This window comes from Morchella importuna (assembly GCF_003444635.1).
Source record: "Morchella importuna strain M04M26 chromosome Unknown Morimp01GS028, whole genome shotgun sequence".
Classification (NCBI taxonomy): domain Eukaryota; kingdom Fungi; phylum Ascomycota; class Pezizomycetes; order Pezizales; family Morchellaceae; genus Morchella; species Morchella importuna.
Genome location: NW_025763425.1, coordinates 174,659 through 310,351, shown reverse-complemented (window position 1 = coordinate 310,351; position 135,693 = coordinate 174,659). Strand labels below are relative to the sequence as shown.

The 135,693-nt window shown below is 49.4% G+C and overlaps 39 protein-coding genes across 39 annotated transcripts; 18 read left to right on the top strand and 21 right to left on the bottom strand.

The window, feature by feature from the left end:
• Positions 1 to 4,231: 4,231 nt before the first annotated feature.
• LAJ45_08195 (uncharacterized protein) lies at positions 4,232 to 5,742 on the bottom strand (the record flags this gene model as incomplete). Its single annotated transcript, XM_046117747.1, has 2 exons — positions 4,232 to 5,285; positions 5,546 to 5,742. The coding sequence occupies 2 exons, from the start codon at positions 5,740 to 5,742 to the stop codon at positions 4,232 to 4,234; spliced, it is 1,251 nt and encodes a 416-aa protein (XP_045969034.1).
• A 2,978-nt stretch (positions 5,743 to 8,720) lies between these two features.
• LAJ45_08194 (uncharacterized protein) lies at positions 8,721 to 12,238 on the bottom strand (the record flags this gene model as incomplete). The annotated part of the gene is made up of 13 exons (XM_046117746.1): positions 8,721 to 9,351; positions 9,440 to 9,603; positions 9,686 to 9,817; positions 10,000 to 10,022; positions 10,109 to 10,387; positions 10,456 to 10,760; positions 10,847 to 10,916; positions 10,988 to 11,090; positions 11,277 to 11,320; positions 11,452 to 11,501; positions 11,622 to 11,703; positions 11,846 to 11,942; positions 12,119 to 12,238. 13 exons carry the CDS (start codon positions 12,236 to 12,238, stop codon positions 8,721 to 8,723), a joined length of 2,100 nt encoding a protein of 699 aa, XP_045969033.1.
• A 5,580-nt stretch (positions 12,239 to 17,818) lies between these two features.
• On the bottom strand, positions 17,819 to 19,185 carry LAJ45_08193 (uncharacterized protein; the record flags this gene model as incomplete). Its single annotated transcript, XM_046117745.1, has 3 exons — positions 17,819 to 17,990; positions 18,459 to 18,753; positions 18,813 to 19,185. The coding sequence occupies 3 exons, from the start codon at positions 19,183 to 19,185 to the stop codon at positions 17,819 to 17,821; spliced, it is 840 nt and encodes a 279-aa protein (XP_045969032.1).
• A 778-nt stretch (positions 19,186 to 19,963) lies between these two features.
• On the bottom strand, positions 19,964 to 21,451 carry LAJ45_08192 (uncharacterized protein; the record flags this gene model as incomplete). The annotated part of the gene is made up of 1 exon (XM_046117744.1): positions 19,964 to 21,451. One exon carries the CDS (start codon positions 21,449 to 21,451, stop codon positions 19,964 to 19,966), a length of 1,488 nt encoding a protein of 495 aa, XP_045969031.1.
• Positions 21,452 to 23,256: 1,805 nt separating this feature from the next.
• Positions 23,257 to 24,938, top strand: LAJ45_08191 (uncharacterized protein; the record flags this gene model as incomplete). The annotated part of the gene is made up of 4 exons (XM_046117743.1): positions 23,257 to 23,779; positions 23,914 to 24,228; positions 24,282 to 24,653; positions 24,754 to 24,938. 4 exons carry the CDS (start codon positions 23,257 to 23,259, stop codon positions 24,936 to 24,938), a joined length of 1,395 nt encoding a protein of 464 aa, XP_045969030.1.
• Positions 24,939 to 26,924: 1,986 nt separating this feature from the next.
• Positions 26,925 to 27,895, top strand: LAJ45_08190 (uncharacterized protein; the record flags this gene model as incomplete). The annotated part of the gene is made up of 2 exons (XM_046117742.1): positions 26,925 to 26,985; positions 27,051 to 27,895. 2 exons carry the CDS (start codon positions 26,925 to 26,927, stop codon positions 27,893 to 27,895), a joined length of 906 nt encoding a protein of 301 aa, XP_045969029.1.
• Positions 27,896 to 28,506: 611 nt separating this feature from the next.
• On the bottom strand, positions 28,507 to 30,287 carry LAJ45_08189 (uncharacterized protein; the record flags this gene model as incomplete). The annotated part of the gene is made up of 3 exons (XM_046117741.1): positions 28,507 to 28,539; positions 28,610 to 28,675; positions 28,740 to 30,287. The coding sequence occupies 3 exons, from the start codon at positions 30,285 to 30,287 to the stop codon at positions 28,507 to 28,509; spliced, it is 1,647 nt and encodes a 548-aa protein (XP_045969028.1).
• A 3,147-nt stretch (positions 30,288 to 33,434) lies between these two features.
• Positions 33,435 to 34,538, top strand: LAJ45_08188 (uncharacterized protein; the record flags this gene model as incomplete). The annotated part of the gene is made up of 1 exon (XM_046117740.1): positions 33,435 to 34,538. The coding sequence occupies one exon, from the start codon at positions 33,435 to 33,437 to the stop codon at positions 34,536 to 34,538; it is 1,104 nt and encodes a 367-aa protein (XP_045969027.1).
• Positions 34,539 to 35,886: 1,348 nt separating this feature from the next.
• On the bottom strand, positions 35,887 to 38,849 carry LAJ45_08187 (uncharacterized protein; the record flags this gene model as incomplete). The annotated part of the gene is made up of 5 exons (XM_046117739.1): positions 35,887 to 36,000; positions 36,097 to 36,595; positions 36,732 to 38,118; positions 38,445 to 38,467; positions 38,662 to 38,849. 5 exons carry the CDS (start codon positions 38,847 to 38,849, stop codon positions 35,887 to 35,889), a joined length of 2,211 nt encoding a protein of 736 aa, XP_045969026.1.
• Positions 38,850 to 40,514: 1,665 nt separating this feature from the next.
• LAJ45_08186 (uncharacterized protein) lies at positions 40,515 to 42,213 on the top strand (the record flags this gene model as incomplete). The annotated part of the gene is made up of 3 exons (XM_046117738.1): positions 40,515 to 40,573; positions 40,741 to 41,930; positions 41,990 to 42,213. 3 exons carry the CDS (start codon positions 40,515 to 40,517, stop codon positions 42,211 to 42,213), a joined length of 1,473 nt encoding a protein of 490 aa, XP_045969025.1.
• Positions 42,214 to 43,507: 1,294 nt separating this feature from the next.
• Positions 43,508 to 44,867, top strand: LAJ45_08185 (uncharacterized protein; the record flags this gene model as incomplete). Its single annotated transcript, XM_046117737.1, has 3 exons — positions 43,508 to 43,744; positions 43,812 to 44,550; positions 44,614 to 44,867. 3 exons carry the CDS (start codon positions 43,508 to 43,510, stop codon positions 44,865 to 44,867), a joined length of 1,230 nt encoding a protein of 409 aa, XP_045969024.1.
• A 1,031-nt stretch (positions 44,868 to 45,898) lies between these two features.
• LAJ45_08184 (uncharacterized protein) lies at positions 45,899 to 47,543 on the bottom strand (the record flags this gene model as incomplete). Its single annotated transcript, XM_046117736.1, has 4 exons — positions 45,899 to 46,173; positions 46,237 to 46,973; positions 47,047 to 47,221; positions 47,330 to 47,543. 4 exons carry the CDS (start codon positions 47,541 to 47,543, stop codon positions 45,899 to 45,901), a joined length of 1,401 nt encoding a protein of 466 aa, XP_045969023.1.
• Positions 47,544 to 49,368: 1,825 nt separating this feature from the next.
• Positions 49,369 to 50,722, bottom strand: LAJ45_08183 (uncharacterized protein; the record flags this gene model as incomplete). Its single annotated transcript, XM_046117735.1, has 6 exons — positions 49,593 to 49,636; positions 49,701 to 49,799; positions 49,884 to 50,358; positions 50,428 to 50,446; positions 50,512 to 50,583; positions 50,679 to 50,722. The coding sequence occupies 6 exons, from the start codon at positions 50,720 to 50,722 to the stop codon at positions 49,593 to 49,595; spliced, it is 753 nt and encodes a 250-aa protein (XP_045969022.1).
• Positions 50,723 to 56,138: 5,416 nt separating this feature from the next.
• LAJ45_08182 (uncharacterized protein) lies at positions 56,139 to 57,119 on the top strand (the record flags this gene model as incomplete). The annotated part of the gene is made up of 1 exon (XM_046117734.1): positions 56,139 to 57,119. One exon carries the CDS (start codon positions 56,139 to 56,141, stop codon positions 57,117 to 57,119), a length of 981 nt encoding a protein of 326 aa, XP_045969021.1.
• Positions 57,120 to 57,902: 783 nt separating this feature from the next.
• On the bottom strand, positions 57,903 to 58,660 carry LAJ45_08181 (uncharacterized protein; the record flags this gene model as incomplete). The annotated part of the gene is made up of 3 exons (XM_046117733.1): positions 57,903 to 58,292; positions 58,353 to 58,524; positions 58,584 to 58,660. 3 exons carry the CDS (start codon positions 58,658 to 58,660, stop codon positions 57,903 to 57,905), a joined length of 639 nt encoding a protein of 212 aa, XP_045969020.1.
• A 457-nt stretch (positions 58,661 to 59,117) lies between these two features.
• LAJ45_08180 (uncharacterized protein) lies at positions 59,118 to 59,570 on the bottom strand (the record flags this gene model as incomplete). The annotated part of the gene is made up of 1 exon (XM_046117732.1): positions 59,118 to 59,570. One exon carries the CDS (start codon positions 59,568 to 59,570, stop codon positions 59,118 to 59,120), a length of 453 nt encoding a protein of 150 aa, XP_045969019.1.
• Positions 59,571 to 63,199: 3,629 nt separating this feature from the next.
• On the bottom strand, positions 63,200 to 63,978 carry LAJ45_08179 (uncharacterized protein; the record flags this gene model as incomplete). Its single annotated transcript, XM_046117731.1, has 2 exons — positions 63,200 to 63,428; positions 63,497 to 63,978. 2 exons carry the CDS (start codon positions 63,976 to 63,978, stop codon positions 63,200 to 63,202), a joined length of 711 nt encoding a protein of 236 aa, XP_045969018.1.
• A 163-nt stretch (positions 63,979 to 64,141) lies between these two features.
• On the top strand, positions 64,142 to 67,365 carry LAJ45_08178 (uncharacterized protein; the record flags this gene model as incomplete). The annotated part of the gene is made up of 8 exons (XM_046117730.1): positions 64,142 to 64,215; positions 64,271 to 64,357; positions 64,413 to 64,514; positions 64,572 to 64,715; positions 64,769 to 66,087; positions 66,145 to 66,944; positions 67,218 to 67,232; positions 67,309 to 67,365. 8 exons carry the CDS (start codon positions 64,142 to 64,144, stop codon positions 67,363 to 67,365), a joined length of 2,598 nt encoding a protein of 865 aa, XP_045969017.1.
• A 378-nt stretch (positions 67,366 to 67,743) lies between these two features.
• LAJ45_08177 (uncharacterized protein) lies at positions 67,744 to 69,775 on the bottom strand (the record flags this gene model as incomplete). The annotated part of the gene is made up of 7 exons (XM_046117729.1): positions 67,744 to 68,283; positions 68,343 to 68,672; positions 68,727 to 69,094; positions 69,143 to 69,200; positions 69,259 to 69,400; positions 69,453 to 69,502; positions 69,560 to 69,775. The coding sequence occupies 7 exons, from the start codon at positions 69,773 to 69,775 to the stop codon at positions 67,744 to 67,746; spliced, it is 1,704 nt and encodes a 567-aa protein (XP_045969016.1).
• A 3,751-nt stretch (positions 69,776 to 73,526) lies between these two features.
• On the bottom strand, positions 73,527 to 82,741 carry LAJ45_08176 (uncharacterized protein; the record flags this gene model as incomplete). The annotated part of the gene is made up of 4 exons (XM_046117728.1): positions 73,527 to 73,663; positions 73,714 to 74,155; positions 74,212 to 82,260; positions 82,376 to 82,741. 4 exons carry the CDS (start codon positions 82,739 to 82,741, stop codon positions 73,527 to 73,529), a joined length of 8,994 nt encoding a protein of 2,997 aa, XP_045969015.1.
• Positions 82,742 to 85,205: 2,464 nt separating this feature from the next.
• Positions 85,206 to 86,195, top strand: LAJ45_08175 (uncharacterized protein; the record flags this gene model as incomplete). Its single annotated transcript, XM_046117727.1, has 1 exon — positions 85,206 to 86,195. The coding sequence occupies one exon, from the start codon at positions 85,206 to 85,208 to the stop codon at positions 86,193 to 86,195; it is 990 nt and encodes a 329-aa protein (XP_045969014.1).
• Positions 86,196 to 86,259: 64 nt separating this feature from the next.
• On the bottom strand, positions 86,260 to 86,517 carry LAJ45_08174 (uncharacterized protein; the record flags this gene model as incomplete). The annotated part of the gene is made up of 2 exons (XM_046117726.1): positions 86,260 to 86,298; positions 86,353 to 86,517. 2 exons carry the CDS (start codon positions 86,515 to 86,517, stop codon positions 86,260 to 86,262), a joined length of 204 nt encoding a protein of 67 aa, XP_045969013.1.
• A 719-nt stretch (positions 86,518 to 87,236) lies between these two features.
• On the bottom strand, positions 87,237 to 88,417 carry LAJ45_08173 (uncharacterized protein; the record flags this gene model as incomplete). The annotated part of the gene is made up of 3 exons (XM_046117725.1): positions 87,237 to 87,806; positions 87,862 to 88,106; positions 88,174 to 88,417. 3 exons carry the CDS (start codon positions 88,415 to 88,417, stop codon positions 87,237 to 87,239), a joined length of 1,059 nt encoding a protein of 352 aa, XP_045969012.1.
• A 1,057-nt stretch (positions 88,418 to 89,474) lies between these two features.
• Positions 89,475 to 91,749, top strand: LAJ45_08172 (uncharacterized protein; the record flags this gene model as incomplete). Its single annotated transcript, XM_046117724.1, has 6 exons — positions 89,475 to 89,530; positions 89,663 to 89,808; positions 89,990 to 90,397; positions 90,532 to 90,580; positions 90,971 to 91,050; positions 91,109 to 91,749. The coding sequence occupies 6 exons, from the start codon at positions 89,475 to 89,477 to the stop codon at positions 91,747 to 91,749; spliced, it is 1,380 nt and encodes a 459-aa protein (XP_045969011.1).
• A 318-nt stretch (positions 91,750 to 92,067) lies between these two features.
• On the top strand, positions 92,068 to 92,685 carry LAJ45_08171 (uncharacterized protein; the record flags this gene model as incomplete). The annotated part of the gene is made up of 1 exon (XM_046117723.1): positions 92,068 to 92,685. The coding sequence occupies one exon, from the start codon at positions 92,068 to 92,070 to the stop codon at positions 92,683 to 92,685; it is 618 nt and encodes a 205-aa protein (XP_045969010.1).
• A 93-nt stretch (positions 92,686 to 92,778) lies between these two features.
• On the top strand, positions 92,779 to 94,600 carry LAJ45_08170 (uncharacterized protein; the record flags this gene model as incomplete). The annotated part of the gene is made up of 3 exons (XM_046117722.1): positions 92,779 to 92,943; positions 93,019 to 93,298; positions 93,381 to 94,600. 3 exons carry the CDS (start codon positions 92,779 to 92,781, stop codon positions 94,598 to 94,600), a joined length of 1,665 nt encoding a protein of 554 aa, XP_045969009.1.
• A 2,524-nt stretch (positions 94,601 to 97,124) lies between these two features.
• LAJ45_08169 (uncharacterized protein) lies at positions 97,125 to 99,488 on the top strand (the record flags this gene model as incomplete). The annotated part of the gene is made up of 1 exon (XM_046117721.1): positions 99,012 to 99,488. The coding sequence occupies one exon, from the start codon at positions 99,012 to 99,014 to the stop codon at positions 99,486 to 99,488; it is 477 nt and encodes a 158-aa protein (XP_045969008.1).
• Positions 99,489 to 100,482: 994 nt separating this feature from the next.
• On the bottom strand, positions 100,483 to 101,381 carry LAJ45_08168 (uncharacterized protein; the record flags this gene model as incomplete). Its single annotated transcript, XM_046117720.1, has 8 exons — positions 100,483 to 100,516; positions 100,588 to 100,663; positions 100,725 to 100,752; positions 100,818 to 100,824; positions 100,883 to 100,926; positions 101,020 to 101,085; positions 101,155 to 101,247; positions 101,301 to 101,381. The coding sequence occupies 8 exons, from the start codon at positions 101,379 to 101,381 to the stop codon at positions 100,483 to 100,485; spliced, it is 429 nt and encodes a 142-aa protein (XP_045969007.1).
• A 3,037-nt stretch (positions 101,382 to 104,418) lies between these two features.
• On the top strand, positions 104,419 to 105,433 carry LAJ45_08167 (uncharacterized protein; the record flags this gene model as incomplete). Its single annotated transcript, XM_046117719.1, has 4 exons — positions 104,419 to 104,448; positions 104,510 to 104,657; positions 104,723 to 105,002; positions 105,064 to 105,433. The coding sequence occupies 4 exons, from the start codon at positions 104,419 to 104,421 to the stop codon at positions 105,431 to 105,433; spliced, it is 828 nt and encodes a 275-aa protein (XP_045969006.1).
• A 2,261-nt stretch (positions 105,434 to 107,694) lies between these two features.
• Positions 107,695 to 109,043, top strand: LAJ45_08166 (uncharacterized protein; the record flags this gene model as incomplete). The annotated part of the gene is made up of 7 exons (XM_046117718.1): positions 107,695 to 107,733; positions 107,798 to 107,816; positions 107,877 to 107,914; positions 107,976 to 108,068; positions 108,126 to 108,603; positions 108,668 to 108,925; positions 108,988 to 109,043. The coding sequence occupies 7 exons, from the start codon at positions 107,695 to 107,697 to the stop codon at positions 109,041 to 109,043; spliced, it is 981 nt and encodes a 326-aa protein (XP_045969005.1).
• A 580-nt stretch (positions 109,044 to 109,623) lies between these two features.
• On the top strand, positions 109,624 to 111,022 carry LAJ45_08165 (uncharacterized protein; the record flags this gene model as incomplete). The annotated part of the gene is made up of 3 exons (XM_046117717.1): positions 109,624 to 110,398; positions 110,449 to 110,902; positions 110,965 to 111,022. 3 exons carry the CDS (start codon positions 109,624 to 109,626, stop codon positions 111,020 to 111,022), a joined length of 1,287 nt encoding a protein of 428 aa, XP_045969004.1.
• Positions 111,023 to 112,028: 1,006 nt separating this feature from the next.
• On the bottom strand, positions 112,029 to 113,349 carry LAJ45_08164 (uncharacterized protein; the record flags this gene model as incomplete). Its single annotated transcript, XM_046117716.1, has 5 exons — positions 112,029 to 112,215; positions 112,287 to 112,716; positions 112,837 to 112,890; positions 112,950 to 112,985; positions 113,070 to 113,349. 5 exons carry the CDS (start codon positions 113,347 to 113,349, stop codon positions 112,029 to 112,031), a joined length of 987 nt encoding a protein of 328 aa, XP_045969003.1.
• Positions 113,350 to 115,163: 1,814 nt separating this feature from the next.
• Positions 115,164 to 116,291, top strand: LAJ45_08163 (uncharacterized protein; the record flags this gene model as incomplete). Its single annotated transcript, XM_046117715.1, has 5 exons — positions 115,164 to 115,199; positions 115,276 to 115,320; positions 115,385 to 115,625; positions 115,706 to 115,933; positions 115,987 to 116,291. 5 exons carry the CDS (start codon positions 115,164 to 115,166, stop codon positions 116,289 to 116,291), a joined length of 855 nt encoding a protein of 284 aa, XP_045969002.1.
• Positions 116,292 to 117,377: 1,086 nt separating this feature from the next.
• Positions 117,378 to 117,827, top strand: LAJ45_08162 (uncharacterized protein; the record flags this gene model as incomplete). The annotated part of the gene is made up of 3 exons (XM_046117714.1): positions 117,378 to 117,524; positions 117,609 to 117,699; positions 117,775 to 117,827. 3 exons carry the CDS (start codon positions 117,378 to 117,380, stop codon positions 117,825 to 117,827), a joined length of 291 nt encoding a protein of 96 aa, XP_045969001.1.
• Positions 117,828 to 118,267: 440 nt separating this feature from the next.
• On the bottom strand, positions 118,268 to 120,441 carry LAJ45_08161 (uncharacterized protein; the record flags this gene model as incomplete). Its single annotated transcript, XM_046117713.1, has 9 exons — positions 118,268 to 118,330; positions 118,390 to 119,086; positions 119,137 to 119,255; positions 119,308 to 119,351; positions 119,403 to 119,484; positions 119,553 to 119,680; positions 119,739 to 120,060; positions 120,132 to 120,298; positions 120,396 to 120,441. 9 exons carry the CDS (start codon positions 120,439 to 120,441, stop codon positions 118,268 to 118,270), a joined length of 1,668 nt encoding a protein of 555 aa, XP_045969000.1.
• A 1,098-nt stretch (positions 120,442 to 121,539) lies between these two features.
• Positions 121,540 to 123,235, bottom strand: LAJ45_08160 (uncharacterized protein; the record flags this gene model as incomplete). Its single annotated transcript, XM_046117712.1, has 2 exons — positions 121,540 to 123,071; positions 123,220 to 123,235. The coding sequence occupies 2 exons, from the start codon at positions 123,233 to 123,235 to the stop codon at positions 121,540 to 121,542; spliced, it is 1,548 nt and encodes a 515-aa protein (XP_045968999.1).
• Positions 123,236 to 126,318: 3,083 nt separating this feature from the next.
• On the top strand, positions 126,319 to 128,268 carry LAJ45_08158 (uncharacterized protein; the record flags this gene model as incomplete). Its single annotated transcript, XM_046117711.1, has 4 exons — positions 126,319 to 126,797; positions 126,895 to 127,125; positions 127,199 to 127,434; positions 127,544 to 128,268. The coding sequence occupies 4 exons, from the start codon at positions 126,319 to 126,321 to the stop codon at positions 128,266 to 128,268; spliced, it is 1,671 nt and encodes a 556-aa protein (XP_045968998.1).
• A 4,004-nt stretch (positions 128,269 to 132,272) lies between these two features.
• Positions 132,273 to 133,790, bottom strand: LAJ45_08157 (uncharacterized protein; the record flags this gene model as incomplete). Its single annotated transcript, XM_046117710.1, has 7 exons — positions 132,273 to 132,637; positions 132,692 to 132,769; positions 132,839 to 133,072; positions 133,130 to 133,357; positions 133,420 to 133,524; positions 133,589 to 133,636; positions 133,712 to 133,790. The coding sequence occupies 7 exons, from the start codon at positions 133,788 to 133,790 to the stop codon at positions 132,273 to 132,275; spliced, it is 1,137 nt and encodes a 378-aa protein (XP_045968997.1).
• Positions 133,791 to 133,876: 86 nt separating this feature from the next.
• LAJ45_08156 (uncharacterized protein) lies at positions 133,877 to 134,753 on the bottom strand (the record flags this gene model as incomplete). Its single annotated transcript, XM_046117709.1, has 3 exons — positions 133,877 to 133,926; positions 134,148 to 134,344; positions 134,527 to 134,753. The coding sequence occupies 3 exons, from the start codon at positions 134,751 to 134,753 to the stop codon at positions 133,877 to 133,879; spliced, it is 474 nt and encodes a 157-aa protein (XP_045968996.1).
• Positions 134,754 to 135,693: the final 940 nt, after the last annotated feature.

Here is a 135,693-nt window from a genome sequence, read left to right as displayed (position 1 = left end):
ACCATTGAAGCATATTTAATGAATTAAACAAAAAAAACGTTGAAGCATGAGCTATCACTCGCCCCAATCGAAGCTCTGTTTCTTCTCTTTTTTTTAAAATTTTTCTTTCCCTTTATAGATGCTGTCTACTTTAATCGAGTGTTGTCTCGTTCCTATAATGAACTGGTACTATGAGCAAACAACCTCGTGATCAATACCAACGCCCTTCTTGCTCCTATCCAATAGCCAGTGCCATAGCCGTAAAAGTGCTTTCTACTCGGGGACAAAGGAATACAAAAACCATAGTACTATATTGGAATTACTGATGCTACTCCTACCCCTGGTTCGAATGTCCCAGGAGGTCTCCGGGGTATCAATATACAGTGTTGTTATGGGGGTAATCTAGGGGTGTTACTAACTAGACCATTCACCCGGCTATATTTTGCAGTGCCCCCGAATTGATATTTGACAGAATAGCTAGGCCGGCGCCAAGATAAGTGGTAATCTCTAGCCCTGTCGAACTCAGCGCCAAGAAAAGGCTTGCCGCACCCCCGACATTCCACAACGCAAGACACCCATAGGTCCCCAACACCCCCCCAGAATAAACGTTTACAACATATACTAGCCTTATCCACCCACTGACGCACCTCCCATGCCTGGAACCCCCCCCCTTTCGCAACAAAACATAGGTCAAGACAAAGCCTAGGGCCATTCTTTATATCTCAGATAGAAAATGACTAGCCCATAGCACCGCCGCCTATGAATAAGCTTAAATCTAACCCAATTGTTGGTAAGAAGGTCGTCCCTCCTCCTCCTCCTCCTCCTCCTCAAGTACTGACCTAGACAACTAGCTGAAACTACTAGTACTGGCAGCCCGTACCCCTCAGAGGGGCTTCTATGCAGACTTACCAGCCTAACGTATATGCTTGTCCGCTCATTCCTTGAGGTCCTTTGCGCCATATGCTTTTATTCGCTACGACTTTCAACCACAAACACATCGAGTTCATACCCAGTTCAGCATCAACTCTACTTTAACCCCTCAACAATGCTCCGACCATATATATAGGAGGTTATGGAGCTTATATGTATACATTTCTACCAGCAAGAGACAGGGCAATAACCCCTATATGACCACACCTACCGCAGCTACCAACCACTTTTACCATAAGTCTCCGCACATAATATAGATCAAGTCATACGCCTCTCCACACCAAAGATTCGAAGCTAGATATTCATCTCATATGTTCTATACCTCTTTCACTAACTCCATATTCATTTCCGTAGGTGCAGCGCATCAAACACCGGGAGGATACATGCAAGCTACACCCCAACACTAGTCAAAAAATACAAGACGATAGTAAATACACACCCCGATAACTTTCAGGCTACCCATAATTCCATTAGTGTAGACTCTGTGGATCTCCTTGGTGCCTGCTGGGATCCCCGCGGGGGGTCTTAACACCTCTAATAAGCGAGTGATAGTTCATGACTATGATTTCTAATACTAGCATTAGTTCTGAGCATAGGCTAGTGACTACGCGGAAGTCATTCCCTCCTGGGTGACTTATTAAGAGTTGAGGGGTAGTGAGTAAGTCCTAGCTGGGTGATCACGTGAGTAATAGGCATGTGTGGGCGTATAGCCGCCCTCTATCTTTACTTTGCGCCGACGGCTCTCGTATACAATCTCTCAGATTCTCTTCCTATTTTTTTGCGTGGCGTGTGCGGTTGGGAGTCGATAAGTCCCTCATACCCCTCCCCAGTTTCATCCGCCTCTTTAACAGAAACTTGACTAGCGCAGAACTCGCCCTATATCCTCGTCTGGGACATACTTATCTCATCTTAAAAAACACACTAGACGTTTAAATAAATAATACCGATATAACCAGCCTTGTTGACCTCTTTATCTGATCATATTTGAGTTTGACCGTCTAGAAGGACGATTAATCCTCTCCCTCAGCATAACGAATTATCAATCCTTCTCTCAGCTTGCATGTAATTAATTAATTAAACAAAAAAAGAAAAAATCCTTCTCCCAGCAGGCGGCAGATAGTCGTCGAGTGATATCTCATGATGAAGATATTATATCACCTATCAATTTAGTTTGTCATATATCGACCTTCTCTTCGAGGTTCTCCTCTTTTTTAGTAATTACCGGAAAGCTTATCTGAAGACGAAAGGGTGCTAGGAATAAGAAGATCTTAGAGCTCACACTACCAACGACGCACTACCAAGGAGACGCACCCACCCACCCACCCACCCAACCACAACACATCGCAGCAAGGGAAAAAAAAAATTTATTTTTCTATCTTCTCCACAGCCCCGCCCAACCAGAGTACTACATACATGTAGTACTACCCTCAGTCAAACAAGCTCTCATTTTTTTGCAGCCATCATTAACCACCACTGCTTCTTCCCTGCAGCATGCAGCCAAAAGCTGCAGAGAAGCTACACAGGGTTAACATCACCTCTTGCATTTTGAAGTCATCATCGGGTCCTCCCTCTATCTCTTGGGGAGGGGGCGGTGAGAAAAGCCCTCTTTATATGTGGCACAACCTTACCCTTGCAGGCCGGTGCCAAGAGATCTGTGGAAGCTTAAACAGACAGGCTGCATGAGCGACGTCACTGTGTATGTGCCTGAGCCGTTGCGTTGCGGCCGAGAGATTCATAGTGCTTAAAGCGCCCCGCCCCGCCCCGCCCCCGGCCCGTACATAGAGTACGATGGGTCGCCGTGATATTAATCCTGGCCTGCCGGGAGATTTTGTGGGTACATGTAGCTACCCTAGTTACTCGACATGACGCTTGCCTTGCTTGACACTTGCGGGGAGGAATATATGAAGATACTAATATTCTGAGCAGGGTTTAGGCCCCCAGCCCCTCCTACTCTATCTACTCGTATTTCACTGACGTTTTTGAACTGGGCCATTATTGCATACACCCAAAATCATGAGCTTGGTGTATTTTTGTATGGCATGCAATATCAGTCGCGTCCACAAACGTCAGTGAAATACAAGTACCCACTCTACATACACTCGCTGCATGCGGTGCGAGGGGGTACAGATAGATGGGAGTTGCCGGGCTCACGTGAGGGGGTGTGTGATGTTGACTCCGGTGGGGAGAAACGAACTACCGAGAGAGAAATATCGAAGAGCCAACTGCAGGCGCGAAGGAGGGAGGGGCAATTGAATGTGGGTTATCTAACAAGGAATTTGGGGCGAAAGGAAGAAAACACAGCTTCTCACCGCCGCAGAGGACCCCCTCATAAAAAAACTTGGAACGAAATCGTTGTGCGCCCAAAGAATCCAGTTTTTTTTTCCTGCTTCATTTTCCACCGCCTAAAACTGCGCACCAGAAAGAAAGTTTTTTTTCAGGCACATTTATGTAAATTCCTCTTGGCAACGGACATGTGACATGATAGTCGATATTGATATCGATATGCAAAGAATAGAGAGACATGGTGAGACTCGTACCGGTGTCACAGGCTAGGTACCTCCTCTACAGTAGATCCTCACCTTGGCCCCAAAAGAGGGGGAAACAATAGATAGACGCCACATCCGAAGAAAGAAACCAGGTTTTTTCTCCTCTCAAATCAGTCACGAACGTGGTTGTCGCTGACTGGTTGTAGGCGAAATCCCCGGGCTGATCTGGAGGAAGGCAGGAAACAGAAGCGATCTCGTGTGACACAGCGATCTACACTTTGTGTTGTAGATTTGAGCATGTATTACTCAGTCCTCAGGAAAGTAGGTATTTTGCAGAGTAAACGATTGTCGATACATATACTCAGTCGTTAATTAAAAGGTCGGAATTTTTAGTAAGCATTTGGTTGCAACGATATCCGAATACTTAATTAACGCGCGAGTAGTAAGTAGCAAAAAATACATGTACGAGTGACTTTTCATGACCAAACCAAGTAGCATACAGACATCGTCTCGTAACTTCGTCAAGTGTAAATGATCTAAGTAGTAGTCCCCCCTTTTGTTCAGTGCACTGGAAAGAAAAACAAACACACACCCTATTCCCCAAACCTAGCCTGCTAAGTTAGAAAAAAGCCAAAAGAAAACGACCGACAAAAAAAAAAGAGCCCCCTACTCCTCCCCCGCCTCCCAAGATAGCTAGGTCTAGGAAATAAAAAAGCCAAAACCAAAACAATAACCCCAAAGCACCGAAAAAAGAAAAAACGCCCCCAGAGTATGGCACACACAACACAAACACAACACACACAAGCACAGGGGCAGAGACATCTTCAGCCTCGTTCTCACCACTGTCTAAACCGACTCCTCCGATCCGGTTGTCTCCCATGCTTTTCATTCACCATCGACATCGCATGATGCAGCTCCTCCGTTCCCGCCGCCGCCCCACTAAAGTCATAGATCTGCCTCTCCGTGATGGTCTTCACATCGCAGTCCCGCAGCGTCACCACCGCATCCATCAGCATCTGTGCACTGACCTGGTCCGCCACATACAATCCCTCCTTCTCGCACCGCACCGACACAAGCTCCAGCCCCGTCAGCGCCGGAAAGATGCCCGCCCGCGTCGCCAGATACTCGCCCATCAGCACCTCCGCCTTCTCCTCAACGAACGTCGCCCATAGCACCAGTGTCTTGAGGTTCGGCAGTACCACCGGCCGCTCATCGTCCTTGTCCAGTAACGGCGGCGTCCCTGACCCCGACGACGACCCCGACCCCGACGACGACTCCACCGACGCCCGGCTCGACACACTGCTCCGCCGACGTCGGCCCCGCCCAAGCATGTCCCCGTCACTGTCCCGGCCGCTCCGCCGCCCCCGAAATATCAGTCCCATCGACACCCGCCCACGATAGAAGTCCAGATACGTCAGCGCGGGGCTCGCCCTCAACAGTACGCGCAGCTCCTCGCATGCGCCCTCATCCACGCCCACCAGTCCATCCTCGTCAACGGCGAAGTAGCTCTCCGGTACACTAATGGTCAGGTGAGTCAGGGCCGTCGGTCCCACGGTGCCGTACGAGCAGCCGAGATCGCGCCACCAGTCGGTGCGTGTGAGCTTCCGCAGGTGGCGGCAGTGCGAGAGGAGGGTGCACATGAGGGAGCGGGCGGGGGCGGCGGAGGTGCTGTGGGGCTCACCAGAGAGGTCGTGACATTCGAAGATTTCGAGGGAGGGGAGGTGCGGGATGAGGGAGAGGAGGGCGGAGCGCGCGGTGTGAACTGGTGGCTCGTCTTTGAGGAGGGGGTGGCCCCAGTTGAATTCTTGGATCTCGTTCTCATCTTGGAATTGGGGAAGCGGGGCAATGTCGATTGTGAGGCGGCGGACGAGGGTGGTGAGGTGCGGGGAGCTAGGTGGGAGAGGGGAAGTTTAGCCCTCAGGAATTGCAGGCAAAAGATATCATGATCCTCCACACACTCTCTCTCTTTCTCTTCGGTACATATGCAAAATGATAATGGCAATTGATGACAGGGAATTTAAAAGAGCTCACCCCCTCTTCTCCTCCAAGAGTTCCGGGCATTGGTTTTGGGGGAATTGACGATTCTCGCCACCCAACGGACAGACGACGACAGCAGGCAGAAGGCAGAGGCAGCAAAACACAAAACTCACCTCTTCAAAACTCGCAACTGGCTCTCGCGGTAGGCATAGGGATCGAACCTGATCTCATGATACAGTTTCGCGACCGCCAGCCTCCAAAAGGTCCTGCTGACAGCCGCAACGCGCGCCAGGTCCGTCTTCTCGAGGTATCCGATGATTTGCTCCAGAATCTCCTCTGGGAGCTTGTGGGTGTTTGCGTTCGTTCGCATGTTTGTGTTTAGCATGATCATGACTCTTGTCCAAGTCTAGTAGTGAGGAAGGTTCAAGCAACTGCTGTGCTGCTGTGGTGAGTAGCAGTCGTGGGTAGTAATAATAACGGTAGTAGTAGTAGGGGTTGGTGAAGTGTAAATGCCGGAAAGGAGGTCATTGTTCGACTTCCTTTTTTTTTTTTTTGCTGCTGCTTGCTGCTGCTTTCCCCCCCCTTCCCCTTGCCTTCCCTTACTTACACCCCCCCCCCCCCCCGTTGCTGTCTCGTTTATTTTATCAGATTTTTTTTACTATTGCTACTTACTGCTACCCGCGGGCGGAAGTTGAGGCCGGCCTGATAGGGATGGTCTTGATCGTCGTGACGCTGTGCCACCCTGCATTGCGTAGCAAGAGACCCGAAACGAACAGGCAGTAGAAAAAGAAAAGAAAAAAGGAAGGCCTGTAGACGGCATCATCATACATGGCCAGCCAGGCCCTCCAAACGAAAAAAAAACCGACCCATGCAGCTTTCTGGTTACCGCGAGTCGACCTCGTGGGTGGGAATTCCGGGAGGGAAGAGGAGCCAGGCTAGGTACTCTAGAGTACATACCAGCCAGCGCCAAAACCCTTGCAGGGTCCAGGGTGGGAAAGAATAAATCGAACAACTCTCTCAAATGACATACCGATACCTACTCTAGAGAACCAGCGTTCTAGGTACTCTAGGTACTCTACTGGCTCTGCGTAGGTATCCCATCGTATGGATATACTCAAAGCGGACGTACTCTAGTCGTCGCCCCTACCAAAGAAGAGAGAGCAATTGCTGCAGGTGCAGGCCAAGAGTGATCAACCTCTCTAAGCTCTTCCTTCACGCTTTCACACTGCGCCCCTCTGCCTGACCCCCATGTGAAAAAGAGTAAAAAAGCCGATTACCGTTACGTTACCGAACCAATTTACTCAGGCGTAAAAGTAAAAAGAGAAGTGTGTTTATTATCGATATGTTGAACACAGTCACATGACTGCAGATGTCACTGGTAGAGTAATAATAAACGTAGTCCCGCTGTTGACCGTTCGGCATTGCTCTTCCGAGCAAGCAATTGGAACGGATCCAGCTGGGAATGAAGTGCTGAAAGCCTCTGCATAAACACACAGACGCTGTTGCATAAGGCAGCTACCTAGCTGGGGAGTGTGTGGGTAAGCTACTCGATGCTATGAGCAAATAGGCATATTAGCTGATGATCATAACTGGGGAAAATGAGATCTTCCAGAACGTTTTATTCTCCTCGGACCAATCAGAGGTGGAGGCAAATCAGAGGTTGTCAATTGCCTTACTTTACTTCACTTTGAGAGACATTCAACTCCCGGTGCGGTGAGGTTGATGCTGTTCTATTCTCGTGATAGATAAGGTATGGCCTGGAGAGACAGCTCGAGAGACAACCGTACCTAGAGCACTAGTAGAATAGTAATAAAGTACAAGTATGCAAGTAAAGCATTTGTGACTTGAGTGACCACCTGTGACCGCGCGTCATTCTACAAACGAGTCTACTACAGATAGTAATTACATCTCAACCCAAACCCAACTATCAATACATCTCAGCGCCCACGCGGGAGGCACAGTAAAGTTACCTATTTACAGACTCACCAAGAACACCTCTCCCCCGTCTAGCACATGTTTCAAATCTCGATCCCACGATCCACCAGGATTGGGGAGCTCCCAAAAACAGCGCTATGTATCCACGTTGGACGACCAGACATGAAACTACCTTACTCTACCTAGAGTAGGTTGAGGAGATCAATGATCTACAAACAAACCCTCCCTACCCCAAAACAAGATTACCGAATTCCCGCGAGACAAAACGATTGGACCATCGATCCCGCTTACATTCGGCTGAATTGGGAAGATGGATGAAACAGACAGCATATGCCAATATCTACTGGGTTGGTATGGGTAAAAAAACGTGATTGAACTTTTTCTTCTTCCTCCTTTGCTTACTTCCCCTTCTTCTGCCAGTACCTGCCAGCCAGTTAAGTATCAACATCCAACCCGGTTTAAAACAACGACAGATGACGACAACAACGACGACCAACAGCCTCATTCAACCGGGAATGAGGTCATATATATCTGTCCATCTGAAACGAAACGGAAACAATCCAACGAAAATATAGCAAGAGAGATATGAAACGAAATCGATGTTGACAGCAACACATGCAAAGCAAGTTTCATCAGTATCAAGCAACCAAGAGTAGAGTATGCTAGCTAGAAAGAAAAGAAAAATATGAAAAAGAAAAACAAAAGGCTAGCCATGAAATCACTATATTACACGGGAGCTTTCGAATTTCCCTTTCCCTCCCCTCATCTCTCCCCCCTCTCCCACTCCAATCCCCAACCCCATTGAATCTTGGAACAATTGTCAAGCTCATGCAATGACTAATGGTACTCGGTAGCAGGCAGGCAGCTCAGGTAAACTCTACTTATTCTACATCCTGTTTCTCCAACCAGACCTTCACGCCGTCCCACACACACTGTCCACCGTTCTCCCACAGCCAGGGTACAATTGAGCCTATTCACGTGGTTTATATCACCCCATCCCGGCCCATAGATTGATCCATCTGCCCGCCCGCTCTGCCGGCGCGCTTATAGTGAAGCAGCACCGATACTTCTCCATCCCAGCACAAGCATCACAAGCCCTCCCCTTGTCGATCCGGGACAAGGGACGTGCTAAAGAAATGAGAAAAGAAAACAAGAGAAAAGTCAACAAATCAAAAAAGCAGATACGCCGGATAACAATACGGAATAGAGGGATTTGGGAGAAAAAATAGATTTGGCGGTGGCAGAAATAAAGGCAAAAAAAGAGAGAAAAAAGAAGATATAACATTTCCCTTTGGCAGTATAAAATAAGATATAAAAAGGAAATTATCGCAAAACGCATAAGCCAGCGCCAAGAGAAAGAAAGATTCCCCCACCGCCTTTTTTTAAATTTATTTATTGAATCCTTCTCGCAATTTACGCCTCCTCTTTCGGGACCTCCTCCTCCTTCATTTCCACCTTGGTTGGCTCCTCGCTGTTTTCATCAGCTGCGTCTCCCGCCGTAGCCGTTTTGACTGCCAAATTAATGGCGATCTTCTTGCTGGGCGGGCTGCCGCTGCCTCCGAAACTCCTCTTCCTCGACCCCATTTGGATGAGGCTACTTCCACCACTTGGGCCTCTCTTTTTTGTCCTAGACAGTTTACCCAGCTCATCATCGTCTTCCTCCTCTCTCCTCCTCTTCTCTGCCAGTCGCTCGGGCATGGGCAGGCTTGATACCGGCTCTTCTGATTTTGACCTGACCGTTGACGGTGACGTTGAGGGGCTTGGGGTTGCTGATGATGAAGGATCCTTTACTGGCGAATCTTCCGTCTTTATCTCAACCTTGACCTCACTCTCGTCTTCCTTCTTTACAGCAGCCTCCTCTCCGACATCATCCATGGATTCTTCATCTGCATAATCCACCAATCCCTTCATCACCGGTGGTCCTCCGTTAATAAGCCTTAGGCCTGGAGCGTTGTCTTCTTCGTCTGAGCCGTTGAAATATTCCTCTTCCAAAGGATCTGCTTCCTTGATTCCGTCCCATCTTCGTGCTCCGTTGATTTGGTTTCTACAGGTCGGACGAATAGAGTGTGAGTAACAGTAACCTTTGGGGGTTGATGACACAGCATATACGAAACCAGCTAATTAATACTAACCTTGGCGTGCGGTCTACCTCGGAGGGATAATTCGACGGCAAAGTACTATCTTGCATTTGATCGTTTCTTAGGATTAGAACGGAGAAGGTATCGACATATGTAATCTTTGACATCTTTTCACGGTAATTCTCAACCAAATGAAGGATAATTTGCTTTACGTTTTCCTGTTGTCCAACCCCGTTAGCACCATTGAACACCAGTGATAATATGACCAAAAATACCCACAGAAGGGGAAAGGCTCCAAACCCGTTTGATGAATTCAAAGAATTCTAAACAAGCTGAATTGAGTAAATTATCTCTTGGCATAGTTTCAATAACAATGTTCAAAATGGGTTCGAACAACTTGTGCTTGATCATATGCCGGATATAAAACTCATCCTGTAAACCTACACATACGCGGAAAAATTTCAATGCAGTGAGCTTGAGGTGTTCTGTGGCGATTCAAGAAGCTGTGCTACTCGCGATGGTAAGTTTTCAGCTAGTAGGAAGTATTTGCCCCGGAATGCGTGTTGTCGGACGAAAATGCACAATGTCTCCACAAGATGTGAATACAGTGATACCTCCGCTATCGATAACCCTTTTACTGTCCATTACGAAATTCCGTCAGTCATTTACTCTCTTTCCATATCCCCCGCAATACACACCCTCCATATTCTAAAGTGTCCTTACGTGATGTTCTCTTGCTTAAGTCAGATAATGGCAGAAATAGTTTCTTGGCAGACTCATCATAAAAGTTTTTCAAGAAACTCTCCGTCTCGTGGTCCGTGGAATGGCTTCGTAGTCTCATGGTGATATCACTGGTCTTTCCAAGTCCTTCAAGTTGCGGTCCTGTCGCGGGATCCAGTAATACCCTAATAGCATCCGCAATTTGTCCTTTACTCCCAAATCCTGCTCTCCCAGCAATAGTTCGATTAATGTATCGGTCAATGGCTTCTGTTTGTCGCTGATCTGCCGGAATATAACATTGCGCATCATCACTGGATCATGGTCTATCATAGCCACAAGGACCTCAGTACCGGCGATCCTGACTGCAGCGTCTTCGTGAAGCAGCGCAAAATCTATAACGGCAAATAGGCCATTCTGAATAAAGTGTGTGTAGAGCTGGGTTCGTGCAGGACCCTGGAGGTTCTTTGCGATAGAACAGCATTGCTGAATGAAGAGAACACCATTCTTCTTTTTCGACGGTTCCGAACCCTCTGTGTGAAAAATCGCGAAAAGATCCTTTAGGAAAGCTTGGTTGCTTTGCAAATGTTGCAGGATGTCAACCTGATTGAAGAAGATAAGAGAATTAAGTACGGAGAAAGTCGGATCGTCGAGAATTCTGGCCAGCACAACGTCTTTCAGATACTGCAGCCGGTATGTCCAGTGGATCTTTTTCTTGATTTCCGGATCTTTTATCGGCACTACCTCCTTGAATTTGATTTGTCCGAGAGGAATTGGCGGTGATTGGCCTTGTGGCTTGGGAAGTCAGGGTCATCTGCATGCAAGCCAGGGGCGTTAGCGTAAGTGGCGCACTGCATATCGCGTTTCCCATCTTCCTAAACTTACACTCTAGGATCCCTACAACCCCCAGTACAACCTCATCCATGACAATGTGCTCGATGATCAACGTATCGTTCAATAAATCATCATCTTCATAATATTGCATAATCTGTGAAGGTTATCCAAGCTCTCTAAGTCCTCCGCAACCTCCAATAATGGAATAAGCTTTCCAATGTAGTCTTCACTAAGGATGAATTTGCCCAATGAATCTCTTCCCGGCACTGTTGAGCTCGCAATTCGAATCTGATTCTCGATATCCATGAGGTTACCAAGTTCCGGGGGGAGGTAACATTACGGAAGCTATCATTGCTTCGTTTGGATCGTCTGATAACATCTCATCTGTAGCTTAAATATTAGAAACTTTGTCGATACCCGACCGGTACTCATGGACCCAGATAAGAGCGAATAAATCAAAGGGTATCGACAGGGGCAAACATAAAGACGGTAGATGGGGGGTGTTAGCTACGTACCTGTTCCGGACATGGACAGTAAATGAGTTTGGACATGACTAACGAACTCCCTGTAGTGCGTTTATCCGTAAGTATAAAGTACAAGCCGCTTGGCATCATATTATCACCATTCTCCGCGCACTTTTAATAGTATATATAACGACGGGTGCAAAAGCTAAAGATGAACCTACCAGATCGCTGCACACCCTTCGGGTTCTTGGAAACTCAATGCCATGTCTGTACCATGTGGCTCAGTCCACACGATAAGGGTTTCTACGTCATGGGGTATTAGCGACACTTTTGAGGCAAACCTGAAAGGCGCACTTGGTGAATCATGCCACCTATTTCCTTTCTGCACTCTACCGGTGCCTTGGAGAGATTGGAATCGTGGGGATGTAATAAAATCGATACTTACCCTGTTGTTTCTGATAGCCATCATCTTTTATTATCTTAGTCTCCAGCAGCATCCGGTCCTGCTCCTCCTCCGATTTCACCTGTATATGGGGTTCGTCCTACAACAGCGCGCCACGACCATCAGCCACCGATAACCTACAACATAACGACGGCCAATCCATCCGGAGCACGAAAAAGCCAACAATTGCAAGATGAAAAATTTCGAGCCACTGCCAACAGCTTCGGAGTCGTCGTGGTCGCACTAACAAGATAAGTCCGAGGAAAAAATCCTTACATTAACCAGCTGTCCTGTACAGTATCCAGTTCCCCTATCGAACCAGTCATTGTTCCTCAACTCATACACCTTTACTCGTCGCGGCGTCGTCGGCGGATTTGGCACTGTTAGGGCCATCATAGTCGGTCGGCGATGTTCCCAGCGGGGGGTAAGACGGACGACGAGGGAAGCGCGGCGACTTATCGTAGCCTTCCTCCTCGTCGCCTAAGATAGACTAGATCCTCCCTGATTAGAAAGCCCCCAAACACGGGTGCAAACGCAGATATTTGGGGGGATGTTGAATATAGCGGTAGTTGTAATGTTTTTCGCTATTAATGAGGCTGTAGAGAGCTTTGGGCTGTGGACGTGATGTGTTGTGGTGTGGTCTCGGTTGGCGCGATGAGTGAGGCTAGACAGACCAGCAGTTGTTTTTAGCGGGCAGGGGCCTCTATTACTCGAGCACAGTTATGGTAGTCCCTGGGCGTCTAGGTTGTTGTTGATACTGCGAGCTGCCGACAACGCGCGTCTGGGGTGGAGGGTGGGGGGGAGAGATTCGCGATGGGGCTGACTGACTCCTTACGAGGGAGGGGAGCGCCAGGCAGTAGATGAAGGTCGGGATGGGATGGGGAAGGAGTCGATGATGGAATATGTCGAAGATGACGATGTAATGTGAGGTGTGGTGGGTTAAGATTGATGAATATTTCCGAGAGATCTTTTGAGAAATGTGGGTATGTATGGACGATATTGGTATGGATGGTAATGTATGGGGGGAGGGATGAAGTCTAAAGCAGTCTTCTCCTTCTCTCACTGGTAACAGGTGTACCACTCGGAAAAAGGGTTGTCGCCACTATTTGCCTTGATTTCTCCCCTTCTTCGAGTGTTCCCTGGAATGATTATTACCGTATGAACCGGTATGGTATGTATGCAGTTGAATTCCTCTTTTTTCTTTCCACCCTCTTTTTTCTCTTTCCCTCTCTAGCTCTTGATAAGTCACTTCGACAAGTGACCAGTTTTCGCTTGTCCGATACTCACTAGTACTAGCAAAATGCTTTTTTTCCTCAGTCTCTTTTCCTCTCTTTTTATTCCTTGCTCCTCTCTCTCTTGTCCGGTCAGTTGGATCTAAAAACAACGATCGATCGCCGGAGGATTGATTGACTGAGTGATATGGCAAAGAAAGGGCACACGGCAATGTTCTCTATTCTTTCCGTCTCTCTATTTTTTTCTTCTTTCTTCTTCACTACCTTTCTTTTCCTCTATCCCACAAAAAAATCTTCCGTCTCCACTATCACTTTCTCTCTCCCGCTCTTCGAAGAGCAAGCTGTTGCTGGCGTATTAGGGATATATTCTCCGCCGCTTTGGTCCAAAACGAGGACGGGGATATAAGAAGCAAGAGGAAAAGAGCACACGAGCAATACCCAACCTATCTCCTAGGTCGAAAAGCCAATGGGAATGGCGAGAGAAAAAGAAAAAAAGGGACGGATGATAGGATAATATGCGAGTGAGACAACCGCCCAAACGAACGAACCCTCGCAGTAGTAGCAGCAGCAGCAGCAGCAGGCAGCTTTAGCTCAACAATTGCGGGACCGAGTTTGGGTTCCAAGGGAGTGGGAACGCGGAGGGGGAAGGAGAGAAGGAGCGAAAAGAAAAAAAGGGAAGCGGAAACGGAAACGGAAGGGGAGGGAGCTTGAGCCTTGAGGGAAGAAAAAAAAAAGCTGGGGAAGCCAGCCAAATGGGGGGAGCGAGTGTTAAGGGCTGTGCCGGGCCCTGATTGCGCGAGAAGTGGGAGTCGCGTAAGCTACTAAACTCTAGTGCAAGCGGTATGTATGTCACTCAGTGTCGCGGTGGTGACTCGAACTCCGTCAAGCTCTATCTCTACTCCGTCTCTGTGGGGGAGCTCGGACTCGAGATAGAGGAAAAAATAAATAAATAAAAAAAAAAAAAAACAAGCTCAGCAGCATGAGCAAGTAGCAGCACCACCGTATGTACCAGATAAAATGTCCCCCCACCCAACAAAGAAACCTGGGTGCAGTTGCTCTAGGAACAACACCCACTACCAAGACGTTCCAGAAGAAAGCTACGGAAGAATACCTGCTTCGCTTCGCGTAGAAGGGAACCCCCCAAACAAAACGAGGGGAGGAAAATCGACGAACGACAATTCTGCCGACAAAAAGAGGCTCTTCCTCCGGGATCTTCGACAAGAATGCTTACGTAGTGGATCATGACAATGTGGCAATATTAATACTCGCGAAATTATTATTGCATCTCCCACCCCAAATATGGATCAGAGTAGCACTGGTGGTGTCAATGTCAATCGGTAAGTACCAGCCTGGTATTGTACCACGTCCAACGTGTAACTACACTTCAAATATAATTAAGAAAAGAGAGCTCCACGGCATTCAAAACTTAAATTGGCCCTTCTTTTTTTTTTTTTAATTTTTCAATTTCATTCCTTCATTTCTTTTCTCCCCAGCCCATCAGCTCGCCTCCACTCCTACATGATCTGTGTAAAGTTTGGCCAAAAACCATACCCAATCTTATCAAAGCAGGCTGCGCGTCACGCTCCCCCCAGGGTCTCATCCCTGCACGCTCGTCCCATTTGGGATGCAGCTTCCAGAAACAGGCCCGCATCTTTCCAACCGTGCACTGACCCCAATCCGCCGAAAATAGAACACCCAAATCTTTAGAACCCCTAACCCCTAACCTCCCTCATAAACATCTTGATGTGATGTAGGTAGGTGTGAACAACATAAAAGGCTGGCTGGCCACCGCGTTTATCGCTTAATCCTTACCGAGATCCGAAGGGAAGGGGGATATCTTAGTTTGATTCGAAATCGACCAAACGTGCCTGTTTCTTTTAGATTTTTTTTTTAGGTTACAGCTTAAGCTTTCAGCCGCGATACGATACATGACGACACGCGACAACCACACTTCACGCACGAGGTGACAGTTGATAGGGCTAAAAATATATGGAGCCCTGTGGTTGGGCTGAGCTAGGTGAGGTGACGTAAATAGGGCACATAGCTTCGGTGCCGCCGCCACCGCCGCTGCGAGTCATGGATATCACTCGGTCGTGGCGGGTGTGGTGCTTATTTAGACGTCGGTGAATTGAGGGTTTGATGAGATGTTATATATTTGAAACCTTCTACACCCCCAAGGATTATCTTTGGACAGTTTGTCCTAGGGCCCTATGTCACGGCAAAGATCAAGTCTATTAAACCTAATTCTTCGCCGACAAGCATGCGTTCTTTAGCAGTTAGTAAATGGCCACTAGGGGAGGCACGTAATTCCCCACATGTGCCAATCGTGAAACACCGGCGGTGTCGAATCTGAGCACCTTGTCTTGGACTCCCTAGTTGTAGATCACACTAACTGCGTGACAGAACCTCGGGATTGTCTAATTCCCAACCATCTAGTCTTCAGAGTCCCTATTATTTATTTATAGTAAACAACTGCTTCGTTTAAACCAAACAGGCCGCGGTTTACTATAAATAAAAGAATCGGTTCCGAAGGCGTGGCTAGATGCTCTCTAGGCTAGTTGACAAAAGCTAGTGGCAATGCATCATGGTACGTACATGTATGTACTTTGACTTGGATTTTGTTAGTAGACGATACAGAGCGTCGAAAATTTCTAGTTTTCGTCCATATAGTCTTCGAACCATTATTTTATTTATAAAAATGGACCACATGCTTTGAGTCTTCGACGCAAAAGGTCCATCCTCCCGAAGACCTGTCCAGACGTTCCCCAAGCAGTGTGGCCCACAAAGCGCATCGAGGCGAGGAAGACGGGGTATATCGAGTTGCCTCTCCCTCTGAGGGGATCTGCTTTGTGTTGCCTCGAGCCATATACACCTATGCCTTGAGCTGTATACCTTGTGCACCTCTGGGCATTTGCCCCGAGGCAAGGCACAAAGTACTTCGCCATCGTGGACCAAACTGTCCCCAAGCCATCTAAACACAAAAGTCAGTAGCAACAATAGCAGCACCCAGCAAGAAACACCCTCAACTCGTGGGGAGGAGAGCGGAGAGGGGGGCATAAAGTCCACAAAGCCAACGCCAAAAACACCGCCGAGGAAATCGTAGGCATGGGTTGCAGAATGCATTTGCCTTGCAAACATTTCCCATCCCTCCTGACACGGTTCCAAACAATGAGCTTTCCAACATGTAATTGTACGTATGGTCGACTCCAGACTGAATCCTATACGTCCTAATGCCGGCCTAGGCTGTTATCGTCATGACAGGAAGTTTGAGGATGAATTCAGGAAAGGGGGCATTCAGTGTAGACTTGTAGGAGAAGCAAGTGACAGTGGAGCAGGCAACTACCTAGGGGACGAATGAGGGGGGAAGAGAGATGGGGGATGGCGAATGAGGGGAAACAAGTGAGAATGGAGCGACGACCTGCAGGTGGAGAGCGGAGGGAGAGGGGGTAGTATAAAGTGACGAAAGTGAAAAGATGGCGGCAGGGAAAGAAACAGCAACAGTAGAGATGAAAAAGAATGAAGATTCGGTGATGATGGAAAGAAAGAAGTGACAACGAGAAAGATTCTCAGGGCGTCGAAAGGAGCAACAGTTGTGGCGGTGGAAAAGAAAAAGAGAGGGGACGAGCAACAAACGAAAGATGCAAAAGAAAAGAAGACGCGGGCAACAAAACCCACGTATCACACACCACACCAAATCACATGCTCGATCAGGTACATACAGACAGGTACATACATGCACTTAACGTCATGTATGTAGGGCTCAACATTTCATCTCAGCGGCACTAGCTCCCGAAACCTTAATTCCCACGTCACCACCCACCCACCACCCCCACGTCAGCACCGAGGCAACACCCTAACTCTCGGCAATCTACGCCCAGATGGCCGAGACTCGGGTCACAATGCCATTCGCACTGGCGGATGGGGGCGAGTGATAATCTATGATTAACACACCCACCACCACCAACCTATCTGACCTGACCACACGGAGTCCCCCTACCTATTATACAGATGGGGGCGTTATCTATTAATTTCGTGGGCGAGGTTTTATGCAGGGTTGAGTTAACATGATCGATCTGCAAACATGTTCTATATATGTGGCTACTGCTATTTGCACGACATGCATGGAGCGAACCTTCCCCCGCGGCCCGCCGGACCCGTAGAGTATAGAGCTACGTATACACGCATTTGCCCTCCTCAACAACTGCCAGCTAGGATATATAAACCCTGATATTTTGGTTTTGTTCGGGGAGGGGTATAAATATTCCAACGATAAGCTACGAGAACTACAAAGCCATGCACTCGCACGCCATTAGTCTAGACTGGCAATTAGTATGCTACAGGCCAGGGCTATAGCTAGCACACGTACCTGCACTATATATAGTGAACCCTCCCTACACCGTCACCATCCGGTCGACAACCATAGAGATCAATAGAGCGCACCGGGGTTAGCATTGATATAAGCAGTACGCTTTTGCTTTTAGAAGTCTGAAAGGGGTATAAAACCCTACAACATATATATATAGCCAAGGCTCCATAAGAACCCATGCCATCTAGCATCCCAGAAACCAGCCAGGAAAAACAGCAAGCACGAAGAAAAAAGAGGTGCAAAATTATATTCCTACAGCAAAACTACAGAAAGAGCCAGAACGCCAGCCAGAAGCAGAGAGAAAACACCAGCAAGAAAGGGGGCAACCGCAGCATACACACACACAACCCCCCCGACCACCAGGCCCAGCACCCTACCCTACTTCCTCCTCTTCACCAGCACCCCATCCCTCACCATCCCAAAGCTCACCCCGCCCTCGCCCGTCATCCACCCCGGCATCTTCACGCCATCAAACACCACGCCCGCCTCTACCAGGCTCCTCACCCCCGCAAACACATGCGCGCCCTCCAACTTGACGCCCACGCTCGGCCTCCACTCCTCCCCCCCTCCTCCTCCCCACCCGCACCGCCACCCGCACCAGCAAGCGGCGGAAACACATCCTCAACCACAAACTCCACGCTCTCCAACCCCCTCCCATCCCCCACCCTCGCCTCGCCGCCAAACCGTCCCTCCGCAACCCTCCGCCTCTTCCCCTCCTCCCCTGCTCCCCCTTCTTCTCCCCTTCCACAGACTCCAACAGCCCCCGCTTCCCCCCCATCACATCCAGCGGCCCCCCCTCCACCCCCCCGCCAACATAAATACTCCACACCCCCACCATGCCCCCTCCCCCCCTCCCCCACCCCGGTAAAAACACAGCGCCTCAAGCGTCCTTGCACACATCGCGCTCGCGCGTAACTCAAACCTCCCATGCTCCCTCGACACCGCGGCCGCCACGCTCTCGCGCACCACGTCGCGCAGCCCGTCCCCCGCCCCCGACGGAATGGTGTGGTACACGTACCCCGGCGCGGCCGTCGGGAAGGCGAGCCAGAAGATGCGCTTCGCGGGCGGGAGGGAGAGCGGCGCTGTGGGCGGGTGCGGGTGCAGTTGCAGGCGGAGTAGGTGTAGCGGGAGGGTGGGGTGGCGGGTGGAGAAGGTGTGCGTTGTGACGAGGGGGCGGAGGGTGCTCGTGAGGGTGTGCGTGAAGGTGGGGGCGTGGAAGCGCGGTGTGGGGGGTGGGGCGTGGGGCGTGGGGCGGTTGAGGGGGTGCAGGGTGGAGGCGGTCCATTTGTGCGTTGTGGGGTGGGAGAGGAGGTCTATGGTTGTTAGTACAGTGCTGGCGGAGAAGAAGGGGGGGGGGGGGTAGGGAACGTACAGGAGTAGTCCAGCTCCGCAATCTGTAGCAGGTTCAGTCCATCCCGCCATTCGCGCTCTACCACACGCTCAACAACCTCTTTCCCCTTCACGGCGCGGCGCTTCATGGCCTCGTACGCCTCTCTTGCCTTCTCTATACCTCTCTCTCCTTCCCCTCCCCCCTCTTCCTCTTCATCATCCTCGTCCTCGTCGTCTTCGTCTTCAACGGGCGCAAAGTTCGGCTGATAGGTCTGCGTCTTTGTAGCGTCTAGCCACGAGCCCAGCACCAGCTCGAGGAGGAGGTCTTTTGTGAGCCGTGACAGCAGGCGGCGCGTCGACGGTGTGTGCGGTATTAGTAAGGTGTTGGACAGCGGGGCGCCGGGTTTGGGCGGCATTGTTGTTGTGGTTGTGGTTGTGGTTGTGGTTTGGTGGTTTTGTGTGTGGATGGTGGGTGAGGTTGGGAAGTCGTGTCGCGCACGGGCCTGTGTCAGTGTCAGTGGGTGCCGGGGTAGGGGTGGGTAGGGGCAATGATCGCTGGGGCAGGTTAACTGGGTTCAGATCGACACCGTCGAGTGATTTATTGGAGATAGTAGTGTAGGGCACGTAAGGGGTGAAAAACACCACCCACGAGCCATTGACACAAACGCGTCCAAACAAGCACCCCGAAGCCCAATCACATGCTTCCAAAATTAAAGCCCCAATCCTCTGAATAATAATAAAAAAAAATCGAATAGATAGTCATTGATACCTACATACTAATTACTAGACCCAGCCTTGCCTATTCCGCCTTTTTTTATTACTATTACTGCTACTCACTGCTACTACTATTAAATACTAACCGCAGCTCCTCCGAGCCACCCCCCCGAAAGCCACTACATGCAATTATTACTACCCGCAGTTATTACAACCCCCTACTACTACATAAGTAGTTTATTATTTTTTGCAAAGCCGCACCCAGAACTTTTGTATATATTCACTCACGACCAAACAAAAAAACCCAAAAGTCCGTAACTTGAAAGTAGAGCAAACCACAACATATGCAAACAAATCCCCAAACAAAATCCCCAATGCAAACTACCCCAAAGCAAAAAGGCGCACAGTAAATAAATAAAACTCCAACCCCCACTAAACCCCACTATCTAGCCCCCGTCCCATGCTCCCTACAATAATCCTTCAACATCTCACACCCGCGACACCCCGGCGTGGGCACAAAATACTTCTTCGGCCCATGCTCCGGACACCTATCCCCCACCTCTGACACGTCGGGCAGTCCGGCTGCAGCTGGTAGTCTCTATACGGCTGCTGCTGCCCCTGGTAGCCTCCTCCCCCTCCTCCCCCCCCTCCTCCGTACTGCTGTTGCCCGTATGGCGGCTGCTGGCCATACTGAGGCTGGCCGTACGGCGGCTGCGGCTGCGGCGGCGGTGGTTGGCCGTACTGTCCGGGACCGGGGCCGGGGGAGCCGTATGGTGGCTGCTGCTGCTGCTGCTGCTGCTGCTGGTTGTATTGGTTGTAGGGCGGCTGCTGGCCATAGGGGCTTTGTGGGGTGGGGGGTTGCTGGTGCGGTGGTGGCTGCTGCTGCTGCTGTCCGTACTGTCCTGGTGGCGGCTGGCCATACTGGCCTTGTGGTGGTGGTGGTGGCTGCCCGTATTGCCCTTGCTGTCCGTACTGTCCTGGCGGTGGTTGCTGCCCATACTGCCCCGGTGACTGCTGTCCATACTGTCCTGGTGACTGCTGCCCATACGGCGGTTGTGGTGGTGGCTGCCCATACTGTCCTTGTCCCTGACCTTGACCTTGACCCTGCCCCTGCCCGGGCGCTCCCCATTGCTGCTGCGGCTGCGGCGACTGCCAATACTGTCCCTGCGGCGGATACCCCTGCTGCCCACCCTGCTGCGCGAACGACCCATTGGGCCCCCCATACGCACCCTGCTGCTGCGGCGGCGGACCCCCACCACCCTGCGCACCATACCCCGCCGACGACGACGACGGCGGCGGATACCCCCCCTGCCCCGAAAAGCTCCCCGGCTGCTGCTGCTGCTGCTGCCCATACCCGCCCTGCTGTCCCGAGTAGCTCCCCTGCGTGCTAGAGAAGCTCCCATAGCCGCCCTGCCCCTGCCCAGAGAAGCTCCCGCCCGGCGGCACAGCTGGCGTCGTAGACTGACTGTATAGCCGCGGCGGCACGGCGGGTGGTGCGCCAGGCGGCGTGTGGATGTTGTGGCCGGGGCCGTAGGGGCTGTATGGTGGTTGCTGTTGCGAGTAGGAGCCGTGGCGGCCTGGGTCTTGGTAGCCGCCAGCGCTGGTGCCGGGCGGGCGCGACGGGTCGGTGAAGGGGTGCCCTGACCCTGTGCTGGTGTTGAGGTGGTCTAGGTAGCTCATTGATGCGACGGTGCCTGATGAGGATGAGGCGAGTGCTGCGGGGGTGAATTCCGCGCTGGTTGTTTTTGGGCTGATGCCGCTTGCGGCGGAGGGGGCGGGGGAGGGCGTGGGGCGTGGGCGCGCGGGGGTGGTGGTGGTGGTGGTTGTGGTTGTGGTGGCGGGTGTGGGTGTGGGTGTGGGTGTGGGTGTGGGTGGGGAGGGGCGGGTGGGCTTGGGCTTGGGCGGTTGGTATGGGATGTAGCCGGTTTTTTTGCTGGAGGTGGAGGTGGTGTATTTGGGAGTGGACATTGTCGGTTGTGGTGGAGAGGGGGAGGGAGGGAGGAGGAGGAAGAGGAAGAGGAGGGGAGGAGGAAGGGAGGGAGGGAGGGAGAGGTAGGGGTGGGGGGGGGGGGGGAGGGATTGAGGCTACACAGGTGTAGAGATGGGGGGGTCACGAATGTTGTCCTCTGTCTGAGACTGTGTCTTTCAGGCGGTTCTCTCTCTCAGCTTTTCTCTCTCAGCTTTTCTCTCACTCTCCGCCCACGTCGCACACAGCACAAGGCTCCATTATGGTATGTACTCCCTCTTCCTGCATTGGCCCGTCCCTGCCAGCCAGCCAGCTCGGCAGTCCGATGCGGTCTGGTGCATGCCGAGTAGAAGTACACGCGTAACCAAGCCCGAGCCAAGGGAGCGAGCGAGTGACATGTCAGCCAGCAATTACATGTCACACCGATCATTACCCCACAGCTGGGATGATGGGTGGAATAGTTGGAGTAGGCCTTTTTATGATGTAATTGCAGACCTTTATTAGCCTGATGTTGGCCGTCGAGTGATGGCCTGTGGTGGGGACCCCTGTCGTGAATACTCTGGGTTGTTAGATTCTGGACAGGGCTAGGTGGATGGTGAATATCATTGACTGTGTGGTGGGGGGAGTACTTGTAGGCGGAGCCTTGTTTGGAGAATAGAGTAGAGTACATGTGTGTAAGGTACTACGTATACTCGTAACTCGTATACCAGGTTGAAATTAGAGTACATGTATTCGAATGTTTGTGCATCAAACACTGTGTGTTCTCTCGTGACCTACATGCATTCGAGCATATATATTGCAAAGACCTCGATATCTACCCGTCAAGTGTTTAATGACGACCTCCGTCCCGCATACCCATTCGAGGGTATAGGCTGAAAGTACATTGCCCCGTGTATGTACCATCACAAGTTCTACGAAACACCCAAACAAATAACTGCAACTCCATCTATCCCAGCCCCCCCCCCCCCCCCCCACTCGCAACTCAAACTATATCCACAGTTCAAGTACAAGCACAAGTAGCTAGCTATATACACCCAAACACCACCACCCCCCCCCCCCCCAAACCCAGCCCCAAGTCAACTGCCCCCGAAACACGCCTCCTCAGCCCAAACATTCAAGTGCAACTTCATCCCCCTCCCTCCATCCCGTACCCATGCCCATATCATATATGCGCCAAGCAAGCAGCAGCACAACCGGGGAATTAAGAATTTCGAGATGTGAGATGAGAACCACATGTACCTGTCCTGTCGATCTCTGTTTATCCTTTTTTCGCATAAGCTATGTTTCTCCGGACCCCCTTCCCTGTCTAAGACTCTGGGGTCAAGTTTCCCATGGGCGCACAAGCCAGCTGAACCCACCACTCAGGATACCGACATGTCCCTAGCTACCTACATGTCCCTACGAGCTACATGTACCTACACAGCTCTCTCCCAGGTTGACTCATGGTGTCTTGGCACCCACTACACACACACACACCACACACACCACACACACGTCAAACCAGCCAGGACTAGTGTCAAGTTCAAGGCATCCAAAAGAAAGTTGAAATCTCTCAACGCGCTCACTCACCACATCCATCCCATCCATCCCATACAACGTCGCGTCTATCATTTCATCGCCCACCCCCCAACCCCACCACATCAAAAAACCACAATCTCACATCACACACACACCACCACACCCCACTTCTTACCCCGGGAAAGCTAGCTACATAGCTAGGTCAGATCTAAAACACCCGCCCCCCCCCCCCCCCCTCCACACACATACACACACACACACACATCAGCAGAAGAAATCAAAATCAGAAATGGTCCGCATCCAGGAAGACCCCTCCTCCAGCGACGAGGACGACTCACGCGTTGCGGCGAACAACAACGCAAGTTCATCGTCGTCGGCACTGACGTCGCCGTCGTCGGATAAGGAGAATGCGCGCAGCAAGGGGAAAGGGTCTGGCGGCGGCGGCGCCGTGTCGAAGGCAAACGCGAAGGGGAAGGGAGCAGTGAGGGGGAACGGGAAGGGGAAGGGGAAGGGGAAAGAGGTGGTGCGTAGGCATGGGGGAGGGCTGGCGGAGATTGGGGAGCAGAATGAGATATTGGAATCTGAGGAGGAGGAGGAGGGGTCTGAAGAGGAGGGGGGCGAGGAAGAGGAAGAAGTGGGGGAGGAGGAGGAGGAGGAGGAGGAAGAGGACGGAGAAGAGCAGGATGGGGAAGGGGAAGAGGAGGAGGAGGAAGAGGAGCAGAAGGATACGGATATGTTCGACCCTGACCAGGACCCGGAGGAGCGCAGGCAGGTGCGGATGCAGTATCGGGAGCTGGGGAGGAAACTTAACGGTAATTACCACATCCTCTTATCATCCCCACCATATTGCTACTTTATAGAAGCCCCCCACTATCCCCCCCACCTTCCACCTTCTGTGATTGGCCAACAAGGCTGACCCTTCCCCCCCCCCCGCGTACCCCCACAGACAACAAAAACGAATACCTCCAACCACACTCAGACGGCCTCCTCCGCACCTTCGAACAAGCCGAGCAGCTCTTCAAAAAAGTAAAACAAACCTCCGACGCCACCATCGACTCCCGCATCCTCGTCCAAGCCACCGACCTCGCCCTCAAAAAGGCCACAAACCTCACCTACGGCAACTCGGGCGCCACCATCGACGCCGACGAGTTCGTCGGCCAATGCATCGCCTTCATGCGCAGCAGCACCCGCCCCCCCCCGCCAACAACAACAACAACGACGACGACGACAACGCAGCGGCAGACGACGCAATGGACTGGGCGTACCTCGGCCGCATGGCGGCGTTCAAGGGGAACAAGCGCCCCGCGACGACAGACTTCCTCCTGGGCCCGCTGTCGGTTACGAAGAAGATCCGCATCATGAAGGCGCGGCGGCAGGGGCTGCGGCGCGACAACGCGAACCTGGTGCGGCCCGTCGAGGTCACGCAGCAGCAGGGGGCCGGGGAGAAGGCGGAGGCGAATGGGAGTAGCGCGATGAGTGCGCTGGTGCAGAAGATATATTTGGACCTGAAGGCGTGGTTTAGGCGCAACCCGCGGCAGGCGGAGAAGGGGCTGAGTCTGTTTCGGTTTGTGGTCAATCCGGACTCGTTTGGGCAGACGGTGGAGAATATGTTTTATTTGTCGTTTTTGGTGAAGGATGGGTTTATTGCGATTGCGTATGATGAGGAGAATGGGCTGCCGGTGATTCGTATGTCCCTCCCTCTTCTCTTCGAAGTGAAGTGCCGAAGTGATGCTTGGTGAAGTGTGGTGAGGTGATGGGGACTGATGTGTGAATGTGAGCATAATAGATTGTACGGACCCCGCATCCCAGGAGGACCACAAGGAGTTCGACGTCTCGAGGAGCCAGGTCATCTTCTCAATAACGATGTGGGAGTGGCAGGAGATGAAGCGTATCTTTGATATCACCGAGAGCATGATACCCACGCGCGCGCAGGAGCAGGCGCTGACGAGTGCTACGGGGTGGTATTCGTAGATGGCCGCCGGGGGGGGGGGGGGGGGGGAGGAGGGAGGGGGCTTTTATGTTTATCGTCGTTGGCATCGTTGGTGTTGTTGCGGGGGGTCAGAGATATAGTAAGCGTGCCTGTTCTGCTCTGCTGGTTGGGCGGGTTGTGGGAGCCCGGGATGTGATGTGATGTGATGTGTGATGTGGTAATCATGTATTTCTTTCCTTCCTTCTCTTTTACTTATCTTATTTTCTTCTGTCTCTCTGTCTCTGTCTGTCTTGTCTTATCTGGGTGCATTCATATTCATGGCCATGGTTTTTTTTTAACTATTACGGTACGTCACGTTGGGAGGCTATCTGTCTGTTTCTTTTTTTGTTCCTTTTCTTGTGTATTATTTTCTTATTATCACGAATTCTAAGGGCGGGTGGCGCCGGGGGCGGGGGGCTTTTCATATTTCCTCCTTTTTATATCTAGTTATCCCCCCTTTTTTTTCACAATGGCGTTTTTTTTTTTTTTTTTTTTTCTTTCTTTCTCTTTCTTTCCCGTTTGGACTTTGAATTTAAAAAAGAGAGAGAGACGTACTTATGTTACATGTAGTGAGTGAGGAAAACGTATGCTGCGCTGCGTGCGGTCGATGTTATGTTATGTAGTGAGTAAAGTACAGTACATACATGTAGACAGAAACACCGGTTTGTTGAGTGTGCGCGTTTTTTGGGTTGGTTGTGGTACTCTGGTTTGGAGTGGGGTTGTAAATAGATGGGTATGATATGAGTTTTGGTTTGTAACGTCGTTATGTTTCTGTTCTGCGGTTTTGTGTATTGTGGTTTTTGTCTAATTGGTGTGATTTTCTACTTTTTTATTTGGTTGGCTGGTTGGACGGATTGATGATTGGTTCGGTAGTGGTGGGTGGTAGTTGGGTTATGAGTAAGTAATTTATGATATATCGTGCTGTATGTAGACTACCATCATAGCATAGCAAAAATTCCTCTCCCTCTCTCTTTCTGTCGAGAGACCAGCCAGTCATCGCTCGAGCACAATTCCAAAAATGAAAGAAGAAAAAAAAATATAAAAATACTGCCAGTTACAACTGGCACTACCACTACACACTACTCGTCACTAGAAACCTTGCTGGTTAAGGTTGGGTAGTTTTGGGTAGTTGAGGAGGAGGCAAGGCAGGCAAGATGAGAAAAAGAGAACCTCCCTTCGACCAGAGTCGAACTGGTGACCAACCGGTAAGCAAGCAATTACAGCCGGGTGTGATACCAACTACACCACAAAGGGATTGATTAATAGATTTGAAAAGCTTTATATAATTTAATTTGCATGAGCGGGAGGGAGGACAGGGGAGGGGGGAGGTTAGTCATTTTTGCGTTTAGGGGGGTTACTGATTCGGGTTCGGGGGGGGGGGGGGGGGGCATGGGGGTGGGCGTAGTGGAATTGGGACTTAGATTCGGATGGTAATGGTAGGAGGTGTGTCGGTATTAGATGTTTGGATGTTTGTATCACTTTCGCAAACTAAAATCGGTTTCCTCGGATTACTACATACTGGCCTATTAGGCCAGATGTTGGGATGAGATATATATAGACCCGGACCTATAGCCTGAGCCTGGCTCGATTACTGTAGGTACCGGATTTAATGATTAACCTCGGTGACTATCCGCATGGATACACGTTTGACCCTCGAGTGCAGTGTAGGTGACATCAATGATCAAACAGGAAGATGCGTAAAACGTGATGCCATCTTGTGAGATATATTCCTCGCGCAGATCATTGACACACACCTGTTTAAGCGCGCACGCGGCTCTGCTCCACTGCAACCAACACGGCTTAGTCACAGCCTTTCCTTTCATCGTCTGTCTGTCTCTCTCATTCTCTTCGAATCTGTCTTCTCGCTGTCAGTCCGTGTGAAGTCAACTCGCTCGCTCAATCTCTCTCACCACGACATCGAGTTTATTGAACAGAAATATCACCACCTACAGACCTCCAGCAAACATTTTCTTCGCTCCAACTTCACAATGCCACCTCCAGACCGCGCTCCTACTGGCAAGATCGTCTTCGTGGGCAACATTCCCTACGGTAACAACCACACCCCCCCCCTCTAACCTCACTCCCCCCTACCCAAAGCACTAACGCCCCCCCAGGCCTCACCGAAGAACAAATCACCGAGATCTTCTCCTCCGCCGGCCGCGTCCTCTCCTTCCGCCTCGTCTACGACCGCGAAACCGGCCGCCCCAAAGGCTTCGGCTTCGCCGAATACAGCGACCAAGAGACGGCGGCCAGCGCCGTCCGCAACCTCGACAACCACGAGATCATGGGCCGCAAGCTGCGCGTCGACTTCTCCCACGAGGGCAACGCCCCCGACGACATGGACACAATGTCCATGTCCATGTCGGGCGGGCCCACGCCGCTGCCCCCCCTCCCCCCCGGCGTCGAGATGCCCGCGGGCCTCAGCGCCCCCGACGCCATCAGCCGCACCCTCAGCGCCCTCAGCCCCCCGCAGCTCCTGGAGATCCTCGGCCAGATGAAGTCGCTCATTGCCACGGAGCCCCAGAAGGCGATGGAGCTGCTGCGACAGGCCCCCCAGCTCAGCTACGCTATCTTCCAGGCACTGTTGCTCATGAACCTTGTTGACACGAGCGTGTTGACGCAGGTGATTGAGAATGCGGCTCCTACGGCGGCGGTGGTGCCCCCGCCGCCCCCGCCGGTGGTGGCCGCGAGTGCGACGCCTGTCCAGGTGCCGGTGGTGCCGGTGGTCCCCCCCGCGCAGGCGTATGGTGGGTATCATGCGCCGACACCGCCCCAGGGGTATGTTCCGCCGCCGCCACCACCGCCGCCGCCGCAGCAGCAGGCGCAGGATCCGGCAAAGGCTGCGTTGATACAGCAGGTGTTGAGCTTGACGCCGGAGCAGATTGGCGCGTTGCCGGCGGACCAGCAGAGTCAGATTATGATGTTGAAGCATCAGATCCTGGCTGGCGGTGGGTTTTAGATGCAGGTTTTATCTTTCTTTTCTTTTTTTTCCCTCCTCTTTTTTTTTGGTTATGATGGTGACGCAGAGAAAGGAAATGGCGGGGTGGGGGGTAATATTTGTGCTTGTGGCTTTAAATGGCGCTCAGCTGGAATAGTGGGTGGATTGGATTGAAAGGGACCTTTTTTGTTTGCATTATTTTCTTTACCCTCATCTCGGTGGGGGCCTTTTTTCTTTTTTCTATTGTTGTTTTAACATTAGGCATGATCCTAGCTAGCTAGCCAATGCCCTACCTAGCTTCGGATCTTTATGGACTTTATGGTTTTGTTTCAATTAGTTTTGTTCTGTTTCTTTTTTTTTTCTTTTATCGACTCAAAATTGGAACGGAGAGAGTGTTAGCAGGGAAGAGAGAGAGAGTATAAGAGAGAATGAATCCCCAGGATGAGGGATTGGCCTTGTAATTCTAGAAAAAAGAGTACATCACAGAAAGCAAGTAGCGCCAATTCCAAACAACAGAAGTCAACCCGAATGAATAAACAGCAGTTAACCCCAATGAATAAACAAAAGACCCGTATCTAATTCTCTCTCTATTCCGACCTCTTTCATTGCAAACTCAGTAAGTACTAAGCTGGTCAAGCCTTCATCAATCCACTGGGCCATTGAGCCTGCAGGTGATGATTTCAAGAAGTTAGCCCAGCATAGACAAACGGGCATATTATCGTAAGAAACACTTACCCTAGGGTTCCTCCAGCTTGTGAGCCACTCCTCCACGGGAGGCTCACTCTCCGGGTTCCCAGTGGGCTGGGGCCAAAAAAATCAGCATAAATATCATTGAACCTGACCGTGGGGGGCTTGGCATGCTTACAGGCCCAATTAACTTGTGTCTCAAGGCTGCCAGGAAGCCTACGGTATTTACTTTTGCATTCCCGTTTGTATCGTCCGTAGCATCAGGAAGCTCCTCGGTAGTTTCATACTCCACGGTTCTGGAACCTACGTCTGTAGAGTAGAAAGTTACAGAATCTACAGTTGCAGTGTCGGCCGATGTCGCAGACTCTATCATAGCATGAGCCCCGCAAGAGGACATTACGGCCCCGCGGGAGGACTCTCCAACAGTAGATGCCTCAACGTTCCTTACTTTCGATACCAAATTCCTAAAAAGCAGGTCTGCACTCGCCCTCAGCCGGACGAGTGTCTCCTCCGCCTCTTCAAGCGTTCTTGGAGGGCCCGGCAATCTCGGAGGAGCAGAAGCCGGTGTTCTGGTCCTTCTTCGCCGTGAAGTGCTTTCCATGCATCCATCCACGACGCCGGCGCAAGCTTCAGCCAGTGACCCTCCAGCTTCCAGCACGCTTTCAGCGCCGTCTATCTGCTGCAAGATGAGGCTGTCGGTGAAATGCTCAGAATCCAGCTCTCTATCGACGGGGTACCATCCCTCTTTTTTCCCATACCTGCCAAAGTACCGGTCAAAGGTTCGTCCGGCAGGTGCGCTCACTTCGGGGAAGATTTCGTCCCGGCACTCGTACACGCTCATGATCCGCTTCAACACTGCCCATTGGTGCCGCCGTTTGTGGGACTCAATGGCGGGGCTCCAGTTTAGGGTCTTCATGCTGTACTCTTGGACAAGCCTTGTGGGCCGGCGGTTCTGTTTGTCGATTAACTTCTGTACCCACTGGCGTAGCTTACTGGAAGCTTCGAAAAAGTTCCAATGCCTCTCGCTCCATTCCCACATCTGCTGGAACTCTAACCCAATCTTTGCCGACTCCCTCGCTGTATCCTGCCTCCTATAGAAGTCCTGCACCGCCCATGCTACACTCGGCCCCGGATACCCGCCAAAGAACGTCCTAATACTCGGAAACTCCGTATCCAGTCCCTGCTTCTTAAAGTCCATAATGATCGTATGAAACTCTTCGTTCTGCAGGGCCTGTGGCCCTTCCGCAACCTCATCCTCCCTCTGCTGCCCATACTCATTATCCAGAAACTCCGCCGGCCTCAGCAGCAACGGACTACTCTCCTGCCCCCATTGCAGCTTCTCCATGAACTCTGCATGAAACCGCGCAGTCTCCTCCCGCTCATACATAGCCCTCAGAGACGGCTGCAGCTTCGTCTCAATGTCATGGCGTCTCTTGAGATCTTGCAGGTCGCTTTCGAGTGCTGACTTGAGGATCTTGTACCAGTACTTGTGCTCCCGGCCCAGGAACTCGCCCTGCTCTTCGAACTTGGCAAACTCGGAGAGACTGGTGGGTGAGCGGAAGATCCGCAGGGGTATGCCGTTCCAGTTGAAGGGAGGGCTGGAGAAGGCGGTGCGAATGGCGTTGGGGGTTGGCGGCTGGCGGAAGAGGGGGGGCGGGAATTCGGGGGCGCAAACGGGGGCGGGGAAGGGGCCGAGGAAGCTGTTTGGGCTGTCTACGCGAGACATTACGACCGGTGAGAGTAGAGACTTGTGGCAGTGTCTCTTGATAGTCGAGGAGGTAGTGAGGTATAAGGATAGGTGATAGGACAAAGCTTCTTCGGTGGTGATGATACAAGTGAGAAGCGGGTATATGGTGCAGTATTGATCTGCGATAGTATCAAGATGAGGAATGAAGCTCTCTGGCAGAACTTATAGCAGTAGCTACATGTAGTACTAAGGTGAGAGGTTAAGGACACATAACACAGAGAGTATTGATAGTTTGAATTCTTGTAATAGGTTGTCCACTGAGGAACGCATGCGTAAACCTCCAGATATCCTCCAGAGATATCCGTGATTCAGAACCAATAATAAAGTTTCCAAGAAGGGTGCAATCTTTCTAGCAGATCATACATGTATAATCATACTCGTGTCACTTAAGTATGCTCAAAATTTCAAGGCTTGTAAGTACAGCCAAGAGAGAGAGATATTAACAGCCACAGTGGCTTCTTCATGGAAAATCACTCGCCAATTCCATTGGCCATGATTATTGCATGTAGGTTTTGTTAATTGACTGACCGGCAGCGATCATGGGGTTAGTTTATTGCTTGTCTCATTGGCTTCATGTAAAATCGTTCTCTAATAGTAGTAAGAACGAAGCCAATAACAGCTTCACGTATCAACATAGACTCCTCACCTCGTCACCATCAGGCCTCCCTGACATCAAGTCTATTCAGCTCGTCGAGGCGGCCTCAACCAATGGCGATCCTCCAACAGCTGGGCAGGGAATATTCACGGAGGTTGGTAACGAGGGTGGGGTATTGGTGGTTGGTGGAAGATAGGAAGGCGGGGAGGTGGTTGGGGGTTTAAGATTTTCGAGAACTACTAGAGTTAGGGCTAGGGTTAGGAAGCTATTAGATTTCGGTTGGGGTGGCTTTGGCTAGGAGGGTTTTCTAAGTCCCGTGTGGCTGTCTGCTCTCTACTCCTACGTCTCTCGGTCTCCATTAGGTGAGATCCAGGAAGGATTAAGTCACGTTAGGCCTTCGTCCCACCCTCCCTATTCGTCTCTGCTTTTCTTCCTCCTCATGGAGGAGATGTCTATAGAGCCCAGTAATCATGAGGGGCCTATTTTGCGTTAAGTCTCCCTCTCCATTCCTCCTCCCACCCTTCCCCCCGTTTCTTTGTTTTACTCCCTCCTCAAGGATGGAGTCTATAGACAGTCCTCTTGGTCTCTAGGCTCTGGCTTAAGGATCAGGAGGAGTCTCTTTTACGTTCGGCCTGCACCTATTTTTGCTTCCTGTGAGAGAAAAGGAGCAGTAGAGGCTCCTACCGGCCCCTGGGCTAGTCCGAGGGGCCGAGAAGGATTTATCAGATCTCCCCTCTACACACGCTTTCCCCCTACCCGCCCCCGCCCCCGCCCACTCTCCTACCCGCTTTTGTTAGAGGTTCTTAGTGCCCTCTAACTTTAATTTTTGCCCACCCTGCGAGGAAATCAGAGTATGGATCTCGACCAATTTCTGAGCAATGTCCGAGGGATTGAGAGAGATGCCACAACTCCTCTAGTTCCTATAGCTCTTATCTCCCCCTACAGACTTCTTCGCTACCCGTTATTATTACTGTGTCAAGACAGCGAGTTTGGTTGTCTGATATATAGCTGATACATACGTGTTCTAATATCTTTTAACTATAAAACAAGGTTGTTCCTCTTACACTTGTAATAGCAACGTCCATACAATACAATTATTTTCTATCTCTTATAAACCACACTCCGAACAACGGCTTTCACCCGGATCTTCTTGCCTCCTCTCTAAGAAAGTGCAGATTCCTATAAATCCTTTGGGTTTGTCTCAGGGACCTGGAGGGGGTCTAACTATCATGTATCCCTACCCGCCACTGCTGAAACCCCAGCTATAAAACGTTATCAACTACCGAGCGTCCCCTGCCATGAGAGCCAGTGAATGCGAATATCGTAGCTCGGGAATGCACGCTGATAGAGGATAAGATATGCACATCACGGGCGATCACTCGTGATTCAACTCCCGTGCAACAGTTACGAACCACTAGTACCCTCTCCTCTACACTCTACACAGTAAGATATTACTTCAACCCGTGTTCCATTTCAGAGATAAAATTAGACTTACGTGATGTTAATCTACGATCATCGCGCGGGGGACTACATTCGAGCGGCCGGGCCCAGTCGAAACTCAACTCAAGCTTGCGGTATTATGGTTCACGAGCCACCTGATCATGCCATGAAGAGGGTCGATTATATAGGTTCTCCAATTGCAATAAGTGTAGTACCGCCAGGTCTGTATTGCATAAAGTTATCAGGTACCTTATGTGATAAGACCAGCTCTTTATATCTCCCGAGGGGCAGCTGTAATATGAGTAACAGGCCTGGGCCGGCACATATGAGCTGAGTGCTCCTGGATTAACGTATACCACGAGGGACGCCCTTATTTTCGGCGGCCACCGTATCGATCCTAAAAACACGTGTTATCTACGTTTCCTAGGACTGAGGCGTCCCAGACTTGTAAGTACAGAGTTTACAGACAAGGATGGGGTTCAACCATTGAAAACTGTTCTTGGCAGATTTATTCACACCATCCCATCAGCCAATCGGACAGCTCGAATTTAGAGCTGGATTCTTTAGCGGAGAGGGCCTAATATCAGCTGAGCGGATACGGGGCTTTCAGTAGTAGTTGATCACGTTTTAGGTCTGTTTCTATAGTAGGGCGTTCGGCCTTGCAATTGAGTGGGGAAAAATTATCGATCATTGACATTTGAGGTAGTATGTATATAAGAAAGTCACGATCAAACTTATTGCTTTGAACTCTTCTTTCTGTACCATTACTTGAACCTTGATTCCACCATACTCAGTACAATATATATAGCATACAGAAATTCCTCTCCCTTCATCTGCTTTCTCCCTTCATCTGCTTTCTCCCTTAATCTGCTTTCTCCCTTCATCTGTTTTCTCCCTTCACCCGTTTCCCCCCTTCATCTGTTTCCCCCCTTCATCTGTTTTCTCCCTTCATCTGTTTCTTTGCAGAGACTTGCGCATCACCTACTCATACAATCAACATCCATACCTCATCGGTGCTAAATATCTACTATCAGCCAATACTCTTTTAGTAGTATTCTCACAACCCAACCAACTCAGAGCCGTTGACTACCATGCCTCACAACGTCAACGTAAACTACAACGGAGCCAGCATCTCCGTGAACTCGATCTATGATCAAGTTGATTTGCGAGTACAAGCCTCCACAGCAGACCGTCAAGGACGACGAAGAGAAGATTTCAGCCTAGAAATAGGCAGCTCTAGACCCGGCGAGCAAGCACATGTTTCCGGGTCGAGATACTTTCAGCCTGGCGAAAATTCACCCAGTGAAGACGAGGCCAGGAATGGTCGCATGCGAGGAATACAACAACAGCCACCGCCGCTTGATGAGTATAAAGTTTGTCAGCAATATGAGGCTACAAGCCATCAGTATTCCGATCAGTCTCATCCATCAGTTCGTGAGACAGCAAGGGCAGCAGCCACCGCGCGCGCCACGTCCAGCTCTCATCGGTCGGAGGTCCCTGAAGATTCTTATTATTGGCCTGAGAGTGTGTCTACTAGCAGATCTGGCACTGGCACTGGATATAGATATGCAGTTTCTGCTCGTGAATCTAGCCACGATATGAGGGGTGACCGGGTACAGTATGCCCCCGGCTACAGTCCCACTCGTGGTTTAGAATCCGGCCGCATCCAGAGACCTGGAGCCTCCGAATCTTTCCACCACCAGGTGTCTCAGCCTTCCCACTACTCCCCAGCCATCTCCACTACATCTTCAACCTCCCGTCACGGAGGACCTCGCAACTCTTATCATTCGGCAGACTCGAGTTCATACTCGGTTTCAAGCTCAGATTCCGAGGAAACCGTGGTAGCAGCACCAGCCCCTTCTTCTTCTTCTTCACCGTCGGCAGGCTATCACGGCAGGGAAGTGATCCTTTACGGGACTGGCCGTTCTAGCCCACAGAGTTCTTATCCTGAACGGTTCTCCCACCAGTCGGCGGATGTTTATGAAGGTTACCAGGGATCTCTGGGGTACTCGGAGAGCACGTGCGACAGTTATTATGATGACGATGGAGGAGGAGGAGCACATCCGCAGCACGATGGAAGGCCATGGTCTGAGGCGTCCTACCCATACTCAGACTCTGAGGATAATGAGTGGCCGGATATTAGGATCTTGAGTGTTGATTCGAGGAATGGACGATCTAGGCAGTATTATCGATAAGAAATTACAGACTTGTGTTGACATCTGTATGTACGTAATCTGCTGCATGGAAAAAAAAATTGGTTTCTTTTTTTTCGGCGGACGCATAGATTTGATCATGAGCCATCACTCGCGGGCCGATGCGGGCTTGGCAAGCGTCGGGTTTTCTGTTACATATACATGTAGTCTCTGTATTAGCTGTTGCATTCTTTAAAAATCAAATGACTTGATTCGTGCCTGATTCTTTCTACCTTGTATCTCCTTTCCAGCACTTCTAGCCACACACTAATATATTCATCTATTCCCAGGCGTACGCATAAAAAAAAAACCCACAACCAGAAATCTTTCGTAGCGGTAGAGAACCCAACTATGTATGCAGTATAGAGGTGTAAATATGTAATTACTGAACGTATCACCCAGCGCATGTAGCCACCCACCGGTCCGGTCCGGTCCATTCCGTTGGTCATGTATTAACACTCACTCTCATCTCTTGGCATTATTCCCCCGCGGGCCCCCACCTCTTTTAAATCACCACCACCACCGCCACCCCGTGTCGGTGTCCGTGCTCCATTCACTAGCAATAGATAATACCCGTCCGTCCGTATATGTAGACTCCATTATACACAGCGCCCACCGCCACCGCCACCACTACACAGACTACTACTACTACACACACATCCTACACCACACCTCACACCTCACACACCACACACCACACCCAAACCAGACCAGACCTCATCTACGAAAATAAGAAAGAAAGAAAAAAAAGAAACACCAGAAGCTAGTTAGTTGTATCCAGACAAAACCTGCCCCCCTCGCCGAAAACGAAACGCAAAGCCAAATTCAAAGCCAAGGAAGAAAACGCCCGCACGCAGAAAGATAGAAAATAGAAAATAGAACCCCATGGAATGGAAAGGAGATGAAGGAGAAGAGGGAGGTAGGGGGAGGGAGGGGGATGGAGGGAGGGAGGGAGGGAGGGAGGGAGGAGGCTAAAATACAGGTATATAGAGAGTATGCAAAAAAAAAATGTCGGGGGGGGTAAGGGTTCACACATGTAGTAAGTAGTAAGTAGTAGGAGGGTAGGATCGAGGGTTTAGGATATATCGGCCGCAAGCAGCAAGCAGTCAACAATCAACAGTCGACAGCCAACAGCCAACAGCCAACAGCCAAAAAAAAAAAAAAAAAAAAGATATAAAAAAAGATAAAATAAAAAAATAAAAACCGGGGGGTATAATATAAAAATCCAAGTCCAAAATCCAAAGCCCAAGTCCAAAAATCCAGTAACAAAAAAATGGTAACAAAAAAAAAAAGGTATCACACTATACGACGATCCACACCCGAAGCCCGCAAGCAAGCCAGACTTAGACCCTCATCCCCGAAAGACCTTAATCCGATCCAGCACCTCCGTCCTACACACAGGGCACTGGACCATCCTCGGCGAGAACTCCGTCACCTTACTGACGCCCATCTGGTTCGCACACCACTATCCACACCACACATCATCAGTCAGTCAAACCCCATCCATCAACCAAACCCCACCAAACCCCCACCGCCCCAAAAGGAAAGAGCAAAAACAAACCCCACAAAGCACCAAATGACTACACGGCAACAACAACGTATCCGCCACCTGCCCAAAACAGATCTTACACTCACTATCCAACCTCAACGCCTCCTCCTCCAGCGGCGGCGGCCTCGTCTCATCATCATCCAACCCCTTTGGCGGCTCCCAATGCGCCCTCCCTCCCCCCATTCTACCTCCTCTCGACACTCTCGCCTGCCTCCTCCCCGCCGCCGTCCGCATCCCCTCCCGCCGCCGCATCTCGCCGCGCAGCTGCACGAGCACCTCCACGGCCCGGTCAACAGGCCCCGCCTGGTCCCCGCCAAGGCTCTCTCGGAAGTTCCGCAGCAGCGCAACTACCTCGTTGACGGACGCCGCGAGCGGGTCCAGCGACTCACCACCACCCCCGCTGCCGTCGTGTGGAGGGGGTGGTGGTGCGGGGTCGAACCAGGCTGAGACTGTGTCGTGGCGCCGCGCCTCCTGGTCTAGCTGTTGGCGGCGTGTGTATGCCTCCCACGATCTTTGGAACCTTGCATGCGCTGTTAGTCATCCACCACTTTTCTGAAATCCGGGGTTGTGTGGGGGAAGGAGTGGGGAGGGGGGGGGATTGGGATTGGGATTGGGGAGGGGGGAGGGGGGCAGTGGGCTATACTTACAGCGCAGACACAGGCGAGACATAGTCCTCATCTTCGACATTCCCCCACACACGTCTAACCTGCTCCTGCGGGTCCGCCGCAAGCTCATGGCGCTCCCGGCGCTCCCGCAGCTCACGGAGGCGGCGCAGGCCCTCATTGGCGCGGTCGAGGATGTCATGGTTGCGGGAGCCGACGTCAGCCGCATACTGTCGTGTCTGGTGCTCCAGCTGCTGCGAGAGCGACGCAAGCTCCGCGGAGCGCCTAGCGGTGCCCTCAGAGAGGTGCGCGAGCTCCGTCTCGATATCCTGGACACTATTCGCGAGGGACCATAGCGGCTGGTTTGTCGGCGAGCTTGTAGTGGTTGTGCTATTTGCGTCTTCGCTTTGTGGCGGGGCGACGTCGCTGGGTGTTGTGGCGTCGGCTTCGCTCTGCTGCGAGGAGTGGTCTGTGACGGCGCGGGAGGGGACGAGGTCGGGTGTGCGCGAGACGTGCACTTCGAGGGAGTTGTCGGTGGTGGCGGAGGTGACGGAGGCGACCGAGGACCAGGTGCGGTCTGCTTCGTCGAGGGCGGAGAAGGTCTCGCGGCGGCTGGGCCGGTGCGGGACCACCTGGTGCTGCAGACGGGTGTAGGAGCGGGGCGTGGCCTGGCGGATCCCGCTGGCGCGGTAGTCGCGCGGCAGGTCGCGGCTCCGGGTCCCCATCATCATGCGCGCGTGCAGCCTGTCCAGCTGGTTCTCGATATCGGTGATCTGTGCGCGGGACTCAACGAACGAGAGCAGCCCCCTGGATTGAGGCGGGAGCTCAATATCGTCAGCTACGGTGGTGCCGCTCGTGGTACTTGCCTGGGCGTCCATGGAGCCCATACTCGAGGTATCGCTATAAGTACGCGGTATCGGCGGGGCAGCATGCCGCAGCGCATCCAGTCGCTGCTGCTGCCGTCTCATGATGTCATTGTGGCCAAGGTGATTCAGCGACGGGGGCGGCTCCTCAGGGCTCACTGGCGACGGCGGCGTCTCCACTCCCCCGACTCGGCTGATCAGTATGCTCTGTGGGCGCTGTATGACCCGCGAAGCCCGTGCTTCTGGGTCTGGCGATGTAGGCACGCTCCTGACCCTGCTGTGATGGTGGTGATGGTGGTGGTGGTTGTGGTTGTCCCGTTGCAATGGCGGCGGCGGCGGCGGGCCCTCGACGCTCTGTAAGGGCTCCTCTTGCCGCATGTTGCCGGGCCTGATGTAGGTTGCGGGCCGCGCAGGCCCGCTCGAGGTGTAGTGCTCCATCTGCGAGAAGGCGCTCGCAAACGTCCGGCGTGGGGAGCGGGGTCCGTCGAAGGCACTGGAGCGCGGGAAGTCGGGTATGCGGGACAGGGAGGCGGATGTGCCGGCGCGCCGGGTTCGGCGCTCCCAATAAGCTGTGTGTGTGGATAGTGTTTAATTATCAAGCGCGACTGTGTGCGAGAGAATGGTGTTTTAGGCGACAGCCATCATGAGCGGGGGAGAAGAGGAGAAGGAAGCGAAAAAGAAAAGAAAAAAAGGTGGGAGGTAGGATATTTATGGGGGGGAATGGATCTTTTGGTGCTTCTCTTTCCTCAGCCGTGATGTGCGACAGCTTTGTTTATAAGGTATATATGGATGGGGGGTTGGTGGTGCAGTGTGGGCAGGAGAAGGGTGGGAAGAGGGAGGCAAAAGGGCGGGAAAGGAGAAAGAAGGAGGTAGGTAGAGAAAGGGAGATATGTACCTTTGCAATGATCGCAGTACGAGCTGTAAACAAACCGAAACCAAATCAGCTCACTTGCCAAGGGGGTTATTGTGTATTTGAGGTATGTAGAGTAGAGTAATGCAGAGCAGTTGAAAGGGGGGAGGGAAGGGGGGGGGGGGGGGTAAAGTAGAGTAAGCAGAAGCAGGTGGAGAGATAGATGTCAGTCAGTCAGTCAGTCAGTCAGTCAGGCACTCACTTCCATCTGGTTCCCTGCGGCACGCTTCCAATGCCGTCGATATAGACAGAGTACGTCGGCGTATGCGGCCTCAAGTCTGAGCACGCACAGCACCCAGGCAGTGTGAGAACACACCTCGCCGTGTTCTTGTGCGTGCACACCAACGTCGTCCCCGGCCTCGGACTGGGCGGCGTCGGGGAGAAGGACATTTTTCTTTTCTTTCTGTGGTGTATGTATGTATGTATGTATGTATGTGGTGGTATGTATGTAGTAGCTAGCTGTATGTTAGCTGTCTGTCTGTCTGTCTGTAGGTGCGGTAAGTGAAGCGAACGGGACGGTCCGTTCTGCTTGTTTTTTTGGCCTAGGGGTAGATGGATAGGGAGGGAAGGTGAGAGCGATGTTTATCGGGAGCACTGGCACTGGTTGGTGGTGGTTTGGTTTTGGTTGGCTGGGTTGGGATCCGACGTTGGGTGGTGGAGGTTTCGTTCGTTTCTTCGGTAAGCAGGCAGGAGGGAGAGCTCTCGTGGATGTCGTGCAGTTATGCATGCATTGCAGGAGGGAGCTACATACAGTTGCAGGGGTGGCTTGGGGGGGAGGGCCTTATCGATAGGTCTGGGAGGCTTGGTGATCGTGGTGGTCGCATGCACTCGAATATTCTCTACCACCACCACCGTACTCTGCAGTGGCGAGGGAGGGGGTGGATGGGATGGGATGGGATGAGATCAGAGAGGGTGTTTTGCTTGGTTTCGTTTAATTGCAGGGAACAGCCAGAGGTGACCGTGATTTGATTATCGTGATGGGCGGATTATCATTCACATTCGATCACTAGTAGAGTACTGGGATGAGGGGGTGTGTCAGGTTTTTTTTCTTTCTTTCCTTCTCTTCCTTTCCCTCTCTCGATCTCTTCCTCCCTTCTGTCCCGCTCGCTCGCGTGAAAGAGGGCAGGTCTACAGGGTTTGTTTGTAATCGTGATGGAAGCGATTCCTCTTCTCTCCTCCATACAGTCGAGTGTCCGTAGATACCGCGGTACACTGCATGATGTTGTTGTTGGGGGCGCTCTTCTCTGCTCTGTATCCGAATCCGAATCTGAACCGAATGTGCAAGTGACAGTCCACTCTTAGACATAACCACATAGGGCACACTCCACTCCACTCCCCAAGGTCGATCTCCAGACTCCAGATTTAGAACTGCTTCTCGAGATGGCTCCTGCTTCCCCCCGATCTCAGATGAGGACCGAATGTGCATGTCTCACTTCTTCCCTTCCCTTCCCCCTCTTTCCGCACAAAGTTCCACCGCGAGTGACGGCCAATGAATCAACCCGAAACAGGGTTCGTCGTCCTGGCCATTTCCCGGCCGGGAGATCTCTGTCTCTGTAGACTCCTGGTTGGTCTTGCCTACTTGAGCGATCTCGTGTGCAAACAACCAGACGGGAGAAGGGACGTCAAGATGTCAATAGAGACCCGGAAAAGCAGCACGTAATGATGCAAGGGACGGGGGAAGAATCTCAAGGATTCAAGGGGATGTTGCACTCCAGCACCCCCACTGATACAGGCGCGGAATACCATCATCACCACCATCAGCACCGGCCATCACTCACCTCTAAGAAAGAAGGGAGGCAATTAACTGTCAACATACATGAACACTTCCCGTGAGAATGAACACCCAAGGATCCCTGCCCAGCCGAGTGACAGGCCATGAAACCCACCCCGACACTCACACCCCCCATGCAGCCTAGCGCGTCCAAGCCGCGTAGAATGGATTTCCCGACGCGTCCTCCCCATCCACCGCGTCAACCCCAAAACCCAACGAATTCACAAAATCGTTGTGAACAAAAAATAAGATCCAATCTTCAAAAACTTGACAAGACATAAAATATGGCTTCATCATCAGGGCCTTCAGAGGGCGCAATTGACGCTCTGATGCGTGCTCCCGAGTATGTGCACCCGTACCCTTCTCTACCATCTACCATCTACCTCTACTGCTCTACTGCTCTACTGCTCTACTGCTCTACTGCTCTACTGCTCTACTGCTCTACTGCTCTACTGCTCTACATCCTACCCCCACACCCCAGACAGCCAGCTAACATGGACTCCCCCACAGCTCCGAGCGGGAATACACCACCCCGCACCGCCTGCAAAGCACCCACACCCCCAACCCGCGCTTCACCATTTCCACGCGCACCTACCAGCAGCAATTCTCCACCATGTATTTCCTGCGCCTCGCCTCTCTCAAACCGCACGTCGACGCCCTCGCGCACAGCGCCTGGGGCGACACCACGATCGCGGGCGAAGCCGTGCAGCACTGCGACCGCGTGCTCGACGTGCGCCAGGGCGAGCTGTGCTGGGTGTCCGGCACCGTCTACATGGACATGGGGCTGAAGCCCAACATCCTCGACGACATCACAAAGGACCACTGGATCGCCGCGCCGCCGCCGCGCGCAAAGTACACCACCCCCGGCGCGGACCGCATCATGCTTGAGGACGAGAGCGGGCGGCTGAGCCTGGTTGGCGGCGTGCTGGGGACGATGCATCTGGTGACGGGGTGTGTGGTTGCCGTGATGGGCAGCGAGACGGGGGATGGCGACTTTGAGGTGCTAGATGTCATTATTCCGAACTTGCCGCCGCAGGGGCCGGTGGCGGAGGAGGAGGAGGAGGAGGAGGGGAAAGGGAAGAGCAAGGGCAAGGGGAAAGAGGAGGGGAAGGGGAAGGGGAAAGGCAAGGTCGTCCTCTGCAGCGGCCTCTCCTTCCGCGGCGGCCTCCGAGAAAGCTTCACCACCGACCTCCTCAGCGAATACCTCCTCGGCGAGCTCGGCACCCCCACCGAGCAAGCCCACACCGCCACCATCATCCGCCTCATCCTCGCCGGCAACTCGCTCGGCGCGCCGCTCTCCGTCCCCGTCCCCGCCGGCGAAGAAAAGGCCAAAAAATACGGCTACGACGCATCCGCATACAACGCCTCGCCCGCGCTCGCGCTCGACAGCTTCCTGGCGCAGCTGCTGCCGTCGCTGCACGTCACCGTCATGCCCGGCGAGACGGACCCGGCCAACGTGTCGATGCCGCAGCAGCCGCTGCATCCCGCCATCTTTGGCGAGGCGAAGGCGTATGGCGGGAGCACGTTTGAGCGCGCGACGAACCCGTGGACGGCGGAGGTGGGCGGGGTGGGCTTGTTGGGGACCAGTGGGCAGCCGCTGGATGATGTGTATAAGTATGTGGAGGGGGAGGACCGCCTGGCGATGGCGGAGCGGCTGTTGAGGTGGAGGGTGGTGGCGCCGACGGCGCCCGATACGTTGTGTGAGTTCTCTTGCTTCCGGTGACTGGTGTGGTGGGGGAGTGCTAATGGTGAGGTGTAGGGTCGTATCCGTTTAACGACCAGGACCAGTTTGTAATCGAGGAGTGTCCGCACGTGTTCTTTGTCGGGAACCAGGACAAGTTTGAGACCAGCCTTGTCGAGGGCGCCGAGGGCCAGCGGTGCAGAGTCGTCTTGGTGCCGAGGTTTTCAGAGACGGGGGAGGTCGTCGTGGTGGATCTGGAGACGCTGGAGGTCGAGGTCGTCAAGTTCCAGCTTAGGGAGTAGCTAGTTGGTTAGTTAGTATTAGTAGACTAATATAGGGCGGGGGGGAGAAACATAAAAAATTGGTAATCTGGAGTTATGGCTGGGTTTAGAAGAGATTATTGCTTCTTTTTATTTCTTTTCTTTCTCGGGCTGTGGTTTGTGGCATTCATGGAGAAAAAAAAATAGATAATTTCTGTCTGTAAGAAGTGCATATATATAACTAGACACCACCACTTGTCTTGTTAGACGCTGAGAGCCCTGTTTTTTTTTTTTCTTTCTTTCTTTTTACTTCCGCCCTCCCATTTACAGACGAATTCGAAGCTTTCGTTTTCTTACTAAAGAAGTGGCTATCACCATACATAGTCTCAGTTAACGTTTGGCATGGGCCATGTCTTACCATGATCTCCAACATGGTTGTTTCCTTTGCAGGTGGATTATACCACAGCACCACTACTCAAGGGAGTGGCCTAATGGGTGTGCTACTTGGACGGTATGCCAACGTGCAAGTTGGATAGCTGGTGCAGAGGCTGGCCGAAGATAGCTATGTATGTGCCGTGGTGCATATCAAATTCTCGCTAGATCCGATTCAGTCCATACCTTCCATCCCACTGACAATGCTCTTCAGTAAGGAAACAACGCTTTCTACTACCTAGCACTAGTGTACGTGGCAGAACTGAGAGATGCTCCGTCCTTTCGCTCAGGAAATCGCCCTCATGACCAAAATCCCCACGCTCGCCTGGACCGAGCGAGTGATAGTTCGTGACGCACGCCCTATTTTGGTAAATATCCCCGAAATAGCACTATTCCGCATTTACTCTAGCCCGCTGTATGATCTAACTGGGATTCTTTGCAAATCGGCCTCGTATTATTGGAATTTGTTTGTCGATCAGGTAGGGATTCTAGACTGGGTCGCCGCATAGCTACATACATACAGCATCTTCGGCAACTGAAATCTCCGACATTGCGGCTTCTGGATGCGTGCTCTTGAGGGAATATTTTCCAAATCCGCAGGCAAATCCCATGATATGAATATTCTAGACCTCGGCTGGCTGCCCTTTTGGAGCTCATGATCTGTTCTAGCTGTTGCTCAGTAATGCAACTGCAATGCGGGCAACCGATCGCCACCGTCAACCACTTCCAGCCACGATCGATAAGATAATGGCCGCGGGTGCAGGAGGTTCAGTGCACCTCAACACCACACCTCACACATCTTTACCTCTACCTCTACCTCTACCTCTACCTTTACATCACTCACCACCTGAGACAATCCACCACCACCTGAGACAATCCATCACCACCTCAATTGCATCAAAAAATGGCCTCCCGAATACCCCTCAAGCAGCTTGCCCGAACCAGCACCTTCCCAAGCACCTTCTTCTCGCCGCGCATCGCCGTCCCCGCAGCCCGCAGCCTAGCTACCGCAACCACAACCACAACCACCACCCCACCACCACCAACCCACAAGCCCAATGACGGCACCGCAATAGTCCTCCTAAACATGGGCGGCCCCAGCACCGTCCCCGAAGTCCACGACTTCCTCTCCCGCCTCTTCGTACATCCCCACTCCCCCCCCCCCCTCTCCCACACTCCCCACACACCGCTAACACACACCCCACCAGGCCGACGGCGACCTCATCCCCCTCGGCCCCCTCCAGAAATACCTCGGCCCCCTCATCGCACGCCGCCGCACCCCCAAAATCGAAGCCCAATACTCCGTCATCGGCGGCGGCTCCCCCATCCGCCGCTGGTCCACTCTGCAAGCCACCGAAGCCTGCAAGCTCCTCGACACGCTCCACCCCTCCACCGCACCACACAAGCCCTACGTCGCCTTCCGCTACGCCGCGCCCCTCACCGAAGACACCTTCCTACAGATGCAGGCCGACGGCATCCGCCGCGCCGTCGCCTTCACCCAGTACCCGCAGTACTCCTGCTCCACGACCGGCAGCTCCCTCAACGAGCTGTGGCGCCTGGCCAAGAAGTACGACCCCGCGGGGCGCATCGAGTGGAGCGTCATCGACCGCTGGCCGACGCACAGGGGGCTCGTCGACACCGTGGCCAAGCACATTGAGGAGTCGCTGTCGACGTACCCCGCGCCCGAGCGGGACGGGGTGGTGCTCCTCTTCTCCGCGCACAGCCTTCCAATGTCCGTCGTGAACCGCGGCGACCCCTACCCGGCCGAGGTCGCAGCAACAGTGTACGCGGTGATGCAGCGACTGGGCTTCAAGAACCCGTACCGGCTGGTCTGGCAGTCGCAGGTGGGGCCGCGGCCCTGGCTGGGCGCGCAGACGAGTAACACCGTCGAAGAGTACGTCAAGAAGGGGCAAACAAACCTACTACTCATCCCTATCGCTTTCACCTGTAAGCCCCCCCCCCCCCCCTACCCCCCTCCCCCTCTGCCACTACTAACCTACCGCAACACAGCCGACCACATCGAAACCCTCCACGAGCTCGACCTCGAGATCATCGCCGAGTCCAAGCAGCCCGGCATCAAGCGCGCAGAGTCGCTCAACGGCGACCCCATGTTCATCAAAGCGCTCGCCGACATCGCGCACGAGCACCTCCGCGGCGGCGCGCGCGCGAGCGCGCAGCTGGGCCTGCGCTGCCCAATGTGTGTCAGCGAGAAGTGCAGGGAGCAGAAGAAGTTCTTTGCGGGGGGAAGGAGGCGGAGTAGGTAGGTGTCGTGGGTGGGTGGGTGAGGTGGGACATGGTGTGTCACTCGGTGGTGGTGGTGGTGGTGGTGGTGGGGTTTTTCGTGTAGATAAAAGTCTTTTTTTTTTTTAATGAGATGTTGATAGCTAGCTAGCTGGCGCTGGGATACTGGGAAGGTTTTTATTCTATTCCTGGGCGCTTTCGCTCAGTTGGTAGAGGGATGGGCTGCCTGAATACATAGTAGTCTGCCTGAATAGAAGTTTTTTGGCAGGTTGGCGGGAAGCTGCATTTCAATTATTTCCAGTCACATAGCTATCAAGGCCCCCCATTCCCCAGAGTACTACATATATAAAGTAATATCCAAACCCATCAGTCAGATAGACCACCCCAACCCTGTACAGACCACCCCGTACCATCACCTACAATCCCCGGCCCCCGGTAATGATACCGAGTGACACCCCATGACCCCACACCCACTCCACCCGGGCTTTATATCTCCATCCTTCCCTCCTCCGGCTACGACCACCACACACCACAGACAACAACACCACGACCGCCACGACCAACAACGTCGGATTCTTGAGCTCTAGAGAAAATGACCTTCTATATGTGTATAGCAATGCTCTATATGACTACTTATGTAGCTACGGAGCATCTCTAACGACTACTAACTACTATTACCACCACCAACTACGAGCCCCCGCAAGCCCCCACAGGCACCACAAACAAGCACATAGTAAAGAAAGGAAGAAGAAAGGAAGAAAGCAAAAGAAGATCATCATCCGCTACCCCCACCCCCCTCTTTCCTCCCCACAACAAAGCACCACACAGCATAAAACAGTACAAACCAGCTCAATATCATCATCATAGCCCCCGGCCCTCGCTCAGCCTTTCATTAGATTACAATTACATCTTCATCCCCTAATAAAAACAGTCGATCGCTTTACCAACAGCAAAAAATCAAAAAAAAGTAAAAAAGTAAAAAAGAAGAAAAAGTCTATAATACAAGAAGTCTCATCTCCCTCACCTCCCCCTCTTCCTCCTGTGTCCCTGTCCCTTAAGCTCTAATCTCAGAGTAAATATACGGCATGAGCACCACACACGCCTTATACAGCACTCCAAAGCTCTTGACAAACGCTATCGGCCAGGTGGCCACCGCGCTGTTGGCGAACATGATCCACATGCTATAGAAGGCGACTGCGAAAAAGTGGTAGAACAGGACCATGGGCTGTCTGATGATTCCGGCAAGGAGCGCGGCGGGCTCGTCGATGCATTGGCCGCCCATGCGGAAGTATTCGAAGCATCCCCTTTGGAGTGTGCGGAGGCGGTCGTCTATTGTTTCTGTTTGTTAGTAGGGGGTTTATATATATGTAAGGGAGGAAGAGGGAGACGAACCGTTAGCGGCAAAGAGGGAGTAGAGTGCCTGCGCCAGGATATTGACCACACTCGTCAACGACTTGCGCTGCCAATGGAACTTCGACATCTGCCTCAACACAAGATCCGTATCCTCCAGATCTGGCACCGTCGCCGGGCTCAACAGTTCCGTGACCAACACCACATCATTAAACGCCACCGTCATACCCCCTCCCGTCAGCGGATGTCTCATATTCATCGCATCTCCCAGCAGCACCATCCCCGGCGTCGTATTCGTTGTCGCCGGCAGGAACGAGTTCGGCATACTGGGAAACCTGTCTGCCTCGAGCGCGGCCTTAAACGACGGTCTGATGCACTCGGGCAGGTCCGGCAGCACCACGTTCTTAAGGTGCGCCTTCACGCCGCCGTCCTTCGCGCTCGGCATCTTCGGCATGTCAATGAGCATGCGGGTCTCGTGCGTGCCAATCTGGTACACCAGCACCGGCGGGTTGTTGCCCATGATCACATGGCCGTGATTCGGCGATGGGAGCACGGCGTCCTTGAGCTCCAGCCCAACAAAGTTGGACCGCACCTGCGGCTTCTTGTTGATGCACTTCTTGCGGAAGTTGGACGCATATCCGTCCGCGGAGACGGTGAGCGCGCCAAAGTAGTGCTCCTCGAGGGCGTCGGCGCCCTTGCGCTTACAGATGACGCCGAGGACCTGGTCTGTAGCATTGTTCTTGATGACGTCGCGGACGGTGGTTTCGATGATCGTGACGCTGTTGTTACAATTCACCCGCCGGTTAGCAACACACGCCCCGCATATACACCCCCGCACGCCCGCAGACTTACTTCGGAGTTCTTCTTGCCGCCTCGCGCAGCTTCATGATGAATCTCCCGTGATGGAATGACCGCCCCTCCGGCGCCTTTCCATCGGGTCCCTTCGGATACGGAATCGTAACCCTCTCGCCGTGGTAGATACACTCATAGCCATACGTCGGGATCGCATCAATTCCCTCCAAGCAATCTACCATCACCCGCACGCATCATCAGCATCAATCAGATCCTCTCATCGATCCATCATCAATCCAATCCATCCATTCAATCAAAACAAAACGAATATAAAAAGACTCACCCCTCATCCCCAATTTCACCAGCGCCTCCACACCCCCCGGCTGCAGCAGCTCGCCCACAATCCTATCAGGCTCCGACAGATCACGCTCCAAGAGCAAGACCTGGCGGCCCTGCTTCCCGAACGCAGCGGCGAGCGCGCAGCCGAGGACGCCGGCGCCGACGATCACGACGTCGTATGAGTTTTCGCGCTTCTTTGGTTTCATTTGGGTTGCCATTGGGTCGTTGTATTAAGCTTTACGGGTAGGCCGGTAGAGGTAGATAGATAGCAAGTAAGGTAAGGTAAGGCAAGGTAAGGTAGTAACGCAAGAGTGTAGCACCGGTGAGATGCAAAAGGGTTGAAAAAGAAAAGAAGAGAAACACTCGGGGGGGCAGCAACGTAAGTCTTTATGTGGATGTGGCTGGCTGGGGAGCTTCTCTTCTCTGTTCTTTCAACACTCGTTGTGGTGCATGGAAAGGAAGGTTGGGCAATTCAAGGGGTAAGAAAACGGTTGTTGCAATGGTCTGACACGTGAAAAAAAGGAAAGAAAAAGCCTAGCAACAAAAAAAACAGACCACAATTCGAACCATTCCACGCCCAACCTCGAACCATTTACTAACTGGATAGAGCATGTCTACATGGAAGTAGATACTCTACAGGTACCTACACAGGGCATTCACACATTCACATGTCGGCGGATAGCCCCCTTTTCGTCAGTCAACTCAACTTGAACTCAACTCAACTCACAGTAGGTCGGTATCACCAATTCTCACTCCTCACCACCCTACGTAGGCAACGCACAGGGTATCACTCACTCCATTGCACGTGAAGAGAGTACCACCCACTATTTGGAATTAACGCAATGTGCCCGGAATTGTGCTTAGAGCTTAAGCCTGCCATTGGGCTGACGTCCCGATGTTTGCTGATGACTAGCAAAAAAAAATGAGCCAATGGAATTATCGTCTAGATATTAAGTACAAGTAGATAAATACTATTCAAGTCGCCGGCCGGCCAGCGTCAGCTTGCACAGTAAGCTGAGCTGGGACGAAAACGAAAAACGAAAAGAACAAATGCAATGGCACCGGCCGCACCTGCACTCGCACCCGCGCCTGCGGCCACCCGCCTGCCTGCCTGCCTAGCTAGTAGGTAGGTTGGGGGGGGGGGGGGGGGGGGGGTTCGATTGAGAACAAAGACATAGGGAACCGGCCACAACCACAACGACGACCACGACAGACAGAGATACAGCGACAATTGCACGAATATACCAACTACTTATGACATAACAACTCGAGGGGGTATGTATATAGCAAAGTATATATACCTATATCTTGAACATCTCCCTGGTACAGTACAGCTATCTCACAAAATCACAATCCCCACCCACCTTCCCTGTATTACTTTTACCCCCCTCTCTCAACCTCCCCCTAGTATCTAGCTCTCACCTCGCCTCTCCTCTCCACTACTCTCTCCTCTTCTTCCATTCACACAAGCTAAAAACATCCTCCATTTTACATAAAAAAAATCGCAAAACGCAAGCCCGCTGGTAAAAAAAAAAAAAAGGATAAAAGAAATCCGAACCTGGAATATTCCAATTCCAATAAAAAAAAACATTAAGAATATAGAAAAGGCGCCACAATCATACACGCAATTGGGAACATGATGAGTGAGCTAGGCCTGTACATTGGTTGTTGTATAATAGTGGTAGAAACATCCAAACAGTAACAAAAAAGAAAGACAGAAAATAAGGGTCATATAAAACATCGCGATCGACCGGTCGGGGGGTGAATGTAAGTGAGCGAGAAAGAGAGAGAAGGTGATGAGATGGTGATGATGCGTATGTGTTGACAAGTTACAGCATTATATTAAGAATATGTATGCACGAACATGGACACAGTTAGGGGGGGCATGTTGTTGAATTTGGGGGCCGTTTTAAATATCTTGGTTTTTGTTGGTGTCGTCCATCGGGTGAAAAAAAGGGTACTTTCAATAATCAATTATTTTTTTTCTTCGTAAAAGTAATGCCGCTTTCAGGCGAATATTATCAAGGTCGAACGAAGCTGGCCTCAAGCAGTACTGGAACCCGAGTCCCGGTTTTTCCCATCATAATACGAGTCATAGACGTCTGATAGAGACCCCGACGAAACCCGGTTGTTGTAGTCCCCATTATCCACACCAAGCATCATCATCACACTACCATTTCCCTCTCGATCTTCCGCACCGACACCCGCGCCCGCACCCGCACCACCACTACTGCTACTACCCGCCCCTACTCCAGCACCCGCGCCCCTCATCGTCGCGACGGAAACCTCTCGTTCTGGTTCTGCTCATCACCTATAATAAGCGCCCGTAAGTCACACAGGACGCACTCCAACAACCAAACAGGCTTAGAACCTACCATCATCTATAGGTCCATCAATCTTAATCTGCGGCCTAGGTGGCGACGGTGGAGGGGGGCGACTAAAATTTGTTCCCGCAGGGGAGCTAGGCGGAGAGTCTTCATCGACCACAGAGCCCGCGTCAGAAAAAATGGTCATGCCTCTCGTTGGCTCTTTCACCTTACGGATCGGGGTCATATTACTCTGTATTTTCGGTCCTCCATTGGAGGACGAGTAGTTATTCAGACCGAGCCCACTACTTGGAATATCCGACTCGAGCTGTGGTGAGCTTCCTCTCGACAACGGGCTGGGCGATCTCGGGAAGCTTGGGGACTCGGGAGACCGCGGGTGCTTTGGGGAGTCGGGGACGTTGAGCTGCATATCGACTGCCACCTTTGAGGGTGGGAGTTGTGCGGGGCCTTTGGGGTTTCCGACGTCAATAGTGATGACGCTGCTGGTGGCGCTGCCCTGGCCGAAGGGGATGTTTCCGGATTGTACGAGAGTGCTGGCGGACATGCTGGCGGGTGTGGGTGTTGTAGGGCGGGACTGCGCGACACCGCCGTAGAAACCCCGTTCGAGGGCGCGGATACCGAAAAGATCACCTTCGCCTTCTTCGCGCTGGTTGAGCGCAATTTGCTCTATTTTTCCTTCCTCGTTGGCGGCTTTGGCTTTGGCTTCCTGTGGAGTTTGTTAGATCTCATGGGTCTATTAACGATTTTTTTTTTCCTAGGTAGAGTAATTATATACCGCCATGATCTTTCTGGTCCTGTGCCACGGAGGTGAATGTTAGTAGCCGTCCACAATCGGTAAATTATTATTACGGGTACCTACTTCTGCCTGACATAGAACAATTTCATAAATCCGGCAATAAATACCAGGAAAATCAATGCCCCAAGAACGATGCTGTAAATACCCTCTCCGTTAGATATATATATTTTCCAATAATAGATGCAATGTAAAAAAAAAAAAGCCAGCACAGTAGAAGGGTAAAAACTTACGCATATTTCAGCCCAAGATTGAGATCTCCGAACCAATTACCCATTGTAGTAGTAGATTTTAGTAGACGAACTAGTTAACGAACGAAGCTTTTTTAGAAATAAAAAAACGAGTGATATAATAATAAGGCCGGATTGTATAACTTGAACGACGGTCCCAAAGAATGACAGAAAAGTAATAGACTTTTCAGAATGACCGAATAAAGAAGAAAGAAAAGAAAGAAAAAAATAGTAGTAGGCTGTAGTAGGAGTCAAGCCCTAGCAACTGTAAAGAGAGATAAAAAGTGGGAACTGAAGAAAGTAAATATGGGAAAGGGGGGGTATGGGTGCCCTTTTAGATTTAGATTTTGTTGGAAGACAGGATAGGCTGGTAGGAAAACAATCCTGGAGGGTTGAACACTGGCCCTGCAGATGCTATAACCCGGTTTTTATTGGAGGTGATCCTAAATGGCAAAAATCCAAATAAAGGAAGGTTTTAGTATTTCAAGATAAGCGAGAGTAGGCAGCTATTCCAGTGCAGCGAATAAAAGAGTGAAAAGAGAGACAGAAAATAAACAAGGACTGGCTGTCCAGTGTCCACTCTGATACTATCGTCGTGGGCGGTAAGGTAAAGAGTGTGCGTTGGAACAAGAATAAAGAGGGAGTGGATGGGTAGCAGAGACAACTTAGTAGGTAAAGGTTGTGAGTACCTACACAGAGAAGAAAAAAAAAATAGAGTGAGAATTGTGTCGAACCAGCGGAAAGTAGAAATTGTGTACCTAAAGATAGAGATTTTATTTTTTGTTTATACGCTTGATAGAGAAGAGGAAAGACGCCCGTGACGACGAAACACGCGAATGGAAAGGGGGGCAGGGTCTAGGAATCGTACTTCTCCCCTACCACCACCCCTACCAGCTGCTTGACTGAGACACCAGATGAACCTCACCAGCCAGCCGGTTCACACTGTGGTGGCGAGGAGAGCGGCAACCTAGCCGTTCCTAAACTCCAATAGGTGGCGAGCCAAATAATAGGGAAAGTTCAAAATCTCGTCATCGAATCAATTGCTCGATCCTCATATTGAATATCAGAAACCTACCTGCGCGTATGTACTCTAGGTAATCAAACGACAAGAGTCAAAGACACATCTAACCTCGCGCTGGGAGGAAAACACTTGAAGCATTAAATAGTAGGCACAACGTAGGTACAGTCCAAATAGAATATATAACCGCAAGCCAAGAGATCTATACTTACCCACAACCCACACTGTGCCTACTGTACCTACATAACGCAGACGCCCTATGTATGTTCCTGAAGTCGTGAGTTTCAGTTTCGGTCAGTCGATTTCAAGACTTTTCCGTTTGGTTCGGTTTCTCCTCTTCTCTCTTTGTGCAGGGGCGGTTTCTTCCTCGTTGGGTGGGTACTCAACTCGACTCTAGAGAAGAAGTGCGCCAGGCAGGCGCGCGACGCACCGTTTCGGTGTCACAGCAGCGATCCGAGCACAGGTGTTACAGGGTATATGCCGCTAAAGAAGGTTACCTGCACTTTAGCAACAGCAGGCAATAGTAGCCCCACCAATATGGGGTGGAAGAAAATTCCGCTAGAAATCCAAGCTGAATACTAGTATTTCTCTGACGTTTTTGAACTGGGCCATTATTGCATACACCCGAAATCATGAGCTTGGCGTATTTTTGTATGGCATGCAATATCAGTCGCGTCCACAAACGTCAGAGAAATACGAGTACAGCAGAGAAATCGCATCATGCATAAGTTTTACGACAGGAAAGTGCATGTAGGTAGAATTCGATGTCGTCTACTTAACTACTACACATATGAACGTCACCCCAAAGTACACTCTTAGTAGAAAATACGATTTCACGATGTATCGATTAACCATCATGGATATTGGAAGTGCGTGGGGGAAGGGGGTGATTTTCGAAGGACTGCCTACCTATCCGATTATAATTACTTCAGAGGCATCACCCCTCTTATTCACTCTTGTCCCACCGTCCCGTCATGGCATGGCACCAGGGAATAACACTTGTTGTTTCAATTGATAACACATCTGTACATCTGCATTAGCGACCTTCACGATGGCTGATGTATTTAAGGCTCATTGGGATAGAGATAACCGCAGTGGCTTATTTTCTTATTTCCCTAGTAGGAGTAAGTACCAGAACACCCACCATTTCAGGCTCTTCTTTCCTCGTGCTCCGCCGTTCTTCCTTCCTTCCTTCCTTCCTTCCCTTCAGGTCCCAAGGAACAAATTCAATACTCGCAGCTGTCATCCATGATCTCCAACGAAAGCTTGTACATAGGTGCAAACATTCCGCAGTGGGGAGGCCTAGAACACACACACACCACTGCCACACTCCTTTTACGATGTTAGGAATATGCGCGTCCCAATTGGGGATAACTCAGGGGATGGGAAGAATGTTGTCGGCAAGCGAGCCGGCACAGACGGGATGATCGATGTGAAGCGCTAGCCTAACCCTATTAAGATATGCACTAACTTTACGCGGATGAACCTAAGTTCGTCACACTACCATTTTTGTTGCCAAGCCCCCAAGGGTCTTTGGAATACGGGTAAGGAGACCCTTTATTCCACTGACTTAGAACTTAATGAATTTTCGTTGCTTCGGGTACCTACTCGACAAGCATCAAGTGCTTTGACTGAACCATGAAAGGTACAAGATGGGCCAATTATAGAAACTCGTACTGGTAATGATAATTATTTGGAAGAACCAGGAAGGTACGTCAAGTACCCAGACTCCAAAGTACGAGCGCACGCACCCTCAGCAAGCTGAGCAAAGGTTAGCTACATATGGTGAATGAATATAAAGCTGTCTCGGGTAGTAAACTTACCATGACCCAGAAAATCCATCTGTGGTACGCTGCACAGATAATCAGATTATTACGCCATAATTACAAGCTGAGCAATTGCAGGTGCTACATCCATCGTCGGATTAACGGAATTCTCGTCCAAAGATCGGCCAGGACGAGTGCTTTTCGATGACGCGGGATGTATTTTGATCCAGCTGTAGCGCAAAGCACTGAAGACATATCACTTTCCAGTTCTAAGCCGTCCTTGCAGCCCGCTCCGCCAGGAGGTTTCATAGCTGATTGACTCGGAATTTTTTAATGATCAGGGCTAGCTGTACCTGCATTATCCTTTTTTGACGGCTGTATGTATCAACGTTGTGATATTTTAGAAAAGTATAGGTAATCAGAAAGGAACCCCCCACAGGACATAACGCGTCTGCGTCTCTCTCAGAGAATGTAAGTGCAGGGTAAATAGAATTTGCACGAGGAAAAAAACTGCCAAATATGGCTTTGCTTCCCCCCCCCCCCCCTGATGTTCTCGTACGTGAGGTGGCTTGCGTGATAGTGCGACAAACAGGAAGAAATAGGCGGATCATGTGACTAAATGACTCCAACAAAGCAACTTTGCTTCCAAATATTGTTTTAGCCTTTGAGAATGCTGATAAGAGGCACGTGGGTTTAGGGGGGGTGGGGGGGGGGTGAGCGGGGAACTCAAAATTTTTGTCTTATCATGACTGTTTAAGGCTGTCTTCATAGATTGCTATGTATCTACTCTAGAGTAAATTATTCTAGCACATGTGTAGATATGGTTTGGAGCTAACCGGCGTGACAGACTTAAACTGGATGTCCCTTAAACGTTTACCATTTGATATTCGAGGCCTATCAGCGAGAAATTGGCACATTGGCACGTCAGCATTGAAAGTGTAGATAAACTAGACATTCGCGGGTCTGTTTAGAGCAGCATCTCAGGACAATACGCGTTAGTTAGTTAGTTGCCCCTTGCAGCACTGCAGCAGCGCTGATGTCTGGCACAACGTGGCTTACTGGTTGATATTACAGCCCTACACTGATTGGCCAACCAAGCGAGTCGTACAGGGCCTTTAATGAGCTAGAAGATGAAGCACTGAGGGGCTGACCCGCCTCGATGTATGCATATCAGCTCTTGACTGATTGGCGCAGGCATGGCCACATAAATCAAATCTCCTGGCTGTCCCTCCGAACGAACCAACCAAACCAACCAAAGGAATATATTTCCGCTTAAATCGGCTATGGGGACCCCTTATCCACATGCTATCGGAGGTCTTTATTTAAATTTCAGCGTGCACAATTGTGGGAGCTTAAAATCTCTAAATCTACGTACTCAATCGGTAGTGATGCGCCCTAGGTACAAGATATGAGACCCGAACCTTGAGTAGACATGGAGCACAGATGAGTATTAAGGTTTAAGTCCTTGCTAAACACTTCTCTCAAAGCTTGTGCGCTCCATTAGGTTGTGGATCGAGAATCCAAGGGACGAGACGAAACCGCGAGTACGGAGTACGAATCAGGTGGAACAAGACTAAATCTTATACGAGCCGAGGGAGACATTGTACAATTTCGTCCGGCACCATCGTACGGGATTGACGACCCGAGACCGGTCGACCGTGACATAGCACGTTGACAGAATTGACGGATTAGGTTGATGAGTATCTGTTTAGTAGAACTGTTAGTCATATCATCTCCACCAACACACGTGTTTTAAGATGAGAGAAAATGTATAAGAGGTGCCGAAATACCCGTACGGTTTTTACTTATGAACTCTCAATGCGGCATATTCAGTTCGAAGGATTCATGCTCCTCTTTAATTCGTGACGTTTCCGGACCGGTGTTTGACTGCATGATGATTGGATTCTTGGTGTAGGCCGACCAAGCTGGCTGGAAGCGTCATGAAATGATTATATATTCTATAGAGAATGAACGGCGAAGAGAGAGAGAGAGAGGGAGGGAGATGCACAGAAAAGACCTGATGGCCAGTTTATTAGCTAGCTGTCGAGTTACGCATACGCGTAACACCAACTGACGATGAGGTGTTCTTTATTCTATGTAGGTAGAGGTATGTTCGTGCACGACATGTAGGGCTACATGACACTCCCGCTCTTGCTTTCATTCGACTTAGAAGCCACACATCAAAAGGGATGATCATGTTCACTGCAGGATCTCCTCCGCGGCTTGCCACTAATATCACCTTAGTTATGGATTGAATGCTCAGTACATCAGTACATCAGAGGATTGAGAGCTTACAGTTACTTGAGGGTTCCCGATAAATCTAACATACTACCAGTAGCATACTACGCTCATTATAAAACTCGTCTAACGAACACACCATTGCTGCGCCAGGGATGAATTCCTCACGAGTGATATCTCGTGATCACAGGTTCCAAACTCCTTGTGTAACGTCGATCCCACCCATGCACGCAAACCGCGCCGCCGGCAACAACGAATCAACGGTTGACCACTATCTGCTCTAAAAATCCCAATCCCATGATCTTGGGATGATATGGAACCCTCTAAATTAATTAAAGTTGCCATAAATCCACCAAGGAAATGATCATGCATACTTGACAGCCTTCTGGAATTATACCTATATTACAGTACCCTTACGTCACTGATCCACGTACGGCCAACATGCATGCGCAGAGCCTAATAGTATCGCTCTTGGTTCCCATTCTCCTCCTTTTCTGCCCCTCGCTGCTGTCTCTGGTATCTCCAGACTCCTCCATGAACAGCCTCCTCAGCTCCTTCCGCTCAATCACCCGCTCACGCCTCGCCCTCCCCAACAACAGCCTCCTCGGCCGCAGCACAATGACAACCTTCACCCTCCCCTCCACGTCCACCACTGTCCACCTCACCCCCGACCTCACCCAATCCCAACTCCTCGAGTTCCGCCCCTTCAAAGACTGGCTCTCAAAGCTCCAACACTCGCTCTCCCTGCAGTCCCAGAACACCAAGCACCCCTTCCACGCCGATCCCTACATCCTACACTCAATCACCATCCAATCCGTCGACTTCTTCGGCGGCTCGCGCATCGGCTTCCTCAAGCTCAAAACCGACATCAAGTCCGCCTCCGGCGCCTCCCTACCCGGCTCCGTCTTCCTCCGCGGTGGCAGCGTCGCAATCCTGCTCGTCCTCGAGACCAAGACCAAGGGGCAGAGCGAGCGCTGGGTCGTGCTCACCGTGCAGCCGCGGATCCCTGCGGGCTCGCTCGAGATGGTGGAGCTGCCCGCGGGCATGATTGACGACTCTGGGACGTTTGCCGGTGCCGCGGCAAAGGAGATACAAGAGGAGTGTGGGATTGAGATTGCGGAGGACAAGCTGATTGATTTGACGTCGAAGGCGCTGGGGAGCTTGGCGGCGGCGGAGGATGAGAGGTTGGAGGAGGCGGTATATCCGAGTCCAGGCGGGAGCGACGAGTTTATGAAGATCTATGCTTATGTGCATCAGGTTGAGGATGGGACGTTGGACGAGTGGAGGGGGAAGCTGACGGGGTTGAGGGATGAGGGGGAGAAGATTACGTTGAAGCTTGTGAGGCTTGAGGATCTGTGGAGAGAGACGAGGGATGCGAAGGCCCTAAGCGCAATGGCGTTGTGGACGGGATTAAAGATGTAGATATAGATCTATATTATATAATTATAAGTACTAGTGCAGTGCTTGTTGGTTGCTATGAGGATCTAATATCATGAATTGTAGGTCGGTATAATTCAACTATAATATGACCGTAAAGATATACCGATAACTACCGTTAATTCTCGAGAAATCCACTATCCCCGCTTCGCTAAATCTTAATTCCGGGCGAGAAAACGTATGTATCTGCACGAGTCCGTGAAGTTTGATACGCCAATTCGCCTTGGTTCGGACTTACAATATACAAATACGGGGATAGTGGATTATTCGAGAATTAACGGTACCCTATAAAGCTTCATAAACCCCTTCCTCCCTACTTACCTCGGAGGCGCTTGATAAAATCACATCTAAGCGCCTAATCGTACGTACTAAAAGAGTAGCCCGCCGGAGGATAAATACATAACCAGGCGCCCGTTCATAGCGGCTCACTCGGCGTGGATGATGGATCATGATGCACCACTACTCGAGATATTTACTAAGGGAGAGGATTGCCATAGCTAGCTCTAAAAGAGAGACCAAGTCGTCTATTCTTGGGCATTTTTGGTGAGGTGATCTATGGGTACCAGGCGCTCCACTTCGCCCTCAAGTCCGCAAAGAAAATGCTGGACTTTTAATCATTGACTACTAACCAACACCCAGCATTCCCATGCATCCTGGTTGCTAAATACTAATAGAGCAAAGATTATCGTAAAAAAGCATTAAGAAAAAGAACACAGCAAGGCACCATTGATATTACTAATTACCCACCTAAAACCATGGCCCAGAGCTCTACAAGAACTTCCACCTCCTCACCATCTCAAAGCCCTCCGCCAAACTGCCCACCCTCGCATCGATCGCCACCCCCTGCGCCTCCAAGCGTCTGCATTCCTGATACAGCGCCTTCAACGGGACTAGATAGCACTCAATGAACTCGTTATCCTCGAGCTGCTGCTTCGGATTCTCATTCCTCGGGTCCATTAGATCGACCTTGACATGCACGAAATGGAGATTGGTGTTGCACATGCCGGGGTCATTAAACATGAGGCAGCTGCGCTCGCCAGCGTCGCCAACCGGCTCGACCACGCCGTGGTAGCCGGTTTCTTCGTAGAGCTCGCGGATGGCGCATTCTTCCGGGGTCTCGCCAGCGTCGATGAGGCCGGCGGGGATCTCGAGGGTTACCTGCGTTGGCGGCGGGTTAGTTTGTTTGTGAGGAAAGAGGATGGGAGGGAGAGAGCGTACTTTGCCAATGGGGGGTCGGTACTGCTTTTGTAGGAGGAGGCAGGGCTCGAAACCGGGCCGCTCGAGGACGGCGATGATCCCGACGCCGTCAAAGTCAACGCCGGGAGGGCGGGTGCAGCGCTCACTAGACTCCCAGGTGCGTTCGGTGCCGTGGGGATCTGTGTAGGTTGTCCTGAAGCTATGTTAGCACGGGGGGAGCTAGGTGAGAGGAGGAGTGCGGGGGAGAGGAACTTGACGAGTTTGACCCATTTTGCGTCTTGAGTGGAGAGTGGCTCTTGCGAGACTATTTTGCTGGCGGAGACGGACATGATGGACTGTTTGTGGGTGTGGTGGTGAATTGTTTACTGTGATGTGATGATGGTGATGATGGTGATGATGATAGTGGGTGTGGGTACCGGTGTGATAGGGATGGCGGGGTACGTTGAGGCTCTGGTGACGTAGAGCGAATTACAAGCTTGGTGGAATAAGCTTTTAGATCTCGGGCGGGAATTAGTGCCAGATTAGCGAGACTGTAGATACCCGAAGTCTAGCTTATGTCCATGCAGTTAATTAGAAGTAGGCTCATAAGGGCTTACGGATGAGTGCGTGAGTGTGTGTGTGTGTGTGAGGCACCGTAGAGTACATGTATATAAGCACATCTTAAGCCTCTAAGTGAACGATAATATTATTCCCACGCTTTGCTGCTGCATAGCTACACGTCCGGTACATACATGTATGTAAATACATATAGCTACAAGTGCTTATTACACTCCGGAGCTGCCCCCACTACGCCACCGCCGGTACATACGGCCTCACATACCTCTTTATCCACCATTCCGGGATCTCGCACGCATCCTTCAACCCGTCATTAATCTTCTTTATATATTCCTCCCTCACCACACCCTCCTTCACATTCCGGTCGATATACACCACGCACCGCAGCACCCTGCCATCATCCAACATCTGCACGTCGCGCAACACACGCTCATATACATATGGTGCACCTTCGTAGCCGTCCAGAAGCGCGATGTCCGTGTCGGTGAGGCTGTAGACGACTCCGTAGCAGTCGTCTGGGGCCGAGGACCGGATATTGGCGTAGCCTCGTGTGTAGATGAACCAGCAGTAGGATGGAAGGAGACCGGTCCCGATGAGAGTGCTCTGCGGGCAGCGTTGTCTCATTTGGGTGCGCCAGAGGTTGGAGCCGTAGGCGAAGTAGTAGGTTCGGGGGAGAGAGGACATTTTGGCAACTATTAATGGTTTATGTATATATTCAGGGACTATGGGGGGTGGAAACGGTATTTATAAGTATTCTTTTCAGGGAGGTTGAATGTTGCCCTCAAGTGTACTGTTTAACTACTTATGGCTTTCAAGAAGACACCTGAGCGGGGTCGGCATAAATACGACAAATCACATAAAGTCGTCAAAGGTCATGTTTTTGCAGATACATGTATGTACCATCCTCACGATTTTACTCGAATAGTAGATACTACTCTTCTGTAGAGGGAATGGAGTTGTAGGAGTTGTGTTTTCTGCGCTTTTTCTGGCGCAGATTCATATTGGAACCATATGTATTCTGCATGTTTGGTAGCAGATTTGCACTCGGTTCACTGTTCACCACTACTAACTCAGTTGCCTACTACCCCCCTCTACTTTCATCTACACCCAAATACACACACCCCCATAGCCTACCACTTCCCAGGGGAAAGAATTGTAGGTATCCAGAAAGCTAACTGACCGACTACTTCTTTCTTTCTTTCTTTGTTATCATAGTCACTAAATATCACTCGGAGTGAAATTCGGGCAGAGTCAGGCCTGTACTTTTTTTTCCCGCAACTCTTTCCTTTCAGGGGGCACTGTTTGATTGGTTGAGCCTAAACTTGCAGCCAAGAAAAGGCCATGAGCCTGTCCTCCACTCGCAATCGCACCGCTCGTTAAAGAGTCATAGTAGTATGCCCAGAATTGTAGAGTGTACAAATATATTCAGCTGCCCAAGCACCAGATAGTATTGAGATATGAAAATTGATATCGCCCATCTTGGGTTCAAGATCCTAGTCTCATAATATTATGCCAGATTGGACACTCGCCGCCACCCGTGAAGGCACGAGTGTGTGTGTAGCTACCGACTTTTACAGTCTTGAGTGCAAGCGTAGATGCTTCTTCCAGTGCTTCTCGTGCATGCTAGTAGCTGCCTAGGTTGGAACCTCAAAGGTACTATGCATCATATATGACCGCACTTAGGCGGAGGTGGTAGCTCTCTGTACAGCCTGGCACTTGCAGGAATTTATATGGTGATTGTTCATTAGAAGCTTATGCAAGGCCCACTAAGCTGGCGAGAGACCTCTTGCTAGCTGACATCTGTTGCTGTTTTCTCTGCTTGGTAGTTACTCCAGCTTCTAGGCCAGATATATGTTTCCTGATGGTGTAATACGGACTCGAGGCTATCTCGGGCCTATTGTGTCATCAAGGGCTTGTGAGACTTCCTGTCCATGGCTAGATACTTTAGATCCGTTTACCTGTTGCTTTCTGGGTCGGTCTTTCCTTTCTGTTGAGTGGTAGTCCATGGATGCCTCCGCCGTCTATCATCTTCCGCCCAGCCCTACATCTGGGTAGGAGGATCAAAGATGTTGTTAGTTAGGGTTCTACTACCAGTGTGGGTGCTGGATGAAGTGGGGGCAGGAGCCGCCAGAGGGAACACTGGGTTGTGTTGTTGTCTGTGGTGGTGGTTGTGGTGGTTGTGGTGGTTGTGGTTGTGGTGGTGGTTTATGTCCAGTTGAGAGGGAATGTTCGAGTTCGGCGTTGTATTCACCAGCTCAGCTGTGGTCAGATCTAGAAACAGGGAGGAAACTCGTACTGTGCTATGGCATCGGCTACATGTATGTCCCGGTTTTTGGCACTGCAAGTATATTTAGTACTGATAGTTAGTATTCTGTAGTCCCACGTCTCTCATCTAGCCAGACGTTGGAGAATGGGAGACGAAGTTGTTCATACATGTGGTGTCATGATTAACCTGTGTAAATCAATAGCAGCTACTCTAGATTTACATGGCAAGATACATGTAATTCGCTGCACACTCCTACAATTACCCCCGGGCCCCCCAATCTGCACCGCCATCGATGCATCACCATAAGTCACCTTACCTATTAAGAACACAGTTAAGCCAGGGACGACTCCGGTCTATTGGATGTCTTATTTTCTAAATAGTATAATCTTCCTCGTAGTGGTCAGGAAGCATTATCATTGGTTGGTTCCCCTCTACCAGGACTGCTATGTGTAGATGGACAAAGAGTCACTCCCGAGTTCGGAAGGGACGCGACATATGTAGTATCCACTTTGTTGTGTTGGCCTCCAACGATCCACAAGCCCCGGAAAGCCCAAGGTCCTAACCTACACGCGGCCGCAGAGGTTTTAATAGGCCATCCCGAGCCCGAAACACGTTTGGACTGGCCCAAGCCCAGCAAACCCAACCGGGGCCTGGCTTGGCCCATATATACGGGCCTAATCCCGGGATTTTTTTGATAATTTATATGATTCTAAGAAAATGTATTTAACTGTTTATTGTGATAAAATCTCATATTTATTCAAAGATTTTCTTTTCATAGAGAGAAATGAGGATTGAAGATGATGGATATTCTTAAAATATGCACTATTTCGACCCATATAAATGATCTATAAAGCCCGGGCCTCAATCGCCTTAGGACCTGGCCCAAGCCCGTGCCAGAAGGCCGAATCCCGGGCCGGCCCATATAACCTGAGGCCTATCAAAACCTCTGCGCGGCCGCAACACACGCCTCACCCTAACACACCACTGGATAACCGTGTCAGGACAACACACGCCATCTACCGCTGTAGCCCAGTTACTATGGTGTCGCCCAGAGGGGCCGAGGTCCGCGGTTCAAATCGCCTACCTCCCAGGCTTGGTGGAAACACTGTGTGACTGGGTCGAAAAGAGCAGCGCGCAAAGCCTCTCTTTTGTTACTTTTGATTAAAAACTTGGGTCAGGTTCCTTTTTTTACCTCCATTTTTCTTCTCTTAACTTTACAATTGTCTTGTACATGTATATACTAGGACCCTTGCAGGGCAGGTTCGCAATATCCACTGTTCACAGAGTATCACTCGAGACTTGGCGATTCTGAGTTCTTGCTTCGCGAATGCGAGCCTTCAGCTGGGGGGCCTGCTATATTGGATTTGTATCTATCGCATGATTTATAGGAGTATTACTTAACCTGGGTACGATTTCAGAAGATGCGGGGTAATAGATAACATAAAGTAGATATAGGAAGAAAAGAAGACGGAGAAACCGCAACCTTTTCAAGCGGTTGCTAGAACGATCTTTATAAAAGACTATTCTGGCCAGAGATGGCTATAGACAAAAGACTTAACAAGGCCTTCATCCAGGGAGGAGTGGGAATTCTCTTCCAATTGCAATAAGCTGAGTGATATTCACTAGTGAATCATGGCCAGTCACTCGGTGCACATCACCGTAGCTTTGAGTGTTTCCTGGTATCTGATGATTGCAAATAAGATTTATGGAAGATATAGATAGGCTGAAGACAATAGACATATATCGACAAAACTGAAGGGTCTGGCGTGCAGTGTTCTCGGGTTAACGTTTTATCTGCAAGATGATCAAAGTTCCCGACCTCTTTTTCTCTCTGGTTACATTTGCACGTTATTTGTTTCTTTATCCTAGATGATCCCTTATTTTGTCCCAGAAGCTCCAAATTCGATGCAAACATAATGATCTACAATACAACAGGTGTCCGAACCCCACAACCAAGTTTGAAAGCCAAACGATTCCACTCTTGGGTATCAAGGATAGATACTCCTCTCATAAAAAAGTAAAAGAAAGAGAAAACACCTTTGGGCCCTTACTCCCTCTGCACGAGAACTAGTAATCCCATAATTACCAACAACGCGGTCTTCATCCAAGGATGCTCACTGAGCATGATGGTAACGTAACCTACGAATGGGATGTACCCAACAACGCTCCCAATAACCTCCTTCTCACGGTTGAGATACCACTGTCCACGGGGGTACAGCTCGATATCGTCGGCATTGTTGTTGTCGCCCTTTGTGAGGAGGTTAAGGGGAGTTTTCCTACAAACGGGTGTCAGCGTTCTATTCACTTGTAGTACCAGCATAGAAAGAAAAGAAAAAGTACTCACTCTCCCTGGTGTCTCCTGACAACTCTGTGCACAATCGGGATTGCGGTGCCCACATTGTACACCACAATCTCACCGACCTGTGTTCCACCGAATGAGGAAGGATCCTTGTGTAAGTCTAAGTTCCTATTCCACAGGAACAGAAGATCTCCGCGCTGGAACGCAGGCTCCATGGAACCGCTCAACACGACCACAATGGGGGAGGGTGAGTTTGTTGCGACCGAGAGTCCCTTCCATAGCATGAACGCCGTTGAGAGAATTAGTGCGATATTGAGGACTTGCGAGAGGATCTGGCGCGGGTTGAGGCGCTTGAGTTCAGATAGGCCGAGGAGGTCGAGTAAAGACATTTTTTGTGGTATTTTTGTGGGGTCGTTGTTGGGGTTGGAGGAGCTTTTGGCGCGGTTGCGGGAGCTGTCCGGAGGTGTGTTTGTGGAGGTTGAGATGTTGAAAGGTGTCGGGATTGGAAGAAAGCTTGGCATAAACATGCAGGTCACATTATGGCGCCAGCTACGGTCACACGCCAAGGTGAACCTCAATGATACTAGTGAGATAAGTAACTGACTTCACTCGTTCCAAACACAGCTTCGACATCTCCTTCTGAAGATTTTGAAATCCCACTACCCTGGCAAGGAAACACCCATCGTCACTATGGCACTCCCCGTCATGGAACCCTTTACGTTCGCGAGCTCCCGTTCCCTCAAGATGGAGGTGAGCGTTAGGATGTAAATCACCTCCCCTCACCCCTCAGCTTCCCGTAGAGCTAAACATTAGCTATAGCGACTCGCTCGAAGGGACCCGCACCCCACTACCGTACACAACCCTGCTGGCCGATCCGAGTCTAAAGCATGTAGGCTCAAACGCCAGGTACACATACCACCTCGCCGCGCATTTCTACAGTCGCTAACTTACCGCGAGACAGCAACTCCTCCGACCTATACCTCACTGTGCAGTTGTTTGCAGATAGTAAACCGTTAACAGTATCTGTGCAGACGTCTTATAAAGCTTTTAGATCAAATCGAACGTTGGTTACTCACCCAATTATTGTGGGGGCCTGAACTAACAAGAGGGTGCCGTGTAGATGGATGGAATGGCTCACGGTGCCGGTAAGGTACTGCAACTTACCGTTATCCTCACAACTTGCGATCACGGTATGGGATCTTGCTGGTCCCGGGAAGGCGGTGCCATTTGGGGGAACGACAGTGAGCATGTTTGAGAAAGACAAGTGGGTGGTGACCTTCGCTAGTAATAGTATTAGCTTACACTTACACTTTCCAGTAACCTCAAGAAGGGCCGCCAGAAGTGCAAGCTCTGGCCTGGTGTTGAAGCCGACGGTTTAAGCGACTCAACCACCCCGTCAACCGTTTCATCGAACAGCGAAACGGACCGCCTTGAGAAACTCCTTAAGAAACATGAGCTGGGGGAGATCCCTCGACTTGACTGGCTGGATAATCTTGCGTTCCGGCAGATTGAGCGTATCAATAAACAGGCGTCTTCAGAGCGGAAGAATGATCATTACCTGTTTATTGAGTTTCCGCGATTTGATTTCCCGGTCGTGTATAACGATTATGACTATAAGACTGAAGCTGTAATCGAGGGAGATGTAACTGGTAATAGTATATCTCCGACAGCTTCCTCTGCTCCAACAGCCCCAAACCGAAATACTCCCGTTCCTGGTGTTGAGGGCCCTGCGAAGAAAACTCTCGGATTCACGATGAGGGTTTATGACCCTGAGATGAATCGTGATAATCCAGCTGAAAGTAAACATCGCCGACTTGTTCGTTCACACCGCAATGGCCCATTAGATCGTGATTTGAAACCGAACGCCAAGATAAGAGATGAACTAAACGAGATCCTTAACTACTCCCCAACACAAGACCTAACCAGCGAGGAGAAAGATCTGCTATGGAAATTCAGGTACTCACTAGCAAGGGATAAGAGAGGCCTCACGAAATTTCTCAAGAGTGTGTCTTGGAGCGACGCGGCAGAGAGTAAGCAAGCAGTGCAACTACTACCAAAATGGACAGAAATCGACGTCGATGATGCTCTTGAGCTATTGGGTCCAGGATTCGACAATATGGCAGTTAGAGCTTACGCTGTCGACCGGCTTCGCAAAGCCGACGACGAGGAATTGCAGTTATATCTTCTTCAGCTAGTTCAGGCGCTCAAGTTTGAACGTATTAAACCCTCGACAACTACTGATGCGTCTCGCGATAGTTCACTGGCGAACTTTTTGATTTCCAGGGCATGCATGAATATCACACTGGGGAACTTCTTCTATTGGTACTTAATGGTCGAAACGGAGGATACGAACCAAGAGTATAAGCGGCTGTTTAGTAAGGTGGCTTGGGAGTTTCAGGTTGCGTTGGGCAAGATGGAAGATGGTGATAAGAGAAGGGCGGTCATCAAGCGACAGGCAGACTTTGTATTTATGATCGGGGAGATCTCTAAAGAAATCCAAGGGCTACGGGAGAGTAGGCCGAAGAAAGTCGAGAGGCTAAGGCAAGTCCTAGCAGATCCGAAGAATGAGTTGGTTAGTTTTGAGGCGGTCCCATTACCGTTGGACCCTGGGGTTAACGTAGTTGGATGCTTCCCTGGTTTGTTTCTCCCTTATTATGATGGATGGTATCACGATACTGACGAATAGTTTCTAGAGGCTTCAAATGTTTTTAAATCGTCCCTCTTTCCTCTTCTCATTCACCTTAAAACAGATACTGGAGCACGGTATCCAATCATCTTTAAAACCGGCGATGATCTCCGTCAGGATCAACTTGTAATACAGATTGTAACATTAATGGACAAGCTCCTACGTAAGGAGAACCTTGACCTTAAACTTACGCCATACCACATTCTTGCTACGTCGGCATATACTGGTGTCGTGCAGTTTGTCGATTCTCTCTCGCTCGCAAGCATCGAGGAGGGTAAACATGCCCCCGCCGCTGGAGTCCTTCCATATCTCCGGAACAACTATCCAGACGAAACTACAGATACTGGAGTGAAAGCAGAGGTTATGGACACTTACGTCAAATCCTGCGCCGGTTACTGCGTAATAACCTACCTCCTCGGTGTTGGTGACCGACATCTCGACAACCTCTTACTCACACCCGACGGCCACTTTTTCCACGCAGACTTTGGCTTCATACTTGGCCGAGACCCCAAGCCATTTGCGCCAGCAATGAAACTGTGCAAGGAGATGGTCGATGGCATGGGAGGGGCGAACTCAGTAAACTACGCAAACTTCAAAAGTTACTGCTACACCGCATACACAACTCTGCGCAAGTCCGCAAACCTAATTTTGAACTTATTCGCGCTCATGGTAGACGCCAACATCCCAGACATCAGGCTGGAGCCCGACAAGGCCGTGTTAAAAGTGAAAGAGAGGTTCAATCTCGAGATGAGCGAGGAGGAGGCGGTCAAGTTCTTCCGAAATCTGATTGAAGAGAGCGTCAATAGTGTATTTCCAGTGTTGATGGATCGGATGCATGGCTTTGCGCAGAGATGGAGGAAATAAGATTATGGAGAAGCAAGTGGAGTATTCGAAAGTCTTGTTGTACCACTGTTTGGAATATTTATTATGACTTGGTCTTTTTCTGGTAGGCTCTGGTAGAGTAGAGTTATACATATATTTGGAATGAAGGCGTTTCGAACTGTAATTCAAGTGCGTGGGATGACTTTCTGTGTGAGAGACTATGAGTGGAGATGATTCATATATTTCTTTCCCGGATAGGTTGTGTACATCCAGGTATGTATAACTTGGGCTGAACTAAAGAGATAAATTAGTGGATCTTTCAGCTGATCCCCCTACGAAATGAAAAAAGGCCCGGAGTTCCGTGAGTACGGCGGTATCGCTTGGATCAGCGAGCGAAATTCCCTAGCCAAGCAATATCTAGAAAGATATCGGGAAATGGAGCCAGGAAACTATCCGTCGGGCTCCGTATGGCCGCTTCTGGGTCCGCGGGTCGTCCTGTGCATGCGCGGAATAGAATTAGCCCGACTTACGTTTGCCGTTGCATACCTCCCGCAGCAACTTTGGGGGTGATAGAGCCTTCTGCATCACTCATGAAATATCACTCGATCGTTAAGCTTCCCGGTCCTAATATTTAGATATCTAGTATATTAATAATCGACATAAAACTATTCATCTAGTTCTTTATTATTGACCTATATATGTGATCCATTAAAAAAAACATAACCGAACCCCAAGAGTAGAAGAAAAAATATAGAAACCTATGTGTACATATTACGGAATCATTCTAGTTAGTATCAGCCTCTTCTTCGTCACCATTCGCGCCTCCCTTGCCATCGCCCCAATACACGCCCTCCCTTAAAAACCAGGAACAAGCGAATGCAAATGCAAATGTCGACCCAAGGCACACAAAAACCGTCTGCGGGAAAGTTGCAACCGTGTATGCATACACGAGATTAAAGACCGTTGGGGCCACAACTCTCGCTAATGAATGAAGTAAGGCTGTCGCCCCTAACAGTTGGCCAGTCTTCTCATCAGGGACATGCTTAGTGAGTGATGACTGGAGGGTGGGGGAGCCGATCCCGCCCAAAGCAGTGCAAACACCTGCTGCGGTAAAGGCATTGGGTGTGGCCGCGACGGCGTAGAATAGATAGCCTGCTGTCTCAATGATGATGCTAAAACGGATAAGGAGAATATCGAGTTTATCGGCACCTTTTTGGTGGGAGGAGGGATGAAGGTTACGGCGGACGTAATGAACTACTACGGGGAGGATCACGAATAGCATAGTTACGCGGGCTACGTTGACGATTGATAGGTATATTGACGACTAATAAAAAGGCTCAATCAATATTTGCGTGGATAGCTTCTTAAACCGGGGGGCCATACCTCATAGTTTCCCCACTCAAATTTCAGCTCCGCAAACAAGATGATGACGGTCATGCCACCAATACCGACGCCAAAAAGAATGGTGTCTGTGGCAGCAAGTAGCATGAGGTTGAGCCTAAGTCGAGGACTAGAGCCAGGACCGGTAGGGAAGAGGACAGAAAGAGGCCTAACAAAGTTGATGGGGTTCATGGTGTGTACCCATGATTTCAGTGTACCGCCATATCTCTGGACTTCTTGTGCATGCTTTTCTTGGGCGATCTTCTTACGACGATCTGACAACGACTCCGGGAGGATGCAGAATAGGTAGAGAATGAAAAACACATGTGCCCCCTAATCCCGTCAGCCGGAGTAAACTTTAAGTACGCGAACGAAGAGGGGTCAAACCAGGGCGGCGTAGAAGATGGAAAGAACGTCTCCAGTAACCTCGATCAGCCACCCTCCCATTGCTGGCCCGACTGCGATACCCAAAAAAAGACAGCCCTGAAAATAGCCGAATGCCGTAGCACGTTTTGCGGGAGACGTGCAATCAGCTCCATACGAGTATGAAAGCGCCATACCTAATAAGAAGCTCCCGCAGATGCCATCGACCGTTGAGCCAAGGAGAAGGATATTGACACTAAAAGTTTCTGGAAACTTTGCAGCGAGAATGGTCGTAATTTCGCTGGCCAGCAGCCCGAAGGACGAACATGCCATGAAGGTCCGACGTCCATAGCGATCTGATAACGATCCTATGCGTGGTGATGTAAACGCACCTATGATGATAAGCATCTGTATTGCAGATCGTGGGGGAAGCCACAAACCTATTATTCCACTAATAAGACTCATATAAAGTGTGAATTTCGATACGAGAGCTGCCACCTGCGATATCGCGCAACGTTAGGCATTTTACTTTCAACATAGAAAATACTGCAGCTACCTCCGGATTTCGACATTGCTCATTTGGGGCGCCGATGAGAATAGGCATAACCGGCGTCATGCCCCCAGGCAGATATTGTTTCTCTGCGAAAAATTCCCTGCATATAAGAGCTAGGATGATGTTCAACCGTGGTACGGCGACGCTTCATGCGGTCAGTACGGAGCTCGGCTCTGTCAAAATTGATGTCATCATACCCTCCAAAAGCTATCGTGAATAAACAGAACGGCGGCAACAACCAGAAAATCTGAAAGTGTAGCCGTCAATTTTCTGCACGTGAGACCACACAAAGTGGATATCTTACTGATGGCTTTCGGTGCCATGGCAGACCCGCAAAATCGTCGATATCTGCTCCCCCATCTCTTTCACCAGCTCCTAATAGTGGCGAGTTCTCGTCTCCAGAGATCGAGTTGGCCTTGGATGATAGTACCGATTTGCCTCCATCACCATCAACACCTCCGCTCCCATGCCGATGCGCTTGGATTTCTGACTCTCGTGCAATTAAGGGGTCACGTTCCATGTTGATAATATTGTTTTCGAACGCAATGTACGTTTGTGCTTGGGCTGCACGCGATGGTTGGACTGGTGAAGCCAAACGTTGAACCGACAAAGATGAAGTTATATGAGACGAAGATAAGATGTAACAATTATAAACGGGGTCGAGGAGATATATCTAAGGAAAGCTTCGCCAATGATCGAGCCCGGATATATCTGTACCGGGCCCCGGGCTTGCTTACTGATGCACGATGAAATCAAGTTACCAGGGATCTGGTGTACACATCCAAACACGCTAGCTTTCTGCGGGGATGGAGATAAGTGAAGCTGATAAGGATGCCTAGGTTCCCAACGACAGGCTCCTCGCAGGGGCTCTTCATCTATTTATTCTCTCCTCCCGTTTCCTGAGTCAGTTAACATGGGGCTTGTCCTCTTGCTTGACGGCGATGATGATCGATGCCAACTCGTGAGAAAAGAGTCGGGACGGTAATCGGCCGAGAAGAACAAATTTAGTTCAGCTATATGACGGCACAACCCCAGCGAATAAGGTACCACGTACAAGTATGTGTGTGGCATCCCTATTCATACATGTAATCATTTTTATCTACGGTTCAAGTTCCCATTTGCTGGTGATTTCATGGTTAAACATCAATTTGTTTTTTAAACTGCTTACAAACACGGCGTAGAAGCTAATGGTGGTTAGTACGTTTAGAACCCCGTACAGGCTTGAAAAAAGCATTCTTGAGTACGTAGCTGCACGATGTAACTGTACTTGAGATATTAAGAATATCGATAACTCTAAAGATTATAGTATCTGCAGAATTATCTTTTCTGCTCCTCGGAGGAACTTTATCCCTCCGTGCTACCCGGTAAATCTTGATAGGACCACGTCTATGAAGACTCAAAAATTCTGGTTGTTTAGTCTATCAAAGAATTGAGCTAAACCCCAGTCTCAAGATTATATGTTAATGAAGCTTCTACGAGGAATATCTAGATCATATTGTGCCAGGCAGGATTGAGTTCTAGGGCGAAACCTTCAATATCGTTATGAAAGTCTTAGCATATATTATCATGCCGAGTATCTAACCCTGTTTCGTCCTGTCTGATCGTGTTATTCGCCGTAATAATCTGTCAAGTAAGTATGTGCCAAGTGTTCTACGAACATACGCGTATCTATGTGTACCTCATGCAGAGCACTAAAAGTGTTGCAAAAAAGGCTCGATGTACAATAAGAAAACCACGTGAGTAAGTACATGTAGCTCCCAGGGGTAAAACACATACTTTAAGTTTCACTAGGTTTAGTACGCCAGCTTCTCCTGTACTGTACGATTACTAAGGGGTAGTGTGTCAGGTCAGCATAGAACCTGTCCCTTAATATTTGACAGCCAGCAGATTGTCAACGATTAGAATCTAGCATCTAGTCTTTGAAGAGCCAACCTTGTCCCATCAAGTCCGAGGTTTTAGCACTATATCTTGTCCCACTGGCAGTATTACACTGTTGCACACATTATGAAAATAAAACGGCAACCTGCATTGGTTAGCATGGGATTAACGTTCCACAGGACAGAATAATCTCGTGCCCAGCCTGTGTTAAAGATTTGTGTCAGTACGAAGTGCGACAACAAAAAGTCTGGGGACAAGATTAGATAGAGGAGGCTAACACCTTATTAGAAAATATGGGATGGATATTCTGGAAGGTAAGTAATCGAATGAAGTTTAGGAGATAAGTATAGAAGAAGACACAGAGTAAACCCGTAAGGCGCAGGTAATAAAGGGTGTTGTAGAGTAGAGGAAGGACACAGGATCGGCGGTTTCATAGAGGAACCGATATCACCAGTGGTCTCTCGTTTCTCTCGCTGCTGATAGTCATAGTACGTTACGTTGTTATCATGTAAATGCATGCACCTATCATCACGGGCTTGCTCCTACATGTAGACAGTTGTGAGGTACTCACTGGTGTGCGAGGGCTCTACTAGCTTGACTAGTAGCTCAAAGAGTGATTGGGGATAGGTTCGGAAAAGCTTACCGGTAATACGATGACCGAACGTAAGCTAGGATTTAGCCGTAGTTGAAACTGCCAATGGGATCGATTGTGAACCCGCATGAACTAGGCTAGAAATCATGTTCACAGGTTATCACTCGCCGGCCCAATTGGAGTTGTTGGGTATTTTGTTTTTATTTAGTCCATTTATATATGCATCGTTGTAAAATTAGAGTGGGGCAGATACTAATTTTTTGGATGTGAACTTTCTAATTGTGTTGAAAGTCCGCTCTCTGAAGATTGTATCCTATATCCTGTGGTTAAATATCAAGCCCTAAATCCGTCGCTTTGGTGGGTGGTTACACTTTAGGTCCCTGTCCGCCAGCGCCAAACATATACTATAACAACTACGTAACCACTAAGAAAATAAGAGTCTTAGCAAACCTCACGATAGTCACAGATGGATGGGTTCTTAATTCACTATTTCTAACGATGTAAGACAAGAAGGGCGAAGATTATGCGATGGACCAACTATTCTGACCGCCCGTTAGGTGAGAAACCAAGTAAATTGAAGTAATCTACAAAAAGGATAGGGTATTTGTTAGGAATATCCATATGAGCGTATGCAGGGAGGAATTCTAGACAATAGCTATGACAATTAACCGAGTGATGAACCGTGAATGAAGAAAATTGTATCTTGCGAAATAGGGTTATTAAAGTGTATCATTGAAGTTTACGGGCGGATATCAATCAATGCTAAAGCTTGCTTACTTAAGTACAAGGCATGGTAGTTTACATTGGTCTACAAATACTACGCGCCTAAAATTAAAGGTATGAACGAAGCTGTCATTCAACCCAGTTCTAGTTGACGACAACCTTACTTGGGCCAGAAAATTGAGCAGGCCCACAAAGAAATGTTCTCCGAAAATTGAGTGCCATGTATTCCAAGGACCAGTCATGATAGACGAAATCACACAAATGAATTAGAGTTAAAGAGGCTATAATAATAGACCTAAGAATAAGTAGAATCATAAAGCATATCTAACGTTCTCGCCCCCTAAATGTCTTTGCTATCACTAAGAGTCGAAATGCAACAACCACAATCATATTATAAATACCGATAAAAAAGACCCCATGGGAAAGTGAGAGAAAACCCGAATTTCATGTTACCCCTAATGATAATAGAAAGAAATAAGGAAACAATAGATGATGACCATTCCCAACTATGCCCCCTGATGTGTCTCCCCAACGGCCAATTTCCCACCCCAATTGCTCCGGTAGTTGTAAAAAAAAAAGATAAATAAAAGTGAATACACCCTTCCCATGTTCGCCATGATAAAAACATAAATAAACTAAAAACATAGAAGAAAAAGGTAGTAGAAAAAGGTAGTAGAGTGTAGTAAGTATGAATCGGGTATAAGTAAAACGGTATTTTGCTGTACGGTAATGCAATAAGTAACTAGAAGGCAAGTGTGCAAAGCAAGACATAACAAAGCAATCAACACAACTGCCTTATCCAAACTGAAAACAACCCCAGAAAATTTATATAAAGAACAAAAGAAACAATAAAGAGGGTACCAAATAACATGGAAAAACCAAACCGCAATTTCTTTTTTTCGAGTAAAGAGGAAAGAATAAAAACTATTGCAAACACTTAAAAAGAAAATGAGGGGGGGGGGGGGGGAATCCAAGATAAGGAATTTGTAAAATACACAAAAGAAAGTTAAATAATGAATGCAGCGGTTTCCCGCAAGAAAGAAAAAGATATGCTCAGCAATAAAAAAATAATAGTAGCTTAAACATGTGAATGGGCGCGCTCGGAAGCAGCGTCTGCGTGGTGGTGATGATGATGGGAATCTGTGCTTCTACCACCACGTACGCTTTGTGTCTTCCGACCTCCACGCCTTGGAAGTGTGCCGACATCATGTTTACCTATAACAATGTTAGTGAGGACCCGACCCATTACAAGGGGTAAACCATACCATCACAACAAGCTCTAACATTCTCCAGTTTTTCCGAATCCTCGTTCTCAATTTGCTCTCTCAGATCCTCCGCCGAATCATTCAAGTCACTCTGGTCATATATACTGGGGTTGTGTCTGCTGCTCTTGGTACTGAAAGTGCCGAAACCAGAGGAAGGCCTGAACAAGTTACTGAGTCTGGCTCTGCTACTCTGACGCGCAACCTTATCTGAAGGGCGGCTATTTGAAAGCGACGAGTGGTTTCTAGCAGGTGATGACGCTCGTGTTGTTCGCGTATTGTAAGACGAAAGGCTCTCAGCAGCACCGCCGCGGACCGAGCCGGGCGCACCGTTTCCGTTTCCATTACCGAGGGTTGCGTGAAATTCCTCGGGATGATTAACAGGCTCGCCCGCACCCTCTTCCCCAAGTTCTCCTCCGGTCCTCAAAAGCAGGTATGATAAAGCCTAGAAGCAATTAGAATCAATCGCCACATCACAACGCATAACAGAGATCTACTTACATTGAACCAAGTTTCATGGCGTTGCCCTGTTGGTGCCGTGAATTTCAACGACCTTCCAGGCGTAATGACAACCAAACTCTTCCTGTGCAATCCGGGAGGCATTGGGTTGTCATCTGTCACAACCCTAACCGCCTCAATGGCAACACTCTTCGCCCTCAGCTCAGCTCTACCAGCCGTGGTCGGATCCCGTTCACTCCAGTAAAGAGTCCTTGTGTATGGGTGGACCCAGAAGAAACGCTTATGTCGGCTGTGCGATAATGATCCGCGCCCAGTGTTCCTTGTGTATTTCCAAAGGTATTCACCGATCATGGTTTGAGTGATGGCTTGGATCATTCTTGGATCTGTCTGAGCTTCTCCTGCAACAGCCTCGGGCATGATGTTGAATCTTGTATCAATCTCAGAGGCGAATGAAGATATCGATGATCTACGAGATGTAGGTGAAGAAACCTCACTTCTAGTGGCGGAGAATCGGGGAGTGGCATTAGGCCTTGGTGTCGTGCCAGCCTTGGAATTTGGTGTTTCGGGAGCAATTGCCTTGATAGTGTCGGTGTTGACCGGGGTCTTTGGCCTGAAGGAAACGTTGTTCCGCGAAGATGAAGGAAGTGGTGGGGGTCCCATAGAGCCAGCACCGCCTCTCAGACTTCCAGAGCTTCCAGGACGCTTGATGGCACCTCTACGTACTTCATTGAGACCAATGCTGTCGCGAGATTCGTGAGATCGAAGACTGGGTGACCTAGCACGCGACCTATCCCCTCCGAGATACATTGAATCCGGATTGTTGACAGCGAACGCTGGTCGCTTGCCCTTGTCGACAGTTTTAGCAACAGCCATGTTATCAAAAAAGTCATGTGTGATGTCTGTTTGTGCCTCTTGATCCACAGCCGGTGCTTTAATGATTGGGATGTCCTTCATGCCATTGCCAAAAGTGCCAGCTGAGAATGTCCGTTCATTAGCACCCTTAAGGCCTTCAGGTTCCTGTGCAGGAGTCCCAGGTCGCTTCCATCCGCCAAACATCGAGCCAAAAATTGAACTGGCTTTCTGGGGACTAGGCGTAGTCGGGCGTTGTTGCTGTTCCTCCACGGTCTCGGAAACCTTCTTGGGGGTTTCCTCATCGGAAGATACAGATGCATCTCTTGCGGTGGGAATAGGAACCGGGATTGGTAAAGCCGATTTCTGGATGGGCTCGATTGGCGTGGTATCTTGTATTGAGATCTCCGAGAACTCCAATGGCACTTCGGGCACAGGCTCAAACTCAGCAACCTTGTCGAACACAACCGAGTATTCCTCAACTTCAGGCTCGGTCTGCGTTCCCGCAAAGGATACGGGTTCAGGATCGGACTGCACTCCAGTGTCCCTCATGTCCAAGACTGGGATGGCAGATACAGTTTCTTGTAAGACATCTCGCTCCTCCCTCAGGGCTGCAACCTCTTCCTCGAGCTTGACGATAGCTGGCTTGAGGGTTCCAACCTCTTTCTCGAGTTTGGCAGCGAACGGCTTGAAAATATTGACCTCTTCGAGGTTCTTCTGAGCCATTTGCTGTGCGGCTGGGAGGGCAGTGTTCTGCAAGTCGTCACGTTCAGCCTTAAGAATTACAACCTCCTCCTCGAGTTCCTCAATGACTGGTTTGAGTGTTCCAACTTCTTCCTCAAGTTGGGCAATGATCGGCTTTAAGGTATCTACTTCACCACGAGCCTTGATGAAGTCGGCCTCGTTCTTCTCTGCCAACTGTTGGGCAACCGGGAGAGTCTCCTTCAAACTATCTCTCTCCTGCTGCACAGTTGCCAATTCTTCCTCCAGCTTGGCGACAATCGGCTTGAGCGTATTGACCTCTTCAAGAGCCATGACGAAGTTATCTTGGTTCTTCTGTGCCATCTCCTTGACTATTGGAACAGTCTCCTTTAGGTCATCTCGCTCCACAGTAAGAGTCTTGACCTCCTGCTCAAGCCTGACGATAATCGGTTTGAGGGAATTGACTTCAGCCTCATTCTTTTGCGCCATTTCCTTCGCCACTGGAAGAGCTTCCTGTAGACCGTCTCGCTCTTGTTTAACACTTACAAGCTCTTCTTCAAGTTTAGTGATAATAGGCTTAAGAGCGTTTACTTCCTCGAGAGTCTTGACAAAATCAGCCTCGCTCTTTTCTGCAATCAGCTTCATCGCCGGCAAGGCATTCTCCTGGAGATCGTCGCGCTCTTCTGTCAGATACTTGACCTCTTCTTCGAGATCGACGATGACAGGCTTGAGGTTCACGATCTCCTGCTCAAGCTGGGCGATAATTGGCTTGAGGGAGTTGACCTCGGCCTCCTTTTGTTTGGCCATTTCCTTCGCCGCTGGGAGGGCAGATGCAATTTCCTGAAGGCCATCACGTTCAACTTTAAGAGTACCAACTTCCTCCTCGAGTCTAGCGACGATGGGCTTGAGTGTGTTGACCTCCTCAAGATTCTTCTGTGCCATCTGTTGCGCCGCTGGGAGGACAGTTCCTTGCAGCTCGTCTCGCTCCACAGTCAAGATTTTAACTTCCTCTTCAAGCTTGACAATGATGGGCTTGAGCGTGTTAACCTCCTCAACAGCCTTGATAAAATCGGCCTCGTTCTTCTGAGCCAATTCCTTAGCAGCCGGGAGGGTGTTCTCTTTCAAGTCGTCTCGTTCCACCTTGACAGTTGACAACTCTTCTTCAAGGTTAACAATGATGGGCTTGAGGGTCTTGACCTCATTCTCGAGCTGAGCGATAATCGGCTTGAGGTTATTGATTTCTGCCTCCTTCTTCTCTGCCAACTCCTTCGCTGCCGGTAGGGTAGACGCAGTCACCTGGAAACAGTCCCTCTCCACCTTCAGGGTCTCCACATCCTCCTCAAGCTTTGAAATAATAGGCTTAAGAGTGTTGATCTCGTCCTCCCTCTTCTGTGCGAGCTCTTGAGTAGCGGGAAGGGCAGATGCAGTCACCTGGAAGCCGTCGCGCTCCGCCTTCACCACCCATACATCCTCTTCGAGCTTGGCGATGATGGACTTGAGGGTATTTATCTCAGCCTCCTTCGTTTGTGCAAGCTCTTGAGCAGCGGGAAGGGCAGATGCAGTCTCTTGGAAACCATCACGTTCCACCTTTAAGATCTCTAGATCCTCTTTAAGCTTGGAGATGATGGGCTTGAGCGTGTTTATCTCAGCCTCCTTCGTTTGTGCAAGCTCTCGAGCAGCGGGGAGAGCAGATGCAGTTTCTTGGAAACCGTCACGTTCCACCTCCAAGTTATCGATATCCTTCTCAAGCTGGGCGATGATAGGCTTGAGAGTGTTAATCTCAGCTTCCCTCTTTTGTGCTAATTCTTGGGCAGCCGGGAGGGCATTTTCCTGTAGGTCATCACGCTCCGCCTCCAGAGCCACAATATCCTCTTTAAGCATAACAATGATGGGCTTGAGTGTGTTGACCTCCTCGAGGTTCTTTCGGGCTATCTCCTTCGCAGCGGGGAGAGCATTTTCCTGTAGGTCATCACGTTCCTCCTTCAAGGTCTTAACCTCCTCCTCGAGCTGGGCAATGATTGGTTTGAGTGTGTTAACTTCCCGAAGAGCCTTGGCAAAATTCTCCTCATTCTTCCTAGCCATCTCCTTTGCAGCCGGGATAGTAGATGCGGTTTCCTGCAGACTTTGACGCTCCACCTTGAGAACCACGATCTCCTCCTCGAGCTTGACGATGATTGGTTTGAGAGTATTGATTTCTTCCCGGGCTCTGACAAAGTTGGCTTCGTTCTTTTGTGCCATGGCCTTTGCTGCTGGGAGCTCGGTTTCTTGCAAGTTGTCACGCTCGACCTTGAGATTCTTGAGCTGCTCCTCGAGAGAGGCGATGATCGGTTTGAGTGTGTTGATTTCCTCTTGTGCCTTGACAAAGCTAGCCTCGTTCTTCTGTGCGAGTTCCTGGGCAGCTGGAAGGGCAGATGCTATCTCCTTGAAGCCATCACGCTCCGCCTTCAGAGATGCGATTTCCTCTTCGAGCTTGACAATTATAGGCTTGAGAGTGTTGACTTCTCCCATAGCCTTTGTGAAATCCTGCTTATTCTTCTGTGCTAGCTCCTTGGCATTCCTTGCATCCTCCTCAGCCGCTCTAAGCTTTCTCTCTGTTTCCTCGCGGCTGTTTTGTGCTGCCCGAAGCCTATCCGCCGTCAACGCACCCGCTGCTGCCGCCGCAACCAATTTGGCGACTGATATCCTACCATCTTCCTCTGCTGCCGCCAGTTTCGCTACTACTACTCTTGACTCCTCTTCTGACCCTGCTAATTTTGCAGCCGTATTCCGGGCCTCCTCTTCAGATGCCGCCAACCTGGCAGCCGTGGCCTTGACCTCTTCCTCAGATGCAGCCAACTTAGCAACGGTGTTCTTGACCTCTTCCTCGGATGCCGCAAGCCGTTCAGCCGTGATACGGGCCTCTTCCTCAGATGCAGCCAACCGCTCGGCAGTGATCCTCGCCTCTTCTTCTGCCACTGCTAGTCTCTCGGTGGTAGCCCTCATTTCATCTTCAGATGCGGCCAACTTCTCGGCTGTGGTTCGGACCTCTTCCTCTGATGCCGCCAACCTCTGAGCTGCGGCCCTTGACTCCTCCTCCGATGCTGCCAATCTCTGAGCTGTGGCCCTTGACTCCTCCTCCGCCGCAGCCAACCTCTCAGCGGTAGCCCTTGACTCCTCTTCCGCCGCAGCCAATCTCTCAGCGGTGGCCCTCGCCTCTTCCTGTGATGCCGCCAATCTCTCTGCCGTGGCTCTTGCCTCCTCTTGTGACGCCGCTAATCTTTCTTCCGTAGCCCTTGCTTTTTCCTGTGATGATGCCAATCTTTCTGCGGTGGCTCTAGTTTCCTCTTCGGAATCAGCTAACCTCGCTGCAGTGGCCATCATCTCTTCTTCCGCAAGCCTCAACCTCTCCGCAGTTGTCTGTCCAGTCTCTTCGGACTCCGCCAGTTTTGTCGCTAACGCTCTGCCGCTATCCTCTTCCTGGGCGAGTTTTGCCGCTGTTGACCTGACGTTTTCCTCTTCTTGAGCAAGCTTGGCTGCTGTAATCCTCACATTCTCCTCTTCCTGAGCAAGCCTAGCCGATATGGCCCTCGAGCTCTCCTCCTCCTGGGCAAGCCTAGCCGATGTCGCCCTCATATTCTCCTGCTCTTGGGCCAACTTCGCCGCTGTAGCCCTGACGTTCTCCTCCTCTTGTGCAAGCCTCTCCGCAATACTCCTGCTATTCTCCTCTTCCCTTGCAAGCCTCTCCGCAGCCAACCTCGCCTCCTCCTCAACCTGCCTTAACTTCTCCTCTGTTGCCTTGCCGCTATCCTGTGCAGCACGTAGCGCCTCCGCCGCAATCGCACCTGCCGCCGCCGCCGCAACTAGTTTCACCGCTGACACTCTTCCGTCCTCTTCTGATGCCGCCAACCTCTTTTCCGCTGCTGCCAAGTCCTTCTCTGATGCTGCTAATCTCGCGGCTGTGGCGTGAGACAACTCTTCAGATGCTGCTAGTCGATGAGCGGTAGCCATTGCTTCCTCTTCTGATGCGGCCAATCTGGCAGCAATATCCCGTGCCTCCTCTTCTACTGCAAGAAGCTTCGCTGCAGCGACCTTTTCGCCCTCCTCAAACTGTAGGAGCTTCTCGGCCGCTAGCTTGGCCTCCTCGTCTGCCTTGATTAGTTTCTCCGCCGCCACCTTTCCGGCCTCGTCGGACTCGAGAAGCTTTGCGGCTGCTACCTTGCTGGCCTCATCTGCTTCGAGCAACTTAGCAGCTGCAGCTGCGGCAGTGCCTTCAACCACGAGTAGCTTCGCTGAGGTTACCTTGAGCTCCTCTTCGGTCTCATGGAGCTCCTTACTAAGGTCGGGGTGGATGGGGTAGGATACGTCGGATTGCGTGCCCATCTCAATTACTGGGGTTGGGTCGAATTGAACTCCAATGGTAGTGACCGGGGTGGCCTCGGACTGGATGCCAACCTCTGAAACTGGAGTTGCATCATATTGGGTTCCCATCTCTATAACATCCGCATCTTCAGATTGGACGCCCATGTCGTTGGTCTTTTCCACCTCCTCGATTGTGTGCATTGATGACATTGTAGAGAACGCTGTTCGGGGCCTGTCCAAATCATTGATACCCAAAAAGTTGCGAGAACGGTCAAGCACAGGGTAGTCCAGGAGATCATCGGTCATGATACCGCAATCGACCATGGCACCCTTGGTAACGTATGGCATGCTAGTCCTGGTGGGAGTAGTCGGTGCCTCATCCTCCTCTGCAGTATCCTCGTCGTCCTCACCATTAAACATACCATCGCCCAACTCGGCAAACAAGCTCTTGCGCTCACCGGCGCCTGAGGGTCTATGACGTACACTGCTGGGGGATCCGTTGCGGAACTGGAAGGTACCTGCGTCGCTAGAGCTCGCTGAGAACGCTCTGTCCCTGTTGCTGGAGCCGACCGAAAATGCGCGCTCACGGTTTCGGAACATGCTGCTCTGGCTAGGCATTCTGGTTCCCCTGCTCTGAGGTCTACCCATTTTGCTCCTGAGACGTTGGCCTGAACCGGGGATGGGGGTCATAAAGTCGTCGCGACGGTTGCGGCGGTCCTCATACGCGCCATCTGAATCCTCTTCGGTAGATGCAGAGGAGGCAACGCTGTCCCTGTGGCGGATTCTGTTGAGGCCGGGGCGTCTAGAACCACCAAACGAAGAGGCGCGGGAAGTCTTCTTTTTAATGGCCTTTAGGTGCGGACCGGACTCGGTTTCGGTGAGTTCGTCGGCTGAGGTTGGGTGATCGTACACAGGGCTCTCATTGCCAGTCCTATAAGCTTCCGTCTCTGTCGCAGTGCTGTCATGCTCATTGGCGGTCTCGAAAGCATCTGTAGTCATGCCGGTAGCCTCGTTTGCGGTCTCAAATGCGGACTCGTCTGCTTCACCGCCACTAGGTGGGCTGAGGGTGTAGTCTCGGAGGACAACTGAGCTTGATGGGAACTTAGATCTGGTGGGTGAAGTAGGCTCATCTTCTGCCTCCTCCCATTCCTCGTCTACCTGAGTGTTCTTGACTACTTCATCTTTGGTACGGCGTGCACCGCCAAGAAGAGCTGTGTTGAAGATGGGTCGTGGAGCTCCGGACTTGATGAATGAGGCCTTGCCCTTCCGTCTCTTGTCGGCACTACTTGGTGGGCCACCGATAGAATCTCTTCTCAGCCGCGAATTCTCAAGGTCGTCTCTAGCCTCCTGTAATAGGCGTCTAAGCTCAGCCTTCTCGGTCTTTTCTCGGTTCATGTTTGACTTGAGGTTGGTAATCATTCTGTGGGCATGCTGCAGACTCGATTTCAGGGTCTCGGCTTCCAAGTGTGTATTTCTCGGCGTTGGCTTTGTGGGAGATGTGGGAGGGGAGTTTTCTGGTGTGGTTTGAGCGGGCTCCATCACGAACGGATCCTCATTCTGTTCAAGGTCCTCTCTGTGCTCGAGGGAGGCCCGCAATCGGCTGCTCTGATTATGACTATCTTCTAGCTCCTGCTTCAAGTCCTCCACCTTCTTCTCTAGCGTAATACGTTCATTCTCATTTGTAGCCAGATTCCTCCGCATGGTGGCAAACTCGACTTCATGATGCTTATGCTCCGCTTCGAGGTCCTCAAATAGCTTCTCGTTCTGGTGTTTCCACTCATCGAGCTCCTTGATGATATCCTCTTTCTCGTGGCATAGCCGCTGAATCTCTGCGTGTAGTCGGTCTTCAATCTCCTGCTGGTCTCTGGCCTGGGCTAGTAGATCCTGGTTGAGCAATTCCAAATTCCAGTTCTCCTCTTTGTACTTCTGCTCGCTCTCGTCAAAAGCTCGGACCCGGTTCTCCAAATGCTCGGCCTGCTGCTCCAATCTGGCTTTCTCAATCTGTATCACCCGGAGAGCCTCCTCGCGCTCGGACAGCAATGCTTGGAGCCGCCTAACCTCAACGAGCAAACCCTGGCCAAGCTCAGCCGCGAACTCGAGATCGTGTTGTCGGGATGGCTGATTTCGCTGGCGACGTGATGTAGGTTTTGAAGGGGAGTTTGTGCCATGAGCCTGTAGATTTGCTGCGGTCGATGGGGTGATCTGTAGTAGTGAACAAAAAGCTGATTAGCTTAATCTTGAAACCCCCCACAGAGATCTGCAGATCTACCCGAAGAAGGGGGTGAGAGAGGGCAGAAAATAAGATTAAACACCATACATTTCCAGCCGCGTACGGTGACGTTCCACCGCCACCGCCCATGATCTTGTTCGTCAATACCGCCCTTGCGCTCTCTCTGCCGACTTCATTGTACTCCTTCTCCAAGTCCTGCAGTTTCTTCTTCAGCTCCGGGTCGACCGTGTCGCCGGCCTCGTCCAGCTCCTTGATCCTCGATTCATATTCTTGTTGCTGTTTCAGCAGCGCCCGTCCCAGGTTCCCGGCGGTCTCGATGCGTTTGCTGACTTCCGCTAGATGTGCCTCCAGCGTCCGTTTGATCTGTGATGGTGACGATGTGGGCAGGGAAATGAGATGACTGTTGCTGTCCTGGACCGATGTCCGCTGCGGAGTCGTAAACGGGTCGTCCATCTCGGCAGACAACCTCTCCAACCGTAGTTAGGGGGTTCGTCGACGGGGGGCGGTCCAGAATTGCCCACAGTGAATTGGACCGGTGCTAGTTTAGTAAACCCACAGCAGGATTGGGAGGGAGGAGAAATTATTGGGTTGTTATATAATGGTTTGTGGGTGGGTTTAAGGAAACGAGCGACGAAGGTCGGACGGCCGTGGTAGAAGAGGGAGGGGGTGTGAGATTAATAGCTGTGAGTAGGCTGGCCTGGACTAGGCACGGCTGTGAGGGAACAAGCGTGACTGAAAGTTTGCAGCACGTTCCGTTCCTGAACGAGGAAGCTAATCGTCAAGGGTCTGAGCTAGCGGACTTGCCGAGAGAGACGAACGACAAATTTAAACTAACCTAGGTACTGTAACTGGGGTGAACCTTTTTTGCCCTTGCTTCCTTTTCTCTAAGAAGGATGGAATTATTATGAAGAGGGATACAAGAGAATGCGACCGCTAAAAAATAAAATTGGTGATACAATAGAGAGAGAGTGAGAGTGAGAGAGAGAGAACAAAGTGATGATGTCAGAACTAGGAAGTACCGAGCACCAAATGGGATGTGGGGAGTAGGGGCCTCTTTTTGGTTCACGTTGAATGAATATCTAAGAGACACGGCCAAGTTCTCTCTTTTGAAAAACTGCTGCTGACGTCGCTACTAGCAGTATCTGCTGCGCGGAGTTGTGAAGGAAAGAAAGAGAAGAGAGAAGGTGAGAAGGTGAGGAAAGGGTTGGGCCGGGCTGGGGGAAAAAAGGAACAACAAGTAGAGGTACAAATGTGATTTCTATTTCCTTCCTTAGACCGACAATGACCTGTCCACCTGAGAGAGATCTGATTGTCTGACTGACTGGCAGATTGTTCTGCTGGCCGGTGTTCGCTAGCCAGTGGTTGGACTAAGTATGTAATGTAGAGATGGGTAGTAGCCGCCCAGGATTTTCAGGTTAGATTTCACCAATGCAGACCTGTCGATGAATGGATTAGATTCGAATATGTATGTAATGTAGTTCGTTTCTGTGGCAAGCAAGCGCAGCAGCAGCAGCAGCAGCAGCGATGGATGAATGGAATGAGCTGCTTACTCTGCCTCTCTCTCTGCCTATGGGGGGTGAGTGGGTGGATGGATGGAAATGGATGAAGAGGAAGAATAGAGGCGCTGGTTCACCCGTGGGTCTCGATCAGTTGTTCGTTGACGCGCTCCAACGAATAGCAACAGCGGCAGTACGAGGCCAAGGCTGCCGCGGGTTCAGTTATATGTTTCGATCGTCGACCAGTCAACAGCAACGCGAGCGCCCAGCACAGCGATGATCCACGTGTACGCAATATTGCTGCACGCGTTTTTAACTGTCGAATTGAATTGGCGGGGCTGTGGGGGGATACGTGAGAAAGTGTAGAAAGGAAACTCGTAATAAAAACAAAAACAAAAAAAACACGCGAAGGGCAAGTCTGTGCAGCAAAGTGGGATACTAATAATAATAATATGGAGAATTGGAACTTAGTGGGTATGACTGTTGGATGTGGAGTTTGGGTAGTACCAGCGGCCAGTTGGTGGGGAGCGGGCTGGAGAATTTGTGAAGGGGGGTATATAAATTTGAGATGTGAGAGAGAGGAGGGCGGCTAGAGCCAAACACTACTTTGAAATTGAAATTAATAGAGAGAGTGTGGAATTAAAGGAAACCTTCAATTTGTTAGACATACAAAAAGGAAACAATTAAGGAAAGTGACAAGTGAGGGACACGATATTATGGATATGATATGTATGATTCACGAAATTGGTGATATGAGGGAGGGAGGGGAGGGGCAGGCAGCAGCTCACTGAGGCGAGGCGACCTAAAGGTAGGGAAGAAAGAAACTCATCCGGGGAGGCGATCAAATGATCTCTGATATATCCTTATAATATTCGGGGGTGGGTGGATACTCTTGATCTCTCTTTTACAAAACGGGATGAGTCCCCCATCTCACCCCCTGTTCAGAACCAAACAACAAGCAAGAGGTTCCCAGTCGTTCCTACATGTAGCCAACACTTTTTGCACTAGCCTGGAAGCTATCAACAAACAGTAACGACTGAACTGGGACATTAACCCGATAGGCTATGTGGCTCAGACCATGTCTTGGTAATGACCAATTAGCCACAGGCTGTGGCAGTACACCACTCACCACCACCGAATCGATCTGCCCTGTGGTGGTAGGACCGACATCATCCCTTCCTCCGGAAGCCACCAGCTCTTACGCGTTGTGCCGTGCCGATTACTTACATTAGAGATTACGAGGATCCCCCAGAACATCTTAGAAGCTCTCGAACATCCGTCATCACAATCAAACCTGAATCTCAAACATCTCCACATCGCAATCATTGCTATTAGACCAGACATCATCTCACCTCAAGGTCAAACCCCCCCACAAAGCCAACTCCAGAACCAGGACTAGAACCAGAACCAACGAGCCAGTCATGCCCTCACCACCACCCCCTTCATCAGTCCCCCTCTCGGCCCCAGACGCGCCCGTCCCCTTCTTCAAACGCGCCCCCAAGTCCAAATCAATCCGAAAACGGCCCGCCACGCCCCCCTCCGACGACTCGTCCTCCGACTACAGCTCCTCCGACGAAACAAAACCCATCAAGAAGCGACGCAACCTCAACCAAAAGTCCAACGCCGTCACCACCACCTCCGTCACCAAGCCCAGCAGCAGCAACACCACCACCGGCTCCGCCGCGGTCGCGCGCACCTACGCCCCCGATGCCTCGCGCACACTAACCTCCGCCAACGACGCCACGGCCACAAACTGGCACAACGAGATAACCGGCTATACCTCGCCGCCGCGGAAAGTACTCGACAGCAGCACCTCCGCCGTGAGCGACGAGCCGCCCGTCGCGGACGGAACCTACAAGGGCGCCTCCAGCTACGGCAACTTCATCAAGAAGTCCAAGGACGCGCCCGCGCGCACCGTGGGGCCCATGAAGGCGCCGAGCAACATCCGCTCCATCACCGTGACCGACTATGCGCCCGACGTGTGCAAGGACTACAAGCAGACCGGCTTCTGCGGCTTCGGCGATACGTGCAAGTTCCTGCACGCGCGTGAGGACTATGCGCAGGGCTGGAAGCTGGATCGAGACTGGGAGATCCAGCAAAAGGCGGGCGGGAAGGCGAAGAAGCAGGAGGATGCTGAGGACGATGATGAGTGGAAGGAGCTGAAGGACATTCCGTTCGCCTGCGTCATCTGTAAGAAGGACTACAAGGAGCCGATTGTAACGAAATGTTCGCACTATTTTTGCGAGAGCTGCGCAATTGGACGGTATAGGAAGAACCCCGGGTGTGCAATCTGTGGCAAGCGGACAGACGGCGTCTTCAATGTTGCAAAGGGTCTCCGGAAAAAGCTCCAGCGAAAAAAGGAGAGGGAAGACGAGAAAAAAAAGGAAGAGGAGGAGACGAACGAAGATTAGCTTGTAGTTATGGTCTTTTTTTACTTTATGTATCTGTATTATAAGACTTTCACCTGGGAAAATATCACGGCGTATTTGGCAACTCACCCCACTCTGCCGTGATCTACGCTCTGAACTTGATTAGTACCGCCCCTCCGCAAAAGTGTTCATGACGGACCTCGCCTTGAAGTAAACCAACTGTCTTAGACACGCTCCAGCTCCAGCTCCAGCTCCTGATCCCGCCCATGTTCCACCGAGGCCCTTTACTGCACACCATAAGACGTCTCTTTCCCCGGGCAGCTATTGTGACTGCAATACTCCCAGCTGCAGCTGGCCCATGCATGATATATCGATAATGCAGCTCTTATCCAACACCCCAACCTCAATCCTTATCCTTATCCAGACACATGCAGGTACGATTAAGTAAAGTATGTAGGTACAATATTACCCCCAGAGCCTATGTAATTCCCCGTCGCGATCATGTCATGTGTATGTGCCACTCATCAGCTCCTCCCTTGAAACTCTCGCAAATTTCGCTGCCTAAAAGGCCAAATATCCTTCTTGACCCGGTTAAATTTCTCCACTGCACTAAATACATGTACGGTACATGTAGTTAGTGCAAACCGGGGTTGAATCGTCGTTTCATTTAGACTAAGCACGGTAGGGAAAGGAAGGTGTGGTGACCCCTGCAGACTCTGCAGTCAACCGCTCCGGATTTGGTTGCAACAGTGAAGTGAGCGAGTGATATCCTGTGAGGAGCGTTAGTGCTTACATGACGTTATTATAGTTGTATGCAATAGTAACCTGTAGAATTAATAGAATTATTAGGCCCTTTGTCCCAACCCGGGTGGGTGTGATAACAAATAATTGTAGACCATACCAATACGGGTTTCTTATTATTATTAGTGTCTAAGTATTCAAAGCCAAGCCCACCTCAACTCCATCTTCCTCTTATCCCCCAAACCTTCTAAGGAACAAAGTCTATCAAAGCAAAAGATGCAGCAAAACACCGAATGAGAAAACAAGCCACCCAATGAACCAACACCCCCCCCCCCCCACCCTCTAACCACAGCAATAGTACTTGCAGCAATGCAAAAACTCCACCACGCTGTACGTATATACCACAACCGAAACGATAACCATTACGACCACTACTTCCCTTTCACTTCCCAACCCGCCCAGCAACCTCCAGTCCATCTCCTCTCCCCTCCGTCCACAATACCACATACCAACCCTCGTCCATACCGTTGAATACAGCAGTGCATATACAGCCACATACAGTGCCTGTTCAAAGTGTCTTCCACAGAACCGCCCCGGTACGGGGGTAATAGAGTTTAGAACAAAGATCTCTATGAACGCAATAACAGATGCGCCGACGGCAATGATAAACTCGGGCGCTACCCATGGATAACACGGGGTGTTGATATTGGGCAGGAGGATAAGGAGGTAGAAGCATGACGATGCAAATGGAATCGCGGTGACAGTAGTGTAAAGACAACGGAATCCCGTGCGGAGAAAGCGGGATCTCATGAGACATGAGAGTAGGCGGGTACGAAGATTGGTCTGTGCATGTAGAGGGGGCCTAGGGAAAGGGAGACTCCTCTCGGCACATCTATTTATTATGGCCCAGATCTAGATAAGTCAGACATTGCTCCACTTTTTCAGAAAGCCGTTATTAGAAACTTACAATAACAAGCCACATGTAGAAACACTGTGTAGCCCATACGATATTAATCAGTCTGAAGAAAAAGATCCTCCCATTACCAAGACACCTCTCTCTATAATAGTAAAGGCCCAGCAGTCCTGTCATGCAGAAGGCAATAAAGATGCGTATAACGATGACCATGCCATCAGAGATCCACTCGAACGGGGACTGGATGATCTCCGTGAAGATATACCCTTCCGGAGGAAACGCAAAATCGAGTTCATCCTCTAGCTTTCATGTCTATGGTAAGCGCTCACTCACCAACCAACAGCAGCACAGGAACTAAATACTAACCATCAAGACTATCAGTATCACACTCCTCTCCCAGGTCACGACCCGAATGTTGCTCCTGCTGGACCTGCTGCAGCAACGGGGTGTGTTCATTTACCCTTCTCTCGGCACTAGGTTCTCCTTCTCTCAAGCACGAAGGGCCATGTTCATGCCCCTTCGAACCCTTCGAGCCTTTCGACTTTGAGCCTTTGGAGCAAGAACCACCAGTACATTCACTCTCCCGTGGACGGGAGTTCTTTGAAGGCATTTAAACAAGCAGCAGCAGCGGTGATAATTGATTGTATGATCTCAACTGGTAGTGTGGGTATCAAACAAGAAGAACTGACGATCAAGAATAGAAACAAAATAAGAGCGGGGAATTCTCAAGCCACCTTTCAAACGCTAAACACCAAAGAGACAGATCTGCAAAATAACAACGAGTGATCCAACGTGAAGCGTGGCCCCCAAGAAACAGAGCTGACTAATGCCAAACAGCGAAAGCAGAGCTTGGACACCAAGAGAGCTCGGGCGCCAAAACACACACGGCCCTGATGTTCTGGAAGCTGTCTTTCTGGTTGATCCCCCTGAAGCTCCTTCTCGAGCTGCCCGGTAGTAGTGAGAGGAAGAGGTAACAATCTACGAGCGAGCGAATGGGGGAGGGCCGCGCCCTCTCAGCTATATAATCAGCAAGCATCCTCCCCCCCCCCCCCCGCGCCCCCTCTATCTCATGGGGGCGTAAATAACATCAAACCGCAAATTCATCACACGAGCAGAATATAGCGGGGAGTGGAACATTCGTCATCTTATATCTCTACACCGCACACACCGGACGCGCACACGAGCTCTTGCGAGAACCAGATAACAAGCATCCATCCATGGCCCATTCCCTTTCCTTGTGTTACACAGATCCCCCAGGCCCCTACACCTCGCCTCTCCCCGAACAATCCGGGAGGACCTACATATACAGATAGAATGTAGGTACGAACGTGATCCCGTGGAACCCTATTCTCCAGCTTTGGCCTTCCCCTATCGCCCCATAGGTTTCGGAGCAGAAGACTCAATTTGCCCCATTCCAGGCGCTCAGTTCCCGGGTCGGGCGGCAGGGATGCGGAGGTGGTTGTGGTTGTGGTTGGGTTGGTGGTAGGTACCAAGGTTAATAATGATGGGGATGGGCCACATTCGGTAATCTGTCACGCGAGCTCTTATCGTGGGTCTGTAGACAAGAAAATATGATTTGAAAATGCAGCAGCACACCACGCGAAGCCCTTTCTTTAGTTTGAGGCTTGATTTCCACATATCCTGCTTTTTCTGCTGAGTAGACAAAAATGGCCACGCTGCAAGGGTCCCCGGAATCCGGGGAGGGGAGGGTTCTCTCCCACGAGTGAGGTTCCATGACTGCAGCCAAGGTGACTGACTAAGCAAGCCACCCTCCGGTTCAGGGCTAGACACCTTTTCTTTGTGACGGTCTTTTTGGGGGACCGCGCTAAGACCCGGTCAACGCACACAACTGAAGCTTCCATCCGCACACAATCAAAGGTCCACGATTGCCATCCAAGAACTTTTTCCAACCTCCCGCCGCCGACAATTCCACGCCCATCGCAAACGACCAAATAAAACACCAAAAAAAAACACCCTCCCGTCAATCCTTTATCCTAAATAGTGAGTAGCCTGAAAAAAAATGCCACAAAATAAATGAATCCCTGATGGATTCTGGCGAGAATTCTCGATAAATCGCTGAAGCTCTCCCAAACCCCATCAACTCAAACCCCCACCAACCCGCCAAAAACACAAAGCCAAGAAATACAAAAACCAGACAAACTAACAAACATCCCCACCACAGATCCGCCCATCATGCCAGGTGTTTCCGTCCGCGATGTCGATGCCCAAAAGTTCATCGAGTCCTACGCCGCCTTCCTCAAGCGTCAAGGCAAGCTGGCCATCCCCGGCTGGGTCGACACCGTAAAGACCGGGCACTTCAAGGAGCTCCCCCCCCAGTCCCCCGACTGGTTCTACGTCCGCGCCGCCGCCGTCGCGCGCCACGTCTACCTGCGCAAGTCCGTCGGTGTCGGCCGTCTCCGCAAGGTCCACGGTGGCCAGAAGAACCGCGGCTCGCGCCCCTCCCACCATGTCGATGCCTCCGGCTCCGTCGACCGCAAGGTGCTCCAGGCCCTCGAGAAGATCGGCGTGGTCGAGCTTAACCCCAAGGGTGGGCGCAGGATCTCACAGACTGGCCAGCGTGATTTGGACCGTAAGTGGCTCTCCTTTCCGTGGAGGCTGTGTTTTTTTGCTCCCGTCCCCCCTCTAGCCGCTGGGAATATGAGCGGTGTTGGACGAGGGGCTGGTGTCGGGGTTGTGCTAATGTTTGTTGTTTCCGGTGGACAGGTATTGCTCAGACTACCATTGAGGCCGAGGAGGAGGAGGAGGAAGAGGAGTAAATGGGCGGGGTCTTTTTCTAGCACGGATTACAATCAAATAAAAGTTTTTTTTGTGCCGGTTCGCTTCTTCTTTTCTCTTCTTTTTTTTTTAAACTACATAACTTTTTTCAAATGGCGCATCTGGGGATACCAGGGGAAATTTCATTGGGTGTTAACATTGTCCTCCGAATTCTTCCCCCCACCGTTTCGACCTAGAAAAGGGTGATATTAGATTGATGGTAATCATGAATTTGAATGGAATTGAGAGAGCCACAATCACATGCGCCTGTGTTTGCACTTTTGTGACTTAAAAGTGACGTAGAATAGCGTTTTCTCACTCGTGCCGTCGTTTTCGATAAAGGCAGTAATCCCGTAGCCCATTAATCAGACGATTCGGCTCCCCGTAGCCCAAAACCCCACATTCTTGTGATCCAGTCACCTGACCCCACTTCAACCCTTACCCTGACCTACCGCAAAAACCTTCAAAGTACTACCAATCACAACCTCACCTCCACTCACCATATATATATAAAAACCCACCACAGACCATGGCCACCCTGCGCACGCCGCTGCTCCGCCTGTCCCTCCCCCGCGGCCCCGCCGCCGCCCCGCGTATCTTCCACCGCCTCAACAGCAGCGACACCCCCCCACCCCACCACCCACCACCCCGCAGCCCCGCACACTCGAGGGCTTCCTCGGCGGCGACAGCAGCGCCCTCAGCCGCACGCGCATCCAGCGCGCCACGGCCGCCGCTGAGACCCCCGAGTTCCCCAGCTTCACGGGCAGCGACTCGTTCCTCGGCAGCGGCACAGGCATCGAGGATAACCTGCACCACCTCAATGTATACGCCACAAAGCACAACACGCACATCACGTTCACGAAGCCCAACAAGGACGTGATCCTGACGCTGTCGTGCGGGAATGTCGGCTTCAAGAAGGCGAACCGCGGCACGTTCGAGGCCGCGTACCAGCTCGCCAGTGTCATGTTTAGTCGCATGGAGGAGCGTGGGCTGCGCCCGAAGCACCTCGAGGTGGTGTATAGAGACTTTGGGCCGGGGAGGGATGCGTTCACGAAGGTGCTGTTGGGGAAGGAGGGGAAGAGTATTAGGGAGAGTGTGGTGAGGGTGACGGATGCGTCGAGGTTGAAGTTTGGAGGGACGAGGAGTAGGGCGATTAGACGGTTGTAGCTGGGGGATTTGGGGATTTGGGGATTTGGGGATTTGGGGGGGAGGGATGGGGAATTGGGGGTGTACAGTTCTTTGCCTGTATCATATTTTCTAGTTTGGGGAGCTTAGAGGGGCACTAATTATAAGCATTGCTGTGTCTAGCGGTTTGGGTGTTCAATTGTCGTAGTCTGTGATGTTTCCCTGTATCTGTCTAGCTGTAGCAATTGAAAAGCCGTGGAATGCCATTGCCTGTCCAAACCACTCTCCCAACACAGCAATTGAGTTGAGTTACTCTCTGACTTACGTATGTAGTTGTCTGCCGTGGCCATCCCTCCACACATGACCATCCGTGTCCAGCCGCACTACCGCTCACTCGCCCGAGTGACAGGGCATGCACCGCACCGCGCACCCTCCAGCACCACCCACCTACCTGCCAACGACCAGCACCCCCAGATCCCCCACCATCACCACCACCACCACCACCACCACCACCACCTACCTGCCAACGACCAGCACCCCCAGATCACCACCATCACCCCCACCACCACCACCACCACCACCACCACCTACCTGCCAACGACCAGCACCCCCAGATCCCCCACCATCACCACCACCACCACCACCACCACCACCACCTACCTGCCAACGACCAGCACCCCCAGATCCCCCACCATCACCCCCAGATCCCCCACCATCACCACCACCACCACCACCACCACCACCACCTACCTGCCAACGACCAGCACCCCCAGATCACCACCATCACCCCCACCACCACCACCACCACCACCACCACCTACCTGCCAACGACCAGCACCCCCAGATCACCACCACCACCAACCCTTCCTTCCCTCCACCGCCACCCTTTCCACTCCACAGATCTCGCACTCGCCTCAATCCCAGTTACCCGGCCCACTCCCCGCACTCATGATCCTCTGTCTGACTGTCTCACCTTGATAACGATAAGGCAGCGCAGGCCCAGCGCACATAAAACTCTAGATTGATCTGCCAAACCACCACAGCCCAATTGCAAACGCTTGCAGCAACACCATGGCCTTCCCCCCACAGCACATCCCGCACAGCAGCCGCCATGGTCCACCCTGCCCATGGATCCCGATCCCCGACCAGCGCATAATCTGCATCGAGCACCCGGCCATCATCCAGAACATCGACAAAGGGATCGCGACCCTCGGCGGCGAAAAGGCGCTCGTCAAGGTACCGTCCCTCCCTCCCTCCCTCCTGCCCCCTCTCCCTCCGATAAAACTAACAGAGAGTGTTAATAATCCACAGCTCGCATCGACAAACGGAAACTCGGGCCTGATGCTGCGCTTCCGCCCAGACGACCCCATGCAGCCGCCGATCCAGTCGCGCACGGTGCCGAGTAACAGCGTGCTCGTCAAGATCACGGTCCCGCGGCGGCGGCGCAAGAAGCGGCGGGATGCGGAGGGGCGGGCGGTGGTGGATCCACGCCCGGTCGAGGAGCTGCCGCTGCTGGAGAAGCTGCGGAAGTCGAATGGGAAGTACAAGGTTGAGACGGTGGGCATGATTGAGCGCACGGTGCGGTTTCGAGGTATATATATCCGCTTCCTGTGTCTGTGTGTGTGTGTGTGTGTGTGTGTGGAGAAGAGAAGGCCGACTGACCGGGACTGCAGATATGGCGAATTACCAATTCAACACCTCGCGCTCACCCTTCGTCGCAAAGATCAAGTCCACGGTCCTCGACTGCTCCTACCCCTCCCTACAGCAGTTCGCCCTCTCCCCCGGCAAAGGCCACCAACCCATCCTCGAGATCCTCCCCCCACCCTCCTTCTCCAACACCGTCATGCAGCACACCTACTACTACCGCCAAAACCCGGCCATCAAGAAAGCCCTCATCGCCGGCAAGCCCGCGCTCCTCAACCTGCAAGCCGCGCCCAAAACCCTCACTCCCATGGTACACATCAGCAGCCCCAACCTGCCCTCCAAACCGCTCGACATCCGCCCCTACGAGACGCTCGACGCGGCCGGCAAGAAGTGCGTCGACCACCTGCGCGCGCTCTTCGCCCAGCGGCCCATCTGGACACGCCGCGCCCTCTTCAACCACTTTCCCAAGAACCTGCAGAGCCTGGTCCGCTTCTCCATGGTGCACGTCGCATACATGTGGCGCGCCGGGCCCTGGCGCGACACATGCGTCATCTACGGGCTCGACCCGCGGTCGAGCCCAGAGTACAGAAAGTACCAGAGCGTGTTCTTCCAGGTCGAGACGGAGAAGAGCCAGAAGGGCAAAGACGACGCGCGCAAGCGCAACAGCCACATCTTTGACGGGAAGCAGCTCGTGCGCGACGGGCGCTGCTTCCAGCTGTGCGATGTGACGGACCCGCTGCTGTGCAGTCTGATCGAGACGGGGAAGGTGCGGCGCGTGTGCGATATGGGCGATGGGTGGTATCGCGCGAGCACGATGGCGAAGATTAAGGCGATCATGAGGGGGAAGATTCGGAGTTTGGCGGAGGGGACGGTGCCGGCGGATAGTGAGTTTGTGGATGTGCTGGAGCAGGAGAGCGAGAGTGAGAGTGAGGAGAAGGAGAGGAAGGAGCGGGAGGTGGCGGAGCGCGCGGCGAGGAAGATGAGGAGGCTGGGGAGGGAGGCGGCGGCGGAGGCGGCGGAGGCGGAGGTGGAGGCGGAGGAGGCGGAGGCGGTGGAGGAGGCGGCGGATAATGATGGCGAGTGGGAGGAGGAGCTGACGGAGGAGCAGAGAGTCGATGGGAGGGTAGAGGAGCTGATGATGGAGCTGTTGAAGCAGGGCGGTGAGCATGCGGGGTATGAGGGGTATCTGGAGGATGTTGGGGAGGAGGGTGACTTTGATGTGCTGGAGGGTGAGGAGGATGAAGATTAATTAACTGGTTAGCTTTTTTTTGTATATAATTGTAGTTAGCAGTCGATTGATCATTGACACTGGGAATAGGTAATAATGCGAGTGCTATGCCATGATCGAATAGAATTATTTCGAACCACATGTTGGGGAAGCTTCTCCAATAATAATAGTTCTCATGTAAATAACAAACAACATCAATATAATTGCTATTTTGCCAGTGGAGATCCATCTGGCTTGGATAAACCGGATTCCCTGATCACGGGTTGGTCAATTACATATATATTACCGGGCCCGGGAAACAAGATGATCACGCAACCTGCACCAACAACGCAAAAAAAACTTCGCGGCAGAAATATTTCAACCTTCTAGAGGGTAGGCATACATACATGTATGAGACAAGAATATAATCGCAATATGTCATACTGCAATATTGGTGTAATTTCCTTCGGCCGCCGGCGTTTTTTTTTTTTTTTTTTTTATTTTTTTAATTCATACTCGCATGCAACCTTTCAGTTATGGCGGAGCACTCAATCTACAGTACAAGTACAGGGTTTCACCCTTTATGCCTACTAGTCGCTCCTTTCAGCAGGATGTGGAATACCCCAACCGGCTCAAGGCCAGCACTCATACCTAGCCACACTCCATCACCAGTCCACATGCCCCATTTGGGCGCCGGGTACATGGAAAACTCTCCCCAGGAGCAGAAACCACATGCCAAGCCAGGAAAAGAACCCACGAATCTCAGCGCCGCCAAAAGGCCCGTCCAACTGGCAGTCGACTATGCCAAGCCAGGCATTTAAAGTGTGCGACGGACTGAAGTGGACTGACAAGGACTACAGTCGACTACAGTCCTGTAGGAGGATCAGTCCGTCCAAAAAGTGCATGACTACCCAAAAGGGTTTTGTTAGTTGTTTGTTATGATAATATTACGGTGATTGAATTAATCTCAATCCTTCAGCAGTGTGAGAAGCACAAGACAAGACCTTTTTACTATTATCCAACAGTGGTGATACATATTGTCTACGAGCTCCAGGCTGAGAGCTACCCCAACCTAGTAAGAAAGCGACCTAGGGGACACCCCTGAGAGCCCTGCTGTAGTAGTCATAATGCAGTAGTTATCATAATGCAATCCATCATCCGTCCACAGTTGTCTGTAGTCGACTATAGTAGGACGGCGGACTCCCAGTCTTTGTCAATCAGTCTCGTCCGGCCTAGGACCGGACCGTTGAGCCCACGACTTGGGATATATACTGTATCTTCCATGTATTTTGGCTTGGCGCTATCACGTTTAACGGAGCCCACGCGCTGAGATACGGATAAATATAGTGCTGGTCTCTGTGCTCTACTATATCTATCCGTTTATACTACGGCCCGAGTATATTAAATTAGGCACGACTTCCTAACTAACAGTTTGAGAACGGATATAGCGGTGGACCCGGCGCTGTAGTTTCCAAATGCAATATAGGAGGTCCTATCTTTATAATTTAATTGCTTTTGAGGTCAGGAAGCGGACATTAAAGGATAGGGAAATACATGTACATATAGTACTTATTCAGCCTCAGCATAGATAAATGCATACTTTCATATTGCAGAACTCCCGGAGTATGAATGCATGGTAGGCCCAGCCCCAGCTACTACTGATGCTGACTTGATAAGAGTACAACTCCCATAGAACTATGGGTATACCGATCTCTATCTCGGCATAACTGGCGGTATATGGATTCCCAACTTCATCGACACAAATGACAAAGTTGATATATATATAAGAGTGCTGCTTCTTAAAATGCCGAGTGTTTGAAATGATACCGTGCCTAGGGGTTTTAGATATAGTCGTATGTTGGGTTAGTTATTTGATTCTATCATGTCCAATGGCGTCTCTGCCACGGTAGTCCGACGGTCTGTAGTCTGGACCAGCCCACAAGACCCAATGAAATCTTCTAAACCTTTATAATAAGATTTTTTCAATCCCAGGATCAAGATGTCGCGAAAATCATTTGTATATTGTCCTCTACTCCATGGGTAGTCCTGGACCAAGCTCTATGAAATCTCGCTGGGTGGGGCTTGGTATCAGCTTTCATGAGCTGGCTGAGCTGACCTTTTCGGGTGCCATTGGAACCTCTCAACCTCTGAAATTATATCGTAATGTTAATCAATTTATCTCCAGGTTGTGCAATCTTGAATCTTTGCTGTGCGTGTAGGGAGTTGGAGGGGTATGCTGGCGTTAGGCAGGCGGGGCACCGCCCATACTATCACCCCCATCCTCGAGAGCTCTTGAGATGATTAGAAAGCATGCAACGGTTTAGTATGACTATCTGGCAACAGAACTCGAGCAAGCTCTTTGAATATATACACCCTTATGTTAGGGTTAGGGCTGCTCGGCGAAGCTAGCCCATCGGGTGACAAAATCAGACGACAACAGAAAAAAATCCGCCCCTCTACCGGATTGTATCCCGTCGTCGGCCACCCCCCACCATTAACGCCCCCCCCGCATAATGCGCGACATCAACCCGTAACGATTTCGCGTACACGATGATGACGGACCACGATGAGAGCTCCATTGCACGCCATAGCGCCCTCCCAGAGCGCCCTCCGTTATTTACGTCAAATCCTGTTCCCCAGGCCCTACGACTACCGCCCCACCATGGCGGCCAATTGTGCTCGAGTCCATCATCATCACCCCTGGGGAGGAAGGGGGCTCTTCAGACAGCAACGAGGCTTTCACGGTGGGGCATTGGGGGCTGTGGGAGAAGCGAGAGGACCAGAGAATACCGTGGTGATTCCTCACCAGTATCCACCGGTGCCTCCGGCTGAGCGGGTTCTTCTGCGGGATTCGGCATCTGCACCGAACCAGACAAAACTGTGGAATGCGAGGTGGAAGAAGACGAGGTGGAAGAAGGCGAGGATCAAATTTAGGAGAAAGAAGAAAATATACAGTCCTACGGCATGGGCCTTCGACAGCTCTCGGCTCATCAACCAGAAGCGATTGAACGAGGTTGTGAACAAATGGATTGATGCAAAGGAGAAGCGCGCGGATGAGAAAGATGTACAAAAACTGGGGATAACTTTGATGAAGGCCTTCAATCGGAACCGACGATCACGAGGGACACCCCATATATTCAATCTAATGGCTGCCACCGACCCGAAATCGATCGATACCGCTTGTCTGAACCTCTGCATGGAGGCGTACCTGTTAAATAATCGACCGAGCAAGTTAATTGAGGTATATAGGAAATACCAAGGATCTGTCAAACCCAACTATGTGACGATTAACATCATCCTAAGAAACTTTATTGCCATGGGGCAATTGAGCGAAGCGGAGAATTTATTGAAGGTTGTTATGGAATTGCGTGGACCTGTTACGCGCCATTCTTTTCAGTTACTGATGTACGGGGTGAGGGCAATCACCGATAGTTTGCCGGAGATGACGAGGGTATTTGAGTGGATGAAAACTACCCACCTAAGCCCACACTCCCCAATCTATAATACCATGATCAAGACGGCATTGGATTGCAGCCAGTACGACCTTGCAAAAAAATACGCGGACGAGATGGTAGAAAAGGGGCTGGGATACAATCTCGAAACCTTTGTTCTGTTTCTCAGCACACAATCTAAGGCCGGAGACTGGGATGCCGTTGCGAAAACGATGCAGCGGATGAAGGACTATAATATCAAGCTGACGGTTAAGGCCTTCAACACCCTTTTACACTCATATGCCCGTGCGGCCGATTTGCCTTTGGTTGAGCGTTTCTTCGAATCAATGCTATCCTTCGACATAGTCCCAGACCGGTATTCATACAACATCTTGATTCATGCCTCCTGCCGCGCCAAAGATGAAGAAGCCAAACATCGATGGTTAAAGCGTATGAGATCAGCCGGGCACCTCCCAGATGTAGTTACCTTCAATATCCTATTTCATGAGCTCCGAAAAACCAAAACTCAACCATATGTTCTCCGCCGTATCTATAACGCCGTCCTCGACATAAACCCAGATCTTGTCAACACCATGACCAAAATGATGCTCCTTGACTCCATGTTCAAAGATTCCCTCGCCTACGAGCGCCGAGCAAACCTCCGTCGTACGTCTCCACGGTTAGATGACGACATCTTCTTGCCAGAAATAAAGGAAATGGAGTCAGCAACTAACGCAGGCCGCCCACATGATGCAATCTGTATCTTCACCGACATATTAGCCCAAGGCTTAAAACCCACAGAATTCCTCACTACTTCCGCCGTTCGTGCCGCTTTTCGACTTCCACCACCCGAACACGATAACGTCTCCCGCCTTCTATACATCGCTCATAAGCGCGGTGCCCGTATCAATGATATTGTACTAAGCATACTGTCATCAGAGAGTTTCCATTCCTCCTCGCCCTCCTCCTCACCAGAACAATTGAATACCGTCTTGCAGCAACTCCATGCCTCCTACAGTTTCATGAGCTCACATTGTCTACCAATCAATCACTATATCTTTGTCAAGACTGCATGGAAACTTGCGACATCCGGTGACCCCCACGGCGCTATATTTCTGATGAATAAAATTAGTACCTCGCAATGGGGCTCAAAGTGGAATGTTGTAGGACTGACAACATTACTGCATGCATACACCCTGATCAGAGATCTCAAGGGAATGAGATGGGTTGTGGAAACGATGGAGGCAGAGCAGGAAATGCCCGATAGGCTATTCATGCGATATCTCCGGCGAGCCAAAGAGGTTTCCGAAAGTCAAGAAGACGAAGCCTTCATATCGTGGCTTGTTGTGCGATGTGTAAAGCATCGGGAGGCGCTGAAGGAGCGCGAGGCAGACGACAAGGCACGGGAGATTCTGCAGTTCTTTGAAGGACTAGAGGGGAAGCCGAAGATCGTATTGAAGAAGAGAGATACGCAGGGGGGAGGGCGTCGTCAATACTAGCGAAAAACATTTGATTGGTTGCTGTACTGCTTTTATTTGATGTTTATATCTATCTGTTCATAACTAGCTGGGGTTGGGGGGGATTGTCTTCATGGGTTTTTTTTTCCTCACTGTTTTTGTTTGATTTATATATGTTGTACATTGTAGTGGTATTTGTCCTGTGCACGAGTAGTGAATAGTGTGCATGTATGTAAATAGGGCATATTGGATGAGCGGAGTATATCATTTTCTTTTGCATGTATATACCGGGTTAGATTGGTGGGTAAAGGAGCATTATAGATATAAGGCCGGCCGGAGCTGGGGTTTTAAATTTCAATTGCTCTTGTATAAATAAAATAGGTTGGGGGTTGAAAGTAAATCTCCTATCTTATTGTCAAGTTAGTGTTTCACGGTTGATCACTCGCTGATATTGTTATGAACTTGTGAGATGATTGGCTGTGAGTAATACTACTAGATCTACATGTTTTTTTGTTTTTTGTTTTTTAATTCATTAATTGCATGCAACCTTACAGTTATGGCAATATCCCCTGAACTACCCGATCTCCTCCACCATCTCTCGCGTTTGCCTGACATAGGAAATATATGAAAAGTAGAAAGTAGAAAGTCCTGAACTATTCCTCGTCTCTGGCGTCTTTCAATGTCCCCCACCCGTATCCCAGTTCTCTTCTTTCCTCTTCCGCGCTATCATCCTGTCCGCTCCTCTCATGTCTCCATTAGATCTACATATACATGCAGTTCAAATTCAACAACTAAGGGCCAGATCTGAAGAATGGGGCCCAAGAACATGTAGATACATATACTTGCTTCAAACCACACCTATGTAGACACATACGTGATGCATTTCATGATTAACCAAAGCAAAATGTCCAACTCCACATACAATTTGATTCAACGTGAGGATGGGTACTGATCAATACAGATTGGGTGGTTGGAGGTAAGATGATATAAAGAAGGGCTATCAAGGACGCTATAATAGAATAAAGTATGAATACGGTTAACAGCATGCAGTCTCGCTCTCATTTCCACCTCTATTGACCATTATTCTCATAGGGATTAGCCACTATTTTGTGATAATACTTTGGAGAAGGTTATTACGGACCCAATAGTGATATTATCATACCCGAACAAGAAGTGGCCAGAAAATGCGCCAAGCAGCATACAAATAATAAAATAACCTATATATCAAAATCGTTATATTAGCCATAGATTTGTATTGAGAGGTGCTGGTATCAGTACCGTTATAATACATAGCCAATAACATTATCTACCAATATAATATTAGCACGTTACTCTGAATGATGTTAATTAATTGGAAGGGGTGCAAAATACAAAGTAGCTATATCATCAGTCAGTAAAGGAAAGTGGTAGTAGTAGGAATGAGGATTCCGACTCACGCAAGACCGAATTGAAGCATATAAATCCCCGCCCTAATTGCCTGCTGAAATATTGTTGGCCTATAACTCAGTGGCGTAATGCAACCCAACCCTCCCTCCGATGGTATACTCGATATCTTAGAGGTTCCTGAGCGGACAATGTAGCGGTCATATTCGCGCTGAGCGCGACGGAGAAATTCTAGGAGTAATACAAGGAGGAAAACCTAGAGTGGTGGTCATGGACTGTGTTAGTGATAAGTAAATCCCGATCCCCTTTATTAACCTTTACTCACACCGATGCAGGAGCCGGCAAACATGGCAGTACTTCTAACGTGCCACGAACGGGAAATGAAGCAGGAATCAATTGTGTACCAGTTCCAAAGCATCTGGAGAGGCCTTGGTTAGTTGTGTTTACGAGTTACCGGGGGGTATATCATACGGATATCTTGCAAGTTGCTGGTGTGGGTGTTGAGGTTGAATTTGAGCTCATAGAGTGAGTACTCATGGTGCTGTGGTCCATTGTGACAGCTTAGGGAGTAAGAAGTATATGGGATCGGGGAAGATCGACGGTGATGTTCCGAGAGATGCGTTAAAGTATATAGTATACAGAAGGGCCAGGAAGTTGGGGTATTTATAGTCTTTATCCTGAGCTATGTATGCCACACCAGTGAAGTTTGGATACTGAGCTGAGCTAGATCTTGATGAGAAGGTTTTTATTTATGCATAGTTTTTTGCATTCTAGCGGCTTTAATTATTATGGGAATATGTGACCTATGCCTCTCATATATGTTTCCGGTAATCACAACATGTTAGGCCCATGGCGACACCCTAATAGTCAGTGATCTAGATGCAAACTTGTTAGAACATAGCCAGAAGAGGAATCACAAACTGCGACCTCACAGCGAAAAGAGTTTCACGAAGTGGGAGTTAGGTCCAGTAGAGAGAGAAAAGACCAAGTACTTGCCTTCCAAATGATATCCGGCCCCGAAAATCTACACATATTCAGAATTCAGATATGGTACGCACACTCTTAAAGGTGACACGGCGGTATCTGGAAGTGGAACAATCGTGGCTGCAAGATGAACTCCAAGGCCAATGAGAGGGCTTATTCCTAGCCACTTTGCTGCATTCCTGCCGCAATTCACTTTTGAGGAGGTATAAATGGGTATAATACTGTTCCACTTTGCTCAGTCTTGGCGCCTTTTACATACAAAAATCCGCAACTTCAAACTCTTATAACTTTTTAACTAAAGTAGATATCAAAAATCTGGAAGTAAAAGCTAAAGTTCATCACTAGTACTACACTTTTTATTTACCGATTTTTTTAAATCTCTTTTTTGGCAAAGTTATAAGCCTTTGACTTTTCGCCCGATTTTTGTCACCTTTAGGAGTGGGCGCACCATATATACATATATACGTATCTATTTTAAACTGGTTGCCACTAAATCTCCCGGCCTATCTTGACTTGAATGATATGATTCGTATTTACATATCCCCAAGACTCGAGACATTTTTCTTTGCGATTGTGACCCTACGAAAATAACTTGCGCAAATATTTGCTCACGTACGCGTTAGGACTTTAGAAAAAGAAAAAAAATGAGGTGGTTTTAGTACATAGAGTAGGGTAGTTGCATGCAGATGGGCCGGTTTCTTGGATTAGAAGCTAGCCAACCGTCCTGTTGAGAAGTTCTTGGCAAAGAAGACCTCCTGGCCGCTGAGATATGTATACATTAAGTGTTCATTCCCATATGCATTGCACTGACTGTGGGAGATTTATACACGTGTACTACATGTATACGTATCCACCAACCACTGCTGGATCAATAATCGCACCCTAAGACCTTTTGCGCATATTTTGTAGATATGAATATCATGTAACTATTGTCAATCAGCTGATCAGAGTTTCATATAATATTGATATAAGCTGCTCAATTTGGAGAGCGTGTGGATCATTAATTAAGGAAACAATAGTTAACTCTTCAACACGTTTTACACCCACCTCAACGGCCTGGAATATCTGTAGCAAAGCAATTTTCGGGGCGGAGGTTAGTTCAAAACTCGAGCTACGTGGTCTCATCAGTTTCAGCTACATTTACAGTGCATTTGATTCTCCCGCACCCAATCATATAACCCCATCCAAGTTATGGCAATTTAACGTCGACAACCTTATATATATATAAGGTCGGCTGGTTATCCTATGACTATAGAAAGTGAAAAATCAAACTGTTTCCCCCAATCCCTTTTAGATATACTTTTTCAAAATGCGCTGATAGGAAATATCTAGGACTAAACATCAGGTTAGAGTTCGAAATATTCTGAAGCTCAGAAAGTGGGTCTTTACATGTAGTCTCATCAAATATCGTAATCTCATATCGCTGCTAATTAATGTAAATGAAATTAGATAGAACAATTCCTTATATTTGGCACATGAATGGAGTCACCGCCTCATGTCTCGTGCCCGCGGCCGTCCTTCTGATTTGTTAGCAATCGAGTGTGATTTCACCGCTTTTAATTCAAGCATCTAAGGGGGGTTTATACTCCATAATTTAGGAACTTAGGGCTCCTATACCATGATTTTTGATGAAAATGACTTGAAATCTTGGACACCGGTAGCATTAAGCGCTACTCCGCAAAAGGTCCATGATCTAAACCGCCGTTGCCCCCCAAAGGAGGCCTTCTAATAGACAATCACATGTATTTTCAGCTTTCAGTGCTTTCAAAAATGCGTCCAGAACTGGTATACAAAATAAATGATGAGAGTCTTCCCATACTGCAACGGGGCTTTTTGTCAAGTTCAACTTTGTTTAACTTGCGGGCTGCCAGGTTATGTAACACTGCAAATAGTTGAAATCCAGATTCCATGGTATCCGAGTCTTCAAGAGTAGCCTTATGGTATGGAAGCCCTCCACCTATAAATTAGGCCATTTATAATTACATGTAGATAAGGTTTGCGCGCGTCGTAAAGTTTACCAATCATAGGCCATCACTCTCACATAGCTGTATGGGTTAGGGTTTTGTTGCTATGTACTCGGGTGTGCACCAAAGTGATCAGAACTCAACGGAGATTGGTTAAGGATATGTGGGTGCAACAGGCTGGAGCCAATAAGATCTGCCAAGAATTTATATCTTGAATGGGGGAAAAGGTCATCAGAACTATTGCCAAATCCCCATCAAAAAATCCATAAAATATATAAAATATTTTATTTATCAGCACCTACTCTATATTGTATTTGGACACACATTTGTCTATGTAGAGTTAAATTTCAGCAGATATCAATAAAACTGAGGGCAAAATTTGGTCTCTGGAGTTCCTTGGGGCATATGGTTGATATAAGCCCCGGGTGGGCCAACTTACCCTTACACCTGAGTACATAATCTCTGCCAAGCCCAATGCAGAAAGGTCCCCGCGAGCTCCAAGTTGCTTGAACTTCAACAACCACAGACTATCCTGGATTGTCAACCATCCATCATCATTCATCCATCACCATCATCGAGCTCTTCCCCATACTCTCCTTGAGCTACATACATACCGGTGCTAGCTCCTCACATCACCTACAATGAATCACCTTCCCGAAGTCTGGGGTAGAGTACGCTTATCCCTCACCATTTCCGCCGCAACACCCTAACTGACATATCCAACCTCTCAAGCCCAGAAACGATGTCTACGGTGCCTATGATCACTCCTATCTGCAAGGCTCTCATCCGATGCAGCACACTCAACAGCCGATCGTCACCGGTACTAGTGTAATCGCACTCAAGTTCAATGGCGGGGTCGTAATCGCTGCTGATAATCTCGGTATTCCTGACTCCCATCTAGTTATCAGCTATGCCTCCCCCATGCTAATCTGCCTCGTTTGTTAGCTTCCTATGGCTCCCTCGCGCGTTTCACCGACGTTGAGCGTCTGAAGCAGGTCGGGACACATACAGTCGTTGGTGCCGGCGGTGACATATCGGACATGCAGCACCTGTACGAGAAGCTTTTAGACTCGCTGATCATCAAGGAGGAGTACCAGAACGATGGACACAGCCTTCGTGCGAGCCACATATACAGGTACCTGAGTCGGGTATTGTACCATCGCCGTTGCAAATTTGATCCTCTCTGGAACACGATCCTTGTGGCGGGGTGGGATGATGGGAAACCGTGAGTTTACCCCGCGCTATTTGAAGTGTAGAAGGTATTTTTTTTAGTTAACTGTGGTTAGGTTCCTTGCATCTGCTGATCTTCTCGGCACTACCTTCTCTTCTCCTGCGCTTGCTACCGGGTTTGGTGCGCATCTTGCGGTTCCGCTTCTTCGCCGTGTATGCCCCGACGAAAATGCTGTTAAGAGCCTCACGAAGGAGAAGGCGATCGAAACTATTGAGGAGTGCATGAAGGTATTGTTCTACCGTGATGCCAGGTCATTGAACAAATATTCGATGGCTGTCATCACCGGAGAGGGCGTGGAACAGGTTCCTTTGAGCGGTGAAGGGAAGGAGAAGGTACATGTCGAGTGGAAGAAGGATATCACTTTGGAGAACCAGAGCTGGAAGTTCGCCGAGGGCATCAGGGGCTACGGAGCGCAGACCGTTTAGATGATAAACGATACTGCATGATTTGATTTACCAGATTCCCTATCAATAAATCAAGCGCTTGTTGAGGGGCTCATTATGACATTCCACTCTATTGTGAGTTTTATCATCGGCGTTGGTGAATTTTGTGAATTTCCTTGAGTTACCCAATTATTGGGTAGAAGCAGTATACCTTGATACATCTTGGCTGGCCATTGGTCCACTAGATAGGAAGGAATCTAGTAAAATTCAGGTTCAAGGGGATGATCACGTGAATCGAGCCTACTATGAAGCTTTACCAAAACTAAAGAGCTCTTAAAGAACTGGGGAATGGGCCTAAGACTAAAGATCATGTTCATTGTAAATCGTTGGATGTGTTGTCGGCATTTAATTTAGTGCCTTAAGCTGTGTAGCGCTCTTGTAATCGAGGGTTGCCCGGTTTTTTTTTTAACCAATTCCCATCACAAATGTTGAAGCGGATAATAGATAATAAACTCTTAAGTGCATGTCGAGGTCTCCAAGCCACTTGCCTGGTTCCGAAGGATGCTAAATAGGTATATAGTTGACCTACTCCCAGGACAAATATTCAGCCACTGCCTCTAAATACAACGATATGTTAGGTTGGTTGGGTTAATGTATTCGTTGGAGTGTGTGGTTCTAGTATTCGAGAGCTTGTAGTGATGATCCAGGACCCCTTGAGGTTTATGTAATAGCAGTTCGGGAGAATGTTTATCCGTTTTACGAATAGCCAGAACCCATCTTTCTAATTTCTTTGTCTACATCTGCCATAGAGATGTTTGGTAAAATAAGATGTGAAGCTTGACGTCTCAGTAACATGCAAGCAGGCACGTGTATATGCCTGGCTGAACAGTGGCATCTTCGAATAGTGCCTGTTCGCATCTATTGCATTATCAAGGATCGTCATCGAGACCGCTCTCAAACAGCAGCAGCTCAGGGTGCTCAGCACAATGTCATAGAAAGCTCTGGTCCAATGTCCCCAACCATCTCGGCGTAATTCTAATCGATGAGGGAATTAGTCTTGTCGATTGTTCACGATACCCTCAAGTCCTCATTTGCGGTTCGTCCCCCCCCCCCCCCCCGCTTTCCTAATAAGGTGCTAGCCTTACGGTATGCACGTACCCCCACTTCAGCATAGCTTCCTTAAAAAAGAAAAAATAGATCGAGCGAGATGAGCAATGGGATGGAATAAAAGAAACTCGTCGTCTTCGAGCTCTATAATATATCTACTCTAAACGGGTACAAAACCGTAGAAGTACGTGGGAGCACAACGCCGCGGGAATCCCGGAGAATCGCCCATCGTATGTACATGCACCTACAATTGCATGATAAAGAGGAGAAGAATGTTGTTCCTTTCTGCCTGATATATCAGAGGCCGGTCCAAAACCTCAAGCAATGCAAATGATCAGCTTGACCGGCTGCCCCGCGAAGCTACTTACCCGGACCTCGTCTCTCGGTGAAACAAAGAATTCCGCAACGTTCGATGCCGAGAGCCCGCCTGGTGTGGAATTGTTTGCTGGTGACTAGATCTAAAATCAGGCTAAATTCCCTGTCCGCCTCCGGCGCCAAACCTCCGAGGAATTGCGGAAAAGTAAAAATAATTGACAAACTCGTTATCGATATCCCCGAGTACCGGTTTTTTTTTTTTTTTTTTTTGTAGAGGCGGCGGCTGCGGGCAAAGAAGGAAAAGGGTATTACGTAGTTGGGCATACGTTATGAAAGAATTTTTTGTTTTGTTTGCTTATGGTTGGGTGTCAGACGTTCACGATATTTTTTAGTTCACAACACAGGCAAAACCATGACGAAACATGGGTGTGGCTGCTTGTTCGAGAAGGCGGCGAGGAAGAAAGCAGGGAAAGGAAACCTGCCTGCCCATGGTGATCAATTAATTCTCCTCCCCGGAAGGGTTTGCTTTCTAGAGCAGTAGAGCATAAGGTAGTATTGAAGCTAGGTACATCATGGAGGCACATAACCTGTAGCCTGTAGGTGAAGAGTAAAAGGTTAACCCCTCACTGCAAGTAAAGTAATACCCGCCCCACCATGAGCTCCCCCACCTCAACTAAGTTTGGGTTGGTAAATTTCGCTGCTCCGCCACGACCAAAACCCAGAACCTAGCGACAGCGGCATCTACGTAAAAAGCATTGCCCATCCCCCTCTCTCCTCTTCTCCTTTCTACTTTCCATCTCACCAGCTTTCTCCGACATCGTCATCATTATTTGCTATTCATTTTCTATTTGACACCTTCACAATTCAGAATATATCACATAATGACTTCCGCTCTCGATCAGCTTAAGGCGGCCGGCACTGTATGTTAAATTCTAAACCTTATTGCGTTGGAACCTACATGGCTAACCGCAAGTTTTTCCTTAGACTGTCGTTTGCGATTCTGGTATGCCAATGATATTGAGACTATCGTCGTTATAGTATTGATACTAACCAATTGCTCAAGGTGACTTCGCCAGCATTGCTAAGTACAAGCCTCAAGATGTAAGTTTCCAGCATAGATATACTCTCAAGCCTGCTCATATCCTAATACTCGAATTGATAGGCTACTACCAACCCCTCTCTCATTCTTGCCGCCGCAAAGAAGCCTGAATACTCCAAACTGATCGATGCCGCCGTCGAGTACGGTAAGGCCAAGGTACATACATAACCATAAACCCTGCTCTAACTCACTCTCATCTAACATACCCCTTAGGGCGACTCCCTCGACGAGAAGGTGGACGCCACCCTTGACCGTCTCTTGGTTGAGTTCGGCAAGGAGATCCTCGCCATTGTTCCCGGAAAGGTTTCCACTGAGGTTGATGCTCGCCTCTCATTCGACAAGCAGGCCTCCATCGATAAGGCCCTCCACATCATTGACCTGTACAAGTCAGTTGGTATCCCGAAGGAGCGTGTTCTCATTAAGCTCGCTTCAACCTGGGAGGGTATCCAGGCCGCCAGAGAACTCCAGAGCAAGCACGGCATCAACTGCAACTTGACTCTCATGTTCTCGCTTGTCCAGGCCATTGCTGCCGCTGAGGCTGGTGCTTTCCTGATCTCGCCCTTCGTTGGACGTATCTTGGACTGGCACAAGGCCGCTACTGGAAAGACTTACACTGCCGAGGAAGACCCTGGTGTCAAGTCTGTCCAGAGCATTTTCAACTACTACAAGAAGCACGGCTACAAGACCATTGGTTCGTATTGAGTGTCTTCTTTTTAAGTGATACAATTGTTCCAGTTGCTTATTTAGCGAATCAGTCATGGGTGCCTCTTTCCGTAACACCGGTGAGATCACTGAGCTCTGCGGATGCGACTACCTCACCATCTCCCCCGGCCTTCTTGAGGAGCTCTACAACAGCCAGGCAGCTGTGCCCAAGAAGCTCTCGGCAGAGGATGCCGTTAACCTCGACATCAAGAAGGAGTCTTACATTGATAACGAGCCTGAGTTCAGGTGGTTCTTGAACGAGGACCAGATGGCCACTGAGAAGCTGAGCCAAGGTATCAGGGCATTTGCCGGTGAGTAGGAATTCATCTACCTTTAATCGCCCCAGGATTGTGAATACTAATTGGTTACACAGCCGATGCCGTTACCTTGAGGAAAATCCTCGCCGAAAAGATCAACGCTTCATCGTAAGTTAGTTGATCTTGTTTGTACGAAAATATGATAGAAATAGGTCTTCCTGGTGAAGGGAATTTCGAAGGAACAAAAAAAAATTATAAAAATATATGCTTGTTCTTGATTTTTCGTCATTATCATTACTTGCTTTCGCTATGCGTTTTGCGTCTGCTTGCACCCATTGAATTTAGGCAAATGTAGTGGCTTTTGATTGATGATTTGATTGATGTTAATCTGCTTTGGAGTTTTTATATGCCATTCATCGGAATTGTCCGTCGTTATATTGCGCTCTTGACACTTTCATTTGGTGATTCGGTGCGGTTGTAGTAGCTTATTATAAATTTTACCCTTGATGCGTAACTATATGCGCGTTGAACATGAGAAGTTCTAATACGATGAAAACTACATGACTTATTTTTGCACCTAAGACTTTTCTGAGTGTGACGTCTGTCAATCATTGGCCCATTCCAGCAAGGGTCTATCGAGCCCCTTACTTGGGACCCCTAAACGGACGATTCCGTCGCGACGTCATCTGTCACGTATGTACAATTTAGATAAATTTCAACGTCGAAACCCTCAAGGAATCCAATAACTCACAATGCCGCCACCACCGCCTCCCCCTCCGCAACTCCACATGCCCTCGCCGACAACAGTGCACCGTCCCTCTCCGCCACCTCTTCTCACAACTCCACCCCCCCAGCCCTGGCCCCCTACCCAGCCCAGCAGCCAACCCGCTCGTCACCCCTCCCCCAACCCGCGCAGAAGCACTTCCCGCAAACGAAAGCCCTGGCGCAAGCTCCTCTGGGTCAAGCAAGACTACCCCGACAACTGGGTGGATCCTACCTTTCTCTCCCAGTTACAGCGAAACATCAATGTCCACCCTTACGACTTTTACTCTCTCGTCGCCGACTCCACGGTGATCGTGCAGCACCTCTCTTCTGTCGTCATCTTTGTCACGTCCTTCATCGCCATATCGGCGGAGCGTGTGTCCCCCGTTGCGGTTGCAGTTGCGTCCTCGGCGCTGACAGTCGCGGGATGGGCGATATGGGATATGGGCTACGAGAAGAGGGAGGCCGCGACGGATATGCGCCAGCTGGCTGGGCTGGGCGCGGCACCACACTCGAGAACCCCATCCGGGAATCTAGTTGGAGGTATGACGGGAGGACTCCATTCGCGCACGCCGTCCGGTAATGGTGCGTCAGGCGCGGCGGGGAGCTATTTCCCGCCATACCCGGCCAGCACCAGCGGCGAGAGCGGATCCCCGATCAAAAAGGCACCTCCAGAAGTGAGTCCTGAGGTCGACAAAGCACACATGAAACATGCGCAGCGGGCTCGACGACTCACAACTGCGAAATCGGCCGCCTTGATATATTGCAAGTTTACACATAGACCTCCATATATTCTAGATACTGACTCGAAATAGTTACGTTACTCGGCCTCTCCCCCATACTCCGCAGTTTGACAACCACTATAAGCGTCGACAGCATCTGGGCCATCGCGACATGGCTCTTCCTCGCAAACTGTCTCGGATTCGACTACGGGTCCGGTGTTGAAGTCAAATTCCCGGCATCATTACCCACTAATGCTGCTATTACGAGCTCTGTAGTGCTTGCATCGCGCCTTCCGGACACCACGCACGTCTTCTCTTTAATCCTATTCAGCATACAAGTATTTGGGCTGTTCCCCGTCTTCAGGCGGTATCTAAAGCATGTGAGCTGGAATCTCCACGTGCTATTGACAGTCGTGCTTGTGCTGGGCGCGGCGGGAGGGCTCGGTGCTGTTGTGGGGTGGGGATGGTCGGTCGTTTGGGTGTGTGGTGTTATTGGTGGAATGGGTGGGTGCGGATGGTGGCTGATTGGGCTGCAGAAGTATAAGAAGTATGGGTTTTATAGTTGCGCTTTAGATAAATTTCTACATGCTAACTTGTTGTGTGCGTTAGTGAAATCCATGGACCGTGGGATCCGGCGAGACCGGTTATCAGACGGCAATGGGAATAGTTATCTGGACTTATGCGTATGATTATGTTTACAATCCCTATTACTATAAAAGTGATTGGTTGTGTTTCTTCTCTAGCATTTTCTTTTTCTTTCTACTAGGTGTTGCTGGTGCTTTAACATTACATGGATCTAGCGTTGCCTATGCCGCTTTCCGATATCTAAGCTTTATGTATAATGACCTTTTGAGATGACATTCTTCTAAATACGATGAAACGTAGGTCTACCATGGAGATTGATGGATTATAAGATCTATGATTTCCAGGCAAAATTTGATAGGCACTATAACCATTTCGAATCCTGAATTATATATCAGTCTTTAAGGTGATGGTTTTTTCAAATGTTCTCCATAGAACACCAATAATCGCCATGATGTACCCCTCAGCTCAGACAAACCCTTAGTATTATTACATGAGTGACTGACGGGTTTCCGCCCGATGACATACCTCAGAAAATTGAACTAGGGGAAACACTAGAACCATGATTTTCCAGTTGGGACCCGGACGTGAGCCATGATTGGGTATTGGCAATGCCCGAGTGATTTTCTGTGATTAAACTCGCTTCTCATCGGCCTTGGAAGCACCTACTTATTCGCCCTATACCCATCTTTTCCTGATATATTTCGAATAGGTTAGGTCTATATAACCAAGATCCAGTTCGCCCCCAAAACACCAAGAAGCTATTGCTGGAATACTTATTCCTGTTCCTTACAGCTGACGCCAACTACGAAAGTCTTGACTTTTCCCGTAGTGGCTTATCCCGATAGCGGGAGCGGTCCAACAAACTCATCTTGGTATATCATTATTACTACAAATATTCATTGGGAACATGGCTTTTCTACCGGGGGCCGGTGAAGCTACCGTTGGAGCGATAAATTATGGGTTAGGGTTTGTCCTGTCTTAGATCTAAACTATGGCTGATCACTCGGAACTTTTTTTTTTTCGATAAAAAAAAACGTTTAAATCTAACCTCCAAAAAACTTTCCAAACAATTATATGTAACTCCTAATCTATTCTCCAGAAGGCTCGTTCAATCTCGCTGAAAGAGCATCCGGTGACCCAAAATTTGGAGACCCGTCAGAATTCCAGTTAACCGGTTGAGCCATTGTGTATCTATTCCCATCACACGCACCAGTTGAAACCGAAGTTGCGTGGTACACGTTCCAAATCTCCGCGTCATCGGGGCTAGTGAAAAATCTATCAATTGTGAAGTATTAGCCAAAAGGATCCCGTCCCAGATCTAAAGGCCAATATCTGGTTGAGCTTACCCGTTGTGGCCAGGCCCAAGGTTACCATTCGCACTGCTAAATACCGGTCCGCTTTTTGTCCACGAGCTCGATAGCAATGGGTCACCGCTACCGTTCCAAGTGAGAAGTCCCAATTGATAGCTAGTAGTCCAGCAGTACGAGGCCGAGAAGGTCAAGTAAGTCTTTCCACCATGGTAAAGCGCAGCTGGACCCTCGTTGACGGCACCTCCTACGGTCTCCCATGAGTTCGTGGGCTCTGAGAGCAGATATGGCGTTCCGATGGTATATGGGTTGCTCATTTCGGCAATGTACAAGCTCTGCAAGCTGTTTGGGCTGAAGCGGGACCAGACAAAGTAGTTCTGTGAGGTAGTGCGGAGGACGGTGCCATCGATGCCCCACTCAGAGCTGAGTTGGGACTTGTAGGTGTAAGTTCCGAGAATGTCCGTACCGCCTATAGTTAATTGATGTTAGAGATTGATGTGTATAAATAGGCCATCGATGAGGAACGAGTATTTAGGTTTTCCTTGTTTTTCCTGCTTTGTTTTCCTCAATAGGGGTAAGTGTTAGTTACCTTGCAATGCGTGTAAACGCTGGCCATCACAACACGTCTCAGTTCCAGCAGTATCTGTAGGGAATTGTTAAAGTGAAGAGAAATCGATAGGTATAGCTTTATAGTGTACATACAATAAATCCACCAAGTATTATCAATCCAGTGAACCTCTAAACCCGAAGCAGTTATTAGTAAATATCATAACTACATATGTAGTAATACTACAATAGAGGGTCGGGTCATAAGCTACTAACCAGGTGCCCAGAAATTGCCAGCCCGAGATGAGGTTGTGTCCGTCCAAACAACGGTTGGCGTCGCTGTCTTTAATCCTTCTAAAGTAGTCGCTCGAGTGATCTCGATATCGGTCCATGTTGTGGTCAAAAGATGGTAATAACCAGCAGTATATACCATAAAGGGATCACTGCCATTGGTTTCTTTGAGTGGATTTTTGAATGTTGCCCCGGTTGCAAGTTGAGCAACAAAGCTGAAAAGACATGATACCGCGAAGCCGCGAAGACCGGCAGAGAAAAGCATGTTGGGATATAGACAATTACAACTCAAATTGCCTGGCAAGAAATGGTGCTGGACTTGAAAGGAATGATTAGAGCTATAGAGCTTAATATATACTGATCCTTCTCTAAGGGACGATGATATGCATATACCGAATGCTCCAGTGTTTCCTCAGGAGTTATATCCCCCGAGTGAGCGCCGATATTTGCTGCATTCGGCTGGCTTGTTTGCTTGTTCGGCCTGTCCCTCATTGCACCGCACGTCTACTGTTGGTTTCACTTTTATATAGCATATGTTTTTGTCGTGCCACCTTGTCTACGCTAGATGTAGAAAGGAAATGGAATATTCGAATAGGGCTGGTTCGGTACATCTTTCTCGGAATGATCCGAGGTACTAACGCCACGTTACTCTGTAAAGCTTGCTTTCTATATTAGTGCAGGTATGTCCCAGTAACTTTTGAAACGCCAAACAATGGACTTGCTCAAATGAATAGATACAAGTACATGTACTTACTCTAAACCTGGCCCAGTCTCGGTATCACCTGGCGCGCGACTCACTACCGACCTTTGCACCACCCATCACTCGATCTTTATATCATCATCGTCATACAGATCTGTGTTATGTGAGATCAGGTACTTTACACCTGCGCGCGTACGTACAGGATGGGCACAATGTATCATTTAATGCAATTCGTTAACCCGGCAATAGCGGAAGAAATTCCCAGGATCACTCGGCAAAAGCTTTAGCGCATATCATTGGCTCTAGGAACCTCAATCCATCAAACGTATATTGACATGCGAACCTCAAAAAAACTTAAAAACTCCTTGGCAATGTTCAATATTTAAGGACTTGGTTATCATCGCATTCTCATGTATCATTTTTCGTCACAAATAGAGAAAAGAAAGGAGGTTGCATGCGGTAGAGCACATACAGGGTATATGCCTCATCTCAAAAATCCCATCTATCCGGTGGCCTCACCTAAACCAATCTATCCTGACCTTGAGTACAAAAATCCCTTTTGCCGGCTGGGAGTCGCGAAAATATATTATGAAGGTTCGTGGTTGACAAGATCGAGAGCAGTGTGCGAGATCTGCAGCCCTAATTCAAAGAAATGTGCTCTTCGAAGGATCGCTATGAATTGACGGTAGAAGAGATTTTTTACGCGACATAAGTGCCGGTACTGCAGCCTACGTAACTTGTGTCTTTCTTTTATTTAAGTTGGATTTTTGGAGGGAGTGTTCAATACTACATGTATGGAGACATACTTTTGGTAAACGCTCCAACTCGAGCATTCCGAACTTCCCATTATTTCATGGCGTCGTCAGCTCGTTTATTGAGAGCTCATAAATAGTCGTTTCAGTTTTCGCTTTTAGGCAGCTGGCAAGCTAAGGATTCAGCACCGGGCTTACCCCGGGCTGTATCGTTTAGAGGCCGAGGTTGGGGTCAAAAGAAGCGGAGAAGTGGGGAATCCTTGCAGGTACTATGTATCCGCACCTCATTGTGATATTCCGGACAAAACCTCCCGTCTCTTATTCGCGGCACAACGCTTATTGGTCAGAAAAACTGAATACCTAATATACGAATTCTCTCTTTCGTTCGGTTTGGAAATGATTTGCCCAAATATTGCTCATGTGCCTTCCCCAAAATCCTGTCCCTGGGAATTAATCGATGCCGGCCGGTCATCTGTAATCTGTAATCTGTCATTCTATGCAAGCACCCCGAGTTCTTCCTGAGTGTGTCTAGCATGCATCCTTTAGTGTCAGATCGAACGCTTGTGTTGCTCTGATGCCTTGCGTTTACTATACGTGAGAAATTTTTGAATAAGTATGCCCTCCATGATGCCTGACCTTCTCCAGCGCGGGCCTTCAATCAAAGTACCCCATGTGTTCGCTGCTGTTCGCCTATGGTCATCGCAGGCCCCGAGCAAATGACCTAGCCCGGTTTTCATAGGAAATCGCACGTACGCACCACTATCAACATCAACATGGACCACTGGTACTCGTACACTCTTTATGCTTCAAATCCACCAAGAGCATTTATTTATACGAAAAGTGAACAGTTACCTTCTACTAATGAGCTTGCTTCCTCGTTACATCGGGGCCCTGGAAGCCAGAGAAGCTCGGGCTCAAGCGATACAGACTCGAGACTTGGATCGTCGTCGCCGAGGTCGGAAAGGTTCCGGAGATTCACATTTTCTAGTAGGAGGATCAAGAAACAACTAAATAGACCTGAGGCTTCTTCTCTCGACAGCCCAAAGGATGTGGCGCAAGTATTCAAAGCAATAGCGTATTCCTCATACCGTAAGTCTTATGATCCAGGCAATCTCTCTGGAAATTTCCGTAAAGACAGTACTAATCTCAATTTATTACTACCCCTGTAGAACAACCAATTAGCAACTTCTCCCAAACTATTGACTCCCGAAACTCACAACGCCATGAATGGGAAGTCGGCCGGCAACCACGGAGACATAGTGATAGTTCCTTCAAAAGTACCCACACTTATACGCGAGAACAATTCCAAGCCCATGTAGTGCCACCACAAGAACTAGAGCAATGTCATTCCTCCCAGTCCTTAAAGAAGTCCCTGTTCTTACATACATCTTCCGATGGTAGGATCCTCTCCTCATGCATCTGTATCATCATGACTAATCTAGTAGAATAGCACTTACAAGTAATGTCGAGCCCGCTCCCCCCTACGAGTGGTGCGGAGAAGCCTCTTCTATACTAGCAGAGAAAACACCACTAGGAGAAAATAGATTTGGTCCTACTCCAAGACCTCTCAGCTCAGGATCGAGTACTCTTGGCGAGGTGGAACATATCCGTATGGAGAAAAGATTCCCATCTGGATTCTTAATCAATCCATTCCGTATAAAGCACAATCGATCAAGGAGTGATCAAGATGAGTTTGAATCGTGGGAAGATGCGGTGGATTGGTGGTATGAATACGGCGAAGACGAAAATATGTAGTGCCTTGATGGTTATGGCGTGAAAATGGAGTTTACACTTATACGCGCAACGCTTTGACGCTTTTCTTTGGTGTTGTCTGGGAGTTTTGGTATTTGAATATTGGGTTGGATGTGTTCTTTAGTTTTTTTTCCCATGGGACTATTATTTTTAACGACTGTATACATGTATCATATCATGACAAATATCAAAACACCATGTTTCTCGAATCCAATTCTAGAGTGCCACTAACATTAAAAAAAACTTCAAACTCCCAATTTCCTCCTCTGGTTCCTTTAGCTGGCTTCAAAATTCCATAGCCAGAGAAAATTAGGACTAATAACCGTGTAGGGCCGGGCTACAATTGGGAAAGACAATTGTAATATAATGGAGTTACCACGCTTCACTTGCAATTGATCTAATGATTAGACTTGAATAATTCATGGATAGCACTGCTGCTGGTTTTTGGTGCAGTAGTTTTCTAAACGAGCATTTTGCGTTTAACCATTGGTATACATGTAGTTAATGAGCCCTCAAGACGTATTTAAGGTCATTCGCAGGGATTGGAATCATGAGCAAGGCTACGGGTCCCTGATCACAGGTTAAATGTACCTACGTCTAACAACACCTAATGTATGACTTCCGGAACTTGTAAACCTGATCCACTATGTAGAAGAGAGAACAGAGAGATCAGTGGTTATGCCAAACACGCCAAAAATATTTTTGGTACGTTTTCTCGCTCCATTTCCGGTTTATTGGGCTTAAGAGCTTTACGATCTGGGCTATAAAATGTACTTAGCTTCGAAGACGTGCGCCGTATAAAACGTAAAAAAAGAAAAGAGGAAAGAAAGACAAAATTTTGTGTTGAACCCTATCCTGATTCTTGTACCACAACCTTGAGTGGTTAGGTAAACCGAATCATTTCCCATGATTCCCGCCAAGGCTCACTCCAGTAAAACACGTCCACCCTTGGGCGGCCCGTGCAACCTTTAACGACATCCCTCGAACAACAATCACTACAACTGCTATCCCACCAACAACCAACGAACCAAAGCCCCATACATCCCGCCAACACCTCAAAAACAACACCCCTACCTACCAGGAATACAAATGGCGTCTCGAGGCGGTGGCGGTGGTGGTGGTAGAAGGGTGCTCCTTCCCCCCATCAACTTCATCTTCAAGCTCTTGCAACAGCACTCGACTGTGCAGATTTGGCTCTACGAGCAGCTTGGCATTCGTATCGAGGGCAAGATTAGAGTATGTTTTTTTTTTTTTTTTGTCAATCGCTGCTCCTCGCGCTATCTTACACTCAGATTGCTAATGTCATGTTTAACTGTATAGGGCTTCGACGAATTCATGAATCTCGTAATCGACGACGCGGTTGAGGTCAAGATAGCAACAAAAGAGGAGGCGGAAAGTAGAAGGGAGCTCGGTATGTTTCCGTTGTGGGATTTTAGGAGGACACCTATACGAGACTTTCCTACTTGCAAGCTAACACAACTTCTAGGCCAAATACTTCTAAAAGGCGATAATGTATCATTGATACAAAGTTTACAGTAATCGGGGTAGTTAGTGGGCGAGATCGGGGTAAGAAAGCTGGGGGAGATAAAATCGGGTGCGTCGTAGATTGACAAAAGCTATGGATCAATCGAATAGAAGCTTCTAAGCTGGCGCATTCTATTTTAGGATATTTTCTGCGAATACTTTATTCTTTAAACTTTGATACATGACGAAAACAGATTATACAAGCATGGATCTCACCAAGAACCCAATATATATTCGATAATTTGCACATTCTGTGTACCGCGTGAATAGAAAAGTAGGTATCAAGAAATATAGCCAAATTGGCCACTTATTAAAAAAGCAAGGATATTTAGTTCAGTCAAAATCTATAAACCGAGCATGACTTTAGTGCATGGTGATTGATCATGAATATGCATTTTCATCTCGATATAGAAATTTACTTTACTCCAAGACCATCCCTTTTTCATACTTGGGCTCTATCGCCTTGGCATACCCCTTCCTCTCCCTCTCATGGCCCGCTGGGCTGCACCACGGGGCATCTTTGAAGGCGGATATCGTATTAGTAATCGGAACTTCAAGTAAGAATAATATTACTTACGGGAGGACCGCCTTGCGGCTGTTCTGATTCCTTATTCTTTACAGTTTCATCGACCGATAAGATCAAACAAGCTGCTTCAGTGGCAGCCTGAATAGCGTTGATCTTGACGGCAGTAGGCTCCCACACAAACTTCTCCAAGTTATTTGCGATGCCCTCGTTAACGATGTCAACCCCAGCCCAAGTCTCACCGTTATGGTGACGCATACGAAGTTTGTTCAAGATATCAGTGGCATCGAAGCCAGCGTTATCGCACAATTGTCGGGGAATGATTTCAAGCGCCTTTGCAAAAGCAGCGATAATGAGCTGCTGCTTACCGGCAATGGTGCGGGAGTACTCGCGGAGGTACTTGGAGATCTCCATCTCCAGGGCACCACCGCCAGCAACAATGTAGTCGTTTTTAACAGCCTTCTTAACAATCATAATAGCATCGTGGAGGGAACGTTCAACTTCAGCGATGAATTGCTCGGCACCACCACGAAGGACCAGAGTGCAAGTCTTGGCTGCAGGACAACCCTCGAAGAAATTAAAACGCTCACCACCAATTTGGCGTTCCTCAAAGCTTTCACAAGTTCCCAAATGTTTGTCGTGGATGTCTGAGCAGGTGGATTGGACACTGCCTCCGACGGCCTTGACAACGCGATCCATATCATCCGCAGTGACACGACCAGCACAGAAGATGTCTCTATCGGCGAAATACCTACACGACATTTAGTATTTTGCAAACATTGAGCCGTGACTACTACATACTGTGTGGCAAGATCTCCAATTGGCAGTTTTGAGAGAACGACCTTTGCCCCAGTATTCGCCAGCGCCTCGAGTTTTTGGAAAATGATTTGCCATTCGGCGTCTACTATAGCTTGGTATTCCTACAAGTCTCTATTAATATGTAAAAACTTATGAGAGATGGGTACTACTTACTGAAACCTGCTCTACTCGAACCTCGGCATTATCCTTTTCACTCTCTACGACTTGTATTAGTACAGTTATTCAATTTATATTGAAGATAGACCCACTCAGTTCCAACTCAACGTTTAAGCACACAATTTTAGGGTTCTTGAAGGACTTGGGTTGTTGTTCAAAACCGGCATAAGAGAACTAAGGGCTCAACTCAGTTAAAATTCCGAAATAATAGAGGGTTCCCATAAATGAGACTCGAAACGTACGGTTTTCTTGAAAGCCACACCATTGACAAATAGCGAGTCTTGCAAACCACCTCCGGGTACTTTCTTCATTCCGATAAGCCTTTCATTGAGCTCCTCTTGGTCCAATGACATGACCGCATCCACACACACTAGGATTAAATATTAGTACTTTATTACATCGCGATCGAAAAGCACAGCTCAACGTACTCTTAGCAAAGAAGGTAGAATTCCTCTTGATAAGCTTCGAGCTCATAGCGGTTGTTGCCAACTTCAGCAAAGTATCTCTCCTGTCCCCCTTTTCAATTCTAACCGCAATTTCCTTGATCTTGTTCTCGGCCAATCTAGCAGCAGTTCTATATCCCTTGATTATGACCTGTGAGCTAACCCCTTCCTCCACAAACTGCTTACTCTCCTTCAAAATCTCCCCAGCTAAGACGACAACCGAGGTAGTTCCATCGCCGACTTCGGCATCTTGGGAGCGAGCAATATCTGTCAATATCCGGGCGGCAGGATGTACAATATCCAGTAACTATAGAAGCATAGCTATGTCTTAACAAATCTGTGGTCTTAATGTAGTAAGTCTCGATAAGGTAGACATACCTTCATGACTGTAGCACCATCATTCGTAATGGTCTGTCGTCCGTTTGCATCTACGAGGAGTAAATCCCCACCATATGGTCCCAATGTAGACTTTATGGTATCCTGAACCGCCAGACATGCGTTGATGTTGGAGATGATTTGACCACGACCCTGGGAGGCATCGGTTCCTGCATAAGGACCACCGCCGAATCAGCTTTCTGGGCCTTTCCTTGCCCTAGGGCGGGTCAGGTTAAGAATCAGTATGAAGTAAAAGGGATTAAATACCCTCTTTCAGCACGATAATCGTGGGGGTTTGCCCATTAAATGCCATGACTGCGTATGAAGCAAATAGAGGTGGGGTTGGAAACGAAGGATCGAGGCAGAAGGAGAAAGAAAGAAGCTATCTATTATGATGGTTAGCAATCTACTTTAGGAAGCTTCAGCGAAGATAGATAGATTCAGTTACCTTTCGTGATTGATAGGTGACAATAAATTGGCGTTGTGGGGTTGAACTGTTGAGGTGGAGGGGTGTCGTGGATAACAGGAGCCGCGAACTTTTTTGAACTGTGGCGGTGGCTGATAAATATACTAAATGGCCCGTGCGCTGCCTCAATTATTCCATTTGTATGGACCAATGATTTGATGGGGTTATTTATTAGAAATTGGACTCATAGCTGGGATTTTTCTGTAAGCCTATTATCATTTAAACTCTAGGACGCTTCAACCTATGTACGTGAGTTAATCCTAGCTCATCACCCAACTCTATGATAGTACTATATTGGAAAAGATTTATTCCGTTATAAAGAAATTCCAGAGCCTGTTATTAAACTGGGCTACAAGAAATAATGAAGAAAATACTCATTATTTTTTCTTGGTGTAGTCATTCTCCTTTCATTTGTGCTCAATATACCCATATCCCGATGGGAAATGCTATTTACCATAGGGAGAAACGCCACCACACGCATGACAGAAATCACTTAATTGAAGGGTAATAAGTATCCTCCAAAGTAACAACGTCTTAGATAAGTGGAGAGAATATGATGGAAGGTATGTATATGTGATGTGGAAGAGGCAATCGAGGTTCAAAAGACAAGAATGTAGCTAGGTAATTAAAGTGTATGAATAGAACACAGACACCTCCTCATTTGTGTGCTCAACATTTTAGACGAGACTAAAATAATTCATCCAAATAACAGCGAGCAACAGTAGTAATTGTGGAATTTAAGTAAAAGCGAGGGTATTGTGAGAGGGGAGGTAAACGAAACCAATTCCAACTGCAAACAAGAAAACAAGAAAAACAGACCAGTATAATAAACACCACTAGATGCCATGGCTTATTTTCTCGCTCCCAACGAAAGTAGACCGAATTAAACACACAAAAAAAAGCAACCCACGACCAAGTCAACAAAAGAGTCAGGAAAATAAAATATTACAAAGACGAGGCACCACCACTATTAATACCTGCAATACTTCCAATACCTCCGGCACTGACTCCGCCCCTTGTTCCGCCGCCCCCGCCCCCAGCGCCCCTACCAGTACTCACATGGTTATTGCTTTCCTCCAGATAGGATTCAGTCTGCACCTGTTGGCTATGTCGTTGCGGCCTCAACGCTGGAGTTTGGGACGCGCTAGCAAGGGGTGTATTGTCACTCTGAGTTCCTTGTGAGTCCGTTGTGCTGGGCGGAGGTGGTGGAGGAGCCGTAGAGTTTGAATTGTTATGATGAGTATTACCCCCTCCCTTCTTTCCAGAATTTTTCCCAGAATTCTTCTTTCCTTTTTGCTTAGCTTTCTCAAGAAGCCGTCGTTTTTCCGCCATCTTTCGCCGTTCTTTACGATCTTTAATCTCATATTGTCGTATAAGTGCCTCCGGAGCTTCACCAAATATCATTTCGTACTCGCAAAATTCGCAGACCCAATTTTCCCCATTATTATTCCCACTTCCTCCCATTGCTTCCTGCCTGCGTCGTCGCTGTTGCTGAAAGGCATATTCACGTCTAGAATTTGGAGCTCGATTGCCAGGCTTCTTCTTTGTCTGTTGAGGTATAGGAGGATAGGCAGTGTGATTTGACATGGGGGATGTTTGTGTCCCAATTGTATGCATTGATTTTTGATATCCAGGACCAACAATAACCGTTTCTCTGACGGTAGATGCAGAGTTGTGGAGAGAAGATGTGGAAAACGCTAAGCTTGCAGAAACCGGTGATTCACAAACAAAAGTAAACTGAGTTTGTTTCGGCGGTGGTGGTAACCCAGCTAAACTACCGTTATCCTCAGCCCGACGCCTTGCTTTTGAGAGAGTCACAGGTTCATCCCCAGAATATTTCCCGCCAGTTGTCTTTTTAGCGAATGCATCAGTTGACGGTGAAGATGAATATCTCCGGCAATTCCTCCGTAAGGATGCGTGGTTCGCTGAAGAAATAGTAGATAACGGCGATCTCTGTGTAGAACCACTCGTTTTCCAACGGCTCCGAGGTGTAGGAGTTGGGGTAGGCGAAAATCCGGATGAAGACTGAGATCCGCCCCCGCCGGCCCCATTTCCTCCAACATTACATGTACCCCCGGAACCTGCAGGTGTTGGGATCTTCCGCTTCTTCTTATTATTGGTATTCTCGGACCACTCATAGGAATCTGTCGGACCAGCAGCACCCTCCGTTACACCAGAACCATCATTCCCGACACCACGAGAAACCGATGCATTAGAGTTATCCTCCTCATCCGACGAGTCCTGCAGGCTGTCCCCTATGTTATGATTGCCCGTACTGGAGCCAATAGATGTACCGGTACCACCTAGAGCAGTGTCTCCAGCGTAATTGTTGTATGGAAAGTAGAATAGTGGGGTAGTTGGTTGCTGCGAAGGACCGAACAGAGCAGCACTGGCATCCTCGGACAGTCGTAAACGAAGTCGACGTTTCGGGAGGGGCCTAATGGGGCGTCCGTGCACCAAACTGTAGCTACTATCTGCTGTTCCTCACAATCTTTTATTGAGTCCTGATTTCCTCATGCATTGAATATAGGACTGTTGTAGATGGTGATCTAGGGCAAAGAGTGGGGATACGTGTGTAGGGTTCCCAAGGATAGAGGGGATAGGGTGGGATGGGGAGATCCATACCCACAGCGGCAGACATCGTTGCTGGTAAAAAGGAGCTTCCCGGGAAGATTTAACTGGAGATGCCTCTGGATGGTGTGTTTTAGGTTGGTGGTGGGGGTAAATGGAGTAATCGTGGTCGAGCGTATGGGATTGTCAATATTATTGGAGGAAATCACTCTGCAGGTAATAAAAACAGTCAGGTAAGAGAACGGTGACAAAGGCCCAGGGACAATGGGAGTATATTTATGTATGGAAATTGCCCCACACATAGCACATGGCCCTCCTTTGACCACTCAAAGAAGCAACGAGGGGCACTTACCTTGCAGAATAGACCGAATATATCAGCACAGGAGATAGGCGATTCTAGGTACAGACACACAATAGTAGCTAAACCTTAGAAACCGATGGCGAGAACGATGATGGTATCTGGGCGAGATGTGGATGAGAGTGTGTAAGAGAGTGTGTGAGTGAGGTGGGACTTGCTGGTTGGAGTCCTTGCGCTGCATCTCGGCACTCACTGAAGGGGCTCGATAGGGCAAGCTGGTCCCACACCCCGTCCAATGGCTCTGCGTACCCGCCGATATCCAATGTCAACTTGCCCTGATCGTCACCTTATCTACCTTCCCCAAAGCTTGGGTTGCTTTGATTCATAATGATTGATGTCGTAAAGTCGTCTGTCTAAATCGATGGTCCTTCCAGGTATATATATACGCACGAAAAGACATCGCCCAATAAACGTCTAGACGCAAAACACCCTAATAACTCGATACTTTGTTTTACTTCCTAAGCAATTCTGTATATACATGTATGTACATGTACAATACATGTAGTTGTACATTATATGATGTCCCGATAAGTGCTTATCGATATCCCCGCGTCCGGTCAACTCTCTCCTCAAAGATGTAAATACTCTACTGCAAGCACAGATATAGGATACAGGCTCGTACTTAATCTCTTCTGACTCTCGGGAATCAGAACCGGCTAAACTGGCCGTTTCTCGCGGGTTATTATACGGCGAACAATGTACTCCTACCATCAAACTCTTTTGCTGATAGCAGTCACGATTTCCAACGGACAAAAGAAGCTGAGCGGCTCAAGACATTTAGACTGGAAAAGGATAGTTCCGCTGCTAGTGCCTGGGGCGTGGTGCGGGATACTACAGCCAATGGGGAAAGGTAAAGGCACAACATAACTCCAAGCTGCCCTCTAAAGTACAGGCGGCTCTATTCCACCATATTCTTCTACACGGAGTTCATAAATTTATAAGCATACATGTATGTACTCGCCCATTACAATTAAAATGCGACTTTGATACCCCGCACTTTAAATCCACCGCTCCGCAGAAACCAGAAACCATATAACAATAGTAGATAGGATATAAAACGTGACGAATAGGAGTTGGTGAAGTCTATCCAACGCAGTCTGCAGCTTGTGCATTACTGCAATCACGATCAGATGCTCCTGGACCAGGTATCAGATCGTAACGGTACTGGGTGCAATAGTACTTAAATGCACTCTGGGCCATAGCTTATTTTCGAAGCCTTGGGATGTTATCCGTGATGACTACTTACATACCTGTATGTAGCTTTTGCTAGGCTGTCCAGACTTTCTAGGAGATGCGACCCACATGGTTTCTGGGAGCATCTCTTCTTTCCACCACTTTTCTCCCACCGTATTAGCTGTCAAAGCAGGGTCATCTGAATGAATGGATTCAACATACACGACACTAGTACTATCTCTAGGACAACGAACGCTTTGTGCACTATGCATAGGATTTACTCACCATCCTGGAAGTCTGGAGACGAACTCTCTCATCTCTGATGCACGTCAGTTCCAGGGAGTGCTGAAGCTTATCCCATCTCTTTCGTAAGCGACTTGCACTTGTTTTGAATATGTACATGTTTGTTTTGCTGTGGCCTGTGTGGAGTACTTGATGTCGCACTTTGCTATTCTCATAACAGCGTCACCGCCAAGACTTTATGCACGCCGCATCGTGGTTCCAGCGTTTCCCGACAACATCTAAGGAGCCGCCTTCTCAGCAATAGATTCTCTTATAACGCATCCATCCAGGTCCCTTATTCTTCGTCCTCCTTTGATCTATACAAATAGTCTACTACCACTACTTCGGCAATTTCACCACCAAGTTGAATATGTGTTTATTTTTTACACTCTCGAGCCGATCCTGCGCCGGGAGAAAACAACGGTTGATGATGCGGCGATATTACTAACTAACCTTTCCTTTCCGTTTGCGTCCCGCACGCCAACATAGGATAGATAGTATGGTAACAATAACCATAAAGATGACGGTTAGCAGGGGAACTGTGAGTTTGTCTCTGGGAATATAAATGAAGATTTTATTTTACAAAATTGACATTCGATGCCTAGAGCGGGGGAGGGGGTAGTAAGCAGCGGGCAGCGGGCACAACAAGCGGTGCACACCACACAAGGAGCGTCACCTTGTCTTGATTGGCAGTGGCTGCAGGTAGCTCAAACCGGCTTAGCCTGTCCAGCACTTTTCCACTCCCACTTTGGCTCTCGGCCGCAGTTCTAGTCTAGTTCCTTTTTGTGTCCTATTATGGGAGTATTATGGCTGTCGGTCGTTTCCCGTCGCTCGCGCTGCTGAGGGAGAGAGAAGAGAAACTGAGTCTCTCACTTCCGTTACTAGGCTCGTCACTCAACGCACACACGCCCTTACCACCCGCTCTCCGCTTCCCACTGGTCCATCTTCCTGTCACTCACGCTCGCCCTCCCTTACATTTAGGCACGCACACACTCGCTCAGTTTCCTCAAGTGTTGCTCTTCCTACTCCTCCTCCATCCTCCCATGCACAAGCTGTTGTTTCTCCCCCTCCTCCTTCGCCGCTGTCGTCCTAGTCTCCTCTACCATTCTTAAGACGCTTCCTAACCTTTTCTCATCCCCTCCCCATTGCACTTAATCACCCTCTGGCTCGATTGTATCTGCTTCCTAACACCCCTCATCCCTCGGGTTTTCCTCCTCTGCCCGCACCCTCCTCCCCTCAATCCTTTATTCTTCTCTACCCCATCATTCTCCCTATCCTTTCCACGCTGCTCTCACCACGACTACTCCTTACCAAACATCGCAGCAGATCCATTATTCACCATGGTTTCTCCCCGCCGCTCTTCGCGAGCGCGCTCTACAGCAAATCCAGCGCCAGTGTCCCATTCTTCGTCCTCCTCGGGATCGTCTACATCCAATCGTGGCCGCCTCCAGAAGCATCTAGAGAACGAATCCCATCCCGAAATTGAAACCACCTACTCTCGACGTGGAGATCACCCAGAGCCCGCGTTTGAATCGCTTCCTGAAGCACCCACAGAAACGAACGGTAACGGTGATGAGGAAGTCGATGAGACTTCGCAAGAGGATGAGATCACCAGATGCATCTGTGGCCACCAGGAATACCAGGGCAGTGACGATGAACAAGCCGATTCTGCGGATGGTCTCTTCATCCAGTGTGATCAGTGCCATGTTTGGCAACACGGGTTCTGTGTAGGCATCACAGACCAGGCGTCCACCCCAGAAAATTACTATTGTGAAAGGTGTAAACCAGAATTGCATAAACTTGGACACAGTAAATCTGGGTGAGTTTCATTCTCCGACCCACTTCATTCATCTGGCTTGCCATGAGCTTAATTAGATGACCTGACGATCAAATTCTAACGTGTCTGTCTACCTCAGAATGCGGACCTCCCTTTATCTTCCCACACAATCTGAGCCTACTTCGCCAATCAATAGCAAGGAGCAATCTCACAAACGGCGGACTACTATGAACTCTCGTGATGCCGAATATGATGATGCCCTCCTGAAGAAGGTGCTCGAAGAGAGCAAACACGATAAAGCGTCCGGAAGTTCTACGCGAGGAACGAGCTCGAGAGGCCGCAAACGAGGCACCAGCGAGGGATCCGACGAGTGAGTTTTCGCTGCCACATCTAAACAATAATATTTCAAAGGCAGGACGGGATGGCTGATGCTGGGGTGGTAGACCAAAGCAAGATTCGAAACGAATGAGAACTTCCGATTCACCGGATTCGCCCACCAACGGACCCGTCTCTTCGGGAGATGAAAAGCACGGAAAGACGGCTGCTGCACCATGCTCGACTAAAAAATCACGCGGTGCGGCCGCCCGTAATTCCACCACTACTAGCTCTTCTGTGGCTGGAAAACGGACCTCCACTAGAAACAGAGGTGGAGAAAAGAATAAGGAAGTGAGAAAAGAAGGTATGTCTTGGTATCTCCTGATTCTTCTTCCTCCTATATCCCTTATACCTCTCCAACAAAGCAAGAATCATAGTCAAATGGCATATCTAACGGTTTGCTTTGTAAACAGATTCTGAGCACTCAGACGAATACCCGCCACCCCGTTCTAATAACCGTAATCTTCAAAAGCCCTCAACAGAAGAAGCGATCAATCCGCCGCCGCCTATCGAGGCCGTTCCAGACACCCCACAACAACCAGCTAAGCGTGGTGGACGTAACGGACAGACAAACGGTGGCACCTCTCGACGTCGTGGAGCCTATCGCCATCGCCAATCTGAGGACCCCAATGATGCCAGTATCACATCTCCTCATGTTATGACGAGAGATCATTCATCCACTGGGGGGGGACAGGCCCAGAAGGCGGACCCCAGCACTACCATCCTCGATAAGCCAACAAAGCCTAGAATACCTCAGGCCAGGATGAGCATAAACGAGATGAAGAGGCGAGTAAACGGAATCTCGGACTTCATCACACGTACACAAATTGAGATGGCCAACTCGAGGCAAAGCGATATCTATGCGTATCTATCTTGGATGGAGGAGAAAGGTACTCCTGTTAGCAATTTCAGCACACCGCAAGACACATCAAAGGCAGTCACACCAACCTCAGGCACCGCCCCTGATAGCAAGGATCTACCACAAATTCAAATAAATGGTAATAATGGAACAGTTAAGGTGCTCGAGAAAGCAACCGAGATGTTGGTTGGTGATATGCAGCCGGGTGCGTTAGAAATGATGGAAATGTTATCGAGTAAAATAAATCGATGGCAACAACACTATGGGGAAAAGATATGAATGTGTTTTTTTTCTGACGAATCTCTTTTCTAATTCCTTCTTGTATATGGGTTCCATGATATCGGTTGGTGTTTTTGCTTTCCCTCAAAAGATTAATTGTAGTCTTCCCACTTCATTCCTTTCCATTCCTTTCTTTTGTCTTTTGTTTTTGGGCGGCGACCTGGAATTGGGGGCCGGAGTACTTGTTTTATTTCTGGTGCTTTTATTGTTATTATTATCTCAAGGGATTGTGTTTTCTTCCATCGGTTCGGTGCCCATTGGAGTTTCTGTTTGTCCATGTTGCTTTACGCCATTCCCATATCTACAACGCCTGCTTTTATGTGATCCGAGAAAGAGTAGTGCCCCATAGTAAATGCTTGGGGCGAAGAATATATGCGTATCTTGAAACGGGCTGAACGACCAAAACATGACCTCTTTTTTCTTCCTTTTTTTTTCTGTATATTTATCAACTTTTTTTTTTTCTTCCTCTTTTTTCCTTCCTCGGAAAATCTCCGCCCCGAAGTGATAAATCTCTAGGATCTCGGCCCAAGTCCATGGATTCCTGGAACCGGAACTCCTTTTTCCTTCTTCTTTTGGCTGATTCTTTTTGTATTGACTCTTCCTAGTTTTTTTCTTATTTAGTAGGTGTGCAGGCAGATCGAAAATCTGTACAATCTTATGTTATGATTGACTCGGAATACACCTCAAAACAAAGGTACGCGGTGGTCCTTAGCATTCGGGAATGCGGGCCCGGAGCAAGTAGGGTTGATTAACATTTAGGCCATTAATAGACAGCGGACCAAAAGTTGCTCCCAAGTGAGGGGAAAATACATGGTGGGGTGGCATGATCTAGGATATCATGGGCCGTTGTAGGTACAGTACTTTACTTTAGAGTATATAGTAGAGTATCCGAATCGGAACTGTACCTTACACCACCTGTCTTCTCAGCTTCATTCCAGCTCTCTCGAAAAGGAAATGCACTTTATGCTGTACACACTCCACCTACCTCTCTTATCCTGCCCGCCTGCCTCGCCTGGCTCATGGCCGCTATGCAGCGATTGGTGGGCCATGGAGATGGGTGCTGTATTTTACCCCGCTCACTTTCCCTTCCCGAGACAACCACTTTCTTATTTGCATGTATGTATCGCGCATGGGGTGTGTGTTACTACATGCTTGGCTTCTTGGCGATATCCTATGACGTCAGGGGACCCGAGACTGGGTTTGTCACAACCAGCACGACACCTGTCATGTCAACCAAAGTCTTTTTTCTTTTCGGAATCCGGATGCAGGGATTGAGTGTGTGGATGAGGATGCGATGTCGGGGGGTGAGTGAGGGACCGTGATCTGCAGCGCAGTTTAAGGGCCAGAGGGTGATGGTCGCCAGCTTTAAAGATATTTGCTGATATTGATCGTTAAGAAAAGGGCGGTAGACAAATTAGCTAGGTAGCTTGGTGCCGGGCTGGGTCTTCCCCAGGTTTCCGTTTCGTTTTCGGGTCGAGCCGTGAAGCTTAGAGCTGGTGATGAAGTTAGGAAGGGCTGGGCAGGCACCCAATGCAACCAGTTCCAGGACGTATTTTGACTACTAGTTTGAGAGTTTTTAACGGACAGAGAGGATTATACGAGAATGTGTCAGATACCGAACGAGAAGACCAAGGTTAGTCTCAATCAATCCAATCATCATAAGTCACTAATCCACAAGCAATGATTGGGACTACTACGAACTTTAATATCATTTGACTGATGGTGGACTATTAAACGCTATATTCAATAACACTCACGGATACCAAGGGCTAGCAAACACAGAACAATAACGCCCAATATCACCAATATATGCAGCACCTAGGTTCAATCATTAGAGTAATACAGACTTCATAGAAGATTCTAGAACATTCCAAAAACGCACTATGTAGTTATTTACATCTGTGGGAAATACCAAATCGAATTTTCTAGCGATGATGAATATCTAATTCAATTTCAAGGAGGAGGATAACAGTAATGTCTCTAATACATCCTTTCAATTTGGTTCTATTTTCCTTGAGAGAACCTCAGGAGACCAGCCGGGCATACGGGTAAGGTCTACTGCAAACATGGCGTTTTGAAGTCCTTAGGACCAATACCCCAAATGCGTTATTTGTAATTACATGTACTTAACTACATATTTACCCACTACATATTTGCTCATTACATATATAAAGTACAACATGTATATCTAATGTCATCAAACTTTCAATATATATGTATACGCACACCGCTAACTTTACTATCAAGGTGCTCTGCGACTAACACTTGATGGCTTGATATATGTGTAACCCGTTTGGGTGAAATATAATTTCGTCATTGAGGCCATAAACATTTATAATTGTCAGCCACATTAGTCCCACAAGGGCTATTAGGGAATATATGAAATCTGTGAAGACTTTAAAACAAGACTACCGACGGCTGATTGGTGACAAAAAAGCCCTTGTAAGGCTCATGAGGTTTGGTGTGACAACGGCAAAGTAAGCTTTATCCCCACACAACCGACCGTGAGCAGAAAAATTAAGCTCCCGCTCAGACATTATTACTTGCATGGCTAGGAGTGACGCAAAACCGATCTTCAACACCCGTCGAGGTGTCGAGTGATATTTCCTGACCAAACACGCTAGTGCACAAAGTTTAGAAACCAAACATAATTCTCTCTAGCTATACGGCTATACTGATTGAAGTCAAAATTGAAGTTCAAGCTACAATTAAAGTCAAAGCTCCTCATCTCACTATTTACCCCCATTCCTACGAATACTCCACAGTTAGAACTTTTCGAACTTTCTGTTTCAACTAGATACGACGGGCTGCACCACCAGACTGACTGAGCCTTCTTGGGGCAAGAAAACTTGGAGAGTCAAGATAACAAAAATTAATTTCAAAGGCTTGATCCATCGTACCGTGCTGTCCCTACCTCTGAGCTTCATCAGGGGGGAAAAAAGGAAGAAGAAAAAGAAAAAGAAAAAGAAAGAAAAAGACCAAGTTCCTAAGCCAAGTTCCTAAGCCAAGAGGGTATAAGTAGACTGTAGCGTCTTTTGTCCGAAGGTAGCGATAAATGCAAGCAAAACGAATGACAGGGATAATTAATGTTGGGGAACTACAAAATGGGCAAACAAAAAGGGACATAACTAGAAAAGTAATCCAGCCAAGTGAGAAACCAAACCTTACACCACAAATATAAACAACACGACACGGCGAGAATGCATACATGTATGCATCTGAAAGGAGGAAAAGTGACCAAGATATAAAAATCAATTCCACTCCAGCCCAATGACACCCATACAAACAAAGACAAAAAAGACGACTCGTAAAAGTAAAAAAAAAAAAAAAAAGACCCATATCCTTTCATATAGAAAAATTCACCAATTGCACCTAGCCCGTTCTTTTGATACCAACGTTTTTTTTTTTTTTTGTTTCGTGCTTCGCCGTGATAACCAGGTTCGATGCGGGAATGCCGAAAATAAGATTGCCGTGTCCGGGTGATTCACACTAAGCCCAGGTAATCCCAGCGAAGCCGACTTTGAAGGAGAGAAAAAGAAGAAAAAAACGAAAGAAAAAGAAAAAAAAGAAAAAAACAGACCCAACCCCACAACCATGCCACATTTTGTACGTGCGATATTTTGCCCCCCAACCAACCCCAAATCCAATATACCCCATCTTTTGCGAACAACCCAAACCCCAATTGCTTGTACCCAGTAGAGTTCTTCCTCCCAGAAACTCTTGCTCTTCACCGGAAGGAAGATACAAAGGAAATAACAGGAAAAAAAAACAACCCCTTTTTAAATGCCTTCGCCATTTGATTGAAACCCCTCTGCCCACCTGTAGGTATCCATACCCCGACCCGAGAGAGGAAAAATAAATAAAAAAAACAATGAACAATTACAAGACTTAAAACACTCAACAAAAAGCAAGTTTAAACAGGTCCTCCCAAGACACAGCGCCCCGAAGTATCAAGAATAAACACCCCAAACAAAAGAGAACCCAACTATAAAACATAAAAAGATTTAACCCCAAACGCTAGCGACAGTTCCAAGGCTCTTGTTGCTAGGGCCCCAAACCTTGCTCCAGCCAAGTCCATCGGAACCTTGACCGTTGGGAGTGGAGTTATTAGAAGGCGCAGGCGAAGACCTCTCCTTTGAAATATTATTAAACGGGTCGCTCTCCTGTGCAAAGCCATAGCTCAAGGGTGAAGGCAAAGGTGTTGTTGACCTTTTGCTGTTCTGCACTGCAGGGTTCTGACCCTGTGTCGGGCGTGTCCCAATGGGAGCGACTCCTGATGAAGTCACGGGTGTTGAAGGTGCACGCTGTGCACGTGGTGGAGAGCCACCAGGAGACGAGGCGGAAGTCCGACTGGACTGTGCTTGAGCACCTGCATTCTCAAATAAGCTAAATGATGCAGACTTCGACGATGGCGAAGACGCACTGTTTGTGCGTGAACGCGTCGGCGAAGCGACGGCAGACTGCCCAGCATGCTGACCTTGCTCAGTGGCAGGAGTTTGAACTGGAGTAGTATCAATGTTGCCATTCTGTTGATTCCCAAAAGGGTCAAACGCGGACGAAGGAGACGGACCACGTGTACCACCAGCATTAGAACCCGGTGCCGAGGGGCCATTGGAGTGGATGTTAGAGCCTCGTGAGACAGTATTCTCATCCAAATGGCCATCCTCGGATGCATGGCCATCGGGGCCTCCAGCATAAAGAGCACGGTGCTGGCGAGCAATAAGATCACGTCGCTCGTCCTCGGTCATAGCGCTAGGACTCATGACACGATCCTTTCCGTAGGTGGAAATTTCGGCCAACAATGCTAAAGGGCCTTTATAAGTTGGGTCTCTCCCAAGATTTGGAGTGTTCGAAGACATACTCCTATTATACTGCTGCTCCTGATGATAGTTGCGCAGATCACGCTCCCTTTGAGCTGCCAACCTTCGCTTTGCCTGCATCATCTGTTCTGCCTCTGTTTGACGCGGCTGAAAGCGCTGAGTGGCGTAAAAGTTCTGGAGATTCGCAGCAGACTGAGAACGCATTACGTCAAAATCCTGAACAGAGTAGTGACGAGTCGGTAAAGCGTTTCCCATGCGCGTTTCTGAACCTACTGGATGATTAATTTCAGTCTCAAAAGGGCATGGAGAAACTATATCCAGAAATACTTACCATGTTCAGGGAAACCACGGGGGCTCAACACTGGCAAGGAATCACGGCGCTGAGGGGCAAACATCTTTCCACTCTTGACAAGATTATCAACAGCCCGGTCAACCTCTATATATGATGTTAATACTTTGTAATACAAAACCGAATTAATCCTGCTTATATAACCGCTTACCATCAATCTGGGCGCCAAATGCAGCGGGGTCTTCAGGCTTCATTTGAGCTGTGTACCGTGCGGTCAGATCGGAAGGATCCGAGGCATGAGAGCGTGGAAAATGCGTCTGAACAGGAGTCGTACCAGCCCGGCCTTCCCAGTTGGGGCGAGAGCTTTGCCAGGTTGACGCCTGGGTTTGGGCTTGATTTTCGTAGTATGACATGATTGAATCTGCAAGATATGAAGCGAGGGGAGTTGTATCAACAAGACGGACAGCGGTTGCTAGGGCGAAAAAAAAGGCCTAGATGGTTATTCCACACTGTAGTCGAAAGAGGGATGGGGGTTGGGTTGGGTCCTGTCTAAATGGTGGCGAAGTGGATTAGTTAGAGGCCAATAAATAGTGTGAAGGGTTTTCTTGATTTTTGACTGGCCAATAGCATTGTGAGGAATCGAGGGATAAGAGGATGAACAGCGGAGATAGAAGCAGGGCTTTTTTTTTCGGTACATAAAAAGTGCAGCTAAAATGGGGTACAACAACGTATGCAAGACAACGGCAACAGCTGAGGGAAAATTGACATACCACTAGCACAGCGGGTGAATAGTAGATACAAAAGGAGTTGTCCACAGGATTCCACTGGAGTATGTTGAGGAGGAGGAGCAGGAGGGAGAGAGGAGTAGAAGAGTGAGAAGAAGGAGAAGAAGGAGTTCTTGTGTCGAAGAAGCAAAGAGGGGGATATGAGAGGTTGGGTGTGGAAGTCCTCGGGGTTGGGGGTTAGCCTTTTGGGGTTAAACTGGTGATGACGGGGTTGTGCGGGAAAAGGGAAAGGGAAAGGGCCCGTGTGCAGAAGCCAGCAAAGGAGGGAAAGAGGGAAGAGAGGGAAGAGAGGAAGAAAAAATAGAAAGAAAGGGAAGGGAAAATGTATATAAATATCCCTAGTATTTAGAAAGAGGATAAATACTGTTCAACTGGAAAATTTGAGACCTCTCGTTCCCTCAGCGCCGACTCCACAAACGCCGAAAGAAGATATCCCGGCAACCACGACAGGCAACAGTTTGGACAGAAAGGGACCGCAAGTAAGGAGGCCAAGTCTGGTCGAGCGATGTGCGGGATGGGGGGAAGATATCGCTCCACGCTTCCCAGTCTTCCAGTCCAGCGTTGGGGCCGCTGCAGTGCCAGTCTGCCCATTGGCTACCTGTGGAGTAGAGAGCATATGCTGTGACCGACCCTTACTCGCTGCTGGATTGGGCAGGTTCGGTGGTGGTTCTTCACTTCCTCACTTTCTTGGTGTAATGTGCATCGTTTGGTAGTCACCCTTTTCCTCGTGTCTTTCTCAAGGTTCTGCAGCTGCGAACGTGTCCTGTCCATGACTTGAAACCCCAAATAATGATATTCTCCTTTCAAGCTGCGATGTGTAACAGGACATTATTTTTGCAAGGTCGAAAATCAATTGCATAAAGCGGCCTCTAGGGTTTGATTCCGCCGTACCCTGGTGGCTCCGAAAACCCAAACTGGTCTGCAGTTAAGACTTTTTGATACTGCGGCGTACACAAGTAGACCACCACGAGGAACGTCTGTATGGAATGTTCTAAAACAAAACACCAGGAAACATAAAAACAGACGAAAAATCCCCACACCGAGCGAAGGTCCATAATGCCCTTTTCGGAACACCCACCACATCACGGCCTAAAATGGATGACCTTTGCGTCTTATTGCGTTTAAGAGCTCCATTGGCATGGGCCCAATAACTTGTATGACATCCTCTACAGTACTTATCGGCGCATGTCTGGAACACCACCGAAGTTGTGTACATGCCTCAACTGGAAATACAGTATCTATGCTCTATCTAGAATACCTCCCAGGGCTTAAGCCTAGGCCATGGATCACAGTCTCTACATACTGCCTTAAGCCCATAGGACAGTGAGAAAAAGCAAAAAATAGAAGATAAATCACACAATATGTACCTACTGTACTCGTAGATTCATGACGCCCCCGAACACGACTGCTATTGCATACCATACAAAAAAGCGCCAAATCCACCTTTTTGTATTTCATGCAATATTGGTCGTGTTCGGAAACGCTATGAAGCTACGAGTACTCTAGAGTACTACATGTATCTACACTCTTA